This window comes from Ochotona curzoniae, unplaced genomic scaffold (assembly GCF_017591425.1).
Source record: "Ochotona curzoniae isolate NIBS_2020 unplaced genomic scaffold, NIBS_Ocur_1.0 contig_3622, whole genome shotgun sequence".
Taxonomy (NCBI): domain Eukaryota; kingdom Metazoa; phylum Chordata; class Mammalia; order Lagomorpha; family Ochotonidae; genus Ochotona; species Ochotona curzoniae.
Genome location: NW_024465926.1, coordinates 19809828 through 19951162, shown reverse-complemented (window position 1 = coordinate 19951162; position 141335 = coordinate 19809828). Strand labels below are relative to the sequence as shown.

Here is a 141335-nt window from a genome sequence, read left to right as displayed (position 1 = left end):
TTCTGTGACCACTGCAGCATTTGTACATAGCCAGGACCCTAGGAACAGTTTACAGGATCTTACTACTTGGGGTCCCAGTGTAGCAAACTAATCCTCTACCTGTAGTGCTGGTATCCCATAGAGCCACATGGGTGCCAGTTCTTGCCCTGCTACTTCACTTCCCATCCAGCTCCCTGCTGTGGCCTGGGAAAGCAGTGGAAGGTGGCCCACTTCCTTGAATCCCTGTACCCATATTGGAGACCTAGAAGAAGCTCCTTGCTCCATATTAACTCAGCTCTGGCCATTTGAGGAATGAACCGCTGGATGGAAGATCTGTCTCTCTCTGTCTCTCTCCCCTCCCCTCTCCTCTATAATTCTGCTTTCCCAAAACAAATGCATGTTAAAAGTAGTTCACTATTGAACTTTTTGTATCATTTTATGTTTAGTTTTATTTATTAAAGAGGGAGAAATATCTGCTGGCTGTTGGTTGGCTCCCCAAATGTAGACAAGGGCTAGGTCAGGCTCAAGTCAGGGGGCTGGAACTCAATTCACATGTCTTTGATGACTATGAAGGACCCAAGTACTTGAATTGGCACCTGCTCCCTCCCGAGTCTGTTACCATGAAGTTGAAATCAGGACTGCAGCTAGGACTTGAAACTATATTTCTAATTCAGATGTGGGAATCCCAAGCAGCATCTTTTGAAGAAAAAGGAAAAAAAAAAATGTTGGCCAGGCCAATCTTAGCCCACTGGCATATGCAGAAGCCAGGCTGGAGTATGTGGGTCATTCAGGGCTAGGCTATCACACTTACCAGTTTGCATGAACGCCATGAATGGGGGCAACACCCACCAGCAATTGTTGGACTGGGAGTGGGCCAGGTCAGGCCAGGCTATAGCATCTAATGGCAAAGGCAATGACAGTGGATGAGCTATGTCAAGCTTTGTCAGAGCAACCACTGGTACACACAGCCTTTTTGGGGAGTTTAATGGGATACCCCAGCTGTATTGTGGTTCCTACTGTTGAACGCAAGAGATGGAATGGGGTAGTGATCTGGGCTGTACATGACTGCAGTGTCCCTCAGCATGGGTGTAGATTGTGTCTGGGGTGTGCCAGATAGGCTTGATTTCAGCACCCACTGCTGCTCATGAGAGCCAAGGTGAGTGTAGAATTGGCTGGGCTAGGTCTGGGCCCCCACTGAGCCATTTAAGAGCTGTGTCTGGGGGCCCAGCATGGTAGCCTAGTGGCTAAAGTCCTTGCCTTACATGTGCCAGGATCCCATATGGGTGCTGGTTCTAATAGAGCCCCATTTCCTACCCAGCTCCCCACTTGTCTAGGAAAGCAGTTGAGGATGGCCCAAAGCTTTTGGATCCTGCCACCTGCGTGGGAGACCTGGAAGAGGCTCTGAGCTCCTGGCTTTGGATTGGCACAGCTGTAGCCATTGTGGCTGCCTGGAGAGTGAATCAGTGGATGGAAGATCTTCCTCTCTGTATATCTGACTTTGCAATTTAAAAAAAAAAAAAAAAAGCTGTGTTTGGGTGTAGACCAGGTATGGCTGGACTTTAGCAGGCAACAGTAAGAACCGGCCTGAGTGTAGGCCACTTAGGTAGGACCACTGTTCCTACCAGGACAGGAGGTGGGTTAAGTCAGGCTGGGCCAAGGACCTAACAGTACGAGTGAGATCTGCCACTGGAAGGAGACCTGATAAAGGATCTTGGGGAACTCCTTTGTCAGGACACAGTCCCTGCAGGTGAGCACAAGAACCAGGGCTGGGAGCAGCACAGACCAAGCCAGGTTGTGCTACCTGCCAGCATACGTGTGGCTCAAGACTGGGGACAGGCCACGCTGGGTCAGTTCATAACACCTACTGGAAGACGTAAGAACCAGGACAGGGTGCAGGACAGGCTGGGTCATGCCACAACACAAATCAGTTCACATTAAGGCCAGGACTGGGAGCTTGTTGGGCAGGACTAGGCTATATCACCCAGCAGCATGAGCTGAAACTAGGGGCAGACTGGGCCCCTGACAGGCTACAGCACCTGCTGGCGAATGCTTGGGTGAGGTGGGCCATGTGCCAGACTGGGTCTCAGCACCTAGCAGCACATGTGAGACCTGGGCGGTGGGGGGTGGGGTGCCTTTCTGGGTGAGTGTGGTGAGTGAGAGCTGGGACCACGCACAGACCAGGCCCAAACCAGGCCAGGCAGGGTTGTAGTACCTCTTGGCCTGAATGTGAGCTGGGTTACCGGGGGAGCCAGGCTAGGCTAATCAGCTGTTCCCACTGGAACATGAATGAGCCAGAGTAAGTACAGGCTGGTTGGGCTTTGCCACAGCATCAGCTGGCAAGTGCTAGGACTGGGGGCAAATACTGTCAAGCTAGACTGCAGAGCCACCCAGAGGGTGCAAGATCCAGGACTAGGAGTGGGTCCAGTAGGAGAACAGTGGGCACCTCTCTGATAGGCTGCCATTGGTGAGTGAGTAAGCATGAGAATCTGGGCTGGGGGTGGGCACTGCTAGACAGGTGGTGGCACCCACCAGTGTGAGTGTAGGCTGGATAGTGGGATTGAACCAGGCTTCAATGCCATTGATGTGTACGAGAGCAGAATGGGATTTGGGACAGACTGGACCAGTCTGCTGCACCTACTGGCAAGCACAAGAACCATGTTTGGGGGCAGGCCTAGTTATTGGGGGTTGCTCTGACTAGGCTGCAGTTTCTACTGATGAACATAAGGGCCAAATACGTATTGGGCAGTGCTAGGCTGAGCCGTAGCATCCACTGGTTTACATAAGAGACGGGCTAGAGACAGAACCCCCCCAGCAATTGCAATTATCAGTGTGTGCATCAGCTACTGTGAGTGACAGGCTGAACCAGACTCATACTGGCAAGCACACAAAGAGTCAGGACTGGGATCACTTCAGACAAGGTTTCTTTGGGGATCCCCCCAACCATGGAAAGATACACAGGATCTATGATCTGACTGTGGAGTGCATGTGTCAGAGCCAGGATTTCTCAGTGGCTTAGATTGAGCAGTGGATGGCATACCCAGATGCACATAGAGGATATGGCAGTCCATTGGGACCTGCATAGAACATCTGGTACCAGTGCAGGAGGGCAGACAAATTGGACAACTACCCAGCCAAGTGCTGACAGCAAATATCTGGGCAAATGGAGACTCTAAGTGGACTATGTCAGCCAATGCACCTTGGAAGGATTTCCTCATCCTTGGAGCAGCAAGATTGACAGCACTTCAGAATTATTGAAACCACTTAAGCAAAACCCTCAGAGCATGCTGCACAACGGGAATTTTCTAAGGGCATTTTCTGGGGCCACAGAAAAGCAAAGGAGTTGCTGAGCAGTGGAGATTAAGGTGCAATGAGGAAGTGGGTGGGCGCAGTCTGGCCAGTGGGGCAGGGTGAGTCCTGTTGTTCTTAGGGAGTGGCCTTATCTCAGTGGGACCAAGAGGCTGGCACTCAGCCATCTTGTTCTGGAGCGAAACAATGGCAAACCTGTTAGAAGGACATCAACACTTTCTGATTTAGCACTTGATGTTCACTCTCAACTCTTCACTCAACATTCCAAGTAGATATTATCCAGATTAGAAAAAAAAAAAAAACATTCTCCACTTCTAATCACTGAGCCACTCAGCAAGTATTTTCTCAAATTTGGACCTGAGTTCAGGACATTTCAGAGGCGGCTGCTGCTTGGCTGAGTTCTAGATCAGTTCAGAGTTGCTTAAGGGCCTGGAAGGGCTAGCTGTGAAAATCAAGTTCTCCCATTTTGGAGGCATTTTTAAAATAAACCAATACAAACTGCTCAAAAAAAAAAAAATTAAAAATGTAAAAGACCAATAAATTTAAAAATATTTTTCTACCTCTTCAAATGAAACAGATCACGGAACACCAATGTCTTGAGTTATTGTGAATGTGCCTGTTAAGAGAACAAAGAACATAGCTAAGACAAATGTAAGAATGGGTCATGGGCTTAATTTTAGCTTGAGCAACCCGCCTCCTCCCGTGGGATGTTACAGAACAAATCTCTTGAGAAACAGGCAATGTCTTCAGGCCTGTGAGACGGTCATTAACACTGAGGCATCAGAGTCAGATCTGGTACCCAGATGGTGGAGAGTATAGGATCAAATCTTTAGCTGTTGTGCCTCAGCTCAGAAACTATAGCCCTGAGCCGTGAAGGGTTCATAGGAGGAATTTCTGATTATTTTATTTGAGCATTTGGCACATGCAAAAGAATATATAAGAGATCTTCAATATGTCATGAAAAGTGTGCATGGGATGAAGAAATATATCTGGGTTTTCACTTTTTTGCACACAAACTTAATTCCATTATCCCATGACCTTTTGGGAAGTGCTCTTATACTTCTGAGTATATTGTATATCTGTACTGGCTGAGTTACAATCCAGCAAAGCTCCCTCTCCCCCACCAAGAATGAAACTTCTTGCTCCTGCTTAGTGCCCGGCCACCCCACCGTGAACTCAGAATAACCAGTATCCTTGAATTTAAATTAATTATCTCCTTGGTTGCTGCATCTAACAAACACATTGTTTTCATTTTATTTTGAACTTTATAACAAAGTGACTTGCTGCATGCAGTCTACTGAACTTTAGTGCTTTCACTGACTTTTTCTATTAACTTTCAGCAGTGTAGTTATGATTTTCATTGCTATTTAATATTCTATTGTGAGGCCACCCCGCACCTCTGTAAGCACCTCTTAGAGACATCTCATGTGTATTTGGCTTATTTCTTGGCAATATTTTTTTTCCTGCTGAGAACATTATCAGTGTACTTTTTTTTTTTTTTTAGATTTATCTATTTGAAAGGCAGAATTATAGAGAGAGGGAGAAACAAAGAGAGGACAGACCTATCATCTACTGGTTTGTGCCCTAAAAGGTTGCAATGGCTTCCCACAGCTGGGCCAGGTCAAAGCCAGGAGCCTGGAACGCCAACCACATCACCCACAGGGCTGGCAGGCATCCTAGCACTTAGGACATTTCCCACTACTTTCCTAGGTGCATTAGCAGGGAGCTGGTTCAGAAGCAGAGCTACTGGGAGCCAAACTGGTACTCAAATGGGATCCTGGTACCACAGGCAATGGCTTAGCACATTGTGCCACAATGCCAACCTCTGTGCTTTTTTTTTTAAGATTTAATTTTGTTTGAAAGGCAGTGTTACCAAGAGAAGGGGAGTCACACAGAGAGAGGTCTTTCATCTGTTGGCTCACTCCCTGAATGGCTGCAACGCCTGTAACTGAGCTGATCTGAAGCCTAGAGTCAGGAGCCTCTTCTGGGTTTCCCACATGGGTACAGGATCCCAAGCCTTTGGACTGTCCTCTACTGCTTTCCTATGCCACAGGCAGGAAGCTGGATGGGAAGCGGGGCCGCCGAGACACAAATCAGCACCCATATGGGATACCAGTGCGCGCAAGGCAAGGATTTCTGCCACTAGGCTCACACTGAGCCCATCTCCCTTAAATCTTTATAGCAACCCTAAGAGCTAAATTACTCTCTCACAATTGACAGAGACAAACTCGTTGAGGTTAACTGTCCCAGGTCAGATAGCCAGAACTGAGCTGCTTCTGAAGGTTAAGGTACTCTGCTCCACTGTGCTGGTTAGTCGCAGAGCCAGACCAGGGCAACCCTCTTTCCACAACACCACACATCTCGCTTCATTTCTTGTCCATCCAACACAGCTTCTACAACAATCACTTCTATGTGTCTGCTTTGGAAAAATTGGCTCCAACTACCTCTCTATCACAGACCCATTATCTGCAATATAAATAGGACTTGCTTTCTGTTTCAAAACACTGCTCCTGTCCTGGACTGTGGACGTTCATTCCTGAGATTGCACGTTGCTATTTCTGAGAAGTGACTTTGCCAGGCAGCCTGTCTTGCCTCAAGGCCCTGGGCCTCCTGTGATTTGGTATCTCAGTTGGCAGAACACTGTGGGGCCCTCTGGGCTTGGTTATACAGGTCCAGTTGACAACTCTGGCTGTTAAAAAACCTGCCTGCCTCCACACCCGTACATGGAACAAAGGGATGCTGGAGGCTTGGCCTGAAACAAGAGGTTGGGAGGTATGGGTGGCAGAAAGAAAAGCCCTCACAGCTTCCTGCCTGTGGCAAAGGAAAGCCACTCACTGGCCTCTTTCTGAATTTTACTAGAAGCTGAAATGAATCCTGTGCATTCTCTCAGTCCTGTCACCTTCCATGGGGTTCTGGCCTATGCCATCAGTGAGGATGGCATCCACAGTGGACAGGGGCACTATGCCTCCCTGTCCTCGTGGAATTCACGTTCCAAAGGGGAGACAGAAGTGAATGAGAGCGTGGGTGCAGGGGTGCAGCTGGGGGTCTGTGTTTCACTGACTTCTTTAGGGAAGGTCCCATTGGATGCAGAGCCCAGGGAGGCAGTGAGGGTGGCAAGTGCCAAGGTCCAGGGGCAGGAAATGGTTAAAGGTACATGGTGTGATCTGTTCTGAGGAATGCAAACAGGTGGGAGCAGCAGAGTGTGGGAGACAATGACAGCTGAGATAGAGGGAAGTAGCTGGGACCGAATTCTCGGCAAGGCAAATAGGACAGATGCATTAGCAGGGATAGAGTTAATGGTCAGGGCCTGGGACATGATGAAATCACTGCAAGCTTGAGGACCCCACAGACTGCCTTGCCAGCCAGTGGGGGTGGGATGGATGAGGGATCCAGAAGCCTATGAACAGCAATAGCTCTCAAAAAAGTGGGCCCTGGGTGGGCAGCACCCACCGTTAGAGCTACAAACTGTACTGTCCCACCCAGACAACAAAGCCCAGTGTGTTGCCATAGAAGACAATTGTTTAATGGCAACACTCACTGAATTGCATGCTGTCAGTTCCTGATTGTGCCCCCAGCTTTAAGATGCCCGGAGTCAGGCTCTGCAGCCTGGAAAGAGGACAGTTCCTGACTCATGTGGGTTGAGCTGATTTCAAGGTGCAAAAACTACACTCTACATCTCTGCCAAGTGCCCCTCACACCCCGCAGGTGTGAAAGAAATTAACATTCAGTGCAGCAGGTTAGAAACCCTCCAACTGGCTCCCACCTAGAAAAGCAGGTGGGAAATCAAGGAGAGGAGAGAGGGAATGAGGTTCTCCCAACCTCGCTTAACTCAAGACCAGCTGCAGAGAATGTTGCCAGTGATCTGCTTTGGGGGTCCCACTCCCAGGGTACCCTTGTAAAGCTCTCCTGGGTTCACAAAATAGAGGTGCCCCACAAAGCTTGCATAGACCCTGCCTGGACTCTAATTGCTGCTCAGATAGAAACAAGTTAATGAGCTTTTAATAAAATAGAACCCAAACAGGTGTTCAAGCCCTGATTGGGAGAAAACCAGAGACCTGCCAGAGTTTCAAATCTGCGGGTGGACTCCTAGGCTGTTGGGAACCTGGGAAATTAGAGATAGATTATCCTGTAGAACTCCACCCAGGACAGCCTGGTCCTTCAAAACTCCAGCCAATCGCACCCCGTTAATCATCAGCCGCGGTGGTGTGGTGGAGGTGGGGTAGGGAGTCCTCTCCGTCCCTGCTCAGCTCCTCACCAGCGGTTGCCCCTTTAGCTTATTTTAGCTTATTTTCGCTTATTTTAAGGTTGTTATTATCTCAGGAGTGCTTTCAGGCAGGTGCATTTAGTCACTAGGGGCCCAGGCTCTGGGCTGAGAACAGCTGGGTTTGAACTTCTGCTTTGCCACTTCATCCACAGAAATTTTGAAGAGCACTGAGGGTTATAGGGGAAGTACTTAAAGCAGCGAGCAGCTCATGGTAAGTCCTTGGATAATGTAGGGTGCTAGGGGAGGCTGGAAAAAGACACAGAAAAAAATTGAAGATTTCAGAGAGTGGGGTTAGAACCAGATCAGAGTGGTGCAGAGCCTGGGACTGGAGGGGTGGGTGCCCTTTCAATGGGGCCTATTGGGTGGGCTCAGGAAGGCACAAAGAGCTGGGGATGCAAGTCCTGGACTGCCAAGGCCAGCAGGGCTGGCATGATAATGTATCATGAGGAGGTGAGCCACAGCATGAGTGGAAGGGAGTGAAGAGAGGCAGCAGGACCCCATCGCTGGTGGATTCCTGAGCCCTGGCAAGTATGTGGCTTTAGAGCTGGGATAAGGAAACCCCTTAGAGCAAAAGGACTGAGCCTGACCCCACACTGTCTTGGGTGTCAGCATCACAATTTTGATTCTAAGTTCTTGAACCCTCAGAGTTAAGAAGGCATCAGTCAAGTGCCCCAGTGAAAGCAGCCTATATTTATATGTGAAAGAGTGAACGCAGGTTGACTCTGTGTGGGCCACCCCACACTGAGACATTGTTATGAGTGGGCAGGTGGGCTACCTGGGAGGGGAGAGTGTGGAGGAGGCCTGAGCAGGACCCAAAATCAAGGCAAGAAGCCAAAAAATGAATGGACCCTTAGGGGGTAGCGATGGCCCCTTTATTGGGTAGATAATTGCAGTGGCATTTGGGGAGACTTTCTGTTGTCTCCAAATGGACCCTGACCTCCACAGGCTGTCATGACATGTCTCCCTTCCTGGTCCCAGAGGAGACAAAGGTGCATCATGGGAAAGTGGGTACAGTGGGAAAAGATGAGGTTACAGTGCATTGTGAGAGACAGAAATTAAGGGGAAAACACTTTCAGCTCTACCTGAACCTGCTGCCCACACCCTCCCAGCTCCCCTTGACCAATATGAAGGATACCTAAAAAGCCCAAAGGAAAGGTGTATCCTGAAAAGCTGTGTAGATCTCAGAACAATTTTGAGCCAAAAGAAAACTATTTTTAGCTTTATTTTTCCACAAGCTTTTGGAAGTCCCTCCTGGGATCCCCCTGAAAAAGTTGCTGTGGCCTCACACCTTTGTCCCCTGGTGTGTGCAGTTCCTGCCTGACCCTTGTGACTTTCCACCCTGCCTCAAGAGCTCCAATGCAGACTTGAGCCTGTATCTCATCCTGACAGTAACCAAGGGCCACTGCTTGTAAGGTGGAGCTGTGAGCAGCCCAACTGTGCTTCGGAGTATGGCAGCTGCTTAAAAAATATATATATATGTATATATATATATTCATATTTTTAAAAAGATTTAAAAAATACATATATAAAAGGAACAAATGTCATGCATTTCACACAGATTTAACAGCATAGTGATACTTCCCACCCACACCGCCTCCATGGCTTATTTTTCCTTCTCCTTCACTTTCTTTGGATTTCTGAAAGGCTCCTTTCATTTTAAAATGCTTTTATTTATTTATTTATTTGTTTGTTTGTTTATTGCTGCATGCTTCTAAATGGATGATGTAAGTGAGACAGGGTCATGTATACACAATAACAGAACACCATCACCTCTCACGCCCGCGCCTGCGCCCACGCCCACTTTCTAGTGCCTGCTAAGGAGGGGACATCATCAACAGGCAGCAAGTGGCCTTCCTGTTCCCTGCAAGACCTTTACAAGCAGGAGCTGTGAGTCCATTGTAGCCTACCATTCTGTAAGCTCCCCTTTCTACCTAGCAGCGTGCCTCGTCCCTTGACAGAGCTGGGGAACCGTGGTTTACGTAACTATTCACCTTCCCCAAAGGTCTCTGGGTTGCTCACACATCTTTACTGCAAATGACTATCACTGGACTAGCAGGCCCACAGGCAAGAACTGTGACTCCTGAAAATAAAATGGATGGAGCAAAAGGTAGGCAGATTTAAAATGCCCAGTTCTGCTCCTTAGAAGACTTCCTTTGTATAAAAATCAACGGTTTCTGTAATTATAAAAGCAATTCCTATTTTTGTAAATAAGTCAAGAATACGAACCAGAATAGAATTTTTAAGACATCCATAATTTCATCACCCCACCACACACCTAAGGACAGAAGAGTTTTCTATGCAAATAGGGCCATAATGTAGACTCCTCCTCTGTAGTTTGCTGTGTGTAACAAAAATCTTTGGCTGTAGCATGCTGACAGATTAAGTTGCTAACATGATTTGGGGGCCAGAGGAAGGCTTATATAGAAGGAAGCTAAAAAAAAATAAACAACATAAGACTTATGGCTTAAATCTTATGACTCAGTATTGTGGCTTAACAGCAGGTTAAGCCAGTGTCTATTAAAACTGCATCCCATGAGAGTACCAGATCAAATCCCAGGTGCTCACTTCTGATCCAGCTTCCCGTTAAGGCATCTAGGAAAGCAACAGAGAATGGCCCAGGTACTTGAGCCCCTGCTAGGTACAAATCGAAAGTTGCAGAATGGCATGCACGGCAAGCTACAATAAACACACGGCTCCTGCATGTAAACAACTCTACAGTGCAGAAGGCAAACACCACCAAGGAGCTAGCTCTGACTGGAACTGGTAGCTCCAATATGGGAGGCAGCAGCTCTACTGGCTGTGCCACAATGCCAGCCTCGGGGGTGTGGCTTCTTATACCAACTTAATGACTTACATCCTGGCTCTAGGACAGATGAAGAGTCTTCCAAAAGTTCATAGAAAATGTGAAGTATTTAAAAAGACTGTGTACATGGGTTTCAGACACCATTGTTTTGTTGGGAATATGCCCTGTGCATCTTCATTCAGGGGACTTGTAATGCTGCTTCCTCTGGAAGGAACATCCTGCTTTAAGTCTTGCCTGGCCTCCTGACGGTTGGCAGTGGAACAGCCAACACACAAAACTCCCATCTGTGCATGGCTGGAAACTGGGGTCATCTTACAGCAGCCTGGGCACATCCCATGGGTAGAAACAGGGCTCTGTGCAAGTGGTTTCCTCTCGTGTTTGTGCTTCTCTCCTAGAGAGGGATGGAGATCTGCCAGGAGAATGAACCCACAGATGTGCCCTGAACTCAGGAAAAGCATTTCAGATATTTTTTGCAACAAAATAAAGTGATCATTTAGCTTCGTTTCTCCATGAACTCTTTGAAAAGCACTTATGTGCTTCAGTTTCTCTGCTGGTTTCCTCACTTGTAAAATGCTGACATTAATAAGCAGGTATTAGAGCTGCTGTGAGAGCTAAATGGAGTTTCTGTGCATCAGATGTTTGGCTGGGGGTCTGGCCTGTGCTAAGTGGTAATTAGATGTCAGATCTTCTTAGTCCCAGTTTTGCCTCTGTATGGTTCCTAACCATGTCTTTACACACATCTGTGATGACTTCCAAGGGCTATGTTCCTACATATGCAGGAGCCAGGTTGGTGCAGCAGCAGTGTACTTACCCTTGTGAGATCCTGGATACATGGTTTATGAGCCCCCTCGCTCCAGAATCAGCTTCAGATCTTGGGCTGGGATGGCAGTTGACAGTGGTGAACAGCAGGTATAAGTCACCTGTTAGGAGGTGACAAGCGCTGTGGAAAAACTAAAGCAAGGTTGGAGGGGTGTGTATACCAAGAATAGGACAGGGCAGAGGCTGGTTCTAGAGGCTGTTGAGGAGAGCCTCCCTGGGAGGGTGATGGGGGCGTTGAGGCAGAGATCTGGCAGAGAGGAATGTGTGAATGCCTGGGGGAAGACGGTTCAGGCAGAAGGAGTGTAGTAAGTGCAAAGGGCCTGGGGCAGAAACTAGGCGAGGCGTGAGGGGAAGTGAGAGGAGAACCCTAGAAAGTGGGGACCGGTGGTGGACTCCTGGCAGGATGAATCACACTGCACTTTGGGAACAGTTTATTTTTTTCAAACCGTAGGCATAGGAAAGGTGAAGTTGGTGTCCAGAAGATGAACAGCACAAACGGGAACTCATGTGTTCCTTGTTTCAATCTGTACTGCAGAGTGTTAAGAGGAAGTGACAAGTCTGGCCCCTAAGACAATCCCTTCTTTTCTCAGTAAAGCGTGACTACTTAAGGGACACAAGTTCACTCTTTCCATCCTAGGACAGGAAGGACTCAGTGTAGCTGTGTCTGTTAGCAGGCTGTTTTCCCCAGGAGCCTGTTTCCTAGGTGTGTGGTTTTGAAATGGTCTCTGTCGGGGGAACTTATGTCTGAGGTGAAACTGTTCCTGTGTGCTAGGCCTCGTCGTTCTTCTCGCCTCCCTCCTTTCACTCCTTCCCTCTTGGTCACAAGCTCTTCGCTCCAAGGGCTTGGGCTGAGGGCACGAGCCCTGCTCAGAGGCAGTGGTTTAGAGTGCAGGAGCTTCACGCCTCAGGGTTCATCCAGGGTATCCCTAGCTGAAACAAGTGTCTGGGATTCCCACCTGCTGTTCTGAAAAACCAGGAGACTCTAAGAGCCCAGGAAAGAGTCTGGCTTGCAGCTGGGCTTGTGACACGTGTGTGTGTGCGTGTGGGGAGACCACCTTTGGTAGAGCTGAGGCTGGCAAGTGCAACCATTGACACAGAGAAGAGCAAAGAGGAGTCCTGCATGATGAAGAAGATGCTGCAAGACTCCCTTACTCATTACTTCACTTTTTGGCAGCATCACCCATTGCCTACTGTGCTGGGGCTTGAGCAAGGTGCTGAGAGAGAACTGGTGGTGAGGAGGTCGAGAGGGGATGCCGGTTCCCGCTGCAACGGGCACACCTGCCCCAACACAGCCTTGGCGCCAGACACCACCAGCCAAGACTGCTCTGAGTCAACTCACACCCACTTTTCTCTCTACCTTCCTTCCCTCCTCTCTGCCTCCTCATCCCTCCTTCTCTCTCCCCTCTTTCCCTCCCTCCTTTCCTTTTTGAGACAGCAGCTTGATCATTATGAAACAGGATTTGACACCAATTGTCCAGATAACCATGCCTTTGTGCACTTGCCTTAGATGCTTATTGAAGGAGATGAAGCCATTGGGAGCATCCAGATACAGAGGCCAAATCCTCAACCTTTCTAGCCACTTCCTCCCTTGCCAAGATACCCACTGTTAACAGTTCAATCATTGCTTTTGAGATGAAGCATTTCTTTTCCAGGCACACACGTTTTTCTGTCTGTAGTTTTATTTCTTTCCTTTTTTTTTTTTTAAATTATACTTCCTGTATAATTTACTGCTGTGCTACCAGCTCCAGGCACATGGCAGGCAAGCAGGCAGGCATTGAAAAAATGTGCTTGAGGAAATGAATTAAGAATTTCTGAAATATGCCTCACTTTCAGAAATACACCGTGGACATCCTTCCACACCTACCTCTTCATTCTTTTTATGGCTGCTTGGCATTCCCCAAGATGCCTACATCGTTGTTCAAATACAGTCTTGTTGGCAGGCACTAGGCTGGCTCCGGGTTTTCAGTGTCTGAAGTCACTGTGCCTACATCCTCACATAGGTGTGCGTTTCTGTAGGCAAACGTGATAGAAGAATGCCCTCAGCCTCACACTCAGACTCTGGGCCTTTGTTATCTTGCACGGGACAGAGGACTCGACTGTGTGATTAAATCAAGGCTCTTGAGAGGGGGTAGTGGTCCTGAGTTATACGGCAAGATCAGAATCAGCATTAAGGTCCTTGCAAGAGAGAAGCCAGCGTCCTAGTTAAAGTGGGCGATGGGAAGAGATGTAGAGCAAACACAGCAGAGGTGATGACAGAGCCGAGGTTGAACTGATGTGCTGGAAAGAGGACACAGGTAGCCTCAAGATGCTGGAAAAGGACCTGGGGACTCCCCTGGGCCCTCCTGGAGGAACAAAGCCTGGCAGAACACAGCTAGACCTCTGCCCCCAGAGCAGAAGTGACTGGTGTGTGCTGTCGTGTCCCAGCTTGGGGTAGTCTGAAGTAGCAACAGCAACAGGAAAGGAGTGAAGGGAAAGACTAGGAGGCAGGCACACCTGCTGTCTTCATCCCTCTGGGCATCTCTGACAAACACCATGAACCAGGTGGCTCGTGAACAGTTGGCATTCATGTCCTGCCTTTTGGAGGCTGGGAAGTCCAAGGTGAAGGGACCACCATCATGCAGCCCCTGAGAGCCCTTTCCTGCCCTTCCTGCTGTGTGTGCCCAGGGTGGAAGGGCTGGTGAGTGCTCTGGGCATCTTCTCTCAGGGTGCCAGTCCCCAACCTGAAGAACCTCACTAACACCATCACCAAGGGATTTAGATTCCTGCAGATGAACTGGGCAGAGGTGATGTACACTTGGACCCTAGCGCTTTTACCAGTTCATCCACTGTTTCCCCTACATAAGGTTTCTGTGCCAGTCATTGCCCTTTGACTTCAGGAGACCCTGCCTCTGCAAGCCCGGCTGCACCGAGCACGTCCCCATGTTTGGGAGCCTCCCACAGAGTACCAGTCCTTTAGGCAGAACTGAACTGAACTGAACCCCTGCATCTTCTCCAGCTATATCTCTGCTGCCCTGTTCTTGTGCCATTGTTTTGGTTTTGACCTTAGAGGACAGGACCTTGCTCTTTACACCCCTCCTAAATTCCACATCATCTACATCCATGGGGAGAGAACAGAACCTCTGGCCCCAGGCTGCCAGCTCCATCTTGTTTGCTGTGTCTATTCCCTGTACTTTAGGAGAGTGCAAGAGCTGGTGTGTTTAGTTGCTTCACTCACATAGAGAGAAAGGAAATGAGAGACTCAGCATCATGAAGAATTGAGTAAAAGTCTGCATATCAAAAGTGGCTCTGAGTCAGGGCCTATAATGCCTAGAAGGTGATTTCTTCAAAAGAGATTTATTTATTTTGGGGCCTGGCACGGTAGCCTAGTGGCTGGGGTCCTTGCCTTGCATGTACCAGAATCCCATGTGAATGTCAGTCCATGTCCCAGCACCTCCACTTCTTATCGAGCTCTGTGCTTGTAGCTTATAAAGCAGTGGAGGATGGCCCAAGGCCTTGGGAACCTGTGACCGTGTAGGAGACCCAGAGGAGGCTCAACTCTGCCTGTTGCACCCACTTAAGGAGTGAATCAGCAAATGGAAAATCTCTCTCTCCTCCTCTCTGTATGTCTGACTTTCCAATAATAAAAACGAGATTTTTTTATTTTTATAGGAAAGGCATGTTTACAGAGAGGCGAGACAAAGATCTTCCGCTTGCTGGTTCACTCCCCCAAATGGCCACAACAACTAAAGCTGAGCTGATCCAAAGCTGAGACGTCATAGCTTCTCCCGGGTTTCCCAGGTGAGTACAGGGGCTTAGGGGCTTGAGGGCTTGGGCCATTCTCTGCCACTTTCCAGGCTGCAAATAGGCAGCTCATTCAGAAATGGAGCAGCTGAAACATGAATGGTGCCTATGTGGGATGTCAGCATTTGAAGGTGGAAGATTACCCTGTTGAGCCATAACGCTTGCCCTTTCCCTCCCCCACCCCAGAAGTTATTTTTGTGAGAAAACTGCAGGAGAGCCTAGTCTGGAGCAAGGGCTGGGTTTTTATTTTGGTGGGAGTTGTATTTGTCTTTAGTGCCAGCCTGACCAAGGCATCAGAGAGTTACCTGGGAAGCTATGGGTTTCTTCCAATGCAGAAGGGGACCTTGGGAGTGCACATGCCAGGCACTCTGGGGACAGACACCTCCCGTCAGTGTCCTGTCACCTGCCTCATTCATGGCCACCAGGCTCTCCAGAGTTCATGTGCAGCATCTGCTGGGAGCAGGAGGTCTTGTGGATCTGAAGCAGGTTAGAGTTCCAAGAATAAGTTCTGTCTGGGATTATAGGATTTCCTCAGGGAAGGACCCTGTGGGTAATGTTGACTCTGACCAATGGCAGGTACTGTGGGCAGGGCAGGGAATGTGCCTCTGGACAAGGTCCCCACTTTGATGCCAGAGGCACAGGGTACCTTCCTGGGGGAGGGGGGCTACTCTGGCCAAGGACCATCAGGAGGCTCAAAACCACCAAGGTTCATCCCCTTGCCATTCTGAAGAGCACAGGCCTGAATTCAGGGTGGCATCTCACTGTGCTGCCGCTGATGATGCTGGGAAATTCTTCCAGGCTGCTCCCAGCTCCTGGGGGTTTCTGGCAATCTGTGGCAGCCTTGACTTACAAATGAGTCATGCTGATCTCCTCCTCCATCCTATATCTCTATAATATCTATTTATTTATTTATTTAGTTGAAAGGCACAGTGAAAGGGAGAAGGAGATATTCCTGCCACTGGCTTGGTCCCCAAAATACCTTGTGACACAACGTGGGGCCTGTGATGTCTTGTCAGTATTGGAAACTATCTGATGTGGGCAAAGGGGCTTTGAAACTGCCACACAGAGAACCTGGCTGTTTTCACTGCTTGCTCCTTGTGTATCCCAAGGGGCAAGGTCCTCTCCCAGCAGCCAAGGCTCCCTGAGGTCAGAGACTTTGCACTGACTACCTTGACAGCGTGCACTAGCAGCTTTGTCCTCAATGTTATGAAATGGAGGTGAGGGTGCCTTTAAGAGATGATCATATCATGGGACAGTCTCCTGAGAAGATCTGTGTTCTTCTCCTGGGATTGGCTTAGTTCCCATGAGGGCTGGCCGTCGTATACAGCAAGCCCAGCCCTTCCTGCCCTCTTGCTTCCCTGTTGCACCTAGGTCCCCTCTGCCATGTCTTTGCCATGTCGTGATCCAGCCAAGCGCCCCAGCGCCAGACATCATGATCTAAATGAACCTCTGTGTCAAACTCAGCAAGTGCATACTTTGGGTTCTTGTGTTTCACTGTAGGTAAAGCTTGTTTTTGAAAGAAAAAAATGGAAAACATTTGAACTTGAATCATATGCATCCTGAAATATTTAGGAGAGTACACTGAAACTTCCAAGTTATTTTGAAGTGGATTGAAAAAGCAATGGGTGTGGGGCCCAGTGTGGTAACCTAGTGGCTAAAGTCCTCGCCTTGCATGCACCAGGATCCCATATGGGCACTGGTTCTAATCCTAGCAGCCCCGCTTCCCATCCAGCTCCCTGCTTGTGGCCTGGGAAAGCAGTCGAGGACGACCCAAAGCCTTGGAACCCTGCCACCCACATGGGAGATCCGAAAGAGGCTCCTGGCTCCTGGCTTTGGGTCAGCTCGACTCCAACTGTGGCGGCCACTGGGGAATGAATCAGCAGATGGAAGGTCTTCCTCTCTGTATATCTGCCTTTCCAATAAAGATAAATAAATCATATATATATAAACATATTATATATATATATACACATATACATAAACATGGTTTGTGAACAGAAGGGTCATCCTCGGTCTCGGTCTAGCTTTGTCAGGAGTTCTGCTCTTCTCCAGAGGCCCCTGCTGCTGTGAGCTGCCTTCAGAAGTTCCTAAAATTGCACCTGATAAGTTCATAAAAGGCAGACTTGCCTGAGGCTTTGTCCAAAGGGTCGGATTCCTCTTATTGAATGACCTTTATTTTATTTGTCTTATTTCTTGGAAAGAGAGAAAGAAAGAAAACTCCCTTTTGCTTGTTTTCTTCCCAGAGGCTCCCAAAACCCAGGGGGCTGGAAACTCAATCCAGGTGTCTCATTGGGAACAGGAAGCCAGCCACTTGACCCATCCAGGGTCTGCAGTGGCAGGGGGCTGGAGCCCAGTGTGGGACCCAGGTGTGAGAAGCAGGCATCTTAACCACGAGACCAAACACCTGCCCCAACATTGACTTTCAATGACATGAACTTCATTCTTATTTTATTATTGAAGTTTTATCAGCTTTTGTCAAACGGCAATAGTGAACAAATAAATCTGTACAAGAAATATAAAGAAGAAACCACTTGCTGAAAATCTGCCCAGATACAGAAGCACTCTTGGCACTTGGTGCCTTCAGTGTGGCCGTGAGAACCCAAGTTGCCTCTGTGAGCCATGAGCCATTGCGTCAGACTGTCAGGTCATGCCAGCTGTGCCCAGGCAGTGCCCCTGCTGAGCAGACACTGCAATCACAGGGCACAGGGCACAGCTCTGAAATGCAGCAGGCTCGCATGAGTGTGCTGGGAAATTACCGACCGAGCCATAAGTGCATCCAGTGGATCAGCTCTGAGGGCACACTCAATGTGAGAGAGAATTATGAACTCAGTGAAAGGCCCATGTGAGATCCAGTGGAGCCGCTGAGCAGTGTCTCTGTGGAGTCAGCAGCCCGCGCAACAGGACAGGAGGGCACTCACTGCAAAGAGACGTGGCTGCAGGCTGAAAGGGGCCCTGCAGTAGGGAGCAGGCATCCTCCAATGCTAAGTGTTTCTTCACACACTGATTCATGTCCCAGCTACTCCGCTTCCCACCCAGGTCCCTGCTAATGGCTTGGAAAGGCAGCAGACGATGGCCCAAAGCCTTGGGACCCTGCACCCACATGCAAGACCTGGAAAAGGCTCAAGGCTCCTGGCTTTGAATCGGCTCAACTCTGTCCATTGCAGCCACTTGGGGAGTGAACCAGCAGATGGAAGGTCACTCTTTGTCTCTCCTTCTCTCTGTAACCGCCTTTTCAATAAAAATAAATAAATCTTAAAACACACACACGTAGTATAGGCTTAGAGGTCCAGTTTTTCCTCCCTGCTCCTTTTCTGCTTCCCCTTTCTACTTTTTCTTTTTATTTTTTTTTATTTTTATAAGATTTTATTTTGACATTTTTTACACAGTTAATTAGGGTAAGAAGGTTCAAGGGCTACATGAAAGTGGATAATACTAGTATGTTTTCCATATTGTTACCTTCATGTTTAAAAGGGGTTATTTAAGGGAGAAGGCCCACCCAATTTCCCACCCTCCCCAGGTCCCAGATGTAGGGCATGCTCTGAGGTTCTTGCTCAAGTGGTTTTGATATTGCCACAGTCATGAATCGCTGTCAATCTTGCCACTCCAAGCACTATGAGATCTTTGAAAAATCCACTGATTGACATAGTCCATCATAGCTGAGATGGTTGGTTGACCTGTTCTGTCTTCTCTCTTTTCTTCGTTAGGGTTCTGAGTCCAGCATTTAGATTAGGAAGATCTCCAAAGAAACTTCTTGTATGTGCTAACAAGTACAGGGCCTGGCACCGTCCATCGCTCCAATCAGCTGGTGGTTGCAGTTGCTGGGTTGGTTCTGTTTTCACTCCCGACTTCCACTGGAACCAATGGGTGTTGCAGTCCAGCCTGGTTCTGCCCAGCACACACTTGGCCCTCACATAAACCAGCGGGAGCTGCAGCCTAGATTGGAGCGACCCACAATAACCCCCACCAGGCCCACTCCCTACCCTGGTTTGCCAGTAAGTGTAGCAGTAATCCAGTCTGTCCCACACCCCATTCCACCCCAGCCGCTATCTTAGTTATCTTAGTTTTATGTCCTGTGAAAGTGGTAACCCAAGAGGGATGAGCCCACTATTTCCCTCCCAGGCCTCTCCCACTCCCAGATTCCAGTTGATGCTGCGTCTAAGCCCAAACAACCCTTGCCCACTTTAATTTTGCTTGCACCAGTAGGAATAATCCGCCAAGCCCGGCTTTTCCCTGATCTGGTCCGCATGAGGCGCACAGGTGTGGTAGCTCTGCCTAGTCTGGTCTGCCCCCATCCCAGCCCATGCTCTCCTGCGGAAGTAGCTGTCCTGCAAAGGAACCCTCCCTTATTCCCCTGCCGGCTCTGCCCACTTCCTTTCTTGTTCTCAGGCTGGTAGGGCGCTGTGGTCCCTTCCGGTACAGGCAACCTCACCTCGGCATTCCATAATGTGCACTAGTCTTTGTTGCGACCAACCCTAGGTCGACCCACACTGGTGCCTGGATTTGCCAGTGGATAATGTGGACAGATTCAGCCTGGTCTTGCCCCCACATCAGCCAATTGTATGCCAGTGGGTAGCTTTCCATGGCCTTTTCTGGTCTGTTTCCTATCATGTTTCTTGCGTTTACCTGCCAGGTCTGTGTCCTGCCAGAGGAGTTGCCCAGGCTCCTCCATCAGAACCTCTCCCAATGCCAGGTTTCACGCTTACCAGTGGGTCCATGAGCCAACCCTACTCAGTCCACCTCCTGTAATAACAGGAACTGTGGCTTTTCCTGTCTGGCCTTCCACCCAATCTGGTTCTTGCTGTTGGATGTTCCAGCCCAGCCATGGTTTGTCTATACCCACATATGGCTCACACATGGCTCAGTAGGGGTTTGAGACCCTGCCTGGTCCATCCCACATCTGCCCTGGTCCTCCAGAACACCAGGGGGAGTCGGGGTCCGGCCCGGTTCGGTGCATCCAATCCCAGTCCACACTTGTGCCAAGGGAGACTACAACTGTTTCCAGATCAGAACGCAGCTCCCCTTCCAGGCCATGTGCCTCTTGGTGGGAACCTCAGCCCAGCTAGGGTTGTCCCCTTTGCTCCCCAACCGGGTCTGTTCCCAGCCATAGATCACTTGCCTGCCAATGGATGCTCTGACTCAGCTTGGCACAGCTCCTCACCTGTCCCGACCTCTGCCTTAGACACTGTGGCTTAGCGTCCCTGGCTCCCACAAACCAGCAGGTACAAGAACCTAGCTCGGCAAGACCTCTGTGCCCTCCTGGTTTCTAGTTTTACTTGTGGGCTAAGGTTTGTTCAGTCGTGCCTAATCTACTCTGTTCCATTACCAGTTGACACATTGGCCAACTGTTGGAGCTACTTTTGCAGGACAGGCCCCAAGCCCTAGCTTCTGCATGACTGGTATTTGGTATTCAGAATTATTAGTGATTTAAAGTTTTGCTAAGGAAGAGTTACTGCCTGTTTCAGGTCCAAGAAGCACAATGGGTTCAAACTGGAGGGAATTAAGCAGCAACTCAAAGAACCAAATCCCCAGAGCTCCCCGGCCGGGCGGCCAGCAGGCAGAGCATGGCACCAAATGGCGCACTGGCCGCCCGGGGACAGCTCAGCACATGGCGGCTGTCCGGGATCCAGGCATGAGACGCCCCGTCCTGAGACCCACCAGCTGCCAGGGGGCTGCTGGAGGTTTAAATAACCCAGGCCCAAGGTCGCGCCCCTCCCAAATCCCATTCACCGCCCCATGAGGGCGGCGGGTGGGTGCCGGGCCTGCCCAGTCCCAGAGGCCTCCCCCTCGGTCTACTCACCCCGAAGGAAGTGGCCCCCGGAACCAGCAGGCCCGGGGACAGCTCAGCACATGGCGGCTGTCCGGGATCCAGGCATGAGACGCCCCGTCCTGAGACCCACCCTCTACTTTTTCTCTTCTCCTCTCTTCCCCTCTTCCCCTTTCATTTCTCTGGTTATTCAAAAGGTAGAGCAATAAGATGATATTTCCTTGCAGGTTTACTTCTCAAATGCTCATAACAGCTAGGACTGGACTTGGGTTGAAGGCAGAAGCACAGAACTCAATCTAAATCTCTCACATAGGTGGCACGGATCCCATCACTTGAGCCATCACCTGCTGCCTCCCAGGGTGCACATTAGTAGGAAGCTGGAATTAGAAGTGGAGCCAGGGCCCAAACCTAGTTGCTCTGATATGGGTTGAGAATGTCTTAAGCAGCCCGCCCACTGACTGGAGTCTCTACTCCACCACTTAGCAGCTTGTCAGCAGGTTTCCTAACTTCCTCCAAGCCTTGCCTTTGTTCTCCACAAAACTGGCTTAATGTGAATTCCTACATAATCAGAGTATGGGGAGAAGTATATGGGCCCCTACAGCAGGTTAGCAGTCCAGGGCAAGCATGCAAGGCTTGCTGGTGACAACTATGGTGAATCTTGTGGTGAATGCCATGAAGAAGGTATGGTGTGTGCTCATGGTTGTCACTGCTTTCTTGGGGTTAGGAGGGCACTGAGCACTGCCAAGGTCACTGAAATCATCTGGAACCGTAGCACTAGACTTTTAAAACTATATGTATATATAATTTTGGAAGGCACAGCTACAGAGAAACAAAGAGAGCTTCCATCTGTTAGTTTACTCCCCATATGACCACAAGAGCCACAGATGAACCAGCCTGAAGCTAGGGTCCTGGGACGTCATCTAGGTCTCCCACGTGGGAGGCAGTACTTGAACATCTTCCACTGCTTTCATAGGTACATTAACCATGGATTGGAGGTGGAACATCTGCTGGGACTCAAACCAGGGTTCTGGTAGGGATGCTGGTGTCACAGGCAGCTTAACCATCTGTGCCACAATGGTGACCCCAGAACCAGCCTCTTATGAGAAATCATGGAACAAGATCTGAAGCAGCCAATGCCAGCTTCAAGAAAATAGATTGTGAGGCCAGGGTTTTGGCATAGCAGGTTAAACTGCCATTTACAAAGTCAAAATCCCATATTGAAACACTGGTTCCAGTCCTGGCTGCTCCATTTCCAATCCAGCTCCCTGCTAATACACCTGAGAAAACAATAGAAAGTGGCCCAAGAATTTGAGCCTTTGCAAAGGGAGACCTGGGTGGAGCTTCAGGAGCCTGGTGTTAGCCAGCAGTTTGGAAATGTGAACAGATGGAAGCTTCCTTGCTCTCTCACTCTCTCAATAGCTATACCTTTCAAATAAAAATATTTTTAAAAGGATAGCTTACCTCTGAAAAAGGCAATTTCTTCTCATGACTAGTGAGTTACTGGAGCAATGACAGTGCTTGACAAGCCATCCCCGCCAACCCCTAAACCCAAATGTTGCCAAGCACCCCTGGCAGCACCAGGATTCAGAGTGATGGGGATTCACAATGATGGGGCTGCTGAGACTCAAAGGTAGCAGCTTCCGGGACACCAGGGAGCCTCATGGGCAGCAGGCAGGGCTCAGAAAGTTGGGCTCCCAGGTCTGGATGAGACTTGGACGTGGATCCAGCTTCCCTCACCCCTGGTGGGAGACGGGGAGGGCATTGCAGAGCACATCACTAATCATCCCACGTGCAAGAATACAGACAAGCTGTTGAAGACTAATCAGACACAGAGATCAGGGATGCTAAGCCAGGGGAATGAGACGGTAAGGCTTGAGGAGGCTTTGAAAGAAGGCAGAGTCTGGAAGACAGTACTTGGGAGGTCCAGGGGCTTATAGAACAATCTGCAGAAGAGCCTAGAGTTCTCATAGTAAAGTCTGACTGTAAAGTTTGAGGCTTAAATGGGGCTGGCTCTTGACTATGCTAGTGCTGGCCAAACACCTTCAGCTCCCAGGAACAATGGGGCTACTTCCGGGACAACCTGGAGTCTTCACTTGCATGTTGCCATGTCCCAGAATTCCTGGACTTGAGTAACTACTAAATTCAGCTCATGCTTATTCTAGGGGCGTGAACACCAAGGTGAAGATGACCCACAGAGTCTGCCTCTCCAGCCTTTAGTGTCTCCTCCCTCCTCAGATGCTCTGCTTGCCAGAGAGTTTGTCTTCCAAATGCATTTTTCAGCACTGTTGTCCTGCAGGCTCTGTGCTGAATGCTCTGACACCCTCTCTCAATCCTCACATCCACCCAGTGAGGAAGTGTAAAGGGAGAAAAGGAAGGCACCAATAGACCAAACAACTCGTTCAGTGTCACACAGCTCCGAGACGGAGGGGCTCCTGCTCTCAACCTCATTCTCAGTCTAAACACCTCTTCCCACACCCCTGGAGTGGAAGGTGGGAGGAGTTTATCCTTACTGATTACAGCTTCAGCTACTAGAATGGAAGCGGCAACAGGAACTGCTCAGCACTGGGCACTTGGTCCTCCTGCTCCCCACCTCCCTCTATTGCATACATGCTATGCGCACCCCCAGCTGCACCAGTGCTCACACCTGGGCCAGGAGAGGCTGAGCTTGGACCGTGCCCGGGATGTCAGGAGCTTGCTGAGTGTGTCAGCTGCTTTGGCACAGGGGAGACTGTTCACAAGGTAGCTGCTGTGGCTGGAAGAGGGTATGGGCTATGTCACCCACCCTGAGCCTGCCAGGCCTCGTGCAGGGCTGTGAGGGAGGAGGGAAGCTGTGAGGGAATAGAGCCGTCCTTGGTCCCCTCCAGGGGACACAACGAGGTCACAGCCTCTGCAGGCAGCATCCCAGAGCCTGCAGGAAGTGAGTGATGGGCCATAAATAACGCACCAGAGGAAGGCAGGGGCAGCTGGTGCGAGGCAGCTGCCTGGACGTGGGACGGGAGGCCTGGGAAGGAAACCCACCCTGCTCTCAGAGGGCTGGGGAGCCTCCTGCTCAGGAGCTGCCCAAGATGAGGGCCAGGTACATCTGTCCTAAGGGCCACTTATGCAACTGATAGTAGGAGGTAGGGCTGAGATGACATTGAGCTGTCGGCAGAAAGGCCCGATCTGAGACTGAGGAGGGGACTCTAAAAGGGAGACCCTCCCCAGTCCCCAGGCTTGGGCTCTGGAGGGCAGGTGGATGACAGAGTAACCAGAGAAAAGCCAGCAGAGGTTCAGGAGCAAGTGCATCCTGCCCACACATGGGAGCCCTCAGCGGGAGTGACTCAGAGGGGCTTAGGCATCATCTGCACAAAAGAGCAATGCGTTCCTAGGAAGTGACAAGACAAAGGGAAAGGACTTGAGTTTCCAGGAGGCAAAGCGTGGGAGGGTGAATCTCTGGGGAACTGATGGCAGAGGGGCCTGTCAGTGAGATGTCACGTGGATCCCCCAGAGGACTCTTTGGACTCCTAAGGGCCCAGGGCTGTCTCTGTTGATGAATGTCGGCCCTTCTGGTAGAGAGGCAGTGGGAAGAGAGCTTTGTGTGTTGACATCCTGCTTTTAGGCAAAGCGCGGGAGGGCAGAGAGCTTTTCTTGGGTCGGCTGCTTCTCGATTGTCTTCAGCTGAAAAAAACTCCTGTCAAAGTAGCACATTTAGAGGTGGCCTATTTTGGAGTTGTGGTGGTGGTGGTGGTGGTGGTGGTGTTATAATTATACCCACGAGAAAGGCAATGGGACCCAGTGGTTAAGAGCAGAGATCTAGTACTTAGCATTGCTATGTGGGACACCTGCCACCCATATTGAAGTTCCTGGATTTGAGTCCTGGCTCCAGTCCCCATTCCAACTTGCTGTCAATGATGCACACCCTGGGAGGCAGCAGGCCAAGGATGCAGGACCCAGATACTTACACAGGAGATCTTGATTGAGTTCCTGACTCCTGGCAAGTGAAATCGCGAGAGAGATAGAGAGAGTGTGTGTACTCTCTTTCAAATAAAATGAATATGAATAATCCTGGAGCAGAAGCTGATGGGGGACCTTCATTTCTGGGGCTAGGACATGAGCATTCGAGAGAGGGAACACCATTCTGCCCTTTGTGGGTACTGAAGTCGATTTTCTGCCCACCAGGGTCCCCAGCCTGCACTGACATTTTGTAAATATTCACTTGTACATTCATCCATTCACATAATCAGCAAATAGCGATGGGGGCACTGTCGTTTGCTGAGTGCATGCCAAATTCTGTTCCCCGGGCTGGGCGTGGGGGCTGGGAGATGGTGAGCACGACGATGCTGGTCCTCTGCAAATTCACGGGCCGGGATGCAGAAGGACCTGCGTGTAAGCAACCACTGCCCTAGGCAAAAGCTTCACTTCACCTGTTCATCTGTCAACTTGGGAAACTAAAGCTACACACAGCTCTCAATTCCAGGAGAATCAAGTGAGAATGAATGTCATCTCTGCCCCAGCACTATGTGTGGCCCAATAAGTGATAAGCAATGGCAAAGATTAGATCCATGGTACAGTCAGAGCACAGATCAGGTGAGGGCTACAATGACACCCAAAAACTGGGAAGGATTAGCCAAAGCAGGTGTCGGGAGTGACGGGAAGACAGCCTCAGGCAGAGAATGCACCTGCTAAGGCCCTTGGGTGAGCAGGTGTGTCTTCACTACCTCACCAAGCTCCATCAGCCCCCTGTTAAGTACAAGAGTTGTGCTCCTTCCACCAAGGCCCAGAGACCACAGGGGCCTTGTATGTCTCAGGACCCAGTTCCAAAGCAGATGTGTCACTGCACCCATCACATGGGTGCTCTCTGCTCCCACCCTTTGTACCCAGAACCACACAACTCATTGTCTTAACAGCCATTAACAAGGGGTTCCACCTAAGTGGTAGACCCTGGGCTGGCAGCTTTTCAGTTAACTCACTAACTCATCAGACCAACTGAGAGACAGTGAGTTTCCCCAAAGTAAGGATGTTTGTCCAGGTAGTAGACGGAGGAACTCGGGGTTGTGTGACAATAGGCCAGGCTGTGTGCTTGCTGTAACCCAGGCTTTGAATATCTCAGCTCCACACAGAACCTGGGCAGGGAGAATGGACTGAGATGAGAACGTGAAAGAAGAGCTGATTTATTCCAGAGTCAACTTAGAGAGCCTGGGGCAAGGGCCAGGGCAGGGACCAGAACATTTGCTTGAAAGAGCAGACTGCCTTGGTATCTGAAGAGTTAGGGGTTAACTCAGCAGGTTTCTGTTGCTCAAATTCTGCATATTCCAAAGAAAGTCTGCTCCTTCAGGAAGCCCTGGCCATGACCCCAGCTGTGGGAATGTGCACCTGCCTACAGCACGGCTGTGTGTGTGAGGCTTCACACCGCTCTGTTCCTCCACATAGTTGATGCCAACAGTGTGAACTGGTTTTGTGCAGTTCTGAAACCCGAGGCCACACTGGATCGCTCTGACCTCCCAGGGCCTGGCACCTGAGTGGCTGGCATTAGAAATTTGTGCAGTGTTGACTCCTTTGGAGGAAGACACACATGCGCACACACATGGCCATTCTTCGGCATTCACAGGGGAATGGTTTCAGGAATCATCCTGGATACCAAAATCCATGGGTGCTTGCCTCTGCTGTGACATGATGCGTGTTTTCACAGGGCTTGTGCACATCCTCCTGTGTACCTTCGCTCATCTCTGGATTGCTTATCCAACCCAGCACAAAACAACTGCTACTTTAAGACTCATAACGCTGCAGGGTATGGGAAATACTGAGAATCAAGAAAGTATGTACATGTTTGGTACAAATGCATTTTTCTCAAGTATTTTTTAAAAGATCTTTTATTGGAAAGGGAGATTTACAGAGAGAAGGAGAGAGAAGGTCTTTCACCCACCGGTCCACTTCCCAGATGGCCATAAGGGCAAGAGTTGAGCTGATCTGATCCAAAGCCAGGAGCCTCTTCCGGATCTTCCACGTACTGTACAGTCCCAGTGCTCTGAGTCATCCTCTGCTGCTTTTCCAGGCCACAAGCAAGGAGCTGGATCAGACACGAAGCAGCCAGGACATAAACCAGTGCCTATATGGGATGGGTGCTTGCAGGCAGAGCATTAGCCTATTGAGCCACTATGTTGGTAAGTCCCCTTCCTCCCCACACCCCAAGTCTTCTCTCACAGATAGATTTTTGTTTGTTTATTGGAAAGTCAGAGAGCAAGAGAGAAATCTTTCACCTGTTGGTTCACTCCCCAAGCTTAGCACAGAGCCTGACTGACCCGATGGGTGGACAGATGAATAGAGCTCCCATCACCTCATCTCCATCTGCTGAGCTTCTACCTCTGGGCAGGCTCACCTGATTCTCCCAGCAGGAAGCCCTGGCTGAGCCTGCCACATCCCTTGCACTCCAAGGTAACAAGTTATTCGTAGCCATCTGCCCTGTACCCACACTATGGGGCTCTGTTTTCACAGGGTGTGGACCTTAAAGGCAAGGTCACTGTCCCGGTCAGCTTTGCTTTCCCAGGAGCTCCCGCAGCACAGGGCTCAGCACCAAACGGACACCAAAACGGATGCAGTAAATACAGGGGTGCATGCTCACTTCCACCAAGGCCACTGGGCTCCTGAATAGGCAAGGAGGGGGAGCTCCTTCCTGCATCCCTCTCCCCTTCTTAGAGATGAAGAGTCCATGGCCCCGAGCTCATCAGCGCCCCTGACCCCATCAGTTAATCTTTTCTCCTTGTTCCAGTCATGGTCACGAGGGCACAGGAGAGGGATGGTGACTCAGCCCAATTCTTCACCACAATGGAAAAATCCGGTCACCTGGCCTCCTGGCAGCAGGACCAAAGCCGCTCTGCAGCTGGAAGGGCAGCAAGCCACACTATCCTCATTGTCCTTTTGTCTCTCACCTGCTGGCACATCCAAGAGAAGACAGAAGAGCTCCCTTGCTGGCAGCGTGAGCTTACAGGGCTCAGGTGGATCTCACACTCTGGGTGCCGAGCTGTGGCCACAGGCATCTTCTCCAAGGGCTTCACCACTCCTCTCTGTGTAGACGCAGGAGCTGGCCATGGTTCTGGCCACCAGCATCTGACATGCCCTTTCTGCAAGGCAAAGCCCACCTCCCACTAAAATGGAAAACACCTGTTCCCAGCCTCCCTTGCAGCTTTGTTCAGGAACAGCAGATACTTGGTAGTCAACTGCACATTAGAAACGGGCTGTGCAGAATGTGTGCTCCTGGCAAGCTTGGGGGCAGCAGTGACAGCCAGGCCAGTATCACCCCCTGCCTTCAGAGGCAGCCATGGTCCAGATGGCAGCGTCCAGCAACCAAGGATGATGCCAGCTCACCCTGCAGTGACAGGTCTCACGAGAACAAAGCTGCAGCATCAGAGCTGTCTCCTGAGAGCTGCCCACCTTCCTGTAAAAAGGCCCTTTCTGGTGGTCCCTGTGTCCTGCAGCGAGGCAGCCTGAGAAAGCAGCCCTGGTCTATGCTAAGGACGGGAGGGAGGGCTCAGAGGGATCTTCAGAAAGTCTGTGTCTGCTCCTTGGCCCCAGTGCAGACTGGCATACCCTCTCCTGCCCAGTTTACCGGGTGGTAGTTTTCAAGGCACCTAGTAAGGAGCTGGGAGCTGGAGTAGGGAAGGCATTTCTCAGAGGCTGTGACAGCTGGGTCCTACCTCTCTGTTAAAAGCCCTGTGCCCAGTATGTCCTAGCCATTGTGCTCTACCCACTGTGTGTTGAAGATAAAGAGTGGGGCTGGCCTTGTGGGACAGCACTTTAAGCTCCTGCCTATGGTGCCAGCATCCCAAACCAGCACTTATTCAAGTCCCACTCATTCTACTTCCAGTTCAGCTCCCTGTTGATGCACCTGGGGGGAAGGAGGGATGTGGCAGATAGCCCAAGGCCTTGAGTCTCTGTCACTCACATGGGAGACCTGGGTATTCCAGCCTCCTCGCTTCGGCCTAACCCAGGTCCAGCTGTTTTAAGTCACGTGTGGAGTGAACCAGCAGATGGCAGATCTCAAACTCTTCCTGTTTGGCTAATCCTCCCCGTGCAAGTGCCAGGATCTCATATGGGTGCCAGTCTGTGTCCTGGCTGCCCCACTTCCCATCCAGCTCCCTGCTTGTGGTCTGGAAAAGCTGCAGCAGATGGCCCAAAGCCTTGTGACCCCGCATCTGTGTGGGAAAACCCGGAGGAAGCCCCTGGCTTCTAGCTTTGGATATGGTCAGCCTCGGCTGTTGCAGCCACTTAAGAAGAACCAATGGGTGGGAGATTTTTGTCTCTCCTTCTCTCTGTAGGTCTTCCTTTCCAATAAAAATAAATAAGTCTTTTAAGAAAATGATGGCAAGGGCACACAAGCACAGGGGCCCAGGGCCCTAAGAGCTGGATGCCTGGCTGGCATAAGCAAGTCCTCCAGGAGCCAGGCCCCTTCCTCCTATCCCCACCTTGCCCTCAAACCCCAGAGGGGTTCTTCTAATTGCATGGCTTCATGATGATGTCTCCATTTTCAGGGGCGCTAATATGCAGCTTGCCCCACCTGAGCCCACACCCAGGATCCCTGAATGACGTGAGTCAAGCATAGTGCTAATTCAAGCCCACTGCAAGTGCTAGTCTCAAGTGCAAGTTACAGCGTCAAAGCTGTTGGTGAGTACTGGGTCTTGTTCCTCCCAGGAATCCTTATTAGACCATGGACAACTCACTGTGCCCAGTGGCTATGTTTGAAACCATGGGGGGTGGGGGGGAGAGCAGAGCTCAGCAAAGTGCAGACTCCCTCATGCAGTGAAGGCCAGCTCATTACTGATGGTAGCAGCGATTGCTTATTGAATACTCAGCCACAAGGCAGTTCCTTTGCATCATTGAACTCTCGCAGGAACCGTCTGAGGTCAGCATCACTCCAGAGTTCCATCCTGGACACTCAGGGAGTGAGTGAGGCTCCACACATCCCACAGCCAGGAAATTACGACCCTACCCCATGCCTTTAAGGATAAGGAATCACACACATAGACCCAATCTGTCTCCCAAAGACACCCTTCCATCCCCCGCAAAAAGGGAGGGAGCTGAGTAGCCGAGATTTCCCCACAGTGAGGAAACCCAGCCGGCTCTGCCTCCGTGATTGATAGGCTGCACCCGGAGCAGGCACGTGCGCTCCATCTGGGCCCACTAAACTCTCTCGCCTCAGCCGGTGCGGGGGTTTAATTCCCTGCCACCTGGAGCTGAGGCAAAGCCAGGTCCTCACCATGAGCCCACCTCTCTGGTCCTGACCCGACACCCTCACCCCCGCATTCCCCAGGACAACCTGGCAATCCAGGGTGAGGCAGGGCCTGAACAGCTGTTTTGCCAAAACACGTTTTTACTGGTCAATAGATTTGCCTGCTTCCTGGAGCGTGGGCCTCTGTCCAAGGCCTCCCTTTTAGGGGGTGGGGAGGGGCAGTAGCTGGGAGTAGGCGCTGGGCAGGTGCATCTAATCAAGGTCCTGGCCTCTGGGACCCTCCCCCTCGCCAGCCCCCTCCCTCCAAATAACTCGGGGTGAGCTGGGGGCGCTACCCGCAAGGCCAAACACACCTCCACCAGGAGCCAGCCATTCCCGCACGAGTTCTACCGAGGTAAACCCTCGCGCTCTGCAAACCGGACGACGCCGGAAAGGCCCCAGAACACCTGGTTCTGCCAAGTTCCCCAGGGACTGTCTCCAGTGTGTCCCCCCCCCCCTCCGGAGGCGGGGTGTGGGTATTCACGGGCTGAGGGTTCCCTCAGGAGTGTGAATCGAACCCAAGGCCGGAGCTGCCCTTCCCCTTCCGACATCCCCACCAGCTCCCAGGAACCCGACGTCGCGCGGCCGGAGAGGGTCGGGAGGGCAACGAAGGACAGCGCGCTGCTCTCCGCAGAGTCGGAGATCCCGGTGACTGCGAGGAGGTGAGACGCAGGAGCGGGGCGCGGATCAACCGGGGCCGGCAGGGTCTTCCCCGGGACTGCGGGGTCGCGACATCCCGCTCAGCTCCAGCCCACCCACTGGGAGCGCCCTCCGCGGGCAGGCAGGAGCGGAGTTGGCGGCCGGTGGGATGTTGGGTGCAGCCGCCAGGCCCGGCCCGGCGCCCAGGCCGAGCGCCCACGCCCCCCGCACCCACGTGGGTACGCCCCCGCGGCGCGCCGCCCCCCGCCCCGGCCTCCGCCCCCGGGCGCGGCGGAGGGGCTCCCGGACGTTGGCTGCGGCGCCGCGGCCCGGCTTCTCGCCTGCGCGGCTGCCTCGCCCCGCATCACCTCGGTAAGTCTGCGGCAGCCCCCATCCCGGCTGCGGCGCGCCCTGCCACCACCCCCTCCCCCAGCCTCCGCGCGCGACCCCCGCACCTGGTCTGCCCCCTCGCCACCCAGCCCAGGCGCTCGCTCCCCGCCTGCCCCACGAGGCCGCCGCCGGCGCCCACGCCTCGCGACGCCCCGGGGGCGGCGGGGCCTCTTTGTTGGCGCAGCGGGCGCAGGGCCCCTCCCGCGGTGTCGCCGGCCCCCGCCCCGTGCGTTCTCCCCGCCTCCCGGAGTTCACCCCGACCAGGTGGTGGCGGGCGCCTTTTGGGGGGTGTGCGGCCGTGCAATTGGTGGATTTTTTCGCACCGATTTGGAGAGGGGGCTGGGTGCGGCGAACTCGCTTCTGCTACTCCGGCTCGGCGCTCGCCTCCCGCGCACCCGACGCCACAGCCCGAGCGGGGCCGCGCCGCGATGAAGGTGCTGGGACACCGGCTGGAACTGCTGGCAGGTACCGCCGCTACTTGCGAACGCCGGCCGCGATGCCCTGGGGATTGGGGCGCCTGGGGTTCGAGCTCCAAGGCGGGTGCGGGCACCGACTAATTCCCGGGTTTCCTAGAGCTTCTCCTCCCAGCCCAGGGGAAGGAGCTAGGAGCCCCTGCCTGCCAATCGGGGCGGGCGGTTGATTCCCCAAGAAGGGAATCCCTTGGTCGCGGCCCGGTCTTATTTCTGCTCTCCAAGCGAGCTGTGCCTCGTTTTTGCGGAGGGAGAAGTTTCTGGGGCGTCGAGGCCAAGCGTTCTGGGAACCCTATGACTTGCGGGGCCCTCTGCGGAGGTGACCAGACGCCCTATTGGAAACCCACATCCAGGGGCGGTGACAGCAGGTCCTCGGAGAGCCCCGGGCTGTGCCAGGAATGGGTGCGGCAGATCCAGTAGGAGCACCGCGGCTTCTGTGTGCTCCCCGGAGGAGACAGGAGGGGCAGATCCTAGTGTGTGTACATGTGGCTTCCAGGAAATGTCCGCTGGCGCCTGGGCTTCTGGTACCTGGGCACCTTACAATCTGATGGCCAAGCAGGGGAGACGGGTTATCAATAGGAGAGAAGCAGGGAGCAGCGGTGGGTGCACTGGGAAAGGGGCCAGAATCCCTGCCGAGGCTGGAAGGCTGGAGCACCGGCTGCCACACGGGAATCCATAGACGGAAGGGTGCGGAAGGGTGCGGAAGGGTGCGGCCACAGCTCCAGCTTCCCCAGGAGGCTTCTTTGGTGTGTGAGAGAGGCTGGCATTGGAGGGGGTGGAGCTGGCAGAGGTCAGCCCATGGCAAGCTGCTAAGGAAGGCAGGGACTAGAGCTGGGATGTGTGGGCTCTGAGCCCTCTAAGCCACAGGCTGACCTGTGCTCTCACCCTCACCAACTTTTTCTGGGAGAGTTCTTTGGCAAGGAGGGCTGCCCAGACCACTGGGCTTGTTAACTTCTGCGGGGCAGCTTTTACAGTCCCCCTCCCTCCCCCCCCCAACTTCTGGAGGACAGAAGTTCTGGATCTTTTTTTTTTTTTCTGGATCCTTTCTATCCTGCTGCTGCCCCCACAAAGCCTGGAGGAGGGATGTGCACAGAAGGGGTGTGGGGGGCTCCACTGGGATCTGGACTGTGATATCTTCATCTTCTGGGTGCAGGGTTCAGGACCCCTCCTCTAGTGTGATGGGCTCCCTAGGGCTGCTGGACTTCCTAAACAGCCAGCCGGACGAGCGCTGCAAGAGGTCACAGGCTCCTACAGGCCCATGTACAGCAGCCTGGGCCTCTCCATGGGTTGCATGACTCTCCCCAGTCCCTTCTGTCTCACGGGTTTAGAGTTAAGTTCCAGTCAGGCTACTGGCAAGCTGTGTGAATTCTGACAGGCGACTTCACCTCTCTGCTTCAAGATGGAATCCCAGAGCCTTCCTTTTCCGAGATGGTGGCCGGCGGGCCAAGAGAGTGTAGGTCACACACCTAGTGGGGCCAGGCCTCTTGGGCACTGCTGGCCTCTCTGATGGCGTGATCTTGGCTGCCCCCATTCTTAATGGAGACCCCCATGTGTGCTGGCACGTGAGCCACTAGGAACACTGGCTCTACCTCCACCTTCCTCACCCTCTTTATCCCCGCTCACACTCAGCTGTGAGAATGTGACCCATTTGGGAAGGTAAAAGGCCGTGGTCTGGGTGCTGACTGATCGATTGTAGTGGCACACAACAAGTGCTCAACAGTTAGCGACTGAGCTCAAGCTGACATTGCCTTTCACCAGCTGTGACTCCAGGATAATTTCTAAAAAAGAAAAGGTTTGTTTTACTTGAAAGGCAGAGTTACAGAGAGGTCATCCGTCTGCTGGTTCACTTCCCAAGTGGCCACAGCAGCCAGTGCTGGGCCTGGCTGAGGCCAGGGACCTGAAACTCCCGTCTAGGTGTCCCAGGGGTGGCAGGAACTCAGGGACTTGGGATGTCTTTCCCGGCGCATTAGCAGGGAGCTAGACTGGAAGTGGAGCAGTTGAGACTCAAAGCAGTGCCTGTCCAGGAGACCAGCCCTGTGGGCAACAGCTGAGCCCACTCTGCCACAGCACTGGTCCCTCCAGGATCATTTTATAGAGGACTTGGAGCCCCCTGCTCCCACTCAGAGGACTGTTTTTGTTTGTTTGTTTTAAAGACTTATTTATTTTTATTGGAAAGGCAGACATACAGAGAGGAAGGTCCTCCATCCGATGGTTCACTCCCCAAGTGGCCACAAAGGCTGGAGCTGAGCCAATCCGAAGCCAGGAGCCTCTTCCAGGTCTCCCATGCAGGTGCAGGGTCCCAAAGCCCTGGGCCAAAAGGACTGTTTGACCGAGGCTTCTTTTCAAAACTCCACTTGGCTCTGGTTTAGCAGTCTTCGTTTATTCACATTTTTAAAAAAAAAAATTGATTGAGTCGTTTGAAAGTAGAGTTGTAGAAACATCTTCCATCTGCTGATTCACTCCCACAAATGCTCCAGGAGCCAGGAGCTTTTTCTGGGGGTCTCCTACGTAGATACAGGGACCCAAGCACTTGGACCATCTTCTGTTCCTTTCCCATCACAGTAGCAGGGAGCTGGGTCAGAAGTGGAACAACTAGGACTTGAACCAGCATTCATTTGCGATGCTGGCATTTCATGTGTCAGCCTAACTCACTGTGCCACCATGTCAGACCTTATTATGGTCATCTCTAAAAGATTTGATTTTTTGAGAAGCAAAGTGAGGTTCATTCCCCAAAGGGCTACTGTAGCCAGGGGTGGGCAAGGCTGAAGCTGAAGGCTTCAGGAACTCCATCTGGTTCTCCCATCTGAATAGCAGGAGCGCAAACATTTGAACCATCTGCCACCTTCCCATGTACCGTAGCAGGGAGCTGGATAGGAAGCAGAGATTCTGGAACTTGAAAGGTGTTCCTATCTGGAATGCCAGTGTTAACCCACAGCACCAGAGCACTGATCTGTATTGCGTCCATTTTACCAGTGAGGTCCATTACTGCCTCACATTCAGACAGCCGAGAAGAGGCGGTGCTGGATTCAAACCCAAGTCCTGAGTCCTGAATGGCTGCCTAACTGCCCAACCTTGGGCCACTCTCACGGTTGCAGTAACTCCTGTATGGGAATGGGATCTTGAGATGCTATGTGGGAGTGTGTGTCACAGGTACATGTTGTGCCTGGCTGGTCCTTGGCCACCAGGCAGCCCTGAGCTGTCACCTCACAGTGCTGACGTCTCCCCATCCAGGGCGTCCCAGCTCCTTCACTGAGTGTCCCTGTAACCCTGGCCTTTCCAGGGTATGTCTGGACCCCCTCGTTAGCTGCCAGTTCCTGTGGCATTGGAGGTTGTGTGTTTCTGCCAGGCAGCCATAGCTCTAATGCCCAGTACGCCCTCGGGCATGGGACTGAAGGATGCCCACCTGGTCCTCAACTCAAGGAGACTGCAGTACCATTGAGGCTCTTGAGGCTGGCAGTGCTCAGGCCAGACCCCCTGTGGCATCCTCCTGCCCCCAGAACCAGGAAGGGAGGGATGGGAGAGTCACAGGATTGGAATTCCAGGGGCTCCTATCTGCTTCCTGCCTCCGGAGCAAATTCTTAACTCTACTAAGCCTTGGTCTCCTCATCAGTAAGACAGGAGTAAGGGTGGCCAGTGCTGTGGCGTAGTTGGTGAAGCGATCATCTGTGGTGCCAGAATCTCGTATCAGTGCCTATTCAAGCCCTGGCTACTCCACACCTGACCCAGCTCCCTGCTAATGGCTTGGAAAAGCAGTAAAGGATGACCCAAATGCTTGGGCCCCTGCACCCGTGTGGGCAACCTAGAAGAAACCCAGCCCAGGCCCAGCCACAATGGGCTATTGTGAACCAGCAGATAGAAGACCTGTCCCTATAACTGCCTTTCAAATTAATCTTCAAGCTGGCAGTGGAGGTAAAGGGCCCCAGCGCATTAGCATTGTGAGGAAGACCCCACCCAGTCTGGGAGGCAGCCCCGTGGGCCTGGCCCTGGTACAGTAATCAGGGGGCAAGTTCTTAGTGCCTTGAAGTGCAGCGGGGGAGTTTCAGATTTTCAGTGGGCAAGTGGGCTGGCAGTCTGTTTACACACAGGAAGAGAGTTGATCAGTCCCTGGGGGGGTGGAAGTGATGATTCCACCCTGGTTCAGAGTCCGAGGGAGCCCCCAGCAGGGCAGGCTTGAGCTGGGAACCGACCCACCCACCCCGGCCAGCTCCGTGCAGGATGAGGGTGAATGTTTATGAATGTGCTTGCTGTATGATAAGAGAGCAGAGGTTTTGCCGGTCCAGCCTGGGCTTTTCACCCTAACCCATGGAAGGTGTCTTCTTGCCCTGTTGTGAAGAAAGAGCGTGTCTACACAACGGCCACGTGTGATGCTGGAAGGTGTGCTGGTTCTGCTGAGGGGGAGGGGAGGGCCGGCATTTGTCAACTTCCGCTTGGTGCATGGCAACTCTCCACTGAATCTTCTTCAGGTCATAGCAAGTTCCCCAGGGTGCAAAGCTGTGACTATGGGAGCGTGGAAATGAGTAAAGAAACCCCATGTGCTGGAGGGGAGGAATGGGGTGCTGCTAGTCCCGCGAGGTTGGGAGTGGGGAGATGGGACACTCTGCTACTGTGCAAAGGAGGGACTTCTGTACAATTTTCTCTTTTATGGATGAGAGACCAAGAGGGTGAGTGAGTGTTGCTATCTGCTAGTTCACTTTCTGGCAGCCTACAGTGGCCCCAGGCTGGGAAGAAGGATAAGGGAATCCCATGTGAGTGGCTGGGACCCATGTACCTTCACCCACTGCCTCCCTGGGTATGCAGTGGCAGAAAGCTGCGATCATGAACCAGGGTGTGGTGCCCAGGCATCCTGATGTGAGCTGTGAGTGTGGGAGTCCCCGGCTTCGCCGCTCAGCCCGACGCCGGGGCCAGGACAGTTCTGATGAAGGCAGATCAGCAGTGATGGGTTGGAAACTTGAAGATGCGTGTGGCTGGTGAATCATGATGCACATGGAGGCATCTGTCAGAGGGGCTGCATCTACACAGCGAACACCACACTGAGAGTTCCAGGTGCGCTGCCGATGGGGGGCAGCCCACCTGGCCAAACGTTCCTCTAACTGCAGGTGAATATCATGGTGATGCTCTGTGTACAGTCATTCACTGTCTAACCTACAAATGCTGTCCTCCACTTGTGGATAAGGAGACAGGCGTAGGAGACGGGTCCTGGCTGCGTTTGGAGCCAGCATTTTAGCACCAGTGTCCACAAGATGATTCAGTGGTGTCTTTTGCTTAAAGAAGTCCTCAGGCACCATCATTCTGATGTCATGGGTTAGACTGTGGCCTGTGACACCGGCATCCCATATGGGTGCTGGTTTAAGCCCCAGCTCTGTCACTTCCCATCCAGCTCCCTGCTGCTGGCCCTGGGAAAAGCAATGACTTCCTTGCCACAAACGTGGGAGATCCAGCAGAAGCTCCTGTTCTCCTTTTCTCTTTCAAACAAATTAATCTTTAAGTAAATAAATAAATAAATCTTTATAAAAATTATTTAGGGATAGGCATTCAGATGACGTGAGTTGGCATTGAGATGACGTGCTGCTGCCGCCCACATGGGAACCTAGATGGGGCTCCTGGCTCCTGGCTTCAGCCTGGCCCAGCCCCTAATGTAACAGGCATTTAGGGAGTGAACCAGCAGATGGAGGACCTCTCTCTCTCTCTTTGGCTATGTCTTCTGTCTCTATCACTCTGCCTTTCAAATAATGAAACTTGAAAAAAAAAAACCCCTTCAGTTTCTAAATGAGCATTGAGAAGAGGTTGTGAAGATGGTGCCAGTCCCTTAGCTGTGGTTTCCTTGCTGTGTAGAAGTGACCAGAGTAGCCGTGGCTCACCAGGAGCAGGTGCACTAACACCATGGCTCAGCTTCCTGTGCATTCATGGAGACTCCATCACATGTGTATCTCACTTTCCTCTTTCCTTATTTCTCTCAGCCAGTGTATGCTACATAAAGGTCAAGATCTGTGCTCTTTTTTTTTTTTAAGTTTTTTTTTTATTGGAAAGTCAGACATATAGGGAGGAAGAGAGACAGAGATCTTCCGTCTGGTGATTCACTCCCCAAGTGACCGCAACAGCTGGAGCTGAGCTGATCCAAAGCCAGGAGCCCAGAGCTTCTTCCATGTCTCCCAAGTGGGTGCAGGGTCCCAAGGCTTTAGGCCGTCCTCAACTGCTTTCCCAGGCCACAAGCAGGGAGCTAGATGGGAAGCAGGGCTGCCAGGATTAGAACCGGTGCCCATATGGGATCCTGGTACGTTCAAGGCAAGGACTTTAGCTGCTAGGCTATCATGTTGGGCCCAAGGTCTATGTTCTAAAGCCGGAAGTGAACAGGTGCCTGGAGGAAGGCAATCTCATTGAGATGGGGCAGAGGGTGACTTTGAAGCAGAGCCCAGGTGGGAACAAATGCACAGCTGGACACCCAGAGCTGGGGTCTGGTACAAATCTAAGAGGAGGAGATATCTGCCACCCAAGGAAACCCCACCCCCCTGGGCACGCTGGAGTTCTGGGTCCAAGTCTCAACCTCCCAGGGCCAGTCTGTGCTATGGTTTGCCCCCTGCCTAGCTGGACTAAACAAAGGCCCCCAGAGATAGTGGGGACCGGAGTCCCAGAACTTGTTGGTGTCACCATGGGTGGCACAAAAGGACTCTGCAGGTATAATGAGGTCAGGATTTTAGGTGGAGCGTGTTGCCTGACTGATCCCAGTGGACCCGAACTTCAAATGCAGGTGTCCTTGGGCAGGGTAGGGTGGAGACCAGAGGCTGTGGGATCCCAGAGCACAAGGGGACGTGTGAAGCAAGATGTTCTGCTTGTGACCATGAAGAGGGAGGGAGGGAGTACGAGTGCAGGGCCACCAGGGTCACTGAGCCTCGCCGGAACACAGATCTCCCCCCTGCCCCCAGCCAAGGGCACGTGCCCCTGCCAGGCCCTGACCTGCTCTGCTGCTTCTGGCCTCAGACCCTGGGAAAATGAGTATGGGTGGTGGTTTATAGTGACAGCCATTGACAGCCACTAATTAGGGGTATCTGCGAGCCACACCCAAGCCTTGACCTCCACCAAGGCAGCACCATGGGCAGGGCACAGACCACACTGCTGCCTCTGACACCACCACCCTCCCCCACCCTCACCTCCACCACCTCCCTGTGTGCCTGGCTGTGTGGCCCTGGGCTGAGCTTGGCTCCACTGCCACCCCGTCCCCCTGGGGTCAGCAGGGAATGTGTGTGACTCAGCTGGCACACACACAGCCTCCTGCGAGCCTGAGTCAGGTGAGGAGGACCTCCATTCAGCCGTGTCAGAACCCAGAGGTCCACACCGTGCAGCTGCTCCCATCCCTCCTGCTGTCCCCATCGAGCAGGGCTTGCTCTTCTAAGCCTTGAATGAGACACGTGCCTCTCTGGTCCCCTTAGCAAATGCTCCTGGAAGCCTGGGTGTAGCTTCACTTCTGTGTTGGGCAGAGGGTAGGACAGGTGCAATGTGTCCGTGGATGCACCATTTCCCAAGCAGGTGGGGTAAGTGGACAGGGCTGTGTGTCCACATATCTTCCCCTCCGGGGTGTATGTGTAGGTCAAATGAGTCCCATGACCAACTCCAAAGTGTGCAGCGCCTGTCATCGTCCTCTAGGCACCCCAAGCTGTTTCCCAACAGTGCTGGTGCCGGGCTTGTAGATGTAGTTTTTAGCACCTATCCACATTCGGTGTGTACAATATAGGGAGTCCTGTAAGGACCCAGACAGGAAAAGTAGTGGCCAGGGCTGTGCTTGGCCAGGCTGCCCCTTACCATAAAGGGAGAGTGCCAAGCCCACTGCTCCCAGGGCCTCCCTCTGTCCAACCTGTGGAGATCAGGATAAGGGAGAAGTACCCCAGGGTACAGGAGGAAGACTCTGAGGAAGTTCTCCCTCCAGGCTGAGGCTGACCTGCCTCCCACTGGGCCCAGTGGTGGGGAAGGCCGCAGGTGGTCCTTCTGCTGCCTCATGGGTCCCTGTGTCCTGCGTGCAGTCCACATGGTTGTATCTGGGTTGGAGGCCAGGAATCTTTGTCCAGTCCCTCTGAGTTGCGCATGAAAAGAAAGAGGCTGTCAGCAAGGTCTCTCCACTGGGAGAACAGGGACCCAGCACAGGCTCCCAGGACATGGGAATGCAGGGTGTGTACGGCTAGTCAGGTGGACACAGAGCTGGACAAGACCTCTGGTTTGGATCAGTCCCTAAGTTTGAGTTTTAACTCAGGCCCTTCCTCATGCAAGCAGGATGGCTTCTGGTTGCCAGCCCACTCTCCTGATAATTGCACAGAGAGCTCTGCCCTTCCCCTCGGATTCCCACAGAAACCTGGTGCTGGTACAGGCCACCCCCCTGGACTATCTCTGAGCCTGAATCTTCCTCTCCCCCGCTTCTGGTTGTCTCTCCCTTCACTGGTTTACTTCTCTGCTTCTCTGGGGCTCAGTCCCAGGTCCTCGCTGCCCTGACTGACCTTAATCTCCTGGCCTCTATAGTGACATGCTTGAAGCCCCAACATGCTCTTGTAGCCAGCTACTGCTGGTTGAGGGTGGGTGTGTGGCGCTGCTCTCTGGAATGCCCATGTGCCTACAGGAGTGCTGGGTTGAAGTCCCAGCTCCTCTTCCAGCTTCCTGCTGGTGTGCACCCGGGGTGGCAGGTGATGACACAAGACTTGGTACCTAATGCCCACACAGGAGGCCTAGATCAAGTCTGGGATTATGGCTTTGGCCTGGCCCAGCCCTGGCTGTCACAGCCATTTGGGGATTGAACCAGCAGGTGAAAGATCTCTCTCTGTCTGTGTCCTTGTCTCTGTAACTCTACTTTTCAGATAAATAGGTACATCTTTTTTTGAGAAAGCTAGACTAGAACTCCTCATCTCTCCCCCATGTCTTCCCCAACCCAGCTTTCCTCTTCTCCTTCAAGACCGCTGGCCCCCACATGCTGGTCTATCTCCTGTGCTCTGCTCTGGCCACCCGGGCTTTCTTCTGTTCATAGGAGATGCCTACCTCCCAATCTCTGTCATTCCCTTGCATCCCTAAGATGCACCACCACCTCCTCCCACCAGCTTCAGTCTCAGCCCCCACCTTGTAGGATGTGGTGGCACTGGGGGTGTCCCAGTTGCTGCGTATCTATCTTGGAATTGTTGGCTGTTTGCCCCATGCCCAGAAGACTGGCAAGTGTGTGTATGCATTGATATTTTCTCTCTCCAGTCTCTGCCCCAGCATCCAGGTGTCCCCTGCCTGACAGTATATCATATTTCAGAGCTTTTCCCATCTATCAACAGGAGCAGAAGCTTTACCTGGGGGGGGCAGCTATAGCCCAGAATCAGAAATCTTGAGCCCCGTGGACACACTCAAGGTGCTAGATCTGAAAGGACACTCAAGTTTATGGCATTTTGAATTTGGGGACTTGGGCCATTCAGCCTATAGCAGGTGCACAGTCAACATCTGATGAGGAATGAATGAAGGACTGATGTAGCCTAGGGCATGTACATCAATGCCGGAACCACAGGGACTGAGAACCACAAGGGACTTGGAGTGTGGGAAGGAGGTCTAATGAAGGGAAACTGACAAAGACACTCTTTGGAAGAGGAGGACTTGGTGGCAGTGGGCGGGTGCGAGGCAGGCAGACTCTGCTGCAGGCTTCATTGCAGACTGGCAAACTCTGTGCCAGGTACACATAGCCCAGAGCGCTGAGAATGAGGTGTTGTGGGGTGGGGGTGGCTCTTGGCGGGAACAGTGCCTCTGAGAAGGCTGTTTCTCCTGCCCTGGGCGGGGGAGGTGCCTGGCCCCGGCTCTCCTGGCTGAGTCTTCCACCCAGATGCAAGCCAATGGCAGTGTTGTTTCTGGGAAACTTGACATATGGGGCAGAGACTTGGGACACCTGATCTAAAGAAATTTGAGCATCTGTAATGGAAAGTGCCACGCCCAGCTTTTTAACTTTGTGATATAGATCACAGCTCGTGGAGTTGGTCTGGGTGTCATGAATGTGGGTGTGTGGAGCCCCTGGAGATAACTTGTGGTGAAGCCACCCAGAAGAATTGCACCAGGGGGTATAGTGTGCTGCCCACTAGAGGTAAGCTGCCAGTCTGGGTTTGTAATGGCATTCCCTGTTTTCCATGAGGAAAAGCCCCCCCCCCCTTTTTTTTTGCCTTGTTTCTTGCCTTGAACGTGTCGGTTGGGTTTCTAAGAAAAGTGTGCCAATTTTCAGTTAGCTTCAGCTGCAGATGACGGAAGACCCCTGACGGCAGCAGTCATCAAGTATTCAAGGCAGATGATGCATTTCCTTCTTTTCTGAACTTGGCCTGGAGACTGAGAATTGATCCTGGGCACCTAGATTCCTTCTGTGTTGCAGCGCTGCCACCTGCAGTGACCTGCCTCAAGGTCCACAATAACTATTCAAGCTCTTGCCATCATGTTTGTATTCCAGCCGACAGGCACTGTTGAGATCAAAGAATGTCTTACCCTTTTTTCAGGAACACCACCCTAATGCCATGCGCTTCCATCTGTTTCTCTGGCAGGGCAACATGATCAAAAATGGTTTTTAATTTTTTTTTTACCTGTTCATATTTATGGAGTCACAGCTCCCAGCTGTACACATGCACCGCCAGGACTAAATGGCTGGCTTCCACGCAGGTGGTCATTGCAGAGTGAGAGAGGACGTGGTGAAGCCACGGAGTGTTGGGGCCTAGGAGGGTCACCAGCAGCAAGAGGAGTCCTGTCAGCACACGGACTCACGTGTCACCTTAACCGGCAGATCTGTCCGTTCATGCCTGCCTGAGCAGCGGCAGCGGCTCCCTGCCACCCAGTCAGCTTGCATGATCCCATCCCCCTGAGCTCTCACCACAAGTTCTCTGGACTCTGTCTCCTTCGTTCTCCTCCTGGGCTGGCTGGCTGGCTGGCTGGCCAGGTCACATCTGTGTTGATGAAATAAAAATAGCACAACAAAAAGGACTTGCAGGGCCCAGCGCGGTGGCGCAGTGGTTAAGGTCCTCGCCTTGCATGCCCGGGATCCCACATGGGCGCTGGTTCTATCCCGGCAGCCCAGCTTCCCTTCCAGCTCCCTGCCTGTGGCCCGGGAAAGCAGTCGAGGACGGCCCAAAGCTTTGGGACCCTGCACCCGCGTGGGAGACCTGGAAGAGGCTCCTGGCTTCGGATCGGCATAGTATCGGCCGTTGCGCTCACTTGGGGAGTGAATCATCGGACGGAAGACCTTCCTCTCTGTCTCTCTTCTCTGTATATCCGCCTTTCCAATAAAAAATAATAAAAATAAATCTTTTTTAAAAAAAAAAGGACTTGCAGAGTTGGTGGGTGCTCTCACAGTCCGGGTGGACCTCTCCAAGAAGGCTTCCTGAGGACAGGAAGTCCTGAGTGATCAGAACGCATCACACGAGTGGCGATTCTGAAACTCCTTTACGTGTATCCCAGGAGCGGTAGGCTGCACAGTGAGAGTCAGGTTCTTACCATCGGGAGGGAAATGCTATGAAGACAAGAGGGAAGCTAGAGAAATTTCTGTGTGATTGATTTGAGATTGAGGTATAAATTCTAGGTTTGTCATAAATACACCAGTGGATAGATTTGCATGTGTGCCTTGCAAGTGTGCACTGTGCGTGTGTGCACTCTCACTTGTATAGAGTGGTGATATGTGGGGAGAAGCCAAGGAGCTGTAAATAGGGGACATGGGGGCTGGCTGGACAAGGCAAGGAGTGTCCCTGGCAGCCGCCCTGCAAGCGCTGGCCTCCCCTCACTTCCCCCAGCCTCCCCTGCGTCTTGTCCTACGTGCAACAGCTTCAGCCTCTATCTTGTCTTCCATGCCTTTGCTTTCCGTGGGACAGCCAGAGGGGCATTCTAGGTGAGGGGTGATTTTCCTCAGGCAGCACCTGCAGTGTACCCCTCTTCTCGCCTCCGGGCTGTCACCCATCATCCCTGCTGCCATGCCACTGCTCTGTTGACGGCTTGTTGCTCTCTGCTGTGATTCATTTCAGCATTGAGCATGGGCTGTCAGGGATGACCATAGTAAGAATCACTGATTTATCTGGCCCTGCACTCAGGGCTCAGCCGCCCAGCCGGGACTCAGCAACTAGACTGGGTGTGGTTCCCCAGACAGAACCATGAGCATCACCACCATGCCAAGCCCTTGCCAGTGCCCACGTGGCTGTCAGCCTTCCGGGGGCGGCGGGCTTCTCTTGTAGCTTTGCATGGCCCATCAGCTCCCCGTACATCCACCAGCAGGTGAGCCCTCCCTCTCATGGACACAGAAAGGGGAGCACTTCTAGGACGGACCCTCTGAAACAAAAATCTTTGTTTTCATCTACATGAAAGGCAGATGGAGAGCGGGCCAGCATTCTCATCAGTTGATTCACTCTCAGACAGGCCAGGAGCCCAGGTCGCATCCACCTGGTGTAGGTAGCAGGAGCCCATGTGCCTGATACCATCCACTGCCTCCCGGGAGACATCAGGAGGCAGCCGGCAGGGCCATGGTGCAGCAAGAGCTGCAAACTGAGCTCAGACAAGGGATACCGGCACCCCAGGCAGCAGCTTAGCCCACTGTACTGCATACTCACCCTGATCTCTTTTTAAAAATATATTTTAAACATTTTCTTAATTATGTATTTCAGAGGCCAAGAAAGATTTGAGACCAAGCTTCCATTTGCTTGTGTACTCCTCACACAGTTGCAGTGACTGGGGCCAAACAGGGAGCTTATGTGGACCCAATCCAGGTTTCCTACATGGCTGGCAGAGACCTGAGCCCTTGAGCTTTCATCACTGCCTTTGCATGATGGCCGCAAACTGAGCCAGGAGGTGGGGCCAGGCATCTGACACAGGTGTTGTGTGATGTGGAATTGAGCAGGGGGTGCGGTGGCAGGGCAGTTCCACTAGCCTGGCTAAACACCCAGGAGGGCCTTTTCCTCTGGCGAGGCCTTGTGTAGATGAAGGAGGGGAGGCAGTCCCTGAACCCCCACGCTAAGCCCACTTTGTTCCCCTCAGATGCCCCAGGAATCTCCCATGATGTAGGCGTTTGCCGGGCTCTGCCCCTGCTGTGCTGAGGTGGGCATGGGGTTAGGGGTGTAGGCTGGCGCTGCCCCTGTGCCCTCAGCTGATCCTCACGGAGTGCTTCACCCGGCATGCAGTGGAGCAGCAGGTGAGTGAGTGAGATAGAAGCATTAGCCATTGGACTGTAGGCCTTGTGGCCAGAAAGGGCTGGACCCTTCCCAACCCCTGGGGTGCTGGGCCCTTCCCGACCCCTGGGGTGCTAGGCCCTCTGTTCTGTGTAGGGAAGAAGGGGTCCACAGTGAGCCAAGCCTTGGCTTTTCCTGTTCAGAGCAGGAGAGGGAGAGACAGATCTAGCCCCTCGTTCTCTCCCCCAATGGCTGCAACAGCCAGGGCTGGGCCAGGCTGAAGCCCCGAGCTCCTTGCAAGTCTTCCCCAAGGGTGAGACGGACCCAAGGATGGGGGTCATCTTCTGTGACCTTCCATGTGCCTTAGCAGGGAGCTGGATCAGAGGCAGAACGGTTGGGGCTCAAACCAGTGTTCATATGGAATGCTATTGACCTGCATCCAACATCAGCCTACCCCAGCATTTTGGTTTTTTTCACCTTAGTGTTGGACGTGAACTTTGCCGTAGCTCTCCTGGGGGACGTCCACCCTGACCTGTGTCTTGGAGCCATGTGCCACCTTGCCAGGCCCAGGCTGTGGTCGTGTCCCCATCTCCTATGGGCTGAGGCATCCCCAGTTTTGTGGATTAGGTGTCTTGCCACCCCCTCTATCACAGGCCATCTGTCCCCGCTCTGCCCACTCACAGCCCTGTTAATAGCACACTCCTTGGGGAGATGGTCTCCAGGGTGGTTTGGTAACAGACAGGGGAGGAGGGCAGGGACTCCTGAGCTGCTGTGTGTTTCGTGTTTGGTTGAGTAGGGCATCCAGGGAGGCCAGTAGCTAGAGCTTTCTAAGGGGACCGCTCTCCTAGCCCCCACCTGCCACTCCCAGATGAAGCACACAGGGATGTGTGCACACAGCAGGAAGGCTGGGAGAGGAAGGGGGAGGGGAGGGAACGCCTTTCTAAAAATATAGCCCATCTGCTGGTGGTAGCTGGTTTCCCCGGAAACCGCTGGGAACAGGGAGCTCCACCGGGGGCGCCCATGCCAGGTGGCGGTGGTGGGGGTGCCCATGCAGGGGCCAGGCCTGGGGGTGGGCTGGAGGATGGGGGCGTGGCCAGCCGCCTGTGCACAGCCTTGCCCCAGCATCTCAGAGCCTCCAACTGGACTCTAGCAGGGACCCCCCCAGGCACTTCTGCTCTGTCCTTAGCAGCCACCTGGAGGAGTGAGGTTTCCTGCTTATGGGAAGGGGGTGCAGGCAGGGGAGAGGGAGGCAGCAGAGGGGCTAGGTGCTGAGGAGGGTGCGGCCCGTGGCCTCGGCTGGGGTGGGCTTGTTGGTGTCTCCAACTGCAGAGTGCTAACGATCCATCTGCCGCTTTTCCTACTGATTGTAACACAAGCATTTTCCTGCGTCCTTAGGCCATTTCTCACAAGTTCTTGACCCCTTAGGCATCTCTTGCCCTGTGGATCAGCATTTACCACCTTCTCATTTTTCCCTGTGGTGAGTTTATGATCATGGGAAGCATGATTTCCTTGATCTAGACCAAAAGTCCAAGAAGTCACGGTGAATTTTCTTAAACATGAATCGCTGCTTTGTCTTCCGGGGAGGGATTGCTGAATCTGAGCAAATTTAAATAATTGTAACTCGTTGTGCAAAACTGCATTTCAGGAAGAGCTCTCAGGTGACCCACCGCCCTCCTGTGGTAGATGAAAGCGCCTGTGCAGCTTTGCGTGTGCGGCAAACTCTGTTCTGGTGGCAAAAAATAAAAGAGCATCTTGTTTTCACGTGAACTTCCTGGACTTGTCTGTCCAGGTGCTTACTGGCCAGTGGGGATTCTGTGAGGGTCCAGATCCCGTCCTTGGCTGGTCTTTTCTGTCACCGCTCTCAGATCTGTGTAGTTCAGAAATAATACCAAGAGATGGTAGCTGTGCCCTGGGCCTCTGCCTGCCTGCCCGCCCACTCTCACGGCTGGGCCCCCCAACACACACACACACACACACACACCAGAGGCCTCTCCAGAACACCCAGTAGTAAAGGCAGAGACCATCACCATCCAGGAACTGGACTGCGCATCAGGTGTGTGCACATCGTGTAGTGCCCTCCCACCCCTGGCCTGTCCCCTGCGTCTGAGGCCCCCAGCCTACCTTTTTTGTCCCCCTTCCCAGCCCCGGGGGACCCCACCAAGGCCTGCAGCCTTTCCTTCCCACACTAGGCCCTGCTGTCCACAGGAGGGACAGAATGTAGCCTGTAACTGTTAGCAGGGGTTACAGTATGGGCCTGAGCATGGGGCCGTGCAGATGACTGGCTCCGTGTGCCCCCTGCCTCAGGCATCCACCCAGCAGATGCACAGCAAGCCACGAACTCGCTCTCCCCCGCCCCTCACACCCAGGGCTCCTGCTGCACGACGTGACCATGGCCGGGCTGCAGGAGCTGCGCTTCCCGGAGGAGAAGCCGCTGCTGCGGAGCCAGGACGCCGCTGAGCTGGTGAGTCGCCCTGTCGCGTGTCTGGCGGTGCTCGCGCCACCTGGTGGCAAAGCGGAAAGCCGCACCTACCTGCAACAGGGGAGAGTAGCGCCTGTACGCGGAGCCTCCATCTGGGTCCAACCTTTTGGGGAGGTTCCCCCGGGGCCGGCCTAAATGCTCCCGTTACCCCAGCTTCCCCGAATTAGGACCAGCATGCTCCACAGTGGCTGTCTATTGAGATTGGAGACTCTCAGGAAAGTTAGCCCACTTCAATGATGATCAAACTGAGGCATGGAAAAATGAAGTCACCTGGCCAGTGTCCCACGGCCGGGAAGGGAAAGGAGGCTGTAGTGGAGCCTTGATTCTGGGAGGCCCACAAGGTGCTTGTGTCTGCAGAGCCTTCTCTCTGAGTGCCCAGGGCAGCCTCACCAGCTGTGTCACCAGGGAGCAGCAGAACCCAGGAGGCTGCTGACCCCCAGGGACCCCTACTGCCTGCTTCATTCTACCGACGCTGGTGTACTTCTCGTTGCCCACCTGCCCTGCACTACACAGGGACTGTGACACAAGCTACCCTGCCTAAAAATGTCATGGGTTCCTTGCTCCCCAAGGTCTGGGTCCCCTAGCCCCGGCCCAAGACCCTCAGGTCTTCGGTAGGCTGCCCTCTATTTGGTCTGTATCCCCCAGAATCCCCCCACAGGGAGGTTCTCCAAAAGCCACAGAGCGCCAAGAGTCAGACCTGAGCTATCAGGACCAGCTGGGGAACCCCACGCCTCATGGGCCCTAAAGATACCTCCAAGCCCTGTCATTTCTTGCTTTATTGCTACTACTATTATTATTAAGGCAGATGTACAGAGAGAAGGAGAGGCAGAGAGAAAGATCTTCCATTCACTGAGCTGACCCGAAGCCAGGAGCCAGGAATTTCTTTTGGGTCTTCCGTGCGTATGAAGAGGTCCCAAGGCTTTGGGCTATCCTCCACTGTTTCCCCAGGCCACAAGCAGAGGGCTGAATGGGAAGTGGGGCAGCTGGGACATGAACTAGTGCCCGTTTGGGATGCTGGCACTTGGAAGTGGAGGATTAGCCAGTTGAGCCAATGTGCCAGACCCTCTTTTTAACTCTTGACACACCTCAGTCTCCTGTCTGCTGACGGCTGGTAGTGGCTGTGGTCACTCCATGAACACTTGGGACCTTTGTGGGCAGAGCATGTGACCTGCACCCAGACCTGAGCCCGTCTCCCATACTCCTGCCTGTCTCCCTCCCCTCCAGCAATTCCCTCTGCCTGGGATTTGCTCCCAGAAATGCTGGGTCTGGTTCCCTCCCCTGAAAACCTTCTCTGACCTCTGGGGCTGCACTTGATCCCCCACTGTACTCTGTCTTTGCCCCTACTGAAGTGGGCCCCTGCCCTGCAGGCTCTGGGAGCAGAACCCTGGGTCTTTGACCCCACCAGCCTGTTGTCAGTCATGGCATCCACACAGAGCCTCTGTTGAGCTCTGGGGAGGCAGATGGTGGCCCCCGGGCACCCCGTGTCCTGTCTCAAGTGCCAGGATGGTCAGCCCGGAGGAGTCCCCCAGGTATAACTTCTTGACCTGACCCCTCCTGTATCCCACTGTCCCTTACCCCTTGCCCTGTCAGGTCATTCCTTGGGGAAGCTCAGTGACAATGCCTGCCCTCTCAGGGTGGCTGGTCTCCCCTCCTCCCCACATTACTGCTGGGCTCTGGTCTCATGTGTTTCCAGTGAAGGTGCAGTCAGAGCCCGGTTCCCGTGCGGGAGCTGGGAGCGTCACACCTCATACGGGGCTCCAAGTGTGTGCTTCATGGTGTCAGTCCTCTGCTCTCCTGCTGCCCTCTACCTGCCCCCTCCTGTCCAGGGAGCTTCTACAGGCTGTTTCTCCATGGGTTCTGCGTCTGGGGGTGCAGCAGCTACAGGCTGAGGCTCTGCAGCCTGGGGGCAGAGGTGGGGTGGTCGTTATTCCCCACGTGCTGTGAGATGACAGCTGTGTGTGCAGCATTTATGCGGCATTAGGAGCAGTGAGGAGATGCTGCGAAGTGCACAGTGGACTTGCCCAAGTGACTGAACACCACACCATTTTCCAGAAAGATTTATTTATTTATTTGAATGAGTTTCAAAGAGAGAGAGAGAGAGGTCTTCCACCTGCTGGTCTACTGCCCCAGATAGTCACAATGGCCAGGGCTGAGCTAGGTGAAAGCCAGGAGCCAGAAGCTTCTTCCAGGTTTCCCACGTGGGCGGCAGGGGCCCAAGCACTTGGGCCATCCTTTGCTACTTTCCCAGGCTGTAAGCAGGCAGCCGGATCAGAGGTGGATCAGCCAGGGCATCGCACTCACATAGGAAGCAGGCATCACCGGCAGTGACTACCTGCTACACAACAGTGCCAGCCCCACCCGGCACTGGAGCACCTGTGGGCAGCCTGGCACTAGTCCTGGGGACACTGAGGGCCAACTGTGCTTCTGGCCAGCCGCCTGCCCCTCCACCCCCATAAGCTGAACCCCTGGCGGGGATGTTGCCACTCCTCTAGCCCATGCCATACCCCCAACATAGCCTCGCCACTCTGCAGCTGAGCTTTCCATCCTACAGCTGAGCCCTCGCTCCCCCCACCCACCTTGTCCTCCAAGTGTCACTCCCTGCCTGTGACCCAGACTTCTGAATTGGCCTCAGCTATGCCTGTAGCTTCTGAACTGAGTGACCATGCCCTTCCCTGCTGCCATTTCCCTGAGATCATTTGTGTGTGTACACACACACACACATACACATTGATCTGCCTCAGTGTCTCTGTCAGGTCTGTTTGAACAAAACTCCCCCTTCCCTCCTCTAGACAGTTGCCCTCTAAGCTGAAAACTGTCCGCACAGGGCTGATGCTACTGTGGTCCCTGTAGTCCCAGCATCTCTTGGTACCACTCTAGTCGCAACTGCTTCACTTTCCATCCAGCTCGCTGCCTGTGGCCTGGGAAAGCAGTCGAGGATGGCCTAAAGGCTTGGGACCCTGCACCTGTATAGGAGTCTGGTAGAAGAAGCTTCTGGCTCCTGGCTTTGGATTGGCTTAGCTCCGATCATTGTGGCCACTTGGGGAGTGAACCAGTAGATGAAAGTCCTTCCCTCTCTCTTTACAAATCTGCTTTTCAGATAAAAATAAATCCGTAAGGAAAAAAAAAAAGGAGGGAGGAAAGAACGAACTGCCCCAGTGTGTTTCTACAGCCCCTGTTGCTGCAGCTCATGGGCCAGGGCATTCTGGAAGCCTGGACCTACTGCTTCCCTCGAGCCCTTGTCCCCTCTGTTGATGAGTGACTGCAGGATGTCCCAGCAGGGGAGTCCTGGGAGAGAGGTGGCAGGGGCCGCCTTCTGGGAATGGGACAGCCCCCTGGGGCCTCCAAGCCAGAGCGTGTATAGCTGAGCTCCCCATCCGCCCTTGTTTTGGGGAAACACAGGGGTGTCTCTGGCTGGGTCCTCTCTGCCGACTCCTAGGTACAAAAGTTTCTCCTCACTGCATGCTCCTCAGCCACTCCCTCTTCCTAACCACACTGTTTAATCCATGGTGTGTTCAGTAGGAGACTGTAGCCTGCACAGCCCAGGACAGGGGACAGGGACAAATGGTGGCTAACACTGGGCTTCTCGCTTAATCCCAGGAGGCTCCCTGCCCTCCCAGGAACTGTGTGTGGTCTGGTCGCCTGACAGGGGTCTCTCCCCGTGGCCTGAGCCTGTGCCAGCACTGCTGGCAAGTCAGCCAGGTGGGGTGCCTCTCACACACCAGGGGTGCCTTTCCAGCTGCCTTCCCCTCTTTGAAGTCAGAGGGTCCAGTCTGGATTGGACACCAGGAAAAGTGCTTGGCTGCCCAGCCAGGCATGCGCACCCTCACAGTACCTGGAGTCCAGCAGGCAGACCAGGCCCCCATCATGGCTGCATCAATTGCCGTAAGACAGGAGGTGAGAGCACAGAACAGGCAGGTGTGGGGCAATGGCAGGTGCCATGGGCCTGGGGAGGGAGAGACCCATGCAGGTAAGAAGGGCCCCCCTGTGACTCCTTACTGAAGAGGCCTCTGCTTCCCCATTCCTGAAATGGGCCTGATATTCATGCTAGCCCCAGCCTCTCTGGACTGCCCATCTCCATGCTTTGGTGTCCACAGAGCGGGGGTGCAACTGGGGTAGGGAGGGAGACAAAGGAAGAGATGCTGAACCCCGGGATGAACAGATCTGAGGCTTCCTTAGGGAACCTTGTTGCCAGAGGATTTCCACGGTCCACTCCAGCACCTGCAGCAGCTGGGACTGTGCTGGACTAAAGCTGAGAGCCAGAGGTGTAATTCAGGGCTCCTGCTTGGGCATAGGATCCCCATGCGCACTGCCTCGCAGGGTCTGCAGTGGCAGGAAGCTGGAGTTGGGCTGGAGGTAGGAACTGAGCCAGAGAGGAAGGCAGGCGTCTAAACCCCAGGCCTGTCTGCTTTCTCTCGGCTACTTTGGTTAGCATCTAGACAGTCGGAAGCAGAGCATGAGGTGGAGACCCTGCAGTCCCTCAGGCCAGCCAGGGCCTAACCTTCACCCCGTTTGCCTCCTTGTAGGAGAACTCCGACAGCTTCCTCCTGGCGGTGGACACAGACTGGAAGGTAGGTCAAGGCCAGGCCTTTTGAGATGTGAGCTGACAATGTCCTTTCCCTGCCTGGCCATGTCCCAGAGTGGGCCACAGCCCTCAGTGTGCCCAGGGCTGGTAGCGCCCACCCACCAGGACTGCCCCCTGCAGCTCACTGTGGGTATGCCTGCCACTGGCCCAACGGAAAGGAAGTGAGGGGTCCGACCTCCAGGACAGAATGTGGGGAGGGGATGGGGAGGCCTGGGGGAGTGAGAACGGAGCTGGAGTGAGGGATGTTGTCATCTGAATCAGGTTTTTCTCCAATGAAAGCCAAGTCGCTGCCCCAAAATAGCTCGTTTCCATGGCAGCAGTTGCCTGGACAACCATGGCCTCTTTAGCGTGAGGCCACATTTTCTCTGTGCAAACTGAACTTGCTTCTGGTGTTTAGCCCTGAGCACTTGAAGGTCCTGATTGCTTGGTTGGACGCATCTCCCCTGGATTCGCTTAGCGACCATCCACTCCCCAGTCTCAGCAAATGGCTAAGAGCAGGCCCAGGGTGAGCCCCATTGGATCTGCAGATCTGGCCCCTGCCCTGGTCTCTCTGCCCTCCAGCCAGGCTAGTCCCAAATCCCACCACAGCACGACCAGGAAGTCTGGACAAGGGGGTGAGGTGGCTCCTCCCCCCAAGGTCCACAGCTCTGCAGTGAAGACCTGGGGCCTGTGTGCTGGTCCCTTGGTCACATGCAGCCTCAAGGACGCCCTGGGCCGGTTCTGGGCAGCAGTGTGCCATGCCCAGCTCCCTGGGGAAGGCAATCTCTGAACCCAAAGGGCTCTGGAGTAGGGCAGGGAAGGCTGTGGCAGTGAATAGGTGCCAGGAGGAGGATGGGAGACAGGTGGCCAGAGATGACGTAGGTACATGAGAGGGAACAGTCAGAGGTCAGAGCAGGTGCAGCATGGAGTTCTCTTGGTTCTTTTTGCTCCAGATGAAGGTGGGGTAGCAGGAAGCCCCTGCCCAGATCTTCTGTTCCCACAACGTGGGAGGCCGAGGCCCCGCTGCCCCTCCAGGTGCCCAGCTGCTTTTGCAAGGCCTCCCACTGGGCCCCAGCTCCCAAGCTGTTGCATGTGACCAAGGGCAGCACATGGTAAAACATGTCTTCCTGTCCATCCCAGCTAGACACTCGCGGACAGGGCTTTTAGATTCTTTTTTAGAAAGGCAGCCAGGAGCGTGGTGGTTATCTGGGCCAAGGCAGGGATTCTTGTCGTCGGATGTGTGGTGCCAGGCAGCGTTGCTGGGCGAGACAGCAGGGCAGCGGGACCTGTGTGAGCCAGAGATCCTGATCGGGTTGTGTCCCTGTCTCCAACGCAAACGGCTCTGCCAGCAGCCCTGCCATCCCCGAGTGTGGATGAGGCCTCCCACAGGCCCAAGGTTGGGGCACCCAGCTGACATGGCAAGTGGCCACAAAATCCTGGAGCCAGAGCCAGCCAGGCAGGGTGGGTGCTCCCTGCTCTCTGGTCACTGCTGTGTGATGCTCAGCATGTTAGTCTCCTTCTCCGAGGGTGTTAAGGGAATAAAATGAGGAAACGAGTGCCCACTCCTTGAGCCTGGCACATTGGAGATGTTCCATTGTGTCTGCTAAGAATGTGACCTTGGGCTTTCCCTCCCCCAAGAACCAGTAACCTTGGCTGCTCACCAGCACAGTGGGGGAAATTCCCAGAACTCTCTGGACCTGTTTCCCCCACCTGTTCTCCTGAAGCTTGCACTCGTCCCTGCAAGAGAATGCCACCACCGTTCACAATTCCACCTCTGGAGGTTCCAAGAGGGCAGCTGAGTTACCCAGGGTCACCCAGCACAGAAGCAGTGGGGCAACGCCAGCTGCAGGGTTTGGTTAACAAAACCTGAACCTACCTTGTCTAACTGCAAACAACTGTGGGAGACCCAAGGGAGGGGCCAGCGGGCTGCAGAGGCACCCAGGCTGGCCTTGCGTTTGCCTGCTCGGCTGCATGGCTGTGAGGTCAGGTCCATGACAATCTATGCACTTCATCCTCCATTCGCGCTGTAGCTCGGTGAAAACAGCATGCTTGCTTTGGCTCAGTGGTGGAAGCTGGTGGGAAGCAGAATGAGATCTACACCCAGGCTTGTGGATTTGCAGGCAGCATGAGGAAAGCAGAGATGGAGCAGGCTGTGGCTTGCATCAGGCAGGGCCAGGCCAGCACCTCCCCTGGGCACAGAGTCGGGGAGAGGCCAGAGATTCATGGGGGCACCCAGGGTGGTTGGAAGGACTGCCTCCTCCGACTTCATCTCAGAAGCACCCGGGAGAACTTGTGTGGGCCCCATGGAGGCCAATGCTGCGTCTCTGCAGGCTGTCTCCATCGCTTGAGCCCCTTTGTGTTCCATAGCAACTGCAGGGACAGGAGACGCCCCACAATGCCAAGCTGCCCTGTGCTGTGGGCCCCCGGAGCTGGAGGCCAGAGAGGGAGTAGGGAAGGCGGGTGGTGGCCCTAGGCAGAGGCCATGGCCTGGAAAAGAGGACATGGCAGGCGTGGAGAAGGTCATCTGGTATCTAAGCTTTGCCCACAGGCTGCCATGCAGGGCCATCGACACAGGCCAAGGCTGGCCGTATCTTTGTTCACCAAGAAGACGGATCAGGGGCACAGACAACAGCACCCTCCCCCTGCCCTGCACCTGTACTGTGTCCTGGGGCTCTCCCCTCTGCTCCCCTTTCTGACCTGTTTTCTCCCAGCCCCCCACCCTTCGCCTCAGTTTGCCCTAGCCACACGCCTAGAACTGGCCACCACCCAGGAGGATGGCCCGGAGCCTTAGGGTGGCTTGTGTGTCCTGCTGCCCTGAGACCGGTGGGTTCTGGAAAGGATCTGCTGAGGGGGCTTGTGAGCCTGGCCAGGCTGTCCCCTCTCTTCCTCCAGTCCTGATGACCTCTAGCCTCTTTTAGCACACTGCATGTGGGGAGAAGAGCTGCGGTGTGTCTCACCATGCCCTAGAGCAGTGTAGATTCCCTGGTCTCATCAAGCTTCAGGGCCTTCTCAGAGGCTGGGGGTGGGAGCCTGGTTCCCAGGGCGTGGGCCAGGGGCTGTGCCCTACCCACCGCGGATGCTGGTATTCCCGTGCTCCAGGCTGGAGTGTGTCTGCTGTTTGGGCTGGCAGAGCTGCAGGGCTGGGGACCATTCTGTCTGATGTGCTGCTGTCGCTAGGGGCAGGAGGAGCCAGAGCGAAGCTGGTATGAGCGAGGTCTAGGGAAGCCAATGGGAGCCAGCCTGGTCCCCCAGCAGCCAATCCGTGCACGGGGGCTCCGAGTGAGCAAGTGGCTGCTCAGCATCCCTGCAGAGAGGAGGAGCCGGCCGAGGCCAGGCAGCTTGAGCGTATAAATGGCCTGGGAGGGCGCCCCATCCTAGTGTGAGACGGGCAAGGCAGGCACCCGATTTGCCTCTGGACCTGCTCCCTTCTGCTGGACCCGAGTGACTCAGGCCTTTGGGTGCCCTCCCTGATCTAGGCATCTCCCTCCCTCGGCACGATGCCGGAGTGCTGGGATGGGGTGAGTGAGGGGCCCCTGGGGGCAACGGGCTGGGCGTCCAGGCCACGGCACTCCTTTGGCTGGCCTCCTCTAATGACAGTTCAGCCATCAGTCGCCTCACCTGGGAGGGTGGACAGCAGCCACCGAGGCAAGGCCTGAGGGCTCCAATCTCCACAGGAGGGAGGCTGGGGGTGACTGCTCAGTATGGCAAGGCAGTCGGGAGGCGGGGGAGGGGAGAAGTCCTGGAAACCAAGGGCAGGGACTTGTCTGGCTGGCCCACCTCACTGCTGGCAGGGACCTGTGTGTCAGTGTGTGGTTGTACTCATCGTGTGTGCCTGCTGTCTTCTTTGTGCCTCAGTGCTGGGTGGTAGACCTGGGGGCAGAGGGGTTGTGTTCCTGGCCAACACGGGTCCAGGGTCTGCGTCCTGTCTGCATGGGTTGCTCTGCAAGGACAAGTGACTCGTCCTCTGTGTTCCTGCCTCCCCAGGCAGAGGGCCTAAGGAGGAGGGACGGAGGGTGAGAGGAGGAGAGGTGGCTGTGCCGGATTTGGTAGGAGGGGAAGACAGTGGTGGAGCCCTGCATCCTCTCCACCCATCGTGGCTGCCGCCTCTTGTCCCAAGGGGCAGCAGGTGCCAGGGCCCTCCACTGTTCTTCTTCAAGGAGGACCAGCCCTCGCCCTGCCCCTGCACGCCTGCCCTCCCCCTATGAAACAGGGTGACATTAGCACCCACCTGCCCATGCAGACCCTGTCTCCAGAATTATTGATATGGGTGAAAGTCTCGCACCACTGCCACTGCAATGAGTGCACAAAGCTGGGCTGCCACAGGCCACACAGCCATCAAGGTCACAGGCAAAGAAGAACAGGGCCCCCTCCCTTGTAGCTGCAGTGACTCCCTCTGCTACCCACCTTGCGGGAGGGGGAGCAGGCTCTGATGTCACCAAGAGCCAATGGGAGAACACTTCCCTAGGGGCTGCAGCCCTTGGATCATCCCCTGCCCTCCCACCCCTGGTACAGCATCCCTGGGCAGGGGACACTGGCCTTCCACCCCTCCACACTGGGTCTGAGTTCTGCCAGGAGGGAAGGATGTGCAGGAAGTGGCTGGTAGGAGGAGACGGTCAAGGTCATGGACCGCCTGTACCACGCAACTTGAGCAGTGCCGGATGGCCAGCTCAGACCCACCCCTTCCTGTCCAAGGGAGCTGATCACATCCACTGCGTGATGGGAGGAGTTGGCCCTGCCAGGGCAGGGATGACCTCAATTCTCAGCAGCTGTGGCTGGCAGCTGCCCTTACACCTGCAGGTGTAGAGGTCTGGGTATGGAAGACCACTGCTCAGGGCCCTGACACTGACCTCCCAGGGCGAGCGCTGACCCTGCTGGGAGCACAAGCAAGCATGCAACAGCGGACAGGCAGCGCACTGCGGCTCTTCTGCAGCCTGAGCCCCTCCCTCCCCCAGCCCTGCCCTCCTGAGCTGCACGAGAGGGGAGGAGACTGATGTGTGTGTGGGGGGGGGCGAGGCTGAGACAGGCAGCTATGGTGGAACTGCATGCCTAGCAGATCTCCCTTATCCGAGAACACAGCAGCCACCACCAGCATGAGGTCCTGGCCCTGGGTCACCCCCCTGCCCCTCTGGGTTTGACCTTGAGCAGGTCAATACCCCCCTTCTGAGGAGGCCCAGAACCCTCTTCTATGACTAGGGGCTTGACATGTACCCATGGCATCTGACCTATACATGTCAGTGAGCAGGAAGCCTTGCTGGATTCGGTGGGCTGGGCTGGAGGGGGCTGCAGTGGGCCTGGGCTCAGCTACAAGGCCACGGGAATGAAACACCCTGTAGCAGGGGGGCAGCTCTCATCTTGCTACTCACCCAGGAGAGCAGATGGACCCCCAGGAAGCTGCCTCCTGCACGCCAGTGGCCCCTTTCCCCTGGGGACCCGGTTCCCTGGACATGTCTGTGTTCTTATTTTCAGAACAAGTGGTGTTCAGCTGCAGATGCTGCTGGTGCTTCCTGGTTATGTACCCAACAGGGACCCGCTTACAGGGGGCTGGCCAGCAGGGCACTTCTCCAGGATATGGTGTCCAGCTTACCTATGCCCCCTGGCAGGGCCCCTCTGTGAGCACCAGCACTTCAGTTCCCTGAGTCCCTGGCCCTGTGCCGAGTCAGTTGCAGGGTCCCAGGGCCAGAGTCGGGTCCTCCAGGAGGGGCTGCGATGCTGAGCTGCACCCCAAAGACATGGAGCACCTGTAGCGGGCAGAAGGCATCAGGGTTAGCAGTGGGGAGGCTTGGGTCACAACAGGGCAGAAGCAAGAGCTTGGGCTGGGCACCGAGGCTGGTCTCCGATTGTGGCAGCTGGACTTGCTGCTGGCCTGCCAAGGGGACAAGACTGTCCTGCACAGGCGGACCTGCTTGTCCCGTGCCTGTGTGGACAGCCCTGGGACAGGAACGCCCTGCCTGGTCTGTCCTGTCTGCAGACAGCACGTCTCTGCCCTGCAGGAACATGACATCGAGACGCCTTACGGCCTCCTGCACGTGGTGATCCGGGGCTCTCCCAAGGGGAACCGCCCGGCCATCCTCACCTACCATGATGTAGGCCTCAACCGTAAGCACAGCTCAGCCCCTGGCCCAGAATCTCCCCAACAGCTCCCACCCCCATCCTTCCTGCCTGCTCACAGGACCCCGTAGGTTCCGTGACATGAGGCTTTGCGGCTCTAGCACCCTGGGTCTCCATTTTCCCACCTTGGACTTCGAGGCTGATCACCTCTGGCTCAGCTGGCCCACAACCCTCACCCCCGTCCGTGCCTCCCTGAGCCAGGCAGTAGCTGAGAGAGGTGTGTCTTTGCAGACAAGCTCTGCTTCAACACCTTCTTCAACTTTGAGGACATGCAGGAAATCACCAAGCATTTCGTGGTGTGCCACGTGGATGCCCCTGGGCAGCAGGTGGGGGCGTCGCAATTTCCTCAAGGGTAGGTGCCCTTGTCCACCCGTGCCCCTGTCCCCCAGCACCACGCTCCGGGCTGGGCCTGAGCCAGGACCCCCTGTTCCATCCACAGGTACCAGTTTCCATCCATGGAGCAGCTGGCAGCCATGCTGCCCAGTGTTGTACAGCACTTCGGGTGAGTCCCTGCCCAGCCCTGGCCTTGCGCAGCTGCCACCACAGCAGGGACACCCCCACTCCACCGGGGGCTGAGGTCCAGTGAATGGAGCACCCCCAGCCCTAGAGTGATCATCCTGTTCTCTACCAGGTTCAAGTACGTGATTGGTATCGGAGTAGGAGCCGGAGCCTATGTGCTGGCCAAGTTTGCAGTGAGTGTCCCAAGTTCCACCAGCGCCCAGAGCCCTTAGCCACAGGGTCTTCTCCTTCTCTCCCCGCTTCCTCTTCGCTTAGCAAACCCCACTTTATTTTCCCCTCCAAAGAAATGAGCTTTTATTGGGTTAAAAGATGTTCCTTTTCCCATACATTTCCTCCCAAGACTGAGCTGGAATTTGATAGCCATTCTCCATGGCCAGATTTTGTTTGGGCAACAAACTGAGTCTTCCTCATTTAGCGGCAGCCTGAGGGATGCCCCTCAAGAACTCAGGTAACCCGTAAGCATGTGAACTGCTGACCAGCCAATGCCCCAGGCCCCTCCCACACACACGTGGTTGCAGGGCCGTGTGTGCAGCCACTGTGCCCTAAGCTAGGCAAAGCCCTGGAGGGGCAACAAGCTTGCTTTGCCATGGGCAACAAGAAACAGGTGTGGAGAAGGTTAATTTCATACTTAGTTTACATCATCAGGACTACATTTTTTTTTTTAAGGCTTTATCTTTAAAGAGGAAGGGAGGAAAGGAGAGAGAGAGAGAGAAATCTTGCACTTACTGGTTCGTCCTGTCTCCCATATAGATAGCAGAGGCTCAGGGACTTGGGCCATCTTCTTCTGCTTTCCCCAGACCCTTAGCAAGGAGCTGGGTCCAAAATGGAGTAGCCGGACACAAGCTGGCACCCATAGGAGATGCAGTTATTGCCCACCCCTTTCCGGCCCTGCTTAACCCTGTTTCCTGTAGCTCATCTTCCCAGACCTGGTGGAGGGGCTGGTGCTGGTGAACATCGACCCCAATGGCAAAGGCTGGATTGACTGGGCCGCCACAAAGGTACGTGGGGTGCGCCCAGGGCACAGGTTGGGGTGTAACCAGGCTGGGGGGGTGCCCGCCCAGTCACAGCGGCTTCTTCCTCCCCTCACCCCCCACAGCTCTCTGGCCTGACAAGCACTTTACCAGACACTGTGCTCTCCCATCTCTTCAGTCAGGTGAGGGGCTGGGGCTTCAGCCGACCCAGGAGCATGCACAGGTGGGAGCAGGGGCCCTCAGGAACTGGCGGAGCCCTGGACAGCCGCCAAAGGGCCGCGTTCTGCCCACCCTCTGGGCAGCCTGGGCTCCCACCCCACCCTTCTGACCTGGTCATCTACGCCTGACCCATCTCATTCCACACTCTGTTGTCATCTGTGATGCTGCAGCACCTAACAGATGGGGTGGGAGTCCTTTTCCCAGTCCCTTCCCCAGGCATCGCCCTCCACCTCATCCCGTCTGGTGCCTCCCCTCAAGCCCGTGTCTCTCTGTGTGTCTGCTTTCCTCCACGCCCCCACCTGCTCTGCTGGCCCCAGGAGGAGCTGGTGAACAGCACAGAGCTGGTGCAAAGCTACCGCCAGCAGATCGGGAACGTTGTGAACCAGGCCAACCTGCAGCTCTTCTGGAACATGTACAACAGGTATGGGCGGGGTGGTGCTGGCCGGGGGAGGACACTCCGGGCCCCTGCCCACGGAGGAGACAGGGCAGGCAACCCACCTGCAGGGCATCTGGTGGGTGAGCAGGAGTCCTCCCCCAGGGTTCAGCTGTGCTCTTGGGAGTGACCTTGCCTTCTGCTACATGCCTGGTTCTGGGGCAGTAGAGAACTGAGAAACCTGGGTCCTGTGACTTTATGGCCAGGAGACAGGCCAGCAGCAGGCACTCCCACTGCCAAGGGAGTGGTGTTGGGCTGGTGGAGGGCGAAATGTGAGAGACACCCCCCCCCCCCAGCGTGAGTTGGGGACTTGGGAAGGACTGAAGTGGGTTTGTAGCACCCTGCTTTCCCATTTGGCAGCACTGGGCTTGGGGACCCCTTTTCTAGTCCCAAGGTGCCCACTTTACCTCTACCCCACAGCCGCAGAGACCTGGACATTAACCGGCCTGGGACGGTGCCCAATGCCAAGACACTGCGGTAAATACCCACTGGCCCCCAGACCTGCCCTTGCCTGAGCTCTCCCGTGCCCAGGCCAGACAGCCCCTCTCCCTCTGTCTGCAGCTGCCCTGTGATGCTGGTGGTCGGGGACAATGCGCCCGCTGAGGATGGGGTGGTGAGTGGAGGGTTGGGGGGCTGGAGTGGGAGGCAGGCCCCCGTTACACTGTGCACCCCCACCTGGCACACCTCCATCCTGGGCACAGGAGGGAGCTGGGAGCCACTAGGTGACTGTTCCTTCCAGCTCTCCCACCCCCCAACTCGGCCTCTACCTCCTTAGGCCCCGGTCTCTCCCTTCTCTCTCTAAAACTTCATTGGCTGAGGAACTAAGTAAGTCCTTCACCACATGGCCACTGCCTGCCTTGGGGCCCCCGTGCATACCTCCTTCCTGAACCCTGGCAGCTGGCAGTCTGCTGGGCAGCTTCTTGTACCTCATTGGCATAGAGCCGTCTGGCAGCTTGGGGGCCCAGGGGTGCCCAAGAAGCACATAGATCTTCCAGGAGAGTTGGGCAGAGCAGTGTAGGGCTGGGCCAAGTAGGGCCTTGGGCACTGTCTGACCCCTGAGGCCCTGGGACTTTTCCAGACCAATCCTGCCAGTGACCCTGCCCTGCCACATGGGTACTGCCCTGCCACTGACCCCCCCCCATGCCCCTAGCAGTTGTGAGTGGGGTCTGTCAGCTGACTGAACCCCATGACTTGGGTAGGCTTGGGAGAAAGAGCCCAGGCAAGGGGCCACCTCACCCATGTCCTGGGTGCTACCCTGCACCTGCACCCATGCATCTGCTCCCCTCACTCGTTCTGTGCCCAGAACTGCCCTTGGCATTGAAGGTGGGGACGGGTGGGACTGTTGCTCAAACCAGCTCCCATCCCCAGGTCGAATGTAACTCCAAGCTGGACCCAACCACCACCACCTTCCTGAAGGTGAGACCATCCTCCTGGGCTGAAAGAGGAGCCAGGGCCGGGGCAGGGGAGTGTGGGGCGGGGCCCTGCTCAGCTACCCCTCCCTGCTCTTGGCTTTACAGATGGCAGATTCCGGAGGGCTTCCCCAGGTCACACAGGTGAGACCCTAAGCTGTCTGCCTCTGTCATTTGGGGGGTCTTGGAAGCTCCTCCCCTTACCTAATCCCAGGCAGCCAATCAAAGTGTGCCTGTCCTGCCGTCCCACAGCCCGGAAAGCTGACGGAGGCCTTCAAATACTTCCTTCAAGGCATGGGCTACAGTGAGTACACTTCCACCCGGGCAGGTCAGAGGCCTGTGGGCAAGGTGGAGTGGGAGGAACAAGGGGGTCAGCTGGGCCCCAGGTGCTGGACCAACCCAGCCAGGGTACCTAAGATGATACCCTAGGAGAGGCTTTGGAGCGGTGTTTGGATGGCAGTGCCAGGCTTTTGGGGGGCGGGGCAGAGACTGTGCCAAGGGAGCCTGTCTGAGGGCAAGTCATACATACCCTGCTGAGCCCAGGGCATGGCCGTGCCTAGGCACCTGAGAAGGCAGACAGTGTCCAGTGGGCTTGGACTCTGGGGCCCAGGAAGGGCAGAGGGGTCCCACTGGGTGTTAGGAGAGCTGAAGGCAACCAGACTTAGCCTGGGAGTGGCAAAGTGAGATGCTGAGGAAACGGTCCCTGAACAAGGCCAGTTTCCTGTCTCTCCTCTCCTTGCACCTGCCCTCGTGCAGGGGCCAGGAGGCTGCAGGCTGGGCTCATGAGCCCCACAGCACGTGTGCACACCCACACGTATGTGCAGACGTGTGTGCACACACGCATACACACATACATGTGCGTGTGCCACTCAAGCCCCTTGAACATCATCTCCTGTACCCCTCACACCTGCTCTTTGGGTAGCCGACTTCCTCCCTGCAAGCTTGTTTCTGTCATCCTGCAAACTTCCTCCTTGGGGCCGGATCTCCCCATGGGGCAAGGTGATAACACGGACCCAGGGGTGCAGGCCCTCCGTCTGTGAGAAGCAGGGCAGAAAGGGGCCAACGCCAGTGGAGAGGAGCCAGGCCGGCGGAGAAACCTCCGGCTGTGAGGCTGGGCCCTGGGTGCCTCACTTGGAGGATGAGTGTGTGAGCTCCACGCACAGGTGCTGGGGGAGGGCTGCGCAGGCTTCCTGCACCCTGTGTTTACGTGGGGGAGGCCCAGCAGGATGGTGTGTGTGAATGTGCATGCATGTGCCAGGACTAGGGATGAACGCCTGAGGTTTCACCCAGGAGCGTGGTAGTGCCTACAGCCTCGGCTGGTAAAGGGGGTCAGCATGGGGGATGGTGGGGTGGGCTCAGGCTGCACAGAGTTTGGTCCCCGGTGTGGTTCTTGTAGCCACTGTGCAGGTGGGCGGGCCCAGGGAGCCTCCTGAGGCCCCCTGAGCCTGCCCCAGCCCCCTCCATATGGGTCCTTCTGTCTCATGTCCTTGGCCCATCATCACGCCCCTGTGGCGGCCCACCGCCATCTTCAACATGTTCTGTGTCTCCCCGTCCCTGCCCCCTCCGGCTCTGTCTTCTCCCAGTTGCGTACTTGAAGGACCGAAGGCTGAGTGGAGGAGCAGGTAGCCCTGGCCCTCCCCTGATGCATGGACCCACCCATCCCGCCTTCCCCCAGCCCTTTCCTGTGCTCAGCGCTGAAGCCGCGGCTCGCTGTGGTTTGGAGCCTTCTCGTGTCTCGCTCAACTCAAAAGCCCAAAAGATTCCTACTCCCACGTACATCCCGCCATGCCGAGGGCCAGCCCTGTTGGGTGGCTCCAGGTTGGCTGCATCTGGGAGCAGTTTTGCTTCCAGCTTGCCCCAGGCAGTAGTGCTGTGGGGTCTCTGGGAGTTAGCACCCATTCTCAGCTCATCAGGTGGACGGCTGAGCTCCAGACTGAGGGCTACTGGAGGCCAGGCACTGTGGCCTGCTGGAAAACAGTCTCCCCTGCCCTAGTCTGGCCAGAGCTCTGGTCAGCCAAACTGTCACTGGCCCTGCATGCCTCAGGCCTGGTGGAGCCAGCATCTGTGCCCTGGCCTGGGACGGCCCTCTCTGTGCTGCTGGAAGATAGGCTCTCGCTGGCCGCTTTGCTTGCGTGTCCTCCTGCCACCTGCTGGTGCTGAGCCTGGTCTGCTGGTCCTCACTCACACCCGTTCCCATCTCTGTCCACAGTGCCCTCGGCCAGCATGACGCGTCTCGCCCGCTCTCGTACCGCGTCCCTCACCAGTGCCAGCTCGGTGGATGGCAGCCGCCCACAGGCCTGCACCCATTCAGACAGCAGCGAGGGGCTGGGTCAGGTCAACCACACCATGGAGGTGTCATGTTGAAGCCCATGGTCCTGCTGAGGTCCCCCATCTGCCCACCCACCCGCATCGAGGTCCCACTGCCATCCCTATGCCGGCTCATTTTCCCTTTAGTTTGTTTTGGGTAGGGCACGGGGTAGGAAACTGGGCTGCTTCTCTTCTGTATAAAAACCGTAGGGGGCTCCAGTCCCTAGGATGCAGCGGGATGGCCCCTGAGGCTCTGGTGGGCTCTCTCCCCCTCTCCTCCGGCTGCTCAACCTGTCCACTTGGCTGACTTGGAGGAGCCTTTTATCCAATCCCCTATAGCCATGGCATGGCCAGGGCAGGGCAGTGGGGAGATCAGAGATTCACTAAGGCAAAAATCACAAACAAGGGACAACCCCTTGGGCAGGCAAGTTTGAGATGAGGGCGTGTTGGGCGTGGATGTGGCATGGAAGCCAGGAGACAGTGGTGGGAGCATTAGGAGGTGAGCAACCCCAGATCCCCTAAAAGCTGGGTGTCCTCTCCAACCAAGCACACCTGTTTCTGTCTTGTAGTACAGGCAACAGTCATCCCAACAATAGCCACAAGGGGGCACTGTAACCGGGCAGCCTTTCTCCTGGTGCTTGCTGGGCTGGGCTGGTGCTGTAGGGCCGAGGCGGCAGAGCCCAAGAAAGTCGGAACATGGAGACCCCTGAGAACAGGCATCACATCCCATCCCCTCCAGCCCACACTGAGCCCAGTTCAGAGCCAAGGCCCCCCTGACCTTGTTTCATGCGACCTGACCAGGGTGGGGCTGAGGAACCCTGTGTGCTGGGTGTCTGCTGGGAGTCAGCAGGTGGAGGAGGCAGGGCAGCTGGGTTCCTATATAGGCTTCCTTTTTATCCTCCAGGCTTCCCAGAGGACAGTAGCCGCGGTGAAACCAGGCTGAGTTCTAGTAAAGACACACCAACACTTCCTGTTTGTGTCACCAAGAAAGAGAGCGTTTGGGCAGAACAGGTGTGAGGCAGCCAGACCCCCTCAGCCTCTCGCCAGCAATGCCTGTGGGACCAGGCTTGGGCAGGGGCTGGCGGGGGTCCTGGGCAGTGGGAGGGAGGGGACGACTGGTAAAGCCCACGAGGGTCAGGTAAAGGAAGAAGGTCCCCCGCCCTGCCGCACACCAGCCCCATCCTGCCACCTAAGCCACTGGTCTCAGACCCCAAGAGAGAGAAGGAGGTGTTACAGCACGCTGGAAAACCACAGGGCTGTGGCAGGGCAGGCGTGCTGCGGCTGAGGGGCCTCCCCCACCACCACTGCGCCCTGCCCAGGCATCCCTACCTTTCCCTCCCCGCCCCTCTGTAACCAAGCCATCACTGGATTGCTCTAGAGCCTGGTAGAGTGGTAAAATGTCCCCACTGCTCTTCACTTATGTGACTGTTTGAAAGCTGGTAAACTTCTCCCTTACTGTAGGCATAGCACTGCGAACCTTACACTTTTTCTTTTGCCGTGTCCTCTGAGACGAGAAATCTATACATACCTATACATTCTATCTATGTACGTATATTGGCTTCTCCTGTGTGTGGTTTCTATCGGAGGTTGTCTCTTCTCTGGTCAAGGTGAACTTTCATTGGAGTTTATTCTTTTTCCCTTTCTGTACAAATAGCCTAACTTTGTGTATTCAGGTGGCTGGTATCTATCATGAGACTTTGAGATGACAAAATATAAAATAAAAAAACCCTTGTCAACAAAGCAGGTGTTAACTGCAGTTTCATCGACTCTCAGGGACTGCAGAGGGGAACGAAGCCAGGCCACGGGTCACAGGGCTCGGCTGCTGGACTGGTGCCATGAGGGTGGGGGGAGTCTTGGGGAAGTGCGCAGGGGGGCTCTGCCAGGTTTTCATCTAACTCCTGTTCTCACATTTTTCCTCTCCATCCTTAAAGCCAACCCCGCGGGGATCTGCTCTAATGAGGCCAAGCTGAGAGCTTCACTCGGGCGTTTGGCTTCAGGGCCCACACCTGTGGCCTCTTGTATTCGGCTCATGTTTAAATTCACAGCATGCGACTTCTCCATGCAGAATCATTTATTCATTTACCCAATAAACACGCCCTGCTGTGACTCAGCTCATAAAGAAGTAAATAAAAAATAAAACCCAGCATGTGCTATGCAGAAGATGGTCCACAGATGCACCAGCAGGCGGGTCTGTTGAAGATCTCAGAGCAGGAGCCCTGAGGGCCACGCCCCGCGGAAGCACCCACAAACAGCTCCAGCTTGACCAACCACGGAGCTCAGAGAAGCGGCTGCCAGGAGGGGTAGAGTCCCCGCCCGACTGCCAAGCCTGAAGTCGGTATTTTCTTCCAGTGCCCGGACTTCAAGAAGCCTCAGCACTTGGAGAGAGGCCCACGGGTTGCTCGTGGCCCTGGATCGGGTCCGAGGCAGCGCGGAGCCGCCGTTCCGTGCGCGCACGACGCGCTCTCTGATTCCAGCCTCAGACCCCGGGCGCTCCGAGCACGTCTTCAAGCAGCAGCGAGCGCACCTGCCCGGGTTCCCACCGCGCCTGCCCGGCGGACGCCCGGCCTCGCCCCACGTGGTTCCGGCGCCTGCGTGGGGCCAGCGTGCCGCCCCGGGGGCGGGGCCGCGGACGCCGGAAGCGCGGCCCGGCTGCGGCCATGGCGAGCCAGGCGAAGCGCCCGCGGGTGAGCGGCGGGCGCGAGGTGTACCCCTGTCCCGCGGGCCGTGGCCGGCGTCCTGCGTGCGCCTTCTCTGTCGCGGGGCCGTGTCCCTCCGGGTCCGCGCGTCCCTCCCGCGCCCCGGAGCCCCTTTCCGCCAGCGCGCACGCGCGGCCCGGGGGAGCGGGACACGGGCGCTGAACTCGCTTCTCCCAGGTGGCGGGGCCGGAGGGCGGCGGCGGCGGCGACGCGGAGCCCGTGGCTGGCTTCCTGAGCTGGTGCCAGCAGGTGGGACTGGAGCTGAGTCCTAAGGTGAGCGAGCGGGGCGCGGGGCTGCGGCGGCAGCGCGGCGGGCCCAGGGATGCTCTGACCCGGCCTTCCCCGCTGCTGCCCTCGCAGGTGGAAGTGAGTCGGCAGGGCACCGTGGCCGGCTACGGCATGCTGGCGCGGGAGAGCGTGCAGCGCGGGGAGCTGCTGTTCGCGGTGCCGCGGAGCGCGGTGCTGTCGCAGCACACCTGCTCCATCGGCGACTTGCTGGAGCGAGGTGCGCGCGCGGGCGGCACGGGGGCGCGGTGCGGGCTCGCTGCAGCGCGGGCTCGCTGCGGCGCGCGCGGGGACTTCAGCCCTGTCTTCCCGCAGAGCGAGGCGCCCTGCAGAGTCAGTCGGGCTGGGTGCCGCTGCTGCTGGCGCTGCTCCACGAGCTACAGGCTCCAGCCTCACGCTGGCGCCCCTACTTTGCGCTCTGGCCTGAGCTGGGCCGCTTGGAGCACCCCATGTTCTGGTGAGCGTTGCGGGAGGCGTGCCCCAGCCGCTCCCCCCCGGGCCAGGGCCCCCAGCCTGGTCGCGATGAGGTGTGTGAAGGGAGCCTGGGTGGGAGTGTCGCTGCAGGCCGGAGGAGGAGCGCCGGCGGCTGCTACAGGGCACTGGAGTGCCCGAGGCCGTGGAGAAGGACCTGGCCAACATCCGCAGCGAGTACCATTCCATCGTGCTGCCCTTCATGGAAGCCCATCCTGATCTCTTCAGCCCCAAGGTCCGCTCCCTGGAGCTCTACCGCCAGCTCGTGGCCCTGGTCATGGCCTACAGGTGAGCAGCCTGGGCGGTGCGGGGGCAGACAATGAGCTCCAGCCGCGTGCCTCAGGCCTGAGCCTTAAGCCTAGTTCTCTCTGGCAGCTTTCAAGAACCACTGGAGGAAGAGGAGGATGAGAAGGAGCCAAACGCCCCTTTGATGGTGCCTGCAGCAGACATTCTAAACCACTTAGCCAATCACAATGCCAATCTAGAATATTCTGCAGTGAGTGGATCCCACCTAGTTCTTGTTATGTGCATTGGTGATTGAGCATTTGCTTCAAAGCGCTGTTTCATTGGGCTCCATTTCCCTACTCTTCAGAAGTGAGTGGGTGAAATTTAGTTCTCCCTTATATATTTTTGTATGTATATTACAGTAAAATGTTTTTGTTTTTTTTTTTTTTTAAACGCAAAACACCTCAGAGTCCTCAAAGTTGCAGTTAACTTCTCGATATTGCAGTGCTGGAATGGGAGGGGCTGCTGTGTGCGCCATGTGGCCTGCGCACTGCACCTGGGCCCCCCATTCCTTGGAGGTTCTAGCAAGGGCGTGCAGCTGTTTGTGTGCCCTTGACGGAAGACAGGTCCTCTAGCAGGGGTGGTGGCTGTCCTGAGCACGCAGCTTCGGTGGGGCACGCATGGAGCTGTGAGGGAGGAAGGGGACACCCGCCTAGCCAGCCGGATCAGCCAGCTCAACCCTGGCATCAGTGGGTGACTTGTCATAACCAGAGCACCCTCACATCCAACACCCCACTCTTTAGGATGTTCACTCAGAGCTCTAAGATAATCCCATGACTGCTTTTGTATCAGCTGTATTTTGTATGGAAAGGGATGGTGGCAGTAAAACCAATGGTAACTGTGATTGCCATTTCATTGGGGGCGGGGCACTTAGTTCATTTCTAACATCTGACTACTTTTTAAGTGCTAAAGATGGGTGAGCAGAGTGTCACCTAATAAAAATGGGGCTGATGTGCTATACAAGGGGACTAGCAGGAGCCGAGGTGGGCCTCAGTCCGGGGCTGACCCACATCTGCTGGAGGGGAGCCACTTCCAAGGGGTCGCCTGGGAAGGATGCTGCCTCAGCTTCTCCCTCTCGCCCCAGAATCATCTTCGGATGGTGGCCACTCAGCCCATTCCTAAAGGCCATGAGATTTTCAACACTTATGGACAAATGGCCAATTGGCAGCTGATTCACATGTACGGCTTTGTTGAACCGTATCCTGACAACACCGATGACACAGCTGACATCCAAATGGTCACCGTTCGTGAAGCAGCATTACAGAGTGAGTGTTTCCTTTGTGCTTTGAAATCGGTGTGGCACACGACTGTGGACGCAGAAGGCAGCCTTTGGTAGACGGTGGCTTCTGTGGCATGTCTTTGCAGGAGTGAAGGTGGATGCTGAGCGGCTGCTCCTGTGCGAGCGCTGGGATTTCCTGTGTGAACTGGAGATGGTGGGGGAGGAGGGAGCCTTCGTGATCGGGCGGGAAGAGGTGCTGACGGAAGAGGAGCTGACCACCACACTAAAGGTAACCTTAGCAATTAGAAAAGGCCAGGTCAGGTTAACTGCACAAATATCGTGGTGGTGTGACCTAACTAAAGGCTCTCATGTTTATTTCTAGGTACTGTGCATGCCTGCTGAGGAATTCAGAGAATTTAAAGACCGGGATGGACGGGGAAATGATGAAAGGGAAGAAGACACTCTGACACTCAAAAATATCTCCAAGCTCAAGGCGCCATGGAAAGAGCTCCTTCGGGACAGTGTGGTGCTGACCCTGCAGACGTACGCCACAGACTTGCAAAGTGAGCAGGATTTACTCAGCAATGAGGAGCTTTACACCCAGCTCAGCTGGCGGGAGCAGCGGGCCCTGCAGGTTCGTTATGGCCAAAAGATGATCTTACACCAGCTGTTGGAGGTGACCAGTTAGAGTAAGCAGTAAGAACTGTTTTTCTAAACTGATAACCATTGTTGCTTTAAAGTTTGAATCTTTCAACTTTCTTATTAAATACCAGAAGAAAAATCAGCAAAGGTGTGCTAGGTGATGGTTCTGATTGAACAGCATGCTTTGGAATGATTAGTTTAACACATTTTTAACCAGTCTGTAGTTACAGTAGGGATGGGTGTTACTGTATTCTAGTGTTTAATATGAACCGTACATGTAACCTGTCAAACCAGCTGCATCTTGAGGAAATCATACTTTCCTGTTACTGATGGGTTATTCCCCCTTGGATGATCTGACCACCTGTGTTGCTCTAGACACCAAGGACAGTGAGGCCTTGCTCATGTAAGACATCAACTTTTAATTTTGAGCCCTTTGGTTTTACAACCTGAGTACCGTTAAAGGTGAGGCGTTTTAAGTTTCCCCCTGCTGAAGATTGTCAGCTTGGTAGTGGGAATGATCTTAACTCAGCTGAGAGCTGGTGCTTCCCCGGGCTGTTCACATTGAGGCAGCATGGACTCGCATGCATACACGTACAGCGTGTGAGCGAATGCCCAGAAACTGCACATCTACAAAGAGCACAGGAACCAATACATTTAAGATCCTTACCAAAGGGGTTGTATTGGTCCTTTGTTGTTTTTCAGCTCAGTGATAGGATAATTCATAAGATTGAATTCCTGTTCCTACAGGATGACCTCATCCCAGGGGCCAAGGAATGTTCTCAAGCACCAATGAGGAGCTGTGCTCCACAAATTAGCTTTAAAACAGGTTTGGAGGGCCCAGCTGGGATCCCATGTGGGTGCTGGTTCCTGTTGTGGCTGCTTCACTGTTTGTGGCCTGGGAAAGCAGTGGAGGAAGGCTCTAAAACATTTTGCACAAACCCATGAAACTCCAGACAAAGGTTTTCTCTTTCATATATTTACACAATTCAAAATGATATTCACAGCATCTTTTAAATTTTGGCCAAGAGTCAAAAAAAATGCATTTAAACTTTGGAACGTGCCCACGTAGACAGGGAGGCCCACCCCAGCGTAGCTGGAGAAATGCCCAAGAATCAGAGAGGTGGGAGAGTCGGGAAGAGCGGAAAGGATTCTGCAGTTCATGAACTTCGTGCCCAGGGGCCTCCAGGCTGACATCTTTACAATGAAGTCACGGCTCCATCTAACTGGCACCTGTCCCTTCCATTACTTGCTGAGCCTGCTTCTGTCCCATGCAGCACTGTGCAACCGACTGGAATAACCTGAGGAACAGAAGGCAGTTAATTGTGTATTTCATTCACAGAGCCAACCTAGAGATAGAAGAGTATAATTGCTTGGTTCAGACAAAAAACTCACTTTTCAATTTCTGGGGCACAGTGTACAAACTCATGGTTCCAGAACTTAAATGCTGGGTTTTTAATCAGTTCAATGAAGGTAATAAGAAGACCCCAAGGATGTGGCCTATTTACAATCAACCGTTCCAAAAGAACCCTGGAGAAAAGAAAACAGTGTTAACAGATATGCACCAATTACAACCACTTCATTACCCTCTTCTCCAGGGCATACCACGATAGTTGAATTGATCTCTTAATACAAGAGATCTTGCTGGTTCACTCCCCAAATCACCAGACTGGCTGGAGCTGAGCCAATCTGGGCCAGCAGCTACTTTCCTCGTCTCCAATGTGGGTGCAGGGACCCAAGGACTTGAGCAATCCTCTGCTAATTTCCCAGGCCATAAACAGGGAGACTAGATTGGATTTGGAGCATCTGGATTTGAACAGGATGCCATTGTTAAGGTGGGAGTTTAAACTATGCATTTCAGAACTTTCAAAAGATAGGAGGTAGGAAAAAATGGGCAACACACAACATACAGAAAATGTGCTCTTTGACCTAACCATTGGCTTAAATATTCACATAGATTACCATGCGGTTGGGAATATAAATACTGCCCAATAGATATTAGAAAAGTGCATTTAAACCATGTGTTTAGGGGAGCAGACTAAGCTGCTGCTGCAATGCTGGCATGCCTTGAGTGCCAGGTTGAGCCTTAGCTGTTCCACTTTCAATCCAAGAAGTGAAAAACAGTCCAATCCTTGGGACTTTAAAAAAGCTTCTGAAACGAGCTGTTCCAGCCACCTGTGGTGGGATCCAACAGATGGAAGACTGTAATTCTGCTTTTAAATAAGTAACATTGAAACATTTTAAAAAGCAGTATTAGGGAGAGAATACAATTTTTGGTATAGCATCTAACCTCACTACTTGGGGATAACCGGCATCCCAAAATGCGATTTTTAAATTAAGGTCCTGGTTGGGCTGCCGACTGTAGTGCCAGCAGGTGATGGCTCATGACCAGCATGTAGGAACACAAATAACACTCAGTCTGCCTGTTCCCCAGCCTCCAGTGCTGTGTGAATTCAAAGCAGCCTGCAACGCATTTCCAACTGCTCTTATTAAAGAGCTTGCCTCATTCAGGACAGCAGTAAAAATGCTGCCACATTAAGCTCTTGACCTTCAATCAAAACCATTTTTTTAATTGTGTCCTACTTTCACATCAGCTCATTTCAGCTGCATCTCAAATTTAGCATGTTACTGCACTATAAAAAATACCTACTATACATTAAATCTATACAAAAGACACCACAAAGTCAAGGCAGCTACCATTTTGAAGCACATGAAAAGTCTCGCCCTACCTTGTGATCTGTTCCTGGATTGCTTCGGTGTTGGCCTCTGCAAAAAGGTACAGCATGGTGCAGCTGAAGTAGTGAGTGTGGCTGTTTGGGTATCTCAGCTGGTTCGCAATTGCATTCAGGAAGAGATACCGACCTAAGAAGTAGGGAGACTCAGGACTTGCCAAGAACAGCACCAGGAAACAGTTCCTTAAAATAATAGTCCTCAGGATCCCAGAAAGCTCTTTATTTTGAATATCTTCTACATTAAAAGATACTTAAGTATTCATTCCTGAATAAGACATATTAGTTAAAAAAAAAAAATCTTCCCTGTAATTTAGTGGATGCCTTACATTTTGACATGTTTTTTCACATCTTAATAGAAAGCATTTGGATTCTTTCCATGTCTATATGCAATCTGTTGCTGCACTTAACACAAATCGGAATATTCACAACAAGTGAAAGCCAATGTTGCCTTAATATTCACACCCCTCATTAAAAGGGCCTTTAGGGTTCTGCTAAGGTTTCCCAGGTCATATGCTGAGAACCAAGAGGCTATATTGCTATGTTCTACATATACTACTATTTTCACTCTGTTACTTGGTCTAAATATCATCAAGAACCATTTCTTTAAAAATATTTATTTTTACTATTTTTATTTGAAAGTGAGGAATACAGAGACGAAGATCTTTGGTCTGATGATTCACTCCCAAGTGGCCACAATGGCTGGAGCTGAGATGGTGCAAAGCCAGGAACCTCTTTTGGGTCTCCCAGTGGGTGCAGGATCCCAATGTTTTGGCCCATCCTTGAAAACACCAGGATCCAATATAGGCACCGGTTCTAATCCTGGCAGCCCCACTTCCCATCCAGCTCCGTGCTTGTGGCCTGGGAAAGTAATAGGAGATGGTTCAAAGCTATACCTGTGTGGGAGACCCAGAAGTTATTTGTTTCTAGCTGGCTCAGCTCTGGCCACTGTGGCCACTTTGGGGAGTGAATCAGTGGATGGAGGATCTTTCTCTGTAAATCTGACTTTGCAATAAAAATCTTAATAGAACACCATAGTCTTTGGATGGTAATAGCAGGATTTGGTTAATTCACACCTTTGTTCTTTGCTTTATGCTCTGCTTTAAACATAATTGTCAATGAAACACATAAAGTCATCATCAGCTAGATCTAAGTGTGCCAACACAGCCTTTGCTGTGGCTTAGAACATTTTTGGGAACATGATGTGATAAGCATATTGAATTTTACTCTGAGAACACACTGGCTCCACTCACCTTCAGTGTCCAAGTCCACGGCCAAGTTCTGGAAGATATCCATGTGTGCTGAGTGGGTGATGGTGCTCATTGAAGGAGTACTGCCCTTGTTGTGGATGTGTGCAATGGCCTGAGTCCCTACATAGAGCACCAGTGCATTGATGAGCTGCAGATTGTAGCGATTGCCAGGCTCATTAGATACCTGCGTGAGCAAAACAGAATACTTGTTGCAAATGAACTCTTGCAAAGCAGTACAATAAACATGAGAACAGGATTATGTAGTAAGATTATATGCACTTAAAGATAACCTGTTTTGTGTAAACAATGTGTCTATCCTTGCAGAAAATCAGTGGCTTTCCTGGTTGCTTCATGTACAGCTTTAGCATTGTATCAATGAAATGGGCTACTTAACCGTGTAACTTCCTTTCTGAAAATACTACCTCCAACTAGCTAAACAGAGGATCATGCACAGAAAATACATACATAAGACATAAGAGTTTCAAACCAAACCAACTGACCTGTAAGTTGCTGCGCAAATCAGACAGAAAAGTTACTGGTGAGCGAGTTTTAAGATAGGAATCCAAATCCTTTTTGAATTGAGGTGGCATCACTCCAGTGAAGTTGGTGAGAATCCGGGGAGCAATGTTAATTTCACTCAACATGTCCACCTGCCAGACAAATGCCAAGGATCACAATCAGAATCATTAAATGTTTACACACACTACTAAGGTCTAGAATCTTCTTGCCACATTTTACTAGCTTAACAAATCTTAATTAGAATTCTACAAAAATGATATTAATTTCTCATGTGGTATAAAGGGCAAGTACTTTTGTGAGGAATTATAGTTTGGACTTCAAGTCTAAAATATCATTCCTCATTCAAAGAAAAGAATTCCCAGGCCCGGCGCAGTGGCCTAGCGGCTAAAGTCCTTGCCTTGAATGCCCTGGGATCCCATATGGGCGCTGGTTCTAATCCCGGCGGCCCCGCTTCCCATCCAGCCCCCTGCTTGTGGCCTGGAAAAAGCAGTCAAGGACAGCCCAAAGCTTTGGGACCCTGCACCCGTGTGGGATATCCGGAAGAGGTTCCTGGTTCCCGGCTTCGGATCAGCGCAGTACCGGCCGTTGCGTCTCACTTGGGGAGTGAATCATCGGATGGAAGATCTTCCTCTCTGTCTCTCCTCTCTGTATATCTGACTTTGTAATTTAAAAAATGAATAAATCTTAAAAAAGAAAAAAGGAAAAGAATTCCCAAACCAGAAACACAAGATGGTCTTTATTTTTTTAAGCTGTAAGAGGTGGGGGTGCGAGGGAGGAACCAGGATACATGAAAATTACAGTAAGCACGCCATGGGAACTGAGATGCAAGGTGGTCCTGTCTGCTTCAACAGTGTAGCTACACAGAGACACTGTGCCAGCTAGGGGAGAACCAGCAAGTAACTGCCCACCCTAAGCTGAGGTTCTGTAAACAAATTCAGTATCACATAATAGAAAAAAATTGCAACTAGAGCGCTCATGTGAGGCATTATCTAGTATCAGAAACAGCAGGACTATGAAGAATAGCATTACCTAACACAGGTGCAAGCTGTACAGCTGGGGCTGGGCACAGCAGCACATGAGGATACTTACCTTCAGATTAGGAGTGAATGGGTCTGGGAGCCTCATGTTTCTGGGGAAGGCACTCAATATCAAATTTCTCAACTGGATGCAGTTAGGTGGGATCACATCACAGAACCCATAATGGTAATCACAAAGGAATTCTGGGAAGTCATGCAGAAGAACCAGCAGCACTCTTAAAGTACCCTGTTCGACAGAAACAAAGACATTTCCACACTGAGAACATGGGAATCATGGGAATAACAGTTTTCCTATTATGCATCTGACTTCAATAAAAAAAAATTACAGATTTTTAAAATTTAACACTAACAACGTATCACAGATGATTAATCAAAATATTTACATCTAGAAATCATGAAAAACTAGGCTTTAAGGAGTCTGGAGCCTTAAATGAACATGGTAAAAGTGGCAACTTGGTCCAGCATTGTGGCACAGTGTGCTAAGCTGCTGCCTGCAGCCACACGCATCCCATGTTAGAATACCAGTACAAGTCACAGTTCACTCAACTTCCAATTAAGCTCCCTGCAAACATGCATAGAAAAGCAATGAAGAAAGACTGCAGTACTTGGACCCTGTCACCCAACAGAGAAACCTGGTTGAAGCAGGGGATGAGGGTGGGGAGGACTAGAAAACAATACAAACAATGTCACAAGCACCTACTTTTTGAAGTGGAGGTTATATGAATAAACAAAGAGCTTACACCAAGAACATATAATCCATTTAATGGGAAAAATGCAAAAACTGCAAATAATCCAATAAAAATATGAACAAAAGGTAGCGGAGCACATCATCGTAATGATCCTCCAGATTGTCAACCTGCATGTGGAAACCTCAGAAAATCAAGAAAATGCAAACTGAATCTGCAGTGAGATACCAACGTATCACTGCCGGAATGGCTGTCATGAAAAACTGACACCAATGTGGCAAGAAGAAAAACAGCCAACTGATGTGCTGCTGGCATATGACTTGTTGCAAAACTAAGGTAACACAACTGAATGTGTGAATACTTTAAGATCTGGGTGCTAAGTATATGATTTTTGGTCCTTTTCTGAATGTACATTATAGACTGCAGGCTTAATATGAAAAACAAAACAAGACCATATATTTTCAGCTGGAAGGTTCTGTACTCCAATTCTCAAAGTTATTTCAATATAAATCCAAATAAATTACCTTATACAGGATTTGCATAGGTTTGGTGAGTTCCACATTTCTAAGAAAAGGCGCTAAATATTTGAATAAGTCAATCAGTAGCTGTGCATACATAGGCCACCCCTTTAAAAAGAGAAATGTACAATGAGTCACAACTTTGCTGTATGGCCTTCAAAATGCCCAAAGTCCACACTATACTTGCTATTAATCCTCACACAAATACAAATATTAACATATTATCTCCCTTGAAGACTCACTGCCTTTAACAAAGGACTAACTATGGAGAAAACGAAAGATGACTTGTGAAATGAAGTGTTTGCACAAATTTAAGAAAATATTTTGACTTAAGCAAAACTAACACAGAAGTCAGTGCTGTGCAGAGTGGAGTGAACCACCGCCTGAAGCAGCAGCACCTATGGGCACCAGTTCAATCCCTAGCTGCTACACTTCAATCCCACTTCCAACTAACGTGCCTAGAAGGGCAGCCGAAGCCACAGATGGTAGGTAGGGCCACTAGACCCACACAATACAAATTAACCTCTGACTCTTTAATGGGCTTACAGTCACTGAGAGGGAACCAGAGCGTGAGAGGTATCTCTACACTGCCTTTTAAGTAAAATCGTTTAAAATTTTAAAATGGAAAGAAGAAATTTTGTTTTCATATATAGTAGAAAACACTCATCCAACACATGAGAGCTTCCACTATACCTTTGTACCTCCAACTACTCAACCCCTGCCAAGTAACCTCACTGAATTTGTGCCATTAATCTTGATTCCAGCCAAACATACTGATTATGCTCACTCAATAATTATTCATTACGTTGTGTTTTCTCTCCCCTAGAATTTCATTCACTAAATGCACCTTTTCTTTTTATACCAATTTACTACCTCCAACACTTAGCAGTCATATACTCTTACGGGCAAGATAAGAGTACTCCATACAGTATGCATTTGTAATTTAAATGCAAGATGGAAGAGAAATGTCCTACATTCTATTCCCAAATACCCTAACAATTAACCCTTCAAATAAAGTAGCCCAGGGACACTCAAGCTACATGTGACAACAGTGAAAATCAGCAATCTTCAGAAATTTAGTCATACATCTAATCACATGCACAAAGATTTCAACTTAAAAAGTGGCCACTTGCAATGATAGCCAGACAGATCAGAGTGCTGGTTAGAGCTTTGGCTGGCTCCACTGTTGGTTTGCCTAGGAAGGCAGTCATGCAATGATGACTAACATGTAAGTACTGAGGCCCAAGCCACCCATGAGGGAGACACAGATGGAAGATGTCCAATTCTCTATCTGCCGTTCTGATACTGTTTGTACACGTGAGGGTTCAGTCTGAAATACGAGTGCTCTCTCTATGAACGGTGTCTTACTAAGTGAGTAATAGAAGTTTCTAGGCATTGGTAATACGGGCTTCATCTACAGGAGATAAACTGCAGCCACACCTTCTGCTGTGGTGTATGAGCCAACATTCTTGCAATAAAAATTCGATGAGAGATCAATTCAAGCCAGGCATAGACAAACCCAGGAGCTTTCGTAGGCCTCAAGATGTGGAATGTATTGCTGCAAGAAGAAAACTTTCATGAGAAGCATCATACAACTAATACACACAATGAACATCGTATGAAAAGGCAATTCTGTCTTACATATTCACAAAACAAACCAAACCTTCCCAAAAGTGCAAAGTTCCTGAGAACTTCCTCGACTTGCAGAGTTCCTCGAATATCCTAAAACTTTATTATTTTCCATTTAAAACCAAATACTTACCAAAAAGCTGTAAGTGTCTGGAAATTAATGGTTTCTAACACATGTTCTGGTGCATTAAGTTCCAGGAGTAGCATGATAAAAATCCGATGGTAGGGAAGCTGCTGAAATTCACTTTGCCGAACATCATGATCTTGTAAAAGAACACCCACTACTATACCAAGGACCTGTACAGAACATACAGATGGGAACTTGTATAAGCCAACATCAGGTCATGATTATCCTAAGTCTCACATGAAAGGAAAAGATTCAAGTCAACAAACAACATGTATCACAAAATTCGTCTGTAGTGTATTGTTAGAGTTCAGTAATTATAGACTAAAGCTCTAGAGGGGCCTGATGCGGTAACCTAGTGGCTAACTCCCTTGACTTGCAGAGGCACTGGTCCTAATCCCGGTGGCTCGGGCTTCCCATCCATCTCTGTGCTTGTGGCCGAGGAAAGCAGTCAAGGACAGCCCAAAGCTTTGGGACCCTGCAAACAAGTGGGACACCCGAAGAGGCTCCAGGCTCCTGGCTTTGGTTTGGCTTAGCTCCAGCCCTTGCAACCTCTTGGGAGTGAATCATTGGATGGAAGACAGGATAGCCTCTCCTGTCTATATCTGACTTTCTAATTATTCAAAAAAAAAAAAAAGGGAATGAGATAATGACGATAATTGTTGCTATTAAAAATGTTTAAAAGACTCTAGAGACCAGAATGGTACTTCGCCAGCATTACTATGTTAATACAATCCAACAGCTGCATCTCCGACTGTTCTCTTAGCCTTTACACGAGTTGGGGAGAGGAGCATTATTTGAAAGGGAGAATTATGGAAAGGAGAGACAGATCTCACAGCTGGCTCACTCAACAAATAGCTGCAACAGCTGGAGCTAAGCCAATCCAAAGCCAAGAGCTAGGAACCTACAGGGGATACTATGTGGGTGATAAGAGCCCCAATGACTTGGGCCATCCTCTGCTGCTTTCCCAGATCATAAGCAAGGAACTGCACGGGAGACAGAAAGGCTGGGATAAGAACTAGAACCCATAAGGGGCACTTGGAGGTAGAAGTCCTTGACTGCTTTCCTGGGCCACAGGCAGGGAACTGGATGGGAAGCAGGGCTGCCGGGATTAGAACTGGCGCCCATATGGCATCCCGGGGCATTCAAGGAGAGGACCTTAATCACTGTGCCATCATGCCAGGCCCCCAACAAAAATTTAAAATAAAAGTTTTTTAAAAATATACACATAAAACACAAAGTGAAGGTTAAATGAGGTCATAAACATGAGGCCCTAATCCCGAATGACTGGCATCACACTGCCTTTCCAATGAAAATTAAAAAAGGATTTCAGACCTTGTTCAACAGATTAATCTTGGTAACAGTGTTGGTGGCCTCCCCTGAGTGCTTCACGAGCAGTGCAATGAGTCGGACAAAGGCATCCAGGTTGTGATAGCACTTGGCTCGGATCATTGTGGGATTAGCAGCTGGGTTGTGCTGCTGCTCAGCCTGGGCACGGTAGCTAATTTCAACACACATTTCTGTGCACAGACGAAAGAACCGTGTGATGAGGTCATCTGTCTTCAGTATTCCTTGCTGATGCATCTACAATGGAAACAAAAAATAGGGAGACACATGAGCTAATAGATATGACTCAACTTTGTACATCTTTCAAATTTCATGTTTAAATGATATTCTTTCATGCATATTGTCACATTTCTCATTTTTTTACGGGTATCAATGTAATTACTTTATTATTGCAAAATCCTGACAGAATTCCTCCAGTTGTAAAAACTGGAGAAGACAGATATTAACATTGAGAATATAACTGCAACTCTGAATGGTAAGATGTTACCAAATAATTTAGAAAACAATAAAAGTTCTCATAACTTGTTGATAAATAGACATTCTGGATAATGACTACTTCCACCAAAATTGTACAATTTTGCACCAATTAACATAATTTCTTCCTACTGAAAATCAATATCAAAACATTTCAAACTCCAACAAGCTATTGCTAGCGTAAACTCAATTATATATTAAATAGATCATCACTATTTTAATATAATGAACTACCAGAAAAGGCATATTTACATGAAAGTGAGGAAACACTATAAATAATACGGCATGATCAAAATGTGAAGCATAGCACAAGTTACATGACTAGTATGAAAAAAACCAATTGACAAGTGAAATAAGGATTAATTTTACAGAGGAAGAAGGTAGCAATATTAAAGACGCAAAGCACACAAAGAAACCTTCAAGGTTATCTTAAAATGTTATAAGCAACGCAACTTTCCCTTGGTAACTGATAAGACAGCTGAATTTACAGAGAGCAGTGTAATGTAACCTTGCTAGGGACGTAAAAGTGGCACGGGAATTGTGTCTACATTAAAATCTGAAGCAACAAGGCACAATGACAGTAAAGAAGAATTCTCAAGGAATGCAGAAGGAAACAAATACATTATTTTTTTTTTCCAAGAAGAACAGAGAGAAAGACAGGAAGAGCTGAGATAGATGCCACATCCAAACCCATGAAACAGCAATGATCACAAAACACAATTAATTCAGTGTTGTTACACCAACTCGGAAATCAAACAAACAGACAGCAGTAATACTTTTTCAACATATTATGTCTCATAGCTCCCCAGATTATTTTAGGGAAGAAATATAATTACTATTTAACATTTTCATAAGAAGTCTATTGAAAAGTAATTGTAATTCTAACAACTTGTAGAAATTGAATCATTAAAAAATACATGTAATTATGGGACCGGCACCATGGCGTAGTAGACTGAGCCTCCCCCAACATATGGACTGGGAAAGCAACAAAGAATAGCTCAATTCCTTGGGCCCTTGCATACATGTCGGGAACCAGGAAGTCAGAGGATTTGTATCCCTTCTCCAAGTAAAATCTGTTCTTATTTAATAAAATAAATAAATTTAAATCGATTTTATTTAAAAAATTACTGAAGTATTTGTTTTCAATTTAAAAACAAAGGTCACCCTGTAGAAATAAGTAGAAGGCTCACACTAAACAAACACTGAAAGTTGTATTAGAAAGAAATTCTACAGTTAATACAAGAAAAGTATATAATTAGGACACAGTGACTACTAGTATTAACCTCTCTCACTAACTAAAAGCAGCCAAAGATAATAAAACAGCATGGCATTATGTATGGCTCTTTGCCTTCATCCTTTTCACAAATATTTCCCCTAAATAATTTCTAGCGGCAGTTGATTCATAACACTTTAAATGCTAATATGCTGACAGAGAAAAACCATGCACTATTGGAAAGAATAATCCCATCACAGCTGATGTTCAAGTTAGTAAAACCATTTTTGACAGTTTCATTACCAGATTCACTGTATTTTTGTGGCTGTGACAATGGAAAAGGTATAAACAGAGCTACAGGGGTAAAGGAATGCCAGCCTTAAAAAATAATCAAGGATGAGAACACAGGTGTATTAATCTTAATGTAAACGAAGACACGACAACATTGTTAGCGTGCATGAATCTGCAGGCTAACAGTCTAACCACAAGTACATAATACTACTAAAGTTACTATAGGAGATATTACAACCTACATATGTTGAATAAAAAGCACCTTTCTTTCCAAAAGCTCTACCTGTCCAACAAACGCAGAGAAAGCTTTGGTACTGTCACGGCCAGCTGCTGCCGAATGGTAGAGATTCACCCATTCCCGCAGGAGATACTCTGCCTTCTCCCTCAGGCCTGGAGGGTCATCGTACTCTGAGGCTTGAGAAATTCCAGAATGCATCATAAAGTTAGGGCCTCCATGAGCACGATCAATCATTGCTTCATAGTTGGATCGCACTACTTCCATCAGCTGAGGCAATCTAGTACAATAAATCCAGAATGAAAATCAGTCTACTACTCATGGTTGCAATTTCACAAGCATGCAGTTGGACAAGTTGATTATTTAGAAGAAATGCACAAGTGGGATAATGATCACATCACTTAAATTTTTCTTTATTTAAACTATCCTTGGTCTCATCATCATCAATGACTAACCTCTCAGTAAAGATACTTAATAGCACCACCACCACGTTGCCCACTGAAAATTGACCTAATGATCAGAGCTAACAAATACCCACTGTGTGTCCACTACATGTGCTGCTAATTTTATATGTAATTTCTCTTAATACCCAATCAGTCCATTTTATATAAAACAACCAGGAAAGGCAAGTCCAGCATTCTGAAATCTTTATGGTGGCAGAGCCCAGTCCTAACAACAGGTTCTGACAAGGAGTCTAGCATTGTAAGTTCTGCTCAACACCAAGAAGGCAAGGCAATTAGTTAAGCTTTCCCAATTCAAGGGGCAGTATTAGGACTCGCTCAGTTTTGTCCTACGTCGTAGGTAAAGCATTGTAACATGTAATATTAGCAAATCTGCACATACATTTCTGAAGCATTGTCTTAAAAGACTGCTGGATGTAAAGGCAGCCCAGCGCATTTTATCCTCACCCTTCTGGAGCATTGCCTCTGGAATGCGCATTAATCCTCATGAGAGTTTCGATCGTGTGGAACAGATCTGCCTCCGTAACATGGGCAACGCTTCTTTCATCCACAAGCAGAATTTTTACCAGCTGCATAGCAAATGCCACAGCCATGTAGTTTAAACCATTCTCCATTGACTGGTAATAAAGAAAACACAATGAACACAACGTAAGAGAAAAAAACAAAACATTTTCCTTGAGATTTTGTCTAGGTGTATTCATTCCATACCTGAGCCAGGTGAAGATCATACTGCTGCATATTAACCAAATGATTGCGAATTAACAACTCCACAGCCTCCACATTATATTTATATTCATCCCGACATTCAATTAGGCACCTAGAAGATTTGTTTTTTTATAAATTGAATCATACAAGGGAAAAACATCTCATTGCTTTGAGTGGAAATCTGAGTCAACTGCAAGTTTTAAAAGAGCCAGTAACAAAGTAAAAATAGACAAGCTGGTGTTAAGAAATCCCAACTTTTCTTTTTAAATCTGAAAAAATAAAGCATTTCATCTAAGATAATAAAAATATTCATATGTGAAGAAACACTTGTATGAAATAAACTTTTCTTATATCAAAGACCTGTATTTGTTCTCCAAACAAAGAACTGGTTTTCTGTGTTCACCAAGGGGAGAAAATGGAAAGCAAAAGGAAAAAAAGATAATTCAACATTACTGCTTTCTAAAATTACAAATATAAATTACTCACTTATCTTCTGGAAAAGGAAAACTAGCCATAAAGAGGGTCACATTTATCAAAGGACAGTCCAGTACTGCTATTCCACTGACCTTGTGATTTGTTTGTTGCACCAGGGAGACCCATAGGCCCGGCCATCCTGTAGAGCTTTTAGGACCAAGAGGTGGCACTCCCTGTAGCGCAGCAGCAGGTCAGCATCAGCACCACTTGTGGCATCTAGTAAACCCTCGACAGCCTGTGGGGCAAAGTGTTCCGAATCACTGAAAATATGTAGTCAGCCCAACTAACAAAGAAGCCAAATCTCAACATAAATCACAATATATCTTCCATAGCTTTGAGAGCAAATATCATTTTCAACTGTCCGATGCCATGAAAGAAAAAAGAAGAGGTTCTACAACCCCTACAGAGTAAATATAAAAGGATTCCAACCCTAACCTTGCCTCAATGCCAAATACTTGGAATAACTCATCTCTGAAAACTCATGACTCTGTAATTATATTTCATAAACCATTTCACTGAGGAAGAACACAGATGTCCAAATTGGTCACTTCCGTTTATACTATAACCTGGAAGCACCTACTTCAACATCATAACAATTTCTGCTCATCCTTAAAAACCTAATGAAATTGCAGATCACTAAGTATTTGCACATCAGTGTTCATCTAAAGTACCAGTTTAGAAACTAACCTTCTGCAGCAATCCAAGAGCAGCTATCGCATCCCGAGAATTTCGAGACAACACAACCACCTCCAAAAGACTTCGAAGAGCCTGAGCTTGAGGATTCATGGCCAAAGCTGGTGGAATGGCGTGCAGGTGCTGCTCCAACTCTGTAATGCACTTATCATAAATCTGAGCAACATCATCTGTGGCCCAAGCTTGCTATTTAAAACAAACAAACAAAATCCAATGAGACAGATAAAAACACCATATGTACCAATCAAAGATCTATTACTGTATTTCTTCCTTTAAAAAAAATTTATCTCCAAAAAGGGCCTATTCCTGAACTACACGCAGTCTTTTTTTTTTTTTTTTTTAAGATTTCTTTACTTTTATTGCAAAGCCAGATACAGAGAGGAGGAGAAAAAGAGAGGAAGTTTAACTCCCCAAGTGACCAAAACAGCGGGTGCTGTGCCGATCTGAGGCCAGGACTTAGAAAGCACATTAATTTGGCAAAATGTGAACAAGATCAAATGAATTAGCCCTTAAAGACTACTACATCATCAAGGAAGAAACCCAAATGAAAGGACTCAGTATTAATAAGGGCACCAGGTCAGCATCTTACCCTCAAATACATTAAGGGGGAAATTTTTTCTCTTCATTTTCTTCCCTTTTTTTAGAAAAAATATTGCTGGGACCAGCACGGTAGCATGCCAGCTAAAGTCCTTGCCTTGAATGATCCAGATCCCATACGGGGCCGGTTAATATCCCAGCAGCCCTCTGCTCCTCTCTGTATATATCTAACTTTGCAATAAAAATAACTAAATCTTTAAAAATGATAACACCAATTTATCAGTTGCTAAAAATGAATAATAATACGGCCTGGCATGCTGGCCTAGCACCTGCATGGGAGATCTAGACGAAGTTCCTGGATCCTGGCTTTGGATCGGCGCAGCACTGGCCATTGCGGCCAGTTGGGGAGTGAATTACTGGATGGAAGATCTTCTCTCTGTCTCTCCTCCTATCTGCATATCTGACTTTGCAATAAAAATAAATCTTTAAAAAAAGCAACTCATTAACTATGGAAATTTCGACTTGTGCAAACAAAAATAAGAGTGGGAGAGGGTTTGTTGGGCTTACCCGCAGCATCAATTAACAGAGCCTGGCACTGGAGGCTTAATCTGTCAAGTTAAACCCCAGAACCACCAGCTGATTGGGGCAATGGACTGACTGTACCAGGTCCTGTACTTGCAAGTACACACAAGAATCTGGTCTGGGATCACCTCAGACGAAATTCCTTTTGGGATCTCCCCAGTCGAACTGCCAAACTCAGAAGCCTAACCATGAAGAGAAGTACAGGTTCTGTGGTCTGCCATGGAGAGCATGTGTCAAAGCTGAGTCTCCTAAGAGGATCATATAGAGTGGTGGAGAGTGTGACCAAGGGCACATGGAGGATATTGCAGCCTATCGGACCCTGTAGAGGATACCTGGCACCACAATAGAGGACAGAACAAATCAACCAACTATTCCAACTATTCCAGCAACATGTTGGCAGTAAAAATCTGGGCAAATTGAGACTCTAATGCGGACTACGTCAATCAGTGGATTCTGCAGCAACTTCATCATGCTTGGAACGGCGAGATTCACAGCAATTCATGCATAACTGTTGAACTATCAAAACCACTTCAGCAAGACCTCTGAAGCATGCCCCACATCAGGCACCTGGGATGGGTGGGGCTTCTCCTTTATCTCCCGCTTTACCCCAGATACAGGGAATAAAAACTGGAAGTAATAGTCTTACCCACTTTCCTGTAGCCCTTGAACCTTTGTGTCCTAACTATGTGAAGATTATGAAAAATACAAAAAAGGGGGGGGGGGGGGAGGAATGAATAATAAGGGGCTGGCATGGTGGTCTAACGGCTGAAGTCCTCACCTTGCACTGGGATGCCATATGGGCACTGGTTCTAACCTCGCAGCTCTGCTTCTCATCTAGCTCCCTGCTTGTGGCCTGGGAAAGCATTCAGGCAAGGCCCAAAGTCTTGCGATCCTGCACCCATGTGGGAGACCAAGAAGAGGCTCCAGGCCCCTGGCTTCAAATCAGCTCAGCCGTTTTGGTCACTTGTGGAGTAAATTAATGGATGGAAGATCATCCTCTCTGTCTCTCCTCTTCTCTGTATATCTGACTTCCTAATAAAAATAAGTTTTTTTTTAACAAAGGAAGAAAAAACTGTGCTAATAGTTATTAGTCTTAACAAGAACAAAAAAAGGCATAGGTCAGGGGAGCTCAGGATAAGTAGCCATGTGTAGGGAAGGGGTCATTCAACAACACTGTGGGCAATTAGAAGACACTGTGCACTAGATTCAGGCGCTAGCTGTGTAAGGAAATTAACTTAAAGGAGCCTGATGGAGTTCATTTAGCTCCTGTGCCTACGGCAAGGGTGTCTGTGGGATCCTGGTGGAACTGCTCATCTGAGTGTCCCTGTATTTTCAACTTTTCTTTAAATGACTTGCAAATGCTTAAAATATATTTTTATAAAAAGCACTGAGGGCTAGGTCCAGTGGGAAGGCTCAGTAACCAAATCGTTGCTTTGCATATATCAGGACACCATATAAGGGCCAACGCATTGCTGGCTACTCCAATTCCCATCCAGCTCCCTGCTTGTGGTCAGGGAAAGCAGTCAAGGACAGCTTAAGACCATGGGACCTTGCACCTGCGTGGGAGATCCAGATGAATCTCCTGGATTCTGGCTTTGTCTTGGCTCGGTGGCTAATACAGAGGGACCACTTGGGGAATGAACCAGAAGATGAAAGATCTTTCTATATCTGCTTCTCTCTGTAAATCTACCTTTCTAAAAACAACAGCAACAACAACAAAGAACAAGGAAGGAGCATTGGTTTGGGGGGGATGTTTCTCATGATGGTAGTACTAAAATTCACTAAAAATTATCATTTGAATCAACCTAAAAGACTTAAAATGTATTCCTTGTATGTCATATAGAACTGTTATTAAGCAAAATGTTGATCCTTCTACTCTCCTTGTGCCACTCTGATTTAGGTTAAACTCAAAAACATGTTACCTTAGGAGAAAAAAAAATGTTCATAGCAGCTGGTTGTGCATATACCAAAACTGAGATGCCAAGGAAGTAGTTACATGATGTGGTTAAGAACTTGCATATTCTAACATATTGGTCACACAATATCATGTTAATTAACTTCATGATGCTATTAATTTCGATATTTCTTCCTGTAGTTGAAGTTGTGTAGTGACATCTCATTGGAGCAGATGATATTGTACCAGCTCTTCTTTCAGACCAAGGATGGTCTCCCAATGAAACTGATGAATTTATCTGGACAATAAGATGCTGGACCCTCCACATGGTCCATACCCGCAATGAATGAAGCATGACTGGATATGATCTGTACTACTGTAACAAAATGGAAGAATTCAATATGGGGGGAAGGATTGGGGAGGGGCTGAGGAAATCCCAGAGCCTATGAAACTGTGTCATAAAATTTAAAAAAAAAAATTAGTTAAAAAAAGAATTGTTATTAAGCAAAATGTAACTAATTGCAACAAGTGTAAACATTTTTCTGTTATTCTCATGAAGAGATACAGGTAAATGAAAGGTAACAGGGAAATTAAATTGTAAAATGTTTGATTTAATTAAAGTATTTACCTTCATAGGCTGAGCTAAAAATCCTGTTGGTTGACTTAAGTCATTGGTAGGCAAGAAGCCAGGCACATTACGTGCAAATTCTTCATAAACAGCCAGCTGCTTTGGATCCACACCACCAACCTTGAAAGAAGAAATCCAAAATCAAACCTTTATTTTTCAAACTGTAAAGCTGATAAAAGGGCAAGCAACGAAGTTCTGAAAAGGGACACCACAACTACAACACTGGAGAACACTTCAAAAAGTAAAAGGAAAAACGGGATTAAATTTTTTTTCAGTATGAAATTCATGCATATTTTTCCATAATACATTTTCTATAGAGAATTCCTAAAATCTGTTTTAAAGGAGAGGGGAGAAGAGAATGAAAGAGATCCTCTCTGCCAGTTCATTCCTCAAATCCCTGCACTAGCTGGCACTACAGCCAAGAACAATGAGGATGACTGAAACTCCACGGAAGTATCAATGCTCCCATTAGCCAATGCATAAACAGGAAGCTAGAGCCAGTAGCTCAAGCACTGAACCCTGACACTCCAATATTGAATGCAGGCATTTTTACACCTGAGCCGCCGGAACTTTTTCAAGTCTCCAAAGCACCCTAGTGTACCTATATGATTAGACATGCATACATACACAAATTCAGAAGACAATGTCCTAGCTCATCGATTTTGTAGTTCTTCCATTGAAAACTGCCTCAAATGGAATCATGCTAGTACAATTCTCTGTTGGAACTGACTAGTATTTTTTAGGGACCAATAAGCAACTATTAACAAAACACCACTGTGTATTATTAGGGAAGTGCAAATTGAGAACCATTAAAAACAGGCACAAGAATTCTTTACAGTGCACTTCAACAACTTTGGGGAAACAGGACTCTAAGCTTTTTCCATACCTGCTCTATAGGCAGCCTTTAAGTGAAATGCTACTTGGGGTGAGATGCTTTCACAGAAATATTTAGCCCCGCTGTCCTAGTCCCGTTGAGTGGTTCAAGCAACAAGCACATTAAGAAAACAAAGATGGGGCAGGGAGAGACAGAGTCCCAATTCTCACTTTTAGCCTGATTTGCTCTGGCATCCGCTCAGCTTGATATGTTAACACAACAGGATCACAGTATCTGCGCCCTTCTTGCCTAGCATGTTTTCTTAGTTCAAACTCCTGCAAATAAAAAAAAGTCACTGAGGTTCTTGTTATGAGGCATTTCCTTAAATAAGAAAGAAAGAACCTAAGAGGCCAATGTTAAACACTTACAGTTGCTAATCTCTTGTCCATCTCAGGACCTGCTTTTTCAACTGCTGTCTTCTGAATAAAGCAGCAAGCTAATTCACAATTATCCTGAGCTAACTGAGCAGCTGCCTGATCCATCATTTCCCTTTGCTGGGGAGATGCAGTCTACAAGGGGGAAAATAATAAGAGATGGGAAAAAAGATTTGATAGTTAATATGCACAAACGTAACAGGAAATGCAGAAATTTGACAAATATTTTTAAGCCATGAGTTCTACTGATGAACTGGCTATGATCTTCAAATAATCTTAAAGCTAGGTCCCTTATCTGTAAGATGAAAATTATCTTACCAGTTTGATTATTAACCATGACATATGAGATGCTACTAAGTTACTTAAAGACAATGCGTGTAAAAGGTGCACAAGTCTAAGAGCACACACATGAAAAAAATCACTTTATTTTGTATTCACTGTCCCACTCGAACTACTTATCTGAATTTCTCACTGAGAGGAAATAAGAAAATCTTCATTGTTTTAAAACAAGTCCCTGGGCATTTACTATCTGCCAGTATGCTAGGAATATGACATTGAGCAAAACCAAACAGGACACTCGGCCTCATAGAATCTACCTTCAGAAAGGAAAACACGGTGATTTAATAAGATTTAATAACTATACCCATAGGAAATGGAAAATTTTAGCAAAGTAGTGAAGTTTTGTGCAAGTTTCCTTTCGACAATATTATCAGATGTCTCAGTATAACTATCAACAAAAAGATAAACACCATTAGGTATAATTGGGGAAAGGCCAAGTTGGGAAACGTAATTTGCCATATATATGAATTCTTTCTACTGTAAGTCAATAACCGGGGACAGGAGTTTTAGGTACTTCCAAGCCTACTTGCGTTACAAGCAGCCTACAAGCACAAAGCTACGTGGGGTGACATGGCTTCTCAGAAACATCTCTGTTGTCCTATTACCTACAAGGATTTCAAGTAAGAACATGAAGAAATAACCAACTTACACGAAGGGCTGAAGCAAAGCTGTTTTTCAGGTTGGTAGAAATGCTCATAAGCAAAGGTTCCCTGCAGGTAATCATAGCCATTCCAGCTGTCAAGTTACGCATCATATGATGAGCTGCTATTCGCATTCGTGATTCCTCAGAATCCAGGGCAAAGTCCTTCCTGACTATTTGCTCACAAGTAGTCATGGCAATCTTGATCGATCGATCCACTACAGGATGGACCAGCTCCTGGACAGCACGTTCAATTGCTTGACGCACACACTGTTTCAACTGTGGATGTGCCTGAAACAAGGGAATCTTTTGGGAAGGATGGGGAGGAGAGATACGTTACATTAAATCAGCAGTTTAGTAAGGCAATTTGTAACAGAAATCATATCCACACTTTCGGAATTACATGAGGAATAAAAAGCTACCCAATTCTTAATGAAAATTTCAAACACAAGCTGGGTTGCATTTAAAGAGAAGGACTAAGTGTTTAGATTGTTTCTTTTTTTTTATTTACCTATTTTTATTGGAAAGATAGTTTTACAGACAAAAAGTGACAGAGAAAAAGATCTTCCCTCCACTGGTTAACTGCAAGTGGCCACAATGGTGGGAGCCGAGCTGCTCCAAAGCCAGGAGACAGGAATCTCTAGTGGGTCTCCCATGCAGTAGCAGGGTCCCAAGGCTTTGGGCCACAACTTTCCCATGCCACAAGAGGGAGCTGAATGCAAAGTGGAACAGCTCGGACAGGAATTGGGTGTCCATATGAGATCCTAGCGCTTGGAGGTGAAAGGTTAGTCAACTGAGCCATCACATCAGGCCCCATACTAGGAACAACGGGAAGCAAAGGAGCTCGGACTGCAAGCCAGGTTGTATCAGAACACAGATGACAAGAGTCCTAACTGTGTTAGATTAAACGCACACCGCTGACATTTTTAAAGGAATATATGTATTATCACCCACATGTAATATCACAGATTAGTTCCTGATTTTGATTTGGTTTAGCCCTGATGGCTTTAGCCATTTGAGGGGCAAACCAACAGATGGAAGTTCGACATCTTCTTCTCTCTACAACACCAAAGAAAAATTTCCTTGGCACAAAGGGCAAAAGCAAATATCACAGAAAAGGCAGAAAATGCCTTACCAAAGGTGACCAAAAAGCTTGTCAAGAATGGATGGTTCATTGGTTAACAAACGTCTGGGATAGCTGCATCCCAATTCTGATTGCATGGCCAAGTTCATGCTACTCTGCTTCAGATCCAACTTCCTACTAGTGTATAGCCTGGGAGACTGCATGTGAAGTCTCAAACACTTGGGGTTAATCCCACCAGGATAGGCAATCTGAATTTACTGCATGACTACAGGAATCCTGTTGTAATTTTTATTTTTATTGAAATGCAGATACAGAGAGAGAGATACAGGGAGAAAATTCTTCTGTCTGCTGGTTCACTCTCCAAGTGGCTGCAATGGCCAAAGCTGAGCCAGTCTGAAGCCATTAGCCAGGAGCTTCTTCCAGGTCTCCCACGCAGGTGCAGGATCCCAAGGCTTTTGGCCGTTCTTGACTGCTTTCCCAGGCCACAAGCAGGGAGCTGGATGGAAAGCGGGGGCACCGGGATAAGAATCAGCACCCATATGGGATCCTGGCACATTCAAGATGAGGACTTTAGCCGCTAGGCTACCACATGGGGCCCAAGTTCATCCATTTTCTAAAAAAACAATGATGTGTCAAGGAAGCACCTGCTATATTCAATAGAAGTATGAGAAGACTCAAGAAGCCAACATTTAATCTGATATCAGCAACATCTGATGATGTGTTTAAGTGAAGTTTGTTCATCTACAGAATGATGAAATTACATTATGGAATTCAGGCTTTATACTGAGGAAGCACAAGACAAAAACTGTTCCAACAAGTTTCCAGCATGATTACAACAAAATGTGTATATGGGTAAAAACTAGCAGAACACTACTAAAGCATATGTTAATGTGAACACTGCCAGTCTCTTCTGGGTTGATTTTTACTATAAAAACCCACCAATCAGATATGGAATACCTCTCATACTTTGCATCAACATACTGAAATAATCCCAGAGAAGGAAGCCATGATGCAAAGATATAGTTTAGCCATTCTTTGAATGGCCAACAAATTGATTCCAGAAAGCATTAGAAGACTTCTATTATCCTCTATATGATGTATTAGCTAGAAATCACATGGTAAATCACAATAAAGGTACTAGTTCTGGAAAAGTAACTAAAGATGAGTATGGTTTTTAAGCTGCTGTTTAACAACTATAAATCCAAAAAAATATGTTCCACATTCAGAGTGCTAATAGTGACAAAACAAAAAATTTCCTATCCGAGTGGGCCTCATGGCACAACGTAGGTTACGCTGTTGCCTGTGACCCTATCATTCCTTAGAGTATGGGTTCTACACTGACACTTTACTGTATTCTGCTTGTAGGCCTGTGAATGGCCCCATTACTTGAGTTCCTGCTGCCGACACGGGAGACCTGGAATGAGTTTCAGGTTTCTGGCTTCAACCTATTCCAGAGTTACTATTAGCACCCTGGCAGGGAACTAGTAAATACAAGAACTCTAAGTCATCTTCTTCCCCAGTTTACTGATCTTGTTTTCAAATAGACAATCTTTGAACAAAATCTGGTCTGGGGATAGTACTGCTGCATAGCACGTAAAGACACCATTTGTGATGCCAGAATCCCTTTTAGGTGCCATTTCAACTCCCAGCTGCTCTACTTCCAATTCAGCTTTCTGCTAATAACATAGAAAAGCAATAAAAGCTGACCCAAGTCCTTGTGCCCATACACCCATGTAGTCAACTAGAAGAAACTACTGGCTTCACACCAGCGCAGCCCTGGTGTTGGCAGAAATCGGGGGAGTGAGTTGGTGCATGGTATAGAACATGCATCTCTGTATCTGTCTCTAACACTGCCTTTCAAGAAAAATATTGTCTGATGAAGGAGGTTAATTAGCTCCAAGTCTGGAAAAAAGTGCTTATCACAGATGATTTCATATGCCTTAGATCAAACTAAAGTCATTCTTGGTAACTGACCAGCAATCTGTTCACCGACAGTGACCTAACTGTAACCACTGAGCTTCGTTCAAGATCTCAGCTAGGAAATTTTATATACACACCCAAAGATCTAGTTACAGCCATCTTCCAGAACAAACAGCTTAGTGCAATGCTAACCTAACACGAAAATAAAAACAAAAAAGCTCTGGCACACAAAGAAATCTAAGGAAAACATGATTTCATCCCCAGCTTAATATTATTAACCAAGATTTTGGTAAAAGGAACCAATGACTGATTTCTACCACATGACAGTAATTATTACTCTGACAAAAAGAATCAAGAAGGTAAGGTGACAGCAACAGCTCATATGCTAGAAACAGAAGACTGTTTCCACTTACTGTTGGATTGAGAGTAATGTGTGGTGCCAAGCCTGCGAGCGAATACACGTTGATGTCATGGTAGCTGTACTGTGGCTGCGGTGGGACTGTGGCTGTGCAGGTGGTGCTGGTAGCTGGAGTAGTAGATGTTGCTAAGTGAAAAGCAACAGAGATTTAAGAAAAAAAATAAACTGACTATACTAGAGAATTAGCTGAGTTGCCATGTTCAAGCTGTTCAAATTATTAGGGATGGGGAATACCCTCCCTGAAAGGGAATGACTGTGTTATTTTAACAAACTCATCCAAAGTATGCAAAATTATATCACTGATAGTGCCAAACGGCTCAGAATTTGAAGGATTATGAACAATAGCAGGCCTAAGACTTAGGGCCTTGCTCTATACTTTACAAAAGTCTTCTTCTCAAACTTGCCTGTTTCTCTGATTTGGGATATTTTAGTTGGTGAAAGCTGCTAGACAAAAGCTAACCCAATACAGACAGTAAATCCCACTGCCTCAATATCTCAAAAACATCCTTACACCTTATTTGGCATACAGATAAAATAACCAATTCCCAAGGCAAGTCTACATGATCTGGCAAACTCTAGAATTGAATAGTGCAGGGCATCATCATAGGCAATCTGCTCTGAGATTTCAAGTAACATAAGGAAACAAAACAGCCACAAAAACAAACCAGCCAGTATTGACCAAAATATGAGGAACAAATAACTAAATGGCATTCTTTCGCACATAGTGTGGCCTGCCAAGCATAATCTAGTAAGGCAAGATATTACCTACATATTACTTTTACTGACCAAAATGTATATAAAAGTATTAGTACATTACATGAATAACTGTGCTTGCTACACACACAGAAATGCATTTAGAGAAGATTCTGGTTAACAAAAGGTTAGCCTATTGCACTTACTTGTAGTTGTAATAGGAGGGAGTTCTTCTGGCTGTTTCACATCCTTTTTTGGAGCAGAGAGTTGCTCATCTAAGTTCTTTAGGCGATCTTTGTCCTTTAGGAGGTTTCCAGGTTTTAGCTCATTAATATCTAATGCAAGGTTCTTGCAGAGGACCTCAATCTCAAACTTCAAGTTTAACTGCATCACAATTCCAGTATTTGATTAGAAATTTTAAAACAAAAATTTAGTTTACTCATACTATATTCTACCCAACAAATGTTACTACTGTGCATTTCCCCTAAAAAAAAATAATCTCCCAGAATTTGAAATATTGATCTTATGCAGGTAGATAATATTTAAAAGGATTAAGGAAATTCAATTTACCTTCAAGTCATGTTCCTGATGTAACTCGGCTAATACATTCATGATTGCCATTGTCCAGGGATTTGGGGGCCTAAAAACCTAAAGAAAAACCATTATATCAAGATGGCCCAATAATCACCGTCTGATGTGGATATCCTGTTAACTACTAAAATATTTATATCTGCATAGCCATAACAAATTTCTTATCTTTCCCATGTACCTACCATTTCATAAGAGTAAGACTGAAACAGTCATCAGTTAGAGACATAATTTCATCTAGCCTCTCAAGTTGCAATCCAAAATACAAAAAACAACTAAGAATACTATCTTGCTTTTGTACTGAATCAAATTAACTCTACACAATACAAAACTCACCACACTACGAATGCTGGACTCTAAGACTTTGGCAACAAACGGCACAACATAAAGCAACTCCTGCTGTCCTTTAACATAAGCTTCTAGCAGCAAAGATTTCACATCCAAATCCTAGAACAAAAGAAATATTTTCAAAACCTAGGCATACACAACAAAACTCTTAAATATACCCAATGAAAAGGGAACCCACTAAACTCGTCCTCAAAACATAAAAATCCACATAGTATCTGACCCATTGATTAGGAAGAGGAAAGGGTGATCTTCGCATATTGGTTGTTTTTCTTTATACTACAAGGTATAGATCCATGGGCAGAAATTAGGAATTCAAAATATGGGCCTAAAATCTTACAAAATCCTAAAATCACTAACACAGCCCCAAAGTCAAAACTCTTTAGATAAAAACATCCTCACACTCAACATAAAGCTAGGTAAGCTCGGTGGAAGGGGATAAGGGAAATCCCAGGACCTAAGGAACTGTATCATAAAATAATAATAAAAAGAAATTTTAAAAAAAGCTATTCAAGCTCAAACTTACAGTGTGTAAGATGGGTTTATTTTTAGCCAATGTGATCATTCCTAACCAATGTCCCAAGTTCTTCAACAAAGAACGATCTGAAAAATTGGCAGCAGCTTTATCTGAAGTCAGGAGCACCTGAAATCGTAAAAATTAAGACAAATACAAGAATTAGCTTATGATAGAAAATTCTTTGAAAATGTCAGAATTTAGTCAATCTTTAAAACTCAAGCTCCTAAACACTAAAATTATTTTCCTCCACTCCTAAACAGTTATAATTTCATCTAACACTCCACCAATGTCGGCATTCTACTAAAAAGCAGACATACCGAGAGGAGGAGAGACAGAGAGGAAGATCTTCCGTCCGATGATCACTTCCCCAAGTTAGCGCAACGGCTGATGTTATACCAATCCGAAGCTAGGATCCAGGAACTTCCCCGGGTATACCACACAGGTGCAGGGTCCCAGGGCTTTGGGCTGTCCTCAACTGCTTTCCCAGGCCACAAGCAGAGAGCTGGATGGGACGTGGAGCTGCCGGGATTAGAACTGGCGCGCATATGGGATCCCGGCGCGTTCAAGGCGAGGTCTTTAGCTGCCAGGCCACGCAGCCAGGCCCAAAAAAAATTTTTTTGACTACACGTATTTACTACTTTTGGGATGTTATCATATGGAAATTTGAAGCGAAAATTTTTTTCCATGTTTTTTCCCAAAGTAAACATACATAAATACTACAAATTCCTTAAACTCTAAGACTAAGAACTTTTTTTAAAGATTTGTTTTTACTTTTTATTGCAATGTCAGATATATATAGAGAGGAGGACAGAGATCTTCTGTCAGATGATTCACTTCCCATGTAACCACAACAGCAAGAGCTGCGCCAACCCAAAGCCAGGAGCCAGGAACTTCTTCCAAGTCTTCCACGAGGGTGGCAGGGTCCAAGGCTTTGGGCAGTCCTTAACTGCTTTCCCAGGCCACAAGCAGAGAGCTGGATGGGAAGCGGGGCTGCAGAGATTAGAACTGGCACCCATATGGGATCCTGGCATGTTCAAGATGAGGACTTTAGCCTCTATGCCATTGCGCAGTACCCGAGAACACTTTGAATCCCATGCATTTTAACAGTCACCTTTCTAAAATACAGACACACTGTTCAACATTCCACAAACCTTATGTTTGAATAAAGACCCAATAGTGGGGCTAGTGACATAAAAACGCAGGGAAGGTTGTTGCCTGTGACTGTGGCATCCCATACAGACTGCTGCTCCATGTCACCCAGAGGATCTCTTGGCTTTGGCCTGGCCCAGAACAGGCTTTTGCAGCCATCTGGGCAGTGAACCATGAACGGAACATGTCTCAATCCCTCTGTGTAACTTTCACAGTTAAAATAGCCCCGCCCCCCCAAAATGCCTTTATACCAAATACCAAATTGTAAATCATGTTTTGAAGAGCTAAATTTAACTCAAATGAATAGGCATGTGTAGGATTATTATCAAAACAATGTTTAGCACATTAAAGTTAATATGAATCTCTGGAGCCTACTAAGTAATGTCCTGAAATATACTTGTTTTCAAATTTGTAAAAAGCATCCATCTGTTTGATTCTATGGTTGTTACTGCTCTGAAAGGGTTATAAAAGCCAGTAAATTAGTATGTTCTGTGCACAGGAACATACATATACTGCATGGTACTTAAATCCAGCCCATACTGCCTTATTATTGCTTGTTTCCTTACGACAACATTTATTATTTCTGAAGATTCACTTAATAATTAGAAAGATAAAGTTGCAAAAATTGAAAAAGTTCTCTTCCAACAGATAACTCATTTCCCAAATGGCTACAGTAGTTAGTACTGAGCCAGGCCAAAGTAAGAAGCATGGAACTGCTTTTTGTGTCTTCAGTGCACATGACTGGGCCCAGATACATGGAGCTATCTTTTGCTGCTTTCCTTCGCACATCAACAGGGAGCTGTTTTCAGCACTGGGATATCCAGAACCCAACTGAGATATATATCAGCCTTGCAGACAGCTAAATCTACTATACCATAATGCTAACACATCAGCTTTTTTCTAAACATGAAGATCCGGTGCCTGGTGCTTAGCCTGCATTGAGATACACATATCCCGTATCAGATTGCTCAGACTTCAAGCCTGGCTTTGGATGTTGATCCAGGTTTCCTTTTACCGCAGACCTGGGGAGACAGTGCTAATGTCATAAATGACTGCGTCCTTGCCAGTAGTGGGAGACCTGGATTGAGCTGGCAATGCCTGGTTGTTTGCGAGCATTTGGTGAGTGGAATAGGCTGATGCATATTCTCTATGAATTTCAAGTATGAACATATTTAAAGACAAAAAGAAGGAAAGAGAGGAACTTGATAGTTTTTCTTCAGGAGTACATGTGAACTTGCAACAATCCCACTAATTCTTGTTATATTAAAACCCAAGAGGTCAATGTTCCTTAACTCCACAAAGCAACAGCAGAATTGCACAAATCAGCTGTGCAGCAGGTGGAGTCAGGAATTCTCTTGCACTACAGCGTAACCAATGATGAGGACAATTCTCATCCATAGGCTTAAATATAGTGCTGGTTCTTAAGTTAATCGTAAACCATCAGCAAAGGAAGATAACAACTGCACCCCAGATCGACTGGCTTTTGTACATTTCTCCACCTAAGAAAGTAACAATTTAGAAATTGAAACACTTCAAATTTAAACAGTGCATTAAGAATCACTCACTACCTGAAGAAACTAGTAACATTTATTACAGTATTGTTTGCAATACTTACAGGGTTTAAGTGCTCAATATTCATTAATATCCACACAATGGTTTTCTACAGGACTGTTTCAAAAAAAATACAGCAGTAGGGCCCAGCACAATAGCATAGTGGTTAAGGTCCTCACCTTGAATGCCCCGGGATTCCACATGGGCACCGGTCCTAATCTCGCCACCCCCACTTCCCATCCAGCTCCCTGTCTGTGGCCTGGGAAAGCAGTAGAGGACAGCCCAAAGCTTTGGGACCCTGCACCCTCGTGGGAGACCTGGAAGAGGCTCCTGGCTTTGAATTGGCTCAGCTCCAGCCGTTGCGCTACTTGGGGAGTGAATCATCGGACAGAAGATCTTCCTCTCTATCTCTCCTCTCTGTATATCTGACTTTCCAATAAAAATAAAATAAATCTTTAAAAAAGAAAAGAGCTAAAAAAAAAAAATACAGCAGTAGACATGTGCCTGAGCAGTTAAAATGTCAACTGGGAAGCAAGCACCTCATCTCAGAGAACCTGGGGTTAAGACTCAACAGCTCTTGCTATTTCCTTTTCCTGTGTCTAACGTGCACCTCGAGCACACACAGTACACCTGGCCTGCGTCTGGGCTCCTGGCCTCAGATTGGCCAGATCCAGTTTTATGAGCATTCGAGGAGTAACTATCTCAGTCTCTTTTAAAAACAAACAACAGCAAACCACAGAGAAGAAATCTAATAGAGTACTACAAACAAACAAACAAAAAAGCACCAAGATATTTAAGTTACAAAATTAAAAATTTCCAAAACTCAAGGAAGTCATATTAAGAGAATCTAAAAAACAGCTCTTACTTTGATGTTTCTGTATGTCTCATTCAAAACCATCTTGTTAAATTCAGGATTCTTCAATGTATCAAGAAAGTTTGAATACAAACTATGAAAGTTTGGCTCAATACTAACTCTCTTCATAACCAGATATTGTGAAACCCAAGGCATAAATTCTTCCTTCACAGTTTCTTTTAATTCTTCCACCTAGTCAATGGGAAACAGAAAAGTACAAAATTACACTACCATAAAACAAGATGGGAATTTTTTTTGGAAGGAGCCTTAAAGCTCCTTTCAAAAATTGCTTAAAAAATACCATATTTCATCTTTTCCTATGTTAAAAAGGTACTAAGAAACATGTAATAAACTTAATTCCAAATAGTACATAGTCAGTAATCGTTAAAACTATACTGAATCTCTCTCAGCTTTAAAATGATAAAACAAGGCCCGTAGTGGTAGCCTAGAACCTAGGGGCTAAAGTTTTGAAAAATGAAATGATAAAACAGTCCCCACAGATTCAATTAGTAATCTACAACAAGCCATTAATAGTTTTAGCATCAAATTATGTTTACGTAATTTTCTTCTGCAAAACTACTGCAATTATCCCTCAAAAAACTATGCTACAATTGAAAGGTATTTCATCTTAAAACCTGTTTAGAACAATTATATTAACTAACACAGGTAGTCTTCAAAGTAGTTTTAGAATTTAATCCTAGAAGAAAAATCTTTTTTTAAGGGTTTGCATAAAAGTCTATCTCAGTTACTAGATAATGTAGTGAGATGCGATGAGTTAGACAGGAAATACAAAATGAAGCCTTTCCTCATGAGAACAGAAAGTTTACTTTCAATGTTTCTAACAGTATAACGCATACATTTTTACTTATTGCTACACTTAATATCTATAAAAACCACAACCTCTTTTGGACATCAACAGAACCTGCCCTTTAGTTCTACTATTACCCATTTACCTGAACAGTGAATATTAATATCAAAAACAAAATCTTCATCCATTACAGAAAAGGGGACAAGACATTTATAAACTGACATCATGCTCACCTTTTGTGTCATATTTGACTGGGAGAGATTATTGAAAATGAAAGCAATTTTCTCTTGAATATTTTCTGGAGGCTCTACAATTCTTTCTGTTTGATCCGTGGCCACAAGTAAAGTATCTATATTTGTAGTATTGATAGAAGGCTAGAAAGAGTAATAAATACGGTAAATACACTGAAATGTTCCTTGGCATAATCATAGAAAATAGTTACACATCAGATCATTTTTAAAATTTACATGCTGTAGTAACATTTATGCTACTATAGTAATATATACTCAACTTAACAGTGGCATGCCTGAGAAATGAAGGAAAATGAATGCCATGGGAGAAAGGCAAGTCTTCATATTGGCAGGTATTATAGTAAAATTAAAATATCACTAACTATCTTGCAATCTAACACAAATCTTGGAAAAGAAAAAAACAGGCATTAATTACTACTCACTGGCACATCTTTCTTAAAGCTGACTCCAGTTGGCCTGGTGACTGTAACCGTTTTAGCAACAGTGGTGGTTGTCGAAGTGGTTACCATAGTGCTAACCTGGCCAGCAAGAGGAGGTTTTGCTGGAACCTGGGCCTGGGCCTGGGCCTGGGCCAGTGCAATACTTCCAGGGGTTGTGATAGAGCCCTGCATCTTCACAGGAGGATCTCTAGACTGCTGTCCATACTCGATGTACTGCAGAGGTAAAGAGATAAGCATACTAGATTTTTTACAAAAAGTGTAAAGTATGTCATTCATGCTCCTCTCTTCTAGGAGACGAAAACAGGTGAAAATGAGGTTCCTGACAGTATTTACCAGACAAAACTAAAACCTACATGTACAATAACCTCAATAATTAATAATTAAACTCTAGATACATTTTAAAGATGGCTCTAAAGAAAGCTCTAAAGAAACTGTAAGCCTTTCAAGTGACAAAATACAGAAATGAAAAGCAGTAATCTCTCTCTCAGCCCGTACAATGCTCCAGCTTATGCTGGGGACCAGCAGTTTGGCATGATTGCTCTTCTCCTACCTCATCTTCCAAATTTCTTATTCCTGTCTCTGAATTTTCCCAAACCTGATCATTTACATGACTAACCTTATCCTTATCATGATTCTTGGAGGTTAATTCAAACAGCTTCAAACTCTGTTCTTCCATTCATTGAATTTCCTACAACTTTTTTTTAATCCCAACTATATGATATACATCTTATTCATGACAAGAAAAAAAATCCATTCCACAGGTCTCCATTTTGAGCCTAACAAGACATCTGCATTTTTTTCTATTATTAAGACAGAAAAAGAAGCAAAAACAGATCTAACATCCACTGGTTCACTTCCCAGATGGAAGAGCCACCATCACTGGGCCAGGACAAAGCTACAATCAAGAGGCTCATATATCGCCCATGTGAGTGCCAAGAGCCCAAATACTGAGCCGATTTTAGCTGCTTTCCCACTCGGGGCCATGTGGGAAGTAAACACGTGGACGGAAGATTTCTGTCATTCCTTCTCTGTAAGTCTGACTTTGCAATTAAAAACAATTTAAAAAATAAAAAGGTGCAAAATGAACAGGAATAGGAATGCCTGGATTGTGTCAATAACAGTGAACACTTAATAGCATTCCTAGGAAATCCCAAATCAGCTAGTAAAAAGATTTTAGATACTAAGGACACTTACCTCCTGTAAATGATGTGGAAACTGCATAAAGTGACTAATAGAAGCCAAATGCTGACAATACTGGGGATAGTCCTTCAATCTGGCAATAAAAAATTTATTCTTCATTGCACAAAACAGAAGTCACACCATCACTACTATCAAGAACATTCTTCCTAGTGCTAACACAGATGATTTTCCCTATTTTATGAAAGAATACCTTGAAAATAATGCTAAAAAGAACAAGCATAGAACGGTAAATATATTTGTGGACCTACTTTTTTTACGTCACATAATAAAACATTGCTTTCACTTTTTAAACAGTTTTACTTAGATTTTCAATTGAATCACTACAATTACTACCTGGGAAGAAAGTTTTTAAAACTTTGAATAGAAGGGCACCTAGTTCATACAAGAGAATGAAAGCAAACAGAGACATGACACACTCAAAAAAAGCTACACATTGTGATTCTATTTCAATGACACTCTGAGAAAAGGAAGTAGAGAAAAACTATCACAAACTGCGTATGAGAAAAGAAGTGGTTATAAGAAAAAAGTATCAACCACAAAGAGTAAACTTCAGGGATAGGGTTGAAATAGTATCTTGATATGACGAGAAATCTTGAGAATCAGAAATCTGTGAATGGGGTGACTTAGCATATGCAACTAAACCTCAACAAAGAGCATCTACAATAAAGCAAAACAAAAAAAAATCTGTATTTCACTCAATATTTTTGATATTGTAACATGCAATTTCTTGTTCTTAAGTTACTGTAAGGTTAACATAGTAATCATGCCTGGTACCCCTATTTCATAAATAGTAGTTACTATTTCTTACAATTAAAAGTTAAACTTCAGGGATCAGCACTATGGAGCAATGGGTTAACTAACACCCCATATGAGCACTGGTTCAAATCCTGGATACACCAGTTCTGATCCAGCTCCCTGCTGATGTGTCTGGCAAACCAAATGAGGATGCCCCTAAATATCTGGCCCCAGGCCAACAAAAAGGACTCCCAGATAGGAATCTAAGCTGTAACATGATCAAGCAGTAGACCTTGCAATTATTAGTTTTGGGAGAGTGAACCAGTGGCTAGAAAACCTCTGTGCATGTGTGTGTCTCATCTCACTCCTGCTCTCTCTCTATATATGTATGTATAGAGAAAGAGAAATTGCCTTTGAAGTAATTAAATCTTAAAAAATAAAAATTAGTCACTCACCTATTTTTAAACCTATCTAGTGCAGCAATCCCAAAATAATACATTTTAGATCCAAATGGCTTGCGTAAGGCTTCAAGAACATATCGTAGAGCAAGACCTAGTGCCATGTAAGTGACCAGTCCTTTTTCAATAATCCCACCAAACAGGCAGGCTGTTATATGTAACTCTTTATCAGGGTACTGGGGGAAAAAACGGTATTCTTCAAACAAGTTTCTTAGCATACAGTTAAATACTTCTCGTTCCCTCTTTATAGTGGAGTCTTTAAATCTCTGTAGCATTTCTAATACCTGAGAAAGACAAAAAAAAAATCACATTCCTGAATGTTAATAAAGGAATTGAGCATAGTTCTCTAAGTAATGCTATAGACAATAAGTTTTTAAATAACTAAAAGCAACTGGTGAATATCCACAAGCCTCTAAAAAGGCATTTATATACTTTTAAACAATCAATAACGTTATCACCACACACTTACCTCATCAACAGACATGGTTGGATGTGGCGGATGATTATATATTCGCTGGAAGTAGCTGTTTGCTTCATCATCTATCTCTTTACTAAAGTGCTGATTTGCCTCAGGCCATACCTGAGACAAGTCCGCTGTTAGAAACAAAAATACAATCAGGAGGCTTTTATATCCTTCCTCTATTCTCCCATAAAATACACAAGGCCAGAGAAACTAACAGTAGCCCAAAAATCAAAGGTTAGAATTGTAGAAACTAATGAATGCAATTCAGCTAATATCAAAGTTCTTGGGTCCAATACATCATGCTAAGCACCTTCTTACAGTGTCAGCATCACATACAGGCTGCTACACTTGGGAAAGGAGCAGAGGGGTTGGACACAAGGTCTTGGTCCCCAATACATGCATGGGAGACCCAGAAGAAACTTCAGGCTCCTGGCTTCAGACCGACTCAAACTGACTCAGGTGAGACTGTTGCAGCCATTTTAGGGAGTGAAACAGTGAATGGAAGACATTCTCCAACTAGCCTTCTCTGTTAACACTAAGAAAAATTTAAGAAAAAAATTAAAGTGTTCAAAATTAGATCTAAAAATTTAAAATGCTCTACATAATCTACTTGTTAGCTTTCTTCATCAAGACTTATCTCCAATGTTGTAAGCTCCTGCTAATGCACCTGTAAGCGGAAAGGGTAACTCTTCAGGTGCTCAGGCCCCTACCACTCAGGGAGGAGACCACGGCTGCATGGAGTTTCCAGGCTGGTGGCTTCACCTAGGCCCAGATATTTGGGATATTAACCAGTGAATTAAAGATCTCTGCTTTTTTTCTGTCTAGTCAGCCTTTCAAATATTTTTTCCTTTAAAATTAAAAACAAACAAACAAAAAATGAAAACAAAATAGCCGAGTTACTCTAGCTCCAAATTCATGGCACTTACCCTTAAAATACCCTAACAGTTAACAAGGTTTTATCATTTCTAATACAAATCACATGTAACAGGGGACACACTGATACACAAAGCATGCTACAAAACAACAGACAAGTCTTTCACACTAACATTTTCAAAAGTCAACTGAACTGTTTATCATGAATGAAATTTCTAAAGGTCACTGAAAATGAAAGGATAAATTTTATTACAAAAACTGAATTTCACACAGAATATTTTCTTAATATGTATTTTCCATGAACTTTATTATGTTACATTTGAAAGTTATGTCGAAGAGGGAAATACAAGAATACATAACTCTCATCTATGGACTTTGAAGAAGTCAAAACTTTTAAATTGTTTTAATCTATTTCACATAAGGGGCTTCAGTTATGGTACAGCAATTAAGCTGTCCCTTTGAACGCCACCATCCAAAGCAGAGCACCAGTGTTACTCACTTCCTAGTCACTGGGGACACAGGATAGAAGGTACCTGCCTTACCTCTACATCTCTCTCTCCCTTAAAATCAAAATACTTTTTAAGTGTGTCATTTATTATTCTTGACAATGTTATACAATGTTCATGTCCTGGCTGTTCAACTTCCAATCAGCTTTCTGCTTATGTCCTAGAAAAGCAGCGGAGGAGGGCCCAAGTCCATGGGACCCTGCACTCACATCGCAGCAGCACAGAGAAGCTCCTGGCTCTGAGCTTCAGATCAACTAAGCTCTGACTGTTGTGACCATGGAGAGTAAACTAGTGGATGGAAGACCTTCCGTCTCTTCTCTTTCTGTAATATGCCTTTGAATAATAAATTTTTTAAATTACCAAACTTTACAGTTAAGGTTCATACGGCCAGGAATAACAGCTGTTACAAGTGCTGGAATCCTCTTTGGAAAGATAATCCAAAGCTTTGAGACACTGCATCTGCAAGGAAGACCTGGAAGAAGCTCCTGCCTTTGAAATGGCTCAGCTCTGGCATTATGGCCATTTAACGAGTGCACCAGAAGGTGGAAGCACTTTCTCTCTGTCTCACATTCTCTGTGTAAAATCTGCTTTTTCAATAAAAATAAATAAACGTACAAAATTTTTTAAAAAAAGATTTGATACATATATTTAACACAAGAGTTTTCTAAAAAACAGAATTTTCCAGCTTTTAAGATAACAATCTCAAAAAAAAAAGCATTAACAATCTCCAAACTACCACTTATTAGCTATTACTTTCTTGTCAATCCTGGACAAAGATATAACTGACACTTCTAATTTTAATCATTTAAATTCATGAATTCTTCTCATTAGTCTATGAACCACTTTAATTGTACGGTCTTAATAACTTACTAAGAGACATCAAGGTTTTTGTTCACATAGCTCTAAGGACAAATAAAACAAGTACTTTTTTTATTTTTAATTTTTGTGTACATCAGTCACACTCCACAATCACAGACAACACTACCACTTACAAGGTTTCATCTTACTCTGCTGGAATGTAGGCTGATTCAATCCAGAGGTGCCCAGTTTCCTTTGTACAAAAGGATCATTATTCACTGCAGGAAGTCCAAGAGCCCCAGATCCTATACCGGTCAGGCTGCCTGTGCCAAGACCACCTACTAGAGAGAACAAAGGTAGTCAGCAACCTTATTATGCATACTCATGATTCCCTAAAACCTTTTATCCAATTTAAGAAACTGTATCACAAATATTGATCTTAAACAATATATGTAAGCATTTATATTCCTTTATTAGTTCAGCCGCATTATCGACATCAGTATCCAAATTTTAAAGTAGACTTTAAAGTATGTTCAAAGCACAGTAGCATATCCATATCAGTAAAAGTAAAAGCTAGATTGCTTTACTAAATATTTACCACTGAAGAATTTCATGCTGTTATCTAGAGAAACATTTGGGACTTTTATTCCACTTAACTCTAGCAAAAAGAACCCTAAAATAATGAGATCTTTGTAAAGAAAGATTTTAAGATTCATAAGCATTAAGTGAATGAGTAATAGTGTGTGGCCAACTGTCTAGCAGCTACTGTCACATTGCAACATTTCTCTCCTTTCAGTAACCTAAACCAGAACATAGAAACTATAGAGAAACTAGTTCAAGCAAAAATGTTATCTTTACATCATACAAAGGTCCAGCCCGAAACAGCTGAAATGAAACTGAAAAAAGTTTAAGCAACATTGCAACAAAGCAGAAAAATATGCTTGAATTCAACATGTACACAGAAAAACTCAAATTTGTACTGTACCAACTTTGGATAATTTGTACTGTCATGAGGTTTTGATTTAAGCTCTTTAGACTATGTGACCAACACAATTACTCTCTATGTTGTAATTTAAAGATGAATTCCATCTGAATATTGCATAAGCTAAATTTACAATTAAAAATTTATACTAATTTCTTCAATTCTATTTTTTTAGATTTATTTTATTCTTTTAATTGGAAAATCAGATATACAGAGAGGAGGAGAGACAGAGAGGAAGATGTTCCGGCTGATGATTCACTTCCCAAGGTGTCACAATAACCAGAGCTGTGCCGATCCAAAGCCAGGAGCCAGGAGCATCCTTTTGGTCTCCCATGCAGGTACAGGGACACAAGGCCCTAGGCAGTCCTCGACTGCTTTCTCAGGCCACAAGCAGGGAGCTGGATGGGAAGCAGGGTCACTGGGACTAGAACCGGCAAGACCTTGGGATCCCAGCACATGAAAAGTGAGGACTTCAACTGCTAAGCTACTGCACCAGGTCCCCCATTCTTCATTCTAAATATGTTCAAGCAACTTCCACAATACTGCTTATGGTACTTTCCTTATCACACTTAACTTTAAAAAAAAACCCTGGCCTTACATTTTACAAAAACAATACATCTATAAATTATCTACAACCCTGATCAACCCTGCTTACCTGGAAGCTGTGATGAAAGTCCTCCAATACCACTGAATGCAGTTGTCTGATTTGGGGTTGAAAGGGGTGGAAACGCTTTTGCTGGTGACTGAGGGGTACTGAAGGCAGAACCCAAATTTGGAGGGAAACCCTGCATGCTCTGGGTGTGAGGGGCAGCTGAACCACCTATACTAAGAGATGCCATTCCAGCAAGAGGGTCAATCTAAAGAAAAATAGTATAAAAATATATTAAACATGGTTCACAGAAAAGGCAGACATGACAAAGGTAAAGCATCTTTAGAATTAGCTGTTCAAATCCTTAATAAGCAATCGCCACCCACACAATCATATTAACCTCCCAATCAAGTCAAGCATGCCTGTCATTCATTTCTGTCAAATACTTATTAAGTCTAAATACTCAAGTCCTACCCAATTACCAAAGGCCACAGAACACATTTACTAAATTTCAATAGTAACCACAAGATAGACCATCTCTGAAAACAAATTATTCAACTTAACACAATAAAAAAGAAATTGGAAATAAAATTTCAAGTAAAAACAAATTAGCAAAATTTCAGGAATCTTAGTGGTTGGGGAAGGTCAGCTCTAATTTCAAAAACAAACTGAAAAACAAGGTTTGCTATTCACCAAAAAAATCCCTTTAACTATCTAGTTAGTTAAACTTCTAAGCCTCATGGCACCACTTCATACTTTTATTACAAAAGAAAATAAGCGAATGCCACTTAAACCCCAACCTGCCATTCATTGCAGCTGGAAACAGAAGCAGAATATGTTGCTCCCAGAAAGAAAGGGGTGGTCGATGTCAGGGAGTAACTTAAATGTACCTTGTTTTTAAAAGAGCAGTTCAGTTGAGAGCTGAAGAGCCCCAGTTATAACAAGTCGTTATGCTCTAGCACTGTTGCATGGCCCGTGAAGCTACAAACAAGACATATCAGGTTCAAAGGCAGTGCTTATTCTTCCAAGAGTAATTCTTACTTTTAAAAAGAAACCTTTTCCATTACCTAAATGAAGTTTTCAATAGTTTTCCTTCAGTCAAAATCTATGTGGCGACTGAAATCTATGCTCAACTACAATGCCTACTTATGGCTCTCCATTACAACAAAAACAGTACACATGCAGCTATCTAAAATGGAATATATTTTAAAAACTACTTTAGATGTAGATGTGTTTATTCTATTCCCAGTCTATGAGCAAATTCGGACATACCAACTGCAGCATTCATTTTACCTGAACAGGAGAAATGGCATCTAAGCTGCTAGCACTGGGTGGGCGACCTTTTGGCATAACTCCAGGTGGTGGCTGTCTGGCCTTATTCATAACATTACTGCAATTAGCTACCATGGTGAGGATGGTTTCTGACAACTCCTGAGAAACACTCCTAAAAATGAAAAAAACAAAACAAAAAACACCTAAATGATATGAGTTTAATTAAGAAAAGAAACAAAAAGAAAAGTTTTGCTGGAATATAAAGATAATTTCCAAGACATACCATCCATTTATAATACACATTTCATCATTGATTTTCCAAACAGCGGCTTTTTCTTGAAAAGCAAAACCAGGAAACAACGGCAATAATATTTTAAATTACTCTAAGAAAGAGTTCACATCTTCAACTACTTTGTTAACAAATCATATGCACACCCAGGCATACCCAATCAAATGTTAAGCAATTTTTATGCTATATCATAACCAAACAACATATTAATAATGTATAGATCAATTCAAAACACATGGCCATCACACTTAGTGGGATCTGGTGCTCTTTCATCTCTATAAGTCCGACTTTCCAATAAAGGCAAATAATTTACTTAAAAAAAAAAAAGGGCAGTTGCAGTTCTCCACTCCCATTAGCAACCTGGCCAGCGCAGAAAGCTGGGAAATGCAACCAGTGCACACAGGAGCACTGCTATCTTCTCATTCGTAAGTGGCTGCTCTAAAACTAAGATAAGCACATGTGGAAAGTTGAAGCTTCTGATAAAACAATCTTGTAAAAGAACAAAGCTCAAAGATAACTTAAATATCAAATTCACTGATTATTTTTAAAAGTTGGGCCTGGGAGAATCAAGATGGTGGAATAGGGTAAGGACACATTTTAACAGATGGAGAAACATTAGCCAGTTTGAGGCAGAGAGGACACATTCCAGGAAACAGGAGAGGACAGCACAGCAGCAGAGGGGTACCTGGAGACTGACAGACACAGGAAAGCAGCGGAAACAACGGTGTGGTGCTCCAGTGACCGTTACCGCAGTGGCATTCAGCGAGTGGAGATCTGAACTCCAGTGGATCAAATTAAAAGTACATTGGAGAGTCTCCAAAATAGAATTAATGTGGAAGGAAGAAGCTCAGAATTGGAAGATATTTCCTAACACCGGAGGAAACAAACAAAAAGCTGGAAGCAGAACTGGATCAAGGTAAAAAAGTATTCAAGATTTGAAAGATACTATTAAAAGGCCAAATGTAAGTTATGGGAGTCCCAGAAGGTGCAGATAGAAGCAGGGATTAGAGGTGTAATCAATGAAATAAGAGAAAATTCCCCTAATCTATAGAAAGAATTGAGAAACCAATATCCAGGAGGGGCACAGAACTCCCAACAAGGTTGACCAAAAGCGATCTTCACCATGACACATGATAATCAAGCTCTTTTCAAGGAAAAGATCCGTAAATGTGCCCCCCCCAAATCAACTGACAAATAAAGGAATGCTAGTTAAATTCATAGGAGACCGTTCTCAAGAGACTCCACAGGGCAAAATAGAAGAGTGACATATTCCAGATTATAAAAGCAAAAAATTCTCAGCCCAGAATAATGTACCCAGCAAAACTTTGTCTTTGAAAATGAAGATTTTTCTACCTAAGGATCCCAAGCTACCTGAATATTTACCTACAAAAGAACTGTGCCGCATCTTAAAGCACATACAAAAACATTATTGTAAAATGAAGTCTCTACACACAACAAATAGTTCAATACGATGGTTATAAAAATTACCAGATGAGAATCAGCTATCATGCTCAACCAACTTTTTGAATATCATTTTCAGCCAACACTTTTTGAAATCAGTAATTCATCCACATAATCCAACTCCATTATTAAATACAACAATTTCCAGCCAAGTTTTTCTTACCCTGCACAAGCTTGTAAGCAAGCCAACATAGTTGCCAGAGTTTCAGGAGGGAGTTGGGCACTTTTGGGCTGATCTTTCTCTGGGGCTAGTCCACCCAAAATAGAAGGGCACCGTCTCTTTAGAAAAGTCATACAAGCTTGGATGAATGGCTCCTGAAAAACAAAAGGTAATCAGAGATAGAAATTAACTGAAGAAAATCAGCAAGTGCCATGAATAAGCAAGTGCCATTTAAGGGGGTTGTACCTTTTGCCATTTAGCCAAAAACAGTGCAACAAAACAAAACATAAAAGCAGAAATAAACGAACAAACCCTGCTTACCCCATGCTCTCGAATTTTGTCTGTGAGCCACTTGTCAAGTTTGAGGTATTCACGACGTGAAGCAAGTGCAGCAAGGTCAATAACAAAAGCAAATGGAGTACCATTTAGCAGCATTGACAAGGCCTAAGCAAGGAAAGATCAGCAACAAGACAAGCAATTATGTGTATTTCTGGCCTACTTCTGTTTTCCACTCTTCACAGAATTCTAAATAAAACATTCTCCAAGTATTTCCCTTGTCAAAGTATTTGAAGCACTTTGGTACAATTTGGTGAGAAGGTCTTACCTAACAAGCATATTTTAAAGTTTACATGGAACTCTACCTTCACAATAAACATATCCTGATGTTTCTAAGTAACTAAACCTAGGACAGAAAGCAAGAATAATTACCTCTACCCATTTCCAAGACTTTCAACAGACTTCTTTTAACCGAAGCACAATCAATAATAATACATCTAGTGATGAATTACATTACATCAGATTCTCAATAGATCTCATTGATTGTAATAAATGTACTACGTGGGAAAACACAAAATTGCTGCAAAAATACTTATAGATCATTTATCAAAGAGCTCAATTATCACTTGTCTTTAGAAAGCCATATAAAACACAGAAAGCAAGGAACGAATGAAAAATCTTCACATATCTCAAACTGCTCCTTTCCATTCTGTCCAATTTCAAGCAAATTATCTAACAGGTAATTAGAGCATATTATTCTTAAGGCATCCATGTTACATAAAAACAGCTGTCCTCAATAATAAGTGAGTCATCCTGTCCTATGAACCCACCTTCAAGTCCTGGGCCACATCAAGTATTCGAGACAATTTGGCCTGGTCATATTGTTCCCCTCTCATGTACCATTCTGCCATTGCATGCATGATAAGTTGGCGAATTGAAGGAGACTGCCCCTTGGGAAAAAGGGGAGGAATTTAAAGGCAATTCTGAAAAACACTCAGATACATGCCATTACAAATGCCCACCTCATTTTCTGCGTAACATTTAAGTAAACAATATATATTTATGAAGGCATCAACTACAAATATCAAACTTTTTTTAAGATATCAAATACTATGAAATTAGAATTATAAAATCAGAAGTTAAGGTTACGTTCCACACCCACATAGCACACTTTGTATGTCTGCCTAACATGTTTTTCAGCACAAAATCAGAATAGTGTATGATTTAATATGACATCCCCAGTTTATACACTTCCTTAAAATTTAATTGCAGCATTTGACAAGATAGCCTATTGACTAAACCCTCACTGTATATCTGCCACGATCCAGGGGCGCCGGCTTCTATCCCGGCTGCTCCACTTCCCATCCAGCTCCCTGCTTGTGTTCAAGGAAAGCAGTAGAGGCTGGTCCAAAGGGACCCTGTACCCGCATGGAGACCGGAAGAAGTTCCTAGCTCCCAGCTCCTAGCTCCTGGCTTCAGATCGGCTCAATTCTGGCTGTTGTGGCCACTTGGAAAGTGAACTAGTGTAAAGCAAATCTTTTTTTCTCTTCCTCTCCCTCCCCTTGTCTATAAACCTGCCTTTGCCATAAAATAAACCTCTAAAAAAAGAAAGAAAAGGAGGAAGAAAAGCAAACAGACATCTCTTACCTGCCCATGCCATGCGTAGTGCAAAATAATAGCAGAGTTAGGATGATTCCCGAGGAAAATTGGCATCAAGGTGGAGATCAATTCATGGCGTAAGGTGTGCCAAGAGGTGTTAATTTGTAGTAAGGCCAATACCAACATGTCTGGACAGTGTTTGATAGGGAAGCTGAAAAGCTGTTTGACTTGCTCATACTGGCCAACTTCCGCAAGCCTTAGCAGAGATTCAATCAAATCCAAGCTCTTCCTAAAAAGTAGAAGCGCTCTATCAATGGAATTCCAAGTAACAAAGTCATTTCCAACGTGATACCTTATTTTGCAAAGTGACCAGAACCAAACTGGTGCATGTTTCAATTTAAAGATATTTTAACTGGTGCTACTTAATTCAAGGATAATTATATTGCTATGCTTCCACCCAATTACAGCTAATCTTTTTTTTTTTTTTTAAGATTTTACTTTTATTTTAAAGGCAGGTTTTACAGAAGAAGAGACAGAGAGAATGCCCATCCATTGGTTATGCACTCTATATATAGACTAACAGTCCAAGCTCATCTGATCCAAAGATGGGAACCAGGAAAAAAAAAATAAAAACAGAATTTAAAAATACATTAAAAATACAAAAAAGTTGTAAAAAATAAAAAAGAGGAAAAAAAATTTTTTTTAATTTTAAAAAATGATGATGAGAATCAAATTACATAGCCATTTGGAAGTGAACCTGCATATTGAAGCTCTGTCTCTCCCCTCCTCGTTCTCTGGAAATAAAACAATCTTTTGAACTTTTTTAAAATCTTTATTTTTAATATCATTAACACTACTGAGAAGGACATACGTCCCTGTGGGCCCTTGATCAGGGTGGGGAGGTAAAGAATAATGTACGAGTAAAGTATGTGGGTAAAACGCTTCAACTCCCCCTCCCCTCAGTGTTTGCAGGGGCGGGAGAGGAGGAGTGGGGATTCTAGGAGGCCGCTTTCTGCCTTCTCTCCCTACATCTCCCTCTGGAACTCTGCCATTCAAATAAAATAATCAAGAGTATAATTGAAAAATTTTTTTAAAAGCTAAGAAAAATTTTAGGGACTGGTGCAGTAGGTCAAAATGCCAATTCTCTCCCCTGTGGTACTGGCATTGCACATGTACACTGATCTGTGCCCCAGTGCTCCCCTTCCAACCCTGCTTATTGGAAAGCAGAGGAGCATGGCCCAAGATCCTGAGACCCTGCAACCATGTGGAACACGCAGAAGAGGATCCCGGCTCCCAGAATCACAACTCCCAGCCTAGGATTGGTTGTTGCGACCATTTGGGAAACATAACAGTAGAAAGAAAACCTTCTTTCCGTATATCTGCCTTTCTGGTAAAAATAAATAAATCTAACAAAAAGTGGAACACAGGAATTATAAAAGTCTTAATCAAATCTACGCAAGTATAATTTATGCAATGTGATGATAATAGACATTTTTCTTAAAGACTTTCTTATTTGAAAGGTAAAGATAGAGACAGGGAGACACAATGAGAGGTAGGAGATCTGAAAGGAACTTTTGCCCCTGGCTTCAAGTTGGCTGATCTCCAGCGAATGGAGCCATTTGGGAAGTGAGTCAGTAGATGAGAGATCTTTTGTCTCTGTCTCTGTAAATCTGCCTTTCCAATACATATTAATATACATAAATAATTGATATGTAAATAAATAAACCTGACTGTAGCTTGTACATTACTAGATTCCTTGTTTTTAAAAAGCAGAAATGACTCAACAGCTTACCAGGTGGCAATTTCCCGATTGTCATCCTCAGGTGGTGCTTTTAGGATATCAGTGGCAACAGTATGACAGGGATAGTCAGCAAAACAGAAGATTTCTGGATTTATTAGGGAATGCTGAATGAAAGAGAGCTGGAACAAAAGAACATCCTTCCTATCAAATAATTGGCAATATTACAAAAATTCCAATTATAAACAATCTCAACCTTAAGGTTAATGGAAACGTAGTATTCCTATACAAACCTTAAGTATTCATTGGGAAAAATGAAAGAAAAGAAAGAAAAGAAACAAGGTCAAGGAAATGACCTTAGAAATAAGCATTATTAAATTGCTGGAAAAATATTTACTACTATAGCTCAAAGGGATCCATAATAAACTATAATAGTCTATACTAAGTTCATAATATTAATTCTATGCAAACTTGCTTCCATTGCTGGATAGCCGGGACTATGTTAAAGAATAACTTCCATTTCTCTCCCCTTTTATAACTTAGCTCCATTCACTTACCTGGCCTTCTGCATGTTTCCAGGGTCTATATATGAGGTCTACTGGGAAGACTTCCATGCCCAAGCCTCTCTGAATGCCATAAACCACATTATGAAGCCCTTTACTGTCACGAATTTGAAATCCAGGATGATCCAGTTCATAAGTTACTTCCTTGAAATTCAAACTTGGGTTCTACAGAAACACAGAAAAAGCTTAGAAACTTGATGAACAATGGGGTGTAATGCATTTTTTAGAGTACTTTCATCTAACTTGACAATGAAAATCAAAAAGACAAAAGATATTCCATCTTCTCTATTACTCCCCAAATATTTGCAACCAAGACTGAGTTCACGCCAGAAAGGAACCTGGAACTCAAGCAGTTCCTTGAATCTGGGTGGCAGTGACTCAACAGCATGAACCATCATCAAACACTTGGTTCAAGTTGGGCAACTTTATCAAAATCTGCTTCCCATGGGCTAAGTTACAACATTATTGGCAATCAAAAACCCTAAATGTACTCACCAGTTCCTTGAGAACATCAATCAAAACTTCTACGTTCCAGGTGTGTGCCTGCGCTCCATCACTTTTATCTTTTCCATCACTCCAGATACCACTGCCAGGAGCAGAGATACTCTGCAGAAGTAAACAGTGAATTAAACAAGTCCAACTTCTTAGCCTGTTCAACTCTGAGAAAACAACTATAAATTAAATAAATAAGAATAACAAATTAACTCAGTTTATACCAGCAGAATTCCACAAACCTGTAATGGAATACCATCTGTTAATCCTGAATGAGTTCGAGCCATCATTCCCAAAACCCTTGCAACCTGGGCAGCTGTAACTTCCCGAACACCGAACTGCATGATTATATTGCGACATTCTTCAACGCTGAAACAGAAAAGCTCAACTTGAGAAAATGTTACTAAACTCAATGATCAATATTAATTCTTTTGTGGAATCCACAGTTTCACTAACACAAACAGAATATTAAGCTTCATTTTTTCTTACAGTTGCACAGCTGGGAACCAATATCATAAGAAACTGGCTAGGACTGGGTACAATGGCTCAAGAAGCAAACCCTGTATCTTGCAAATGCTGAGATACCATACAGGCAATGCTTTGTATTCTAGCTATTCTACTTCCCATTCAGCTGGCTACTTATGGCCTGAGAAAGTAGCAAAGGATGGCCCTGCATTGTGTGGGAAACCCAGAGGAAGCTCTGGGCCTCTGCTTCAAATCAGTCCAGCTCCAGTCATTGTCAACATTTGAGGAGTCAAACAGTGGATGGAAGAGATTTCTGTCTGCCTTTCGTCCAAACCTTATCCATCTTCTTGCTGAGACATCCAGGAAGGCACCAGATGACAGCCCATGTATTTGGGCTTACCCTGGCTGGTCTGCCCTGGCCTAGACTTCCCTGTTGAAGCATTTTAGAAATCAATGGACTGAAACACATGTTTACACACTATGCTTCTAGTAGTCAAAAACAAAATACTGGCCTGGTGGCGTGGCCTAGTCGCTGAAGTCCTCACCTTGAACCTGCCGGGATCCCATATGAGCGCCGGTTCTAATCCCGGCAGCTCCACTTCCCATCCAGCTCCCTGCTTGTGATCTGGGAAAGCAGTCGAGGACAGCCCAATGCTTTGGGATCCTGCACCCATGTGGGAGAACTGGAGGAAGTTCTCGGCTCCTGGGTCCAGACAGGCACAGCACCAGCTGTTCAGGCCACTTGGGGAGTGAATCATCAGATAGAAGATCCTCCTCTCTGTCTCTCCTCCTCTCTGTATATCTGACTTTGTAATAAAAACAAATAAATCTTTTGAAAAAATACTTTTTTAAGGGAAAAAAAAACCTTTTTGAGTTTTATTTATTTGAAAGGCAAAAGAAGAAATAACAAAAGAGATCTTTCTCTTACTGGCTTGCTCCTCCAAATACCTACAACAGCCAGTTATAGGGCAGACTGAAGTCAAGAACTATGTTAAATTTGTCTTACGACTAACCTTGCACAAAAGCCATAGCCCACTTCTTGCATGAAATCAGCCAAGGAGCTCTCCATCATGGTTTTAGCTACCCCTCCAGAATCAGGCAGGATCCTGTCCATTAGAATGTCCCGTTTTTCAGGGTATAAGAGTGGTGCAAGCACCACAGGACAGCGTTCTTGAGGAAAATCTGAGGAAGGAAAAAGATTACATAAAACAGGTACACTAATAGAAAATATCTAAAAGCTAAGGAATTTTAATTCTTGCACAATTTTATATTCAAAGTTGACATAATTTGCATCAAGCTGATAAGAATATTTCAACTTCACAAATTCAAATTTCAAACAAAAAAAAAACCCCAAGTCATTAGCAATTCTATCCTGCTAGCTGTGATTCTCCCTTTCCAATAAAAAAGTTCTTAAGGAACTACAAATAAACAAACTTCACATCAGAAATACAAATCATCGTCTTCAATTACAACCTAAAATATTTTTGTCACATATTTTGATCACCCAAAGAAATCATGACAAGTACTACTATAATAATGCTTTGTTTACCTCTGCGCAGTGTCTTAAGAAATGCGTCTATTTGTTCCTGTCCAACTCCAAAGGCTCCCTTCTGCCCAAAAAGGAGATGGGAGAGGAGGAGGTGTAGAACCTCTATTGCTATATCTTGGAAGCCACCTTCTTGATTTCCACTGACGTCTGCGTCAATATAAGAACGCAAAAGATCTGGAAGCTTCTGTTTGATAAACTGGGCAGCTACAAGTCAAACAAAAAAGCACAGATTATTCTTGAAGTACAGGACAAAGTCAGATACTGTAAAACAACTCAATGTTTAGCTCACTACAGCTTCTATTGCAGTAAAGTTCCAAGACTGACTAGTGGGAACACAGCATGGGTAGCAATCAGCTGTTCAACCGAACAGTTTCCAGAGACAGGCATTCAGCTGCCACTTGGGACACTCAACTTCAATGCAAGTGTCAGCCCTTGCACTTATTTTACAATCTCCCTCTAAAGGCCTGGGAGGCAGCAAAGGATACATTAAGTAACTGGGTTTGATGAACCCATATTTAAAACCCAGAAAGAAGAAGTCCCTGGCAGTTGCTATGGGCCCTGGTCAAACCACAGCTGTTGTAGGCCACTGGGCATCAATCAGTGGATGAATGCTCTCTGCCCCTCTCTCCTCTCTCCTCTCTTTCAATAAATAAAAAACATATTTCTAAAAAAGTTCCACAGATGTCATACAACCATGTAAATACACTCAACACCAACTTAACTGTGTGCTTAAATGGTTCTAAGTTGCAGTGGTATATTTTTAGCAATTAGGTTATGCATGTCTCACATCAGTGTTCAGATTCCTGAAAAGCAGGGCCCTGGGAGGCAGCAGGAACACCATCTAGTAAGGGAGTCTCTGCCACCCATGGGGAAGGCTTGGACTGAGGTCTTGGCTCCAGCCACCCACCATTCCAATCACTATGAGCACCTAGGGAAGTGAACAATGGGAGGTAGCCATCTCTGGGTGTCTGTCCTTTTTTTTAATCTCTCAAATAAAAATTGTAAAAGGAAAAAAAGAAAATGGTGGCCCAAGGCTCAAGAGGACACATATTTTACAGACTAACTTCGACATAACATTTTTAAGGGAAAAAGGACTTACCAAAACCTCTGAGATCTGAACTTGAAGAATTCAAGAGGGCAAGGCCAAAAATTACCTGAAACAAGGAGTTAGAATGATCAAAGTGTTCAATTAGCTGTTATAAATTTTAGTTTTGCTTGTATTTCTTCTTAAATCACTTACTTCTTGTACTTTGCTTAACTTGAGAACTTTACTCAGCTGGGCAAATAAGTGGGGTGCAGGCTTTAAACTCTGAAATAGATTAAGTTTTACTTTAAAACAAGATCTCAATTTTGAAAGTTATTCAAACAATCTGTTTACTCAATTAATGAAGTCTATACGGAACATATTCTATACTGGTGCTTGAAACAACATATCATATCCTGGAACTGACAAGCCTAAATCTACACATCATTTGGTTTTAGTAAAACTCTTTTTACTGTCAAATGAACTGTCTTGTGATTTTGGTCAGGAGCTCAAAACACTCCCAAGAATATCTACTTGAAATTCTAAAAAAAAAAATTCTAAAGTAAAGACCTACTATTGGGGCCACAATGTGATATAGTAGGTTACCCATCAGAGCACTAGCTGCTCCACTTTCAATCCAGCTCCCTGCTAAGAAAGCAGAAGACAGTCCAAGTACTTGGGCCTCTGCCTTCCATCTGGGAGACCTAGATGAAATTTCGGGTTCCTGGCTTTAGCCTCACCCAGTCCAGGCCATCTGAGTGGTGATCCAGCCAATGAGGGGTGGGTGGATGGGTGCAGGTAGGTGGGTGTATGTGAGATGAGACACACAAAGATAATAAGTACTTGTCAGATGAATAAATCTTACAGAAGACATTTATTATGAAATTACAATATAAGGCCTTCACATGATTAAGAAAAGGGAACATAAGCACAAGATTACCAAAATGCAGTACTAACCTTCTGATAGTGCAAAGGATTATCAATGGCATAGGACAGCGTCGAGATAAAGTTTGGCTTTGTAATCAGCGACGCACACTCCTGGATCAGAAATTGAGTCTTTAAAAATAAAATAAAACAATAAATGAATAAATAATTGTGCTATCATTACTTTAGCTAGCACAAACAGAAGCAGAGGTTCTCAGAACATTAAATCACTATATTTATTAACAACAATATCCCATCTGGAACCCATTAACTACAGATAAATGCTAAGCCAAAACTTCCAAAAAGCAGGATCAATAGCGCAAAGTTCTTTAAGAATATGACAATTCATGACCAGATTGAAAATCACACCAAAGAGACTGAATCCAGAACACGTGATCTCCTCGCTCCCTACTATGTGTAAAGAAGGCCTCATCCCTGTTCTCGTCAACAGGTCTCATTTCCAGCTTTAACAAGCAAGGTAGAATCACCAACCACAAGGCCAAGGGAAAGACATTTAGTCTTCCAAGTAAGAGCTTTCTGTCCCCTATCTGCCTTTGTGTTTTGCTACATACAATTGAAAAATAAAATGTTAATGTGCATTTACTGTACAAGTTCCAAAATACCTGATGGAAATCTTTGCCACTACTTTTACCATCGCCACTAAAATCCACATGCGAAAATAGGCAGCGTAATAGATGCCTGTCTGCCTCAGGACCGTGCCGATTCACAATCTGAAAAGAAAATAAATATTATAACAGAATTCAGGGATTGGAGAAGCATCAAGAGATTACAAGAAAAAAATTTAACCTCCAGAGAAGAATTTCAATTTACATCAACTGTTCATTTTGAAATAATAATTATCTAAATGTCTCTTACAGTTTATAACATTCTAACAACAAGATTGGGCATATTCAGGGCAGTACAGCTGTAGACAAAATGAAGAAAAAAATTAAAACTACCAGTAACTATACAATGAAGCGGGCCAAGCACAGTAGCCTAATGGCTAAAGTCCTCGCCTTGCATGTGCCAAGATCCCATATGGACGCCAGTTCCTATCCCAGCTGCTCCACTTCGCATCCAGCTCCCTGCTGGTGGCCTTGGAAAGCAGTAGAGGATGGCCCAAAGCCTTGAAACCCTGCACCCACATGAAAGACATGGAACAAGCTCCTGGTTCTTGGCTTCAGATCAGCTTAGCTCAGAATGTTGCAGCCACTGGGGAGGGAATTAACTGATAAAAGATCTTTCTATTTCCCCTTCACTCTAAATTTGACTTTTCATTAAAAATAAATACATCTTCAAAAAAAGCCTATACAGGGCCCGGAGCGGTGGCACAGTGGTTAAGTCCTCGCCTTGCACGCCCGGGATCCCATATGGGCGCCGGTTCTAATCCCGGCAGCCCCGCTTCCCTTCCAGCTCCCTGCCTGTGGCCCGGGAAAGCAGTCCAGGACGGCCCAAAGCTTTGGGACCCTGCACCCGCGTGGGAGACCTGGAAGAGGCTCCTGGCTTCGGATCGGCATAGTATCGGCCGTTGCGCTCACTTGGGGAGTGAATCATCGGACGGAAGATCTTCCTCTCCGTCTCTCCTCTCTGTATATCTGCCTTTCCAATAAAAAATAATAAAAATAAATCTTTAAAAAAAAAAAAAGCCTATACAATGAATGAAGCATCTGAGTGAACACGTATATCAATAAAACCCAGTAGCAAATATGTGTATCAATGCAAAGCTTTCAAAAAAAAAAAAGGCTAAAACAATTCCATATTGCCTAGCTTCTAACAGAACTACAAATAGCCTCCATGGCAGACCCCAAGCAGTTATACTGTTTCAGTAATTCAACTGCTCATCTTGAGCTTCATTAATTTCATTGCGTTTGTCACGTGTACAGGTTTGCCAACCCTTCTCACTGCAAAGATCCCAACTACAAATATTTTCTTCTCCCCCTTCCTTCTGGTGTTTTACTTTTTCTTTTTTTTTTTTTTTTTAATTTAGTTCCATTTGAAAGAGATTTCTGAGAAGAGAGAAAAGTCTTCCATCTACTGGTTCACTACCAAAATTACCTCAATGGCCAGATCTGAGCAGATCAAAAATGGCACAAGGAGCTTCCTCCATCATCTGACATAGGCTGGGGACACCAAGACCTCAGGTCCATGCGTGGTGACCATATGGAATGTCACCAATTACAGATGGAGGATTTAGCCTGAAGTGCCACAGTCCACAGTATTCTGCTTTGCTACAGTCATCATCATTGAAGCTTTTATAACGATCATCTCTAAAAGTTTCATTTCCTCTTACATTGTTTTTCTCTTCTCCATACATCTTATCACTATCAAACCACTTCTGCTTATTATTTACTGTAGAACTGCAATCTGCAGGCTTGCCAGATTAATGTGATAAGCTGAACAAGTAGTAAATCAGGCTATATAGTCTCCTGAACTTCCCATAGCTTAATCTCTACTGAGTGCGATCAGGGCTGTGACAGGGCATCATCCCTACTGCCAGGATCCCATACAGGTTATGGATCAAATATCACCAACTTTACACCAATTCAGTCACCTGCTAACACACCTGGAAAAGAAAAGGAAAACGGCCCAAGTCCTATGCCCCTGCACACATGGGAGACACAGAGAGAAGCTCATGGCTTTGGCCTGGCTCAACCCTGACAACTGCCACCATTTGGGCAGCTAACCAGCACGTAGAGATCAACCTCTTACACTCACCCTCTATTCTCTCTATAACTCTTTCAAGAGATAAAGAATTCACTGGAAAGTATGATTTTTAGGCTGGAGTGATGGCTCAATGACTAATCTTCACCTGCAAGCATCAGGATCCCACACTGATGCCAGTTCATATCCCAGCTGCTCCACTTCCCATCCAACTTCCTGCCTGTGGCCTGGGAAAGCAGAAGAGGATGGCAAAAGCCTTGGGACCCTGCACCCATGTGGGAGACCTGGAGGAAGATCCTGGCTCCTCGCTTCAGATGGGCTCAGCTCCAGCCATTACAACCACCTGGGGAGTGAATCAGGGGACAGAAGATCTTCTCCATCTCTCCTCCTCTCTGTATGTCTCGCCTTCTTTCTGTAAACCTGCCTTTCTAATAAAAATAAATCCTTAAAAAAATAATTTCATGGCCAGGCACAGTGGCCTAGCAGCTAGAGTCCTCACATTGCATGTGCTGGGATCCCATATTGGTGCCAGTTCCTATCCCTGTCCGGCTGCTCCTCTGCCCATCCAGCTCTCTGCCTGTGGCCTGAAAAAGCAGCTGAGGATGGCCCAAAGCCTTGGGATCCTGATCCCGCTTAGGCGACCTGTAGAAGGCTCCTTACTCCGGCCTTCAGACTGGCTCAGCTCTGGCTATTGTAGTCGCTTGAGGAGTGAACCAGCAGATGGAAGATCCTTCTCTCTGTATATCTGCCTTTCCAATAAAAAATATATCTTTTAAAAAAATAATAATAATTTCCAAGATAAACTGGTAAGTTACGAAGGAAGGAAGGACAGAATATAATATGCCACCAATCATACAGAAAAAAGATTATAGTGGTTGGCATTGTGGTATAGGACAAGGAAGTGAGTAGCTGCATTGGCGGGACTGATTCTCTCAGAGTCCTGACTGCTTTTCTTCCAATCCAGTTCCCCGCTAACATGCCTGAGAAGGCAGCTGATGACTTCCCAGGTATTTGCTTTCCACCTACACGGCCGCTTTGACTTCAGCCTGGTACAGGGAACCTGTTGCAACCATTCAGGGATTAAACTAGCAAATGGAAGGTCCTCGCCTTGCACGCCCGGGATCATTCTGCCTTCCAAACTGCACATACTGGAATATCATGCAACATCTTTTTTTTCCCCCAAGGCTTATTTTTCCTGAAAAGGCAGAGTACAGAGTGAGAAACACATCTCCGAACCACTGGTTCCTTCCCCAAATGACCACAATGGCCAGAGCTGAGTGTTATATAATGCCAAGAACCTTTTCTGGGTCTTAAACATGAATGCAGGGTCCCAAGGGTTTGGACCACCCCTTGCTGCTTTCCTAGGCAATAAACAGGAAGCTGAAGAGGAAGTAGAGAAGCCATGGCATGAATTTGTACACATAAAGAATCCTAGTGCTTAGCAATCAGATGATTATCCAATTGAGTCATCGCACCAGGCCCTATCTAATGTCATATCACATGTACACAACATGTATTTTCCAATTAGAACAAATTATTTATCTCTTCAATAATGTAACACTTATTTGTAATGAAAACATTTAAAATGTATAAACTAAGATTTTTTAAATAATAAACAGTAATATTAGCATCATCTAGTTATGACACTGTAGGACTCCCAGAACTCCTTACTCTTATGTACCTGTATGTAAGCTAGTACTCATCAACTTCCTAATCCTAGTACCTTGCCAGGCTCTAATAACCATCGTATTCTGAACTTACTCATGAAATCATCTAATTTTTTTTTTAGATTTTTTTTTTTAAAGATTTATTTTTATTATGTTTTTATTGGAAAGGCAGATATACAGAGAGGAGAGACAGAGAGGAAGATCTTCCGTCCGATGATTCACTCCCCAAGTGAGCGCAACGGCCCATGCTATGCCGATCCGAAGCCAGGAGCCTCTTCCAGGTCTCCCACGCGGGTGCAGGGTCCCAAAGCCTTGGGCCGTCCTCAACTGCTTTCCCGGGCCACAGGCAGGGAGCTGGAAGGGAAGCGGGGCTGCCGGGATTAGAACCGGCGCCCATATGGGATCCTGGGGCGTGCAAGACGAGGACCTTAACCACTTGCGCCACCGCTCCGGGCCCAAAATCATCTAATTCTTTATAGAGTTTATGTATGATCCATTTGATATAAATGAGGGAATAAAAAACACTAATGTACAAAAACATACTATTAAATTTGCATAAAGACTAACTTGTTCCACAAGTCAAACCTACAATCAAGATTACCAAAGACCAGAGAAGGATTCACATTTTTCAAGCATATGAAAAAATGTTTAACACATTAACTATAACTTAAGACTACAAAGAAGGTCTTTGCAGTAGCATGATTAAAAATCAAAGACAAGAAATAGTGTTCATGAGGATAAGGAAAAACTCACATATTGCTCCAAAAATGCAGTTAAGTAGCTCACTAAAGAAATCTGGTAGTTACACCAAACTTTACAAAACTGCCAAATGATTTGGAAATTTCAGTGTTGTTTAAATAACTCACAAGACTAAAAGGAAATATACTTGATCTCAAACAAATTACGTTAAGAACAATTATTACAAAAGAATAAAAACAAAAAAATTTAAAAAGTTATTAAAATGTACTACTGACGTATTTTGCAAAATGCATGAAGTTTACAAAGGTCTCATGTGGGCTAGTTCTGTGGCAAAGTCAGTGAAGCACTGGCCTGTAAAACCAGCATTTCATACGTTCCTGCCATTCAACTTCCAATCTAGCTCCCTGCTAATGGTCCGGGAGAGGGTGAGAGGGCAGCAATGCCCTGGCAGAACGAGTAAAGCTGCCACCTCCATGCCAGAATCCCATACATGTACTGCCCCAAGTCCTAGTTGTTTCCCATCAAATCCATATCCTTACTATGTCAGGCAGAGTACTAATCCTCCACCTGCAGCACTGGCACCCCTGCACTGGCACCAGTTCTAGTCCTAGCTTCTCTACTTCCTTTCCAACTCCCTAGAAAGCAAAGCAATGAAAATTGTTCCCTGCTACCCACATGAGACACCTGGATAATGCTCCTGGCTCTCACCTGCCCAGTATTCACCACTGCAGCCAAGCAGGACATGAAATATCCCTTCTCTGTCTTTTCATCTCTCGTTCAAAGTAAATAAATCTTTTTTTTTTTTAAGATTTATTTATTTCTTATTACAAAGTCAGATATACAGAGAGGAGTAGAGACAGAGGGGAAGATCTTCCGTGCTATGATTCACTCCCCAAGTGAGTCGCAATGCCCAGTGCTGCGCTGATCCGAAGCCAGGAACTTCTTTCCAGGTCTCCCACACGGGTACAGGGTCCCAAGGCTTTGGGCCGTCCTCGACTGCTTTCCCAGGCCACAAGCAGAGAGCTGGATGGGAAGTGGAGCTGCCAGGGTTAGAACCGGCGCCCATATGGGATCCTGGGGCATTCAAGGCGAGGATTTTAGATGCTAGGCCACGCCGCCGGGCCCTAAAGTAAATAAATCTTTTACAAAACAACACAGGGTAAAAGCTGTGGCTTAGTTGGCTAATGTCCTGCCTGCAGCACCAGCACCCAAGTGTTGGTTTTCACAGCAGCTGCATCACTTCTGATCCAGCTCCTTGCAGCCACACTGGAAACCTGGAAGTAGCATCTGTCTGCCAGGTTCATACTAATCTCTGGACACTAAGGCCATTAGAGGAGTGAACCAACAGATGGGAAATTTCTCTCAGTCTCTCCCTCTGCAAAATAAATCTCTTTAAGAAAAAAAAAAAAAAGAGGGCCTGGTACGATAGCCTAGCGGCTGAAGTCCTAGCCTTGAAAACACTGTGATCCCATATGGGCACAGGTTCAAATCCTGTTAGCCCCGCTTCCCATCCAGCTCTTCTGCTTGTGGCCTGGGTAGGGAGTCGAGATCGGCCCAAAGCCCTGGGACTCTGCACCCATGTGGGAGACCTGGAAGAAGCTCCTGGCTTCAAATAGGCTCAGCTCTGGCTCTTGTGACGGCTTGCGGAGTGAATCAACAGACAGAAGCTTTTCCTCTCTGTCTCTCCTCCTCTCTGTATATCTTACTTTCCAATCAAAATAGATAAGTCTTAAAAAAAATAAACACAGGTTTAAATGAAATAGGGCAGATAGAAAAGACTCCATATATGGTGTGACTCCCTTTATACGAAATGTGCAGAACAAGAAAGTAAAGTGATGACAGGCAGGGATAACCAACAGTGCTTATAAATTACCCCATGACACCCACCCTCCTAAGCTTCCAACTTTCCATCCATGGCATACTCACTCATACCTTTAATAGTAATGTTTTATAACTGGTTTACTCACATGCTGTATTTCCTGCTGGCTGGCTCGGTAGTTTTTCTTGGTTAAATTGTCCACCAGGTAGCTGATTTGAGACAAGGCCAGCGAGAGCGAGTCAAGATTCATTGCTGGTTGGGGCGGAAGCAGGCGGCCGAGCCCGGCGCAAAATCACCATTATTCCCCTTTAGTCACCTCAGAGGCAGGTTAATGCTTTCTTTGTAATGAGGCTATATCTGTTTTCTGTACAATATCTTCAGTTCTTCTTTACCAGGGGTCTTACTCTGTTATGAAACATGGCACCTGATTTAAAAAATATACATATACCACATCATTGTAAATTAGGTGAAAATGGACTTAAATAACATTCATTTGACTTCACATCCAAAATGCTTAGTGCTAAATATCTTCAAAATAATGTATCTCAACCAAGATAAAGCAAGCCAAGGTTCAAAGTTAAAACACATCAAGTATAAAAACAGTATCACCCCGCCCAGTTTCATTTTAGCAAGACAATTTGTAATACTAGAAGCATTTTTATCATTTCAAAATGATATCTATAAACACAGTATTGGAAAGCACTTAATTCTTACAAGACCCAATTGTTCATTGTATTTGTCAGGTTACAATCAGTCTGGTCTCAAAATTGTACCTCACAATGTATGTTTGGTTTTAGGGCCACTGAGAACTCCAAAAGTCAAACTCCTGCCTGCATCACTCAAAGTTCCTTGGGAAAACCAAGACAGGATGAGTCAAACCAGTCACAATGACAGGATGCTTAGGAATTCCTTCTAACTTAGCTCCCTACTGAGAGGGGACCCACAGGACAATCCAGGCCAGGGGAAGTCCTTCTGCAGCAGAGGATTAGACTGCTGTCTGCCTGGCAGAATCCCCATCTCAATCACAAATCACTGCTAAAATCCCAATCAGCCACTTCTGATTCAACTCCTAATCATGCTGGTAGGCAGTGAATGATGGCTGATGAAGAATCTCTCCTATGTCAACCTAATAAATAAATCAAAAAAGGAATATGCTGTCTTACTTTTTCATGAAGGATCTTCACAAAGTTTATGGAAAATTAAGTATTAATTTCAGAATTCTTAATATATTTATGAAAATACATATGATACAGTATGGCACAGTAAATTAAACTGCTGCTTGATGCATTGACATCCCATAGGGGCACTGGACATGGGTTCATGTAACAGTGGTTTCACTTCTAAACCAGTACCCAGCTAATGTGTCTGGAAAAGCTGCAGAACACAGCCCACGCACTTGGATCTCTTACCCAGGATGGGAAGAATTACAGGCTCCTGGTTTCAGTCTGCGATAATCTTACCTGTCACACTGTTCCTCTGGGCAGTGAATGAGCGCAATGGGTGAAATATCAAAACTTTTTTTTAAAGATTTATTTATTTTTGTTACAAAGGCAAATATACAGAGGAGGAGAGACAGAGAAATATCTCCCCAAGTGACCGCAATCTGTGCCAATTCGAAGCCAGAAGCCAGGAGCCTCTTCCAGGTCTCCCAAGCAAGTGCAGGGTCCCAAGACTTTGGGTCGTCCTCAACTGCTTTCCCAGGTCACAAGCAGGGAGCTGGATGGGAAGTGGAGCTGCCAGGATTAGAACCTGAGCCCATATGGAATCCTGGCATGTTCAAGGTGAGGACTTTAACCATTATGCTATCTTGTCAGACCCTAAATAATTGTATAAAATGCAAATTACAGGGGCCAGCAGCACCACAGCTAAACCATATCATAGTGGCTAAAGTTCTCCCCTGCTTGGACCAGCGTACCCATACGGGTGCTGGTTTGTGTCCTAGTTGCTCCACTTCCCATTCAGCAACCTGCTTGTGGCCTGGGAAAGCAGCTGAGGAAGGCCTATAGCCTCCTGGCTTCAGATTGGCTGAGCTCTGGCCCCTACGACCAACTGGGGAGTAAACCAGCAGGAGGAATATCTTTCTGTCTCTCCTTTTCTCTGCAATTCAAGCTTTCCAATAAAAAAAAAAAAACTGCAAATTACAAAAAAATGTCTTGGTTTCAAAAATTTCCTTCACCAAAATAAACTTATCTTTTCACATTATTTTTCCACTTTTTAACATACCATCAAATGGAAACCAAAGGTTCTACCAACATAATCTTCCAAACACTGGGGAAACAAAATAGATAACACACTGTAGGACAACAGGCTAAGGCACAGCGTTCAGCACCATGACAAATTCCATAAAAGAAAGCCAGTTCAAGAGCCCAGCCTAGTAGCCTAGTGGCTAAAATCTTTGCCTTGCATGAGCCAGCACCCCCAGTTCCTGTCCCAGCTGCTCCACTTCGCATTCAGCTTCCTGCTTATGGACTGGGAAAGCAATGGAGGACAGGCCAAATCCTTGGAACCCTGCACCCATGTGGGAGACTTAAAAGAAACTCCTGGCTCCTCGTTTTGGATCAACCCGGCCTCAGCTGTTGTGGCTACTTTAGGAGTAAACTAGCAGATGGAAGATCTTTCTGTCTCCTTCTCTCTGTAAATCTCTTTCCAAGAAAAATAAATAAATCTTAAAAAAAAAGAAAAAGGTAATGTCAGTCAGGTAATGGCTTCCCTACTTCCCAAACACCCTTGTGATAATGCACTCAGGAAGACAACAGAACTAGGGCCCCTATTGCTCCAAGGAAGACCATGACAGAGCTCCTGGCGTTGGCATGATCCAGCCCCACCTGTTGCAGAACATCTGGAAAGTAAGCCAACAGATGGAAGATTTCTGCAGTTCTGCCCTTCAAACAAAATTCATTTTTTAAAGATTTATCTTTTATTGGAAAGGAGATTTAGAAGAAACAGAGAGGCTGGCATTATGACATAATGTTGGCCGCAAAATAAACTAAAAAAAAAAAAGGTTTTAATGGACTGGCAGATCAGTTTTAGAGAGGAGAGACAGAACAATCTTTCATCCTCTGGTTCACTTCTGAAATGTCAGCAACAGCTTCAGCTGAGTTGATCTGAAGCCAGAGCTTGGATCTTCTTCCAGGTCATCCACATGGGTGCAGTGTTCAAGGCTTCCCCAGACCACAAGCAGGAAGCTAGATGGGAAGTGGAGCAGCTGGGCTATGAACGGGCATCCTAGAGCCTACAAGGTGAGGATTTATCCATTAAACCACAAAGTGGAAGAAGTCTGAGAGTCTCAAGATACCTGTTCAAGGCCCAGCATGATAGCACAGCGGTTAAAGTCCTCACCTTGAATGCCCCAGGATCCTATACGGGCACCAGTTCTAATCCCAGCAGCTCCACTTCCCATCCAGCTCCCTGCTTGTGATCTGGGAAAGCAGTTGAGGACGGCCCAAAACTTTGGGACCCCGCACCCGCGTGGGAAACCAGGAAGAAGCTCCTGGCCTCTGGCTTCATATTGGTTCAGCTCAGGTTGTTGCGGCCACTTGGGGAGTGAACCATCAGACAGAAGATGTTTCTCTTTGTCTCCTCCTCTCTGTAAATCTGCCTTTCCAAAAAAATAAATAAATCTTAAAAAAAAAAAAAAAAAGATGCCTGTTCATTGTAAGGCGCCTACAATTGTAAGGCTTCGTGGCTAAAGCCCCCTCCTTGAACGTGCTGTGATCCCATATGGGCGCCGGTTCATATCCCAGCAGCCCGTTTCCCATCCAGCTCCCTGCTTGTGGCCTAGGAAAGCAGTCGGGGACAGCCTAAACCTTAGGGACCCTGCAACCCACGTGGGAAACTCAAAAATCGGAACAGGTTCCTGGCTCCAGATTGACTCAGCTCCCTCCGGCTGTTGTGACCACTTAGGGAGTGAATGATCAGATGAAATATCTTCCTCTCTGTCACTTCTCTCCGTATATTTAACTTTGCAATAAAAATAAACTATTCTTACAAAAAAAAAAAAAAGGCTGAAGATAAATCATGCCTATTCCAAGGAAAGTGCTGGCAGGGCTAAAAATTGCAGCCCCATGTCAACTGAAAACTATTCATAAGAGCCAAGAAACGGAAACAGACACTGTGATCCAGCAAGCAAGTGGATGTTTGGGCAGCCTGATGCCACAGTAAAATAAGAAAAAGCAGTGATCAATAGCCTTTTGGCCCCTGCTACTCCAAATGGAGTTGCTAGGTTTTCTCTTCCCTCCTGCTACCCTTTCTCATTCCCTCCCAGGTGTGTATTTTAAATCAATAGATTATTTTTAAATATTTATTTTCTTTCAAGTTCTTTGAAAGGTGGAATCAGAGAGAGGCACAGAGGTCTTCTATCTGCAGGACACTGTCCAAAGGTCACAATGGCCAGAGCTGGACTGGTTTGAAGTCAGGACTCCAGAGCTCCTTTAGGGCCTCCTAAATGGGTGCAGGAGCCCAGGCACCCAGGCTCTTTGCCTCTGCTATCCCAGACACATTAGCAGGGAGTGAGACTGGAAGTGCAGCAGCCAGGACACAAACTAGCACTCAAATGAGATGCCAACGTTGCAGTGGCTTTACCCAATATGCCACACGCCAACCCTAAATTAATAAATCTTTTAAAAATGAATAGGCGGGGCCCGGAGCGGTGGCGCAGTGGTTAACGTCCTCGCCTTGCAGACCCGGGATCCCATATGGGCACTGGTTCTAATCCCGGCAGCCCCACTTCCCATCCAGCTCCCTGCCTGTGGCCCGGGAAAGCAGTTGAGGACAGCCCAAAGCTTTGGGAACCTGCACCCGCGTGGGAGACCCTGGCTTCGGATCAGCATAGCATCAGCCGTTGCGCTCCTTGGGGAGTGAATCATCGGACGGAAGATCTTCCTCTCTGTCTCTCCTCTCTGTATATCCGCCTTTCCAATAAAAAAATAATAAACATAAATCTTTAAAAAAAAAATGAAGAGGCGGGTATTGTGACACAGCAGGTAAAGCCATGGCCCACAACAGCATCCCATATGTGCATCAGTTCAAGTCCTGGCTGTTCCATTTCTGATCCAGCTCCCTAATAATGGCTTAGAAAAGGAAGTAGAGGGCCCAGCACGGTAGCCTAGTAGCTAAAGTCCTTGCTTTGAATGCACCGGGATCCCACATGGGTGCTGGCACTTCTTCTAATCCCAGCAGCACCGCTTTCCCATCCAGCTCACTGCTTGTGACCTGGGAAAGCACTTCAAGACAGCCCAAAGCCTTGAGACCCTGCACCTGCAAGGAAGACGTGGAGAAAGTTCCTGGCTCCTGGCTTCGGATCAGCACAGCACCAGCTGTTGCAGTCACTTAGCGAGTGAATCATCAGACAGAACTTCATCTCTGTCTCTCCTCTCTGTATGTCTGACTTTCCAATAAATAAATTTTAAAAATTGTAAAAAAAAAACAAAGTCAAAAATAAAAACAATTCAATCTGGTACAGGTTGGAGCAAGCCTACAGATGCTTACAGTCTGGAGCAAAGTAAATGTGCTGCAACACAGGCCTGACATTCAAACACAGAGCTGAGATAGCTAACGAAAACTAGGACAGGGATGAAAAGGGCCTGCAGAGTCCTGAGGAAGCTCGGCATTAAAGGTGGGTGGAAGGGCCCGGAGCTGTGGCCTAGCGGCTAAAGTCCTCACCTTGAACCTGCCGGGATCCCATATGAGCACTGGTTCTAATCCCAACAGCTCCACTTCCCATCCAGCTCCCTGCTTATGGCCTGGGAAAGCAGTCGAGGACAGCCCAAAGCCTTGGGACCCTGCACCCACTTGGGAGACCTGGAGAAGGTTCCTGGCTCCTGGCCTCGGATTGGCACAGCACCAGCCTTTGCGCTCACTTGGGGAGTGAATCATCAGATGGAAGATCTTCCTCTCTATCTCTCCAGCTCTCTGTATATCTGACTTTGTAATAAAAATAAATAAACCTTTAAAAAAAAAAAAAGGTGAGTGGAAAAGAAACATTCAAACAAAAATGAACCAGTAAGGGATGTAGGGACAAGCTTTCAGAGCACAGAATTGTGCCCGATGCGATGGCACCATTGGCTAATCCTCCCCATGCAAAGCAATGGGTGCCAGAATGCATCGCAGCTGCTCTATTACCCTGCTTACAGCCCGGGAGAGCAGCAAAAGATGGCCCAAAGCCCCGTTGAAGAGGCTCCTGGTCTCAGATGAGATCAGATGAGATAGATGAGATCCAGTCACTGTGGCCACTTGGGGAATGAACCAGAAGAAAGATCTTACTGTCTCTCCCCCACTCTGTAGATTGCCTTTTCAACAAAAAAAAGTCTCCAGCAAGGCACAACAGCCTAATGGCTAAGGTCCATGCCGTATGTGCCAGGATCCCATATGGGCATCAGTTTACACCCCAGTTGCTCCACTTCCCTTCCAGCTCCCTGCTTGTGGCCTGGGAGAGCAAGAGAGGTGGTCCAAAGCCATGGGACCCTGCACCCTTGTGGGAGACCCCAATGAAGCTCCAGGCTCCTGGCTTCAGACTGGCACAGCACCAGCCGTTGCAGCCTCTTGGGGAATCATTCAGCGGACAGAAGACCTTTCTATCTCTCCTCCTCTCTGTACATCTGACTTTCTAAACCACCCACACTCACACCAACCTCAGTGGACCAGATCTTATCAGCCATCCTGACCATGCCTAATGCTGCTAGACTCCTTAGTCACACCTCCTTGTGCCCATCAGAGAATCAATTACTGGACAGGAAGATCCAGAAGGGATTTAAGGAGTTCATGTCCAGAGTCCTCCATCTACCAGAACTTGGTGCCACTTCCCAGCCATAGAGACAGCAGCAGAACCTGGGATACGGCCCAATGTAACCACATCCAACAGATCATGCAGCAAACAGAAAGAGAACAACAGATCGGATTCAGGAAGCATCCCGAGTCACAATGAATCAGATGTTCCTCCACTTGGAACTTTTCCCATGCCCCCTTTGGTCGGCCCACTCACATGCCCCCCTACACTTTTTTTCCAATCAGGTCCTCTGGGATCCTACCTTCCACAAGTCATAGTCCCCTCTCAGCAGGAAGCAGCCAGATAAGACCAAGGAGGTGGAAATGTTAGCCCAGCGGACCTGAGCACAGGCTGAAAGGAAGGCCCCTAGGTGGCGCCAAGTACTCACCGGAACAGCCATCCCAGACCAATTTAAAGCGGAGCTGACCAATCAGAAGACAACACATAGCCCTGTCATCACCACTACTGAAGGAGTGCTGGGCTTAGTTGCATATCTGACTTTGCAATAAAACCAAAATTTTTACAAATAAATAAAATTTTAAACAAAAGTAAAATGAATAAATCTTTCTTTAAAAGATTTTTTGGGAGGCCCCGGTGCAATAGTGTAGCAATTAAAGTCCTCACCTTGAACATGCCAGGATCCCATATGGGCACTGGTTTTAATTCTGGCTGTTCCACTTCCCTTCCAGCTCCCTCCCAGGGAAAGCAGTCGAGGACGGCCCAAAGCCTTGGGACCCTGCACCGATATGGGAAACCAGGAAGAAGCTCCTGGCTCCTAGCTTCGGACTGCCTCAACACCAGCCGTTGTGGCCACTTGGGGAGTGAACCATCAAAAAGATGTTCCTCTTTGTCTCCTTCTCTCTGTATATCTGACTTTCCAATAAAAATAAATCTTTAAAAAAAGAGATACGATATGCAATGAACTTCTGTCTCCCAAATATCTGAAGCCTACCACCTGCTACCTAAGTGAGCTTGAAAGATGTCCCCAGCCGCAAACTACAAATGACTGCAGCTTGCATATTACTTTAATTGAAGCATTTTACGAGGTATTGAGTCAGAATGTAAGACACAGGCAAGCACAGCCAGTGAAATAATAAATGACCAGAAAGTTTTAAATAGCTAAGCATTGTGGTATAGTTTTAGGGCTGGCCTGCAACACCAGAATTCCATGTGAACAGCAGGCCAAGTCCAGATGATCACGCTCCCTGCTAATCCGTGTAAGCAGCAGCAGAGCCTGGCCCAAGGATCTGGCCACTCCCACCCGTGTGACGTTCCTGGCTCCGGAACGGCCAAGATGCTGTGGTCTTTTGAATATAATCCAACATATAGATGTAAGAGCTCTAACTTTCCTTTCAAAAAAAAAATTTCAGTTTTACATCAAAGACAGATTTACAGAGAGAATTATCTTCCATCCACTAGTTTACACCCCAATTGGCTTCAATGCCAGAGCTGAGCTCATCTGAAGCCAAGAGCCAGAATCATCTTCTGAGCCTCCCAACCTGGGCAACGGTGGGGGAATGCTCTTTAATAATTTAAATACTTAAATAGCTTTTAGGCTGTCCCCTGGATCTTTTCCATCTGGCTCCGACAGCCCTCGGGCTGGCCAGGTGAGCAGGTCCAATAGGACAGGTGCCCCCAGCAAGGCCTCAGTTCTCCAGGTGAGGGCAGGCTTGCCGGGAGCTCATTTTACCAAGGTGGAAGTGAGGAGGGCTTCCACTGACACAGGCAGTGCTACCGGCTTCACACGCGGCTTCAGCTGATGTGATTCGTTGCCTGACCTCTTCTTTTGAAGTGCCTCTTCCTGATTTTGATCAAGGGCCCCATGACTGAAGCCATCCTTTGCTGCTTTCCCAGGCCACAAGCAGAACTCAACCAGAACTGGTGTACCTAGGACATGAACCCACACCCATAAAGGATGATGCCAGCACTAAAGGGATAGAGGAATAGCCTACTGGCCACCAAATACATTTTTGGAAACAGTTAAACTTGACCAAAACTGGTCTTGTGGCAATTGACAGTAAAAACACACTGTGGAAACCATACAGGAGAGATAAAAAGGAAGAAATAATTGGAAAGCTGTGATGACAGGGGAACTGTGAGGAATTCTCTGTAATTCAGCATGCTTAGGCCTAGGAGTACGTCACAGCAAGCAGGAAGCTGGCATGATGCTTCTTGTCAACTCGATGTCGGACACTACTGTCTCACAGAGTTACCCTGCGAGCCTTATCGGATGCATGGAAACTCCCCAGCTCTGAAATGGCCAACTGCGCAGTAAAGGCAGTGATAAAGGTATGGAAATACTTGTATTTTCGCAGGGTTGTCTGAGAACTTTGTAGTTCACCGAGTGCTGATCTGAGGATGAGGGGAAGGTTGACCACCTGCAACACAACTGCTGGAACCATCAGGATGAACAAAAAAGCTGCTGATTATGATACCATGTCTGTAGTTTCTCTTTCTCCCTCCCTCCTGCTGCCACTTTTCCAGAGGCCTGTGGCAAACAGGATGTAATCATTTTCAAGATTCATTTATTTTTGTCATAAAGGCAGATTTACAAGAGACAAAGAAAGCTCTTCAGTCCACTGATTCATTCCCCCAAGTGACCGCAACAGCCAGAGCTAAATGGAGATGAATCCAGGAGCCAGGAACTTCTTTGGGTTCTCCCACACAGCTACAGAATCCCAAGGCTTTGAGCCATGATCCACTGCTTTCCCAAGCCACAAGCAGTGAGCTCGATGGGAAGTGGAGAAACTTGAACACCAACCAACACCCATATGAGATCCTGCCACAACCATGAGGACTTTAGCCACTAGGCTATTGTGCTGGACCCCAGGATGTGATTTTTAATGTTTACAAGCCCTTGGGGCCTGGCACAGTAGCCTAGCAGCTAAAGTCCTTGCCTTGCACATGCTGAGATCCCATATGGGCGCCAGTCCTAATCCTAGCAACCCCGCTTCCCAACCAGCTCCCTAATTGTGGCCTGGAGAGGCAGTTGAGAATGATCCAAAGCCTTGAACCCTGCACCTGCATGGGAGACCCGGAAGAAACTCCTGGCTCCTGGCTTCTGATCAGATCAGCTCTGGCCATTTCAGCTGCTTGGGGAGTGAACCAATGGACAGAAGATCTTCATCTGTCTCTCCTCCTCTCTGTATATCTGACTTTGCAATAAAAATACATAAATTTTGGCCCCAACATGGTGGCATAGCTGCTAAAGTCCTCGCCTTGAACATGCCAGGATTCCATATGGGCGCTGGTTTTAATCCTGGCAGCTCCACTTCCCATTCAGCTCCTTGCTGGTGGCCTGGGAAAGCAGTTGAAGACAGTCCAAAACCTTGGGTTCATGCACCCACATGGGAGACCTGGAAGAAGTTCCTGGCTCCTGGCTTTGGATTGGTTCAGCCCCGGCCATTGCGGTCACTTTAGGAGTGAATCATCGGACGGAAGATCTTCCTCTCTGTCTCTCCTCCACTCTCTATAATTCTAACTTTGCAATAAAAATGAATAAATCTTAAACAATAAATAAATTTTTAGGAAATCCCTTGGATATCACTTCCCAGCACAGCCTCCAAGTATCACTGGGGGGCTGCTGGTGTCACATCTGGCTAATAAAGGTGTAATCTCCGATTAACTTCCCAACAGTGTAAACAGATATGACAAATTGTGTCAAGCAAATTCCCACTTTCATAAGCTTTCAGGGGCACACCAGCTTGGTCATTCTGGCTCTTCCTCTTTGTCTCTTATTGGCTATGTATATCTTATTTTAAATTTTTTTTTAAAAGCATAAAAATTTTTTGCTTACTTACTTGAAAGGCAGAGTAAACAGAGAAGGAGATATTTCACTAAACAGTTCAGTCCTCAAAGGGCCACAAGAGCCAGATCTGACTCAGGCAGGGGCCAGGAGCCCAGAATTCCATCTCCCACATGGATGTTAGGGACCAGGCACTTAGACAAGAGTTGGCCGGAATGCTAACAAATTCAGAAGTGCAGCAGTAGAAGAACTGCTCAAGCCATACATGACATTCCAGCATCCAATATGGGCACCAGTGTAGTGCAACTGCTCGTTTTGATTCCACTGCTAATGCCCTGGGAAAAGAAATAGATGGCCGGGACCCAGCATGACAGCTTAGTGACTAAAGTCCTCACCTTGGATGCACCAGGATCTAATATGGCTGCAATTCTAATCCCGGCAGCCCCTCTTCCCATCCAGCACCCTGCTGTGGCCTGAGAAAGCAGCTGAGGTCAGCCCAAAGCCTTGGGACCCTGCACCCGTGCATGAGAAACCTTGAAGAGGCTGCAGGCTCCTGGCTTAGATAGACTCAGCTCCAGCCTTTGTGTTCACTTTGAGACAAGTGATCTTACCCTCTGTCTCTCTCTGTATATCTGACTTTGCAATAAAAATATTTTAAAATAAATAAAAGCTAGACTAGGTGCCATTATTGTGGCATACAACATTAAGCCTCAGCCTGCAATGTCTAGCAAGCATCCAAATCAGCACCAGTTCAAGTCCCAGCCGCTCCACTTCTGATTCTGCTTCCTGCTCTTGTCTAGAAAAGTCCCAAAGAACGGTTCACACCTTTGGACACTTACTCCCCATTAGCTACGATGGAATTCCATGTTTGGGCATTGGCCAGGCAGAGCTCCAGGTGTTGTCATGTGGGGAATGAAGCAGCAAACAGAAGACTTTTTGGTCTGTCCCTGCTGTTTTTTCAAACACATTTAAAATTGGGGCTTGTGTTGTGACACACCTGCAGAGCTCGAATTCCATATGAGCACCATTTGGACTATCCTGCCTCCAATGCAGCTGCAGCTACTGTAGCCATCTGGACAGTGAACTATCAGATGAACAATCCCTGCCCCCTAACTCTAACTGTTGTTTTCAGTTAAGCATCCTTCAAAATAAATTCATCAGCAATACATTTGTTAATGTATTAAAGCGTGTGTGAGCACACACACACACACACACACACACACACACACACACAAGGGTGACTCACTCAGAATTATTACAACTAACTTCCTCTGCAGCACTGAGGAGGACAGATCTGTGCGGTGATGGTTACTGTTTGCAACATCAAGGGCTCACATTAAAGCAACAACTCCAACTTCAGATCCAGCTACCTAATGTACCTGGGAAAGCAAAGAATGACAGCCCAAGTGCCTCCCAAGTGGGATATCCAGGGGTATCCAAGTGGAGTTTGGGGTTCATGGCTTCAGCCAGGTCCAGCTCCAACACTGAGGCCGTCTGAGGAATGAATCAGTATCTGTCACCCTGCTTTTCAAATAAATAAATCAACCTTTAAAAATGCAAGGTTCTCATACCTAGATCAGAATCAAGGGCCCAGGACAATGGCTCAATTGCTTAATCCTTCCCTTGCAAGAACTAAGATCTCATACGGGCGCCAGTTCATGTCCTGGCTGCTCCACTCCCCTTCCAACTTCCTGCTTGTGGCCTGGAAAGCAGAGGGTCTGGCCCAAAGCTTTGGGCCCCTACACCTGAGTGGAAGACCCCAAAGAAGCTCCTGGCCTTTGATCAACTCAACTCCAATCGCTACGGTCATTTGGGAAGTGAACCAGCAAAATGAAGATCTGTCTTCTCCTCTCTGTAAAAATCTGCTTTTTCAGCATAAATAAATTAAATAGAATCACCAAAAACACATTAACAGGGCTGGTGCTATGGCCATGGCTTGTGGCATCATCATCCCAAGGGAACCATGAGCACTGCGTTAAGTCCCAGCTGCTCCACTTCTTATCCAGCTCCACGCCTGCATGCCTGAGAAAGCAGCCAGACTGCCCGTGTCCTCGGGCTCTTACAGCCATACAGCAGACAGGGAAGCAGCTGGCCACTGCAGCCATTTAGGAAGCCAAGGATAATTTGAAATTAGGCTTTAAGGCATAAGATTCTTAAGATAGCTAGCATTTCCTGCTTTCTTTTTAAGGCTTAACCCTATATACAGGTATGTTACAGCACTCAGCATGCTAGACACAAGGCTTTTAAGCCATGGTAAAAAAAAAAGTTTGGGTCCAGTGCTGCAGCCTAGCAGCTAAAGTCCTTGCCTTGAACGCGCCAGGATCCCAAGTGGGTGCCCCGCTTCCCATTCAGCTCCATGATCCTGGCTTCAGATCAGCACAGCCTCCTGGGGAGTGAATCAGTGCATGGAAGATCTCCTCTCTCCGTCTGCTTCCCTGTATATCTGACTTTCCAGTAGAAATAGAAATTTTTTTTAAAAAATTCAAATGCAGGGAAAAAAACTAACCCAAGGATCCCACAAAGTGAATACATAAACAAGCCAGGCACCGATCTCCCTTTAGCAATGTCACAAAAACTTGCACTATAACTTGGGTAGGAAAAGAATTCGTTATCAGTCAGGTCTTGGTGCCTTGATTCCCGATAAAGAATTCCGAGTACAACTTTCCCTAACTTTCATCAACAAGCTGCAAAGCCAGCTGCCTAAAACTTTTATGTAGTATCATTCCACCTTCTCCTTAAACAAGGTAACAATCTGCAGTGCTCCTAAAACACAATTATTTAAACTGTTACCATATAGCCCATCTGATTGACCTACTTCCTGGTGTTTTACTCCCCCCTCCCTTGTTGCCGTTTGTTTTTTTTAAATTCCTGTACCCCGGGTCCTATCCACTGTGGTCATCAGGAATTATCCCATGCTGTTAACAGAATTTCAATCCATCACTTCTCAAAAAAATAATTTTTTTTTCACAAGTAGCCACAGGGGATCGAAGATTAGATTTACTCAGTTTTGCACGGGAGCACTTTTCTTTGCAGTCCTAGGAAGTGAGCCCTCGGACTGGGTGGCTTTCAGGCGAGAAGTTCACTTCCCATAAAGTTTAAAACAACACTTAGGAAGGGCCATAGCCATCGTGTATATTCCTACCTACAAAAGCACACTCCTGGGGGTTCCTTGCAGAAGGGTGATCCGGGCAAAGGGTTTTTGTGTTGGGCCAAAAGCAATCTCTCACAACAGCCGTGAGGCCTCTAAGTGCTGGGGCTCGGGCCAGCAGAACCGCCACTATCGCCCCGATACCGGGCCGAGGGAGGGGGCACTCCGGCGCAACCGTAAGCACCGCGGCGCGCGAGTGGAACAAAAACCTGTGGCAAGAATAAGGAAGTGCTCACTCCCGCCCGCCCCTCCCACCGGCGGACACCCGAAACACCAGGGGCTTTTGACAACGTGCTGCAGGGGAGACGGAGCGGCTGCTCTCGGACGCGGAAAGGAACCAGGGAGCCTTAGCAAAGCCCCGTCGATCTAGGCCTCGGGGGAGCCTGCACCCGTCTGGGAGCCGGAAGAGAAAGGAGCAGCTGAGGAGTCCTGAGGACTCTGAGAAAGGTACAGCCCGAGCGAAGCGAGGTCCGGGGAACCCTCCAAGTGCCACCTCGGACGCCTGCAGGCCCCAACACGGGGCCACCCCGGGTCTCACCCCATACCCTAATCTCGGCTTCCGAACGCCTTCGCGCCAGCGCCTTCCCAACACCCAAAGCCTGCGCGAGTCGTAGGGAAGAGTCCGTCCTCTCCCTCCTCGCCCCATTTCTCTGTCCCGGCCGCCTAGTACTCCCCAGAGCTTCGAGGGGGGAAGGAAAAAAAAAAAAAACGCTCCCAATGGCCCCAGGTCCGGCCCCATTCCTTCTCCCACCGGCACTCGCGTTCCCAGGCTTGACACTGACAGCCTACTCCACGTCCTGACCCCAGCCCGCCTAACCTCAAGCGGCTCCGGCGGCGTTGGACACAGGAAAACTCCTGGGTCCCCGACTCCGGGCTCTCCTCGACCCCCTCTTCGGTTAACTCCGCTTGTTTCTCTACAAAATGGCGCCGGAGGTCGCGCGCTCACGTCGCGGCCTTTCCCCTCCCCGTTCCCATTTCATCATTCGCTGCCCGCCTGAAGAGGGCGGGTCCCAATATCAGCCAATGACCGCAGCCCGCTCGTTACTCCTGCCCAATCACCGTGAGGCGCCCGCGGATTTTAACCAATGACAAGCGAGCTCTTCAGAAGTCGAGGAAGAAACCAGGCTCCTGCTAGCAACTACCAATCCAGACCCTGACTTGGCGGCCTTAGGCCAATTGCCGCTCTCCAGCCTCTAGGGAACGTGGGGGGGGGGGGAGGGGGTCTTCGCGCCTGCGCCACGGGCGAGGGCCATTGGAAGAGACAGGCTGAGAACTTCGATTTGGGGCTCCCCGAATTGCTACCTGCCCTCCAAGTTTTCAGCCAAAGGAGACCGGGCATGGCCTGTGAGAAACAATAAATAAGCAAGGCGTGGGGGTAGCTCAGCAGCCTTTTTCCACTTTCTTTTCTAGAAGTGCCACGGCCCGGTGGATCGCAGGGATTTCCCAAGCAAACATTCCCCTGCCCTTAGGGGCTTATCGGAGGGGAACGCCGAGTAACAGAAAACTAGCCAGGTCAGGGGCTGAAAGATAGGACGCTTAGGATCCTGGGATTTGTAGTCGCACTCCCCACCCCCATTACTGTCGTGAAAGTACGACTTTTTTCCTTCCTCCACTGGCGACGCCATCCAAAGAGCGGTGCATGCTGGAGAATGTAGTCTCTCGAATTCTCATCTAGTCAGCTCGCTTGGCTTTCCCAAAGGGAGCTTTTTGGAGTTGATGGTTAACCTGTTCTCAAAGCAGAGCGAGGACAGTGTTAGCCCTTCCACCATTTGGTAAAAATCCCTTCTCCTCTCACCCTAAGTATTGGCCACCTGTCTCATACTACCTTTTTGTGCCTAAAAATAGTTCTTAAAATTGCGGTTGAAAACACATGAACTTAATTATCTTAGCCATGTTGAAGTGTGTAGGAATAATGGTGTTTCCCATGCACATAGGTTGTGCCACAGAGCTCTAGAACGCCTACTTTTATATTTATTTACTTCTTATTTGAGAGACAGCCAGATTTTCTATCTACTGGTTCGCTCCGCAGGCCAATATCAGAAGCTAGAAACTCAAGGCAGGTTTCTTGCTTGAGTGGCAAGAAATGAGCCAGCACTGATGCTTCCGGGATGTGGAGGTGAGAAGCTGGAAGAAGTGGATCTGGGCTAGAGATTAGACATGCCAACACAGGCTGTGGATGAACCTGAGCATCCTAAACACGGTACCAAAGGCCCCCAGTCTAGAACTTTCCATTTTGCAAAACAACTCACCAGTCACATCTCTCCCCACCCCTGGCAAGTACCATTTTCCTAAGGATTTGAACACTTCTGTACCTCATTTAAGAGCATTGTGCAAGGCCCAGCGTGATAATCTAGCGGCTAAAGTTCT

The 141335-nt window shown here is 48.1% G+C and overlaps 4 protein-coding genes, 1 long non-coding RNA gene and 2 other non-coding genes across 30 annotated transcripts in view; 4 read left to right on the top strand and 3 right to left on the bottom strand.

Annotated features, from left to right (window-relative positions):
* Positions 1-24, top strand: part of GINS3 (GINS complex subunit 3) — an 8729-nt gene extending 8705 nt beyond the window's left edge. For both annotated transcript variants that reach the window (XM_040982106.1, XM_040982105.1), the window contains one exon: positions 1-24. This exon is cut by the window's left edge and continues 1599 nt beyond it. The gene's annotated coding sequence lies outside the window, so the exon portion shown is untranslated.
* A 31388-nt stretch (positions 25-31412) lies between these two features.
* On the top strand, positions 31413-63820 carry NDRG4 (NDRG family member 4). 12 transcript variants are annotated; one of them, XM_040982091.1, is made up of 17 exons: positions 31413-31450; positions 46946-47040; positions 51582-51626; positions 57610-57715; positions 57959-58079; positions 58167-58229; positions 58359-58419; positions 59158-59244; positions 59343-59399; positions 59754-59857; positions 60290-60346; positions 60431-60482; positions 61238-61285; positions 61387-61422; positions 61531-61582; positions 62862-62900; positions 63488-63820. In XM_040982091.1, the coding sequence occupies exons 1-17, from the start codon at positions 31414-31416 to the stop codon at positions 63640-63642; spliced, it is 1215 nt and encodes a 404-aa protein (XP_040838025.1). In that variant the 5' UTR covers position 31413; the 3' UTR covers positions 63643-63820. The 12 variants fall into 12 exon arrangements, with proteins under 12 accessions (XP_040838025.1, XP_040838027.1, XP_040838036.1 ...); XM_040982102.1 differs by lacking the exon at positions 31413-31450 and adding an exon at positions 46369-46378; XM_040982093.1 differs by lacking the exon at positions 62862-62900.
* A 333-nt stretch (positions 63821-64153) lies between these two features.
* LOC121158043 lies at positions 64154-69897 on the top strand. The gene is made up of 3 exons (XR_005884133.1): positions 64154-64165; positions 64807-64812; positions 69819-69897. It is a non-coding gene; the product is annotated as an uncharacterized LOC121158043 (long non-coding RNA).
* SETD6 (SET domain containing 6, protein lysine methyltransferase) lies at positions 66240-69874 on the top strand. Of its 3 annotated transcripts, none has more exons than XM_040982620.1 (9): positions 66240-66269; positions 66459-66554; positions 66642-66786; positions 66882-67023; positions 67131-67325; positions 67413-67533; positions 68407-68587; positions 68688-68830; positions 68924-69874. In XM_040982620.1, the coding sequence occupies exons 1-9, from the start codon at positions 66243-66245 to the stop codon at positions 69227-69229; spliced, it is 1356 nt and encodes a 451-aa protein (XP_040838554.1). In that variant the 5' UTR covers positions 66240-66242; the 3' UTR covers positions 69230-69874. The 3 variants fall into 3 exon arrangements, with proteins under 3 accessions (XP_040838554.1, XP_040838551.1, XP_040838552.1); XM_040982618.1 differs by having other exon boundaries at positions 66243-66365; positions 66474-66554; XM_040982617.1 differs by having other exon boundaries at positions 66459-66786.
* A 242-nt stretch (positions 69898-70139) lies between the features above and the next one.
* Positions 70140-139899, bottom strand: CNOT1 (CCR4-NOT transcription complex subunit 1). 10 transcript variants are annotated; one of them, XM_040982613.1, is made up of 49 exons: positions 139786-139899; positions 125461-125736; positions 119090-119197; positions 118500-118598; positions 117759-117827; positions 117618-117672; positions 116519-116722; positions 115983-116151; positions 114747-114873; positions 114508-114618; positions 114007-114177; positions 113504-113631; positions 111760-112000; positions 110943-111062; positions 110158-110280; positions 109840-109991; positions 107948-108098; positions 106721-106922; positions 105278-105424; positions 102913-103037; positions 102441-102727; positions 101245-101323; positions 100033-100263; positions 99593-99733; positions 98564-98743; positions 95008-95124; positions 94473-94583; positions 94119-94196; positions 93755-93932; positions 92851-92981; positions 89443-89739; positions 88449-88589; positions 88251-88355; positions 87207-87326; positions 83560-83751; positions 82965-83107; positions 82402-82510; positions 82141-82310; positions 81281-81512; positions 79008-79256; positions 77682-77845; positions 77360-77477; positions 75926-76027; positions 74768-74941; positions 73660-73809; positions 73163-73343; positions 71910-72042; positions 70576-70710; positions 70140-70481 (listed from the first exon to the last, which is right to left on the bottom strand). In XM_040982613.1, exons 2-49 carry the CDS (start codon positions 125560-125562, stop codon positions 70403-70405), a joined length of 7131 nt encoding a protein of 2376 aa, XP_040838547.1. In that variant the 5' UTR covers positions 125563-125736; positions 139786-139899; the 3' UTR covers positions 70140-70402. The 10 variants fall into 10 exon arrangements, 9 of the variants coding, with proteins under 9 accessions (XP_040838547.1, XP_040838541.1, XP_040838545.1 ...); XM_040982607.1 differs by having other exon boundaries at positions 81260-81512; positions 139786-139897; XM_040982611.1 differs by having other exon boundaries at positions 81260-81512; positions 105293-105424; positions 139786-139897.
* On the bottom strand, positions 97427-97563 carry LOC121158141. The gene has a single exon (XR_005884158.1). It is a non-coding gene; the product is annotated as a small nucleolar RNA SNORA46 (small nucleolar RNA).
* Positions 107537-107672, bottom strand: LOC121158142. Its single transcript, XR_005884159.1, has one exon. It is a non-coding gene; the product is annotated as a small nucleolar RNA SNORA50 (small nucleolar RNA).
* Positions 139900-141335: the final 1436 nt, after the last annotated feature.

Bases quoted from the DNA above. Each gene is read 5' to 3' on its own strand.
- NDRG4 (XM_040982091.1), top strand. From the start codon at position 31,414: ATGAAGGTGCTGGGACACCGGCTGGAACTGCTGGCAG. The intron at 58,230-58,358 runs GTGAGTCCCTGC...GTTCTCTACCAG, and splicing joins AGTGTTGTACAGCACTTCGG to GTTCAAGTACGTGATTGGTA. The intron at 59,858-60,289 runs GTATGGGCGGGG...TCTACCCCACAG, and splicing joins TTCTGGAACATGTACAACAG to CCGCAGAGACCTGGACATTA.
- SETD6 (XM_040982617.1), top strand. From the start codon at position 66,243: ATGGCGAGCCAGGCGAAGCGCCCGCGG. The intron at 67,024-67,130 runs GTGAGCGTTGCG...GTGTCGCTGCAG, and splicing joins TTGGAGCACCCCATGTTCTG to GCCGGAGGAGGAGCGCCGGC. The intron at 68,588-68,687 runs GTGAGTGTTTCC...ATGTCTTTGCAG, and splicing joins TCGTGAAGCAGCATTACAGA to GAGTGAAGGTGGATGCTGAG.
- CNOT1 (XM_040982607.1), bottom strand. From the start codon at position 125,562: ATGAATCTTGACTCGCTCTCGCTGGCCTTGTCTCAAATCAGCTACCTG. The intron at 119,198-125,460 runs GTGAGTAAACCA...TTTTCTTTTCAG, and splicing joins GCCAGCAGGAAATACAGCAT to ATTGTGAATCGGCACGGTCC. The intron at 117,828-118,499 runs GTTAGTACTGCA...AATCTATTTCAG, and splicing joins ATCCTTTGCACTATCAGAAG to AGTTTAAAGCCTGCACCCCA.